Here is a 144,179-nt window from a genome sequence, read left to right as displayed (position 1 = left end):
TAGAAATGTAGTTTTATTTGAAAAATTTTACAACTGAAATTGAAAAATTTCATTTGTTTGCTAAAATTTCGGTCAATTTCGATTAATAACAAAAAAAGTTAAAATGTAAGCAGCAATGAAATACCACCAAATGAAAGCTCTATTAGTGAGAGGAAAAGGAGGTAAAATTCATTTGGGTGGTAAGTTGTATGACCGAGCAATAAACCGTGAAAGTAGTGTAATGCAGAATTGTAAAAAGTGGTCTGGTCATTAATGGGGTTTAAGCTAGGGGAGCTGAGGTGGTTAAAGGTGGCCTTAACACCATACATGCCACAACTCATCTTGTTAAACGTGCCTACTGCTAAAGTGGTCCTCTTACTATTCTTTTCTTTATATGTATATATATATATATATATATATATATACACACATTTGAACAACAGTATTGTCCATAGACAGCCCTCTGCTGTATACGTTAAAAACTTGTCCATTGAGGTCCATTCAACCAAATTACGTCCAATGAGCTTTAGGCTTCCATCAGGGCAGTATGGGTCGGAATAACTTTTTGGAACTGTGCAGGAAAGTACAACAGGCTGCACTTTCCTATAGTGAGGACAAACAATAAAATAACAAATAATAATTATACCATGCAGTATACTTTATTCACAATAGACCATATGGCATACATCAGAGCCTTCCATCCGAGGTATACATCAGCATGCAAACTTATCAACGTATACCGCCACTGAAAGGCACAGATTCCGTCTGTACAGAGCCTGTATATGCATTTCTTTATGACCTTTCTGTTCACATTGTCTGAATAGTAAAAATGTTGGAAATGAACCCAGGAAAACAGCAGAGCCCTGCATTTATAGAGGCTGCAAAAGACGCAACAGATCTTGGACACACTGAAGACATCCATGTGTATAGTAATTAAAAATAGATTGAAGTATATTGGCTGCAGTTTTCCTCTGTTCAGCATCTGTCCGCAATCTGTCTATGATGGATATAGGCCTGGAAAAGACACCCACGTGTTCATTCTAATACTTCGACAGACAAAGAAAATGTCTCATCTTGGCCTTTTAGAAATCACGATTTCACCTTTAAAGTGAAGGCAAAATAATACACAGATTCGTGCTTTAAGAAAGAACTGTACAATCTGGGTTAAAGCCTGATAACAAGAGTAGATACGGTGTGCGGAAACGTGAATCTGGGACACAACGTGAGTTACTAGGACTATGCATCCACGTCTGGAAATACAGATCCAATCAGTGGCCTGTCAAACTGCCCAGAACTCGGTGCTCTGACCTTCTTCTGATCTGGATGCTGCAGCAATTGCCAATTTCTACTATGTACAATAAGAAGAAAATGAATACCGGTACATATTCGGGTTCTCAGACCTTCACAATATTGTCTTCTGGCACAAGCACACAGAATACTGATAAAAGGTATAATATTATGACATTTTGAGGATCACATGTAGAAAGCGTCTGAAGTGTAAGTCGGCAGGAGAAGCACCATCATTTCTGAACTATGCATATCTAATAACTTCCAACAACTGTGATTAGAAGGGCGCGTACAGTGTTAGATCACATCTGTGGTATGTGGTTTGTTTCATATTACATTTTGTTTGCAGGTCAGAAACTTCATTGAAAAACATATTTACATTTTTTCCCGTTGCCTATTTAGTGCCAACAGACTCAGTAGAACTATACCAAAGATTGTCATTATTTGCATCAGTCCCTATGCCCAATATTCTTATCTCAAATCAGATGCATATGCAAGGAAGGGGGGTGGGCACTTACACAGTTAAAGGGACACTGACAGGCCTTCTGAGCATAATTAGCTCTTTATATGCCCCCCTAGGTCTTATAATAAGTTTCCAATTCATATAAGTATTATCCCTGTGCGCATTGTAAAACGTTAAAATTAATCTTTATAATCACCTGTCCTTTCTGCCCAAGGGGCATTCTTTGTGCCGCATTTTTGCCCAGCCGCGTCCCAACTGCCGGATCCTTAGACACGCCCATCTCATTAGTATTCACTTCGCTGGGCAGTATTTTCCTGTCCCCGACATTCGGAGATCCTGCGCATGCGCCCGGCACCCTCGCTCGCCGGGATCACATTGCGCCAAGTGAATACTAATGAGATGGGCATGTCTAAGGTTACCTCACCGCACATCAACTAGTGGTTAGAGCAAGTCTGCGCTCTTTTCACCGCAACTGCTTATTATTATCCTCATACTAGATGCAGTTGAGGCTAACCCTAGTGTTAATACACCTTGTACCACGAGTGGTTTAATTTAGTTTGCCCTTTCTAGCGCGCCCAGCAATAACCTCGCCACCGTGCTACCAAGGACAACTACCACTTGTACTAAACCCCCGTCCCCTGATGATTCGAGGGGTTTATTATAATTACCTTACAGTATGTTCCACCGAAGAAACGCGTAGGGACAGGTGAACATACCCTACTCTTGGTACCCACGTTTCTCCTTTTCACTTTACTAGGTGTCCTCCTCATCACCCCGGCAGGGTCTTATAGGGACCTTAGACCAGGGCGAGGTTCCGGACGGGACCACCCCTTGCGGGGTACGGATCCCGTGTTAGGTTGTCAGGGTCATATTAGGCCAAGTAGGGTGCAACAGGGATAGATCTACTCCCTGCAGTACTCCACAAACACATGACCCTGTCCAAGACAACCCTATCCCAAAGGACACCACTTTTAGGCGCTGAGAAAGGACCATCATTTCCGGTGACCTCCTGAACTTGCCGAATAAACGCGCCTATCAACCTGGCTCCGGTAAGATCCACCCATTGTCTTCTTACCATTATTAGGCATTGTCCTGGTGTCCCTATCCCGGAACTCAGGACATTTGTTTATTCTCACCACCAAGTGTCCCCTTGACCCTTGGGGCTCACTCTACGTCAATAGGGGTCAGCCCGAGGGGCCTCATCTGCCGCAATCCGCCTATTCGGCGGCTCATGTGTTAGTGGGGTCCCACGCGTGTTTGTCTGTTTCTGTTTGTAAGGGGTTTCATGTGTCTTTTAGTTGTACCATTAAAACTTGAATATTTTAGAATGTTACTGCCCCTTTAATTTTCAAATAATACGTTTTTCAGCAGTATCCAGGTGAGAGGTGCGGAAGCACCATTCTCCCTTGAAGGGACAACCCTTCCCCCTTTTTTGCATTTTTTTCTCTCTCTGTGGACATGGCAGGGTTCCTAACTACGGGCTTAGATAGGGACGCCTGGTTGAATGAGGCCAAATCAGTTTTCTCTGAGCAAACCTTTACTCAGAAAAAATACACCCCGACTCTTAACGGAGCATTTGCTGAACTTACCCGTGCATACAAGGAGCACATCAGCTCATGGTGGGAGGTGCAGGGCCTAGACCAGTATATTAAACAAAACATTGTACCACGAGGCCTTCGCATATCCCTCACCCCGGCAAACCGTATCCGTAACCCCGACCTTCTACGCAAGTGGGAAATAGAGGCGACAAGTAGCTCCCTGAGATTCATGCAGTTACTCCTAGACGAGGAGAGGACGCTTTTGGAACGGGTGGAAAAAAACTTAGCAGACCAGATAGATATTACCAAAAAATTTCATCAGGATCCTGAGTTTAACAGTAAAGAAATCCAACTACAGAACACCGTAGAGCGTTACCAGTATCACCTGAAGGAACGCAAGCATAGGCAGTTTACGAGAGATACTCAGGACTTTAAAGACAATAAGGCATATCTATTTCTGACGAATCGTGACAATCCCCAACAAACAGACCAATCCTCAACTGAAACTGAGATCTCAGATAACGAGCAAGACAAATACCCCAAAACGCGGGGCCGCGGCCGGGGTGGCTACCGTGCTAGGCGCCGGGGCGGTCGATATAATACAAATCAATTCACCAATCAATCACAATGTATTCCACCTGTCCCACAATCGTCCTCTTCCTCGCCTTTTTTAGACCAGGGGATGCATTACCCACTACGGAACCGTCCCAAACAACCCCCGGCAACACAACAGTACTAACTGATGACAGGCTGGTGATTAACCTGTCATCCCGTCCCCTGTCCAATACAGAGACTAGGGTCCTTAGACGTGGCCTATCGTTTGTGCCTACCACAGGTTTTGACTCATTCCGTTGGACCAAGGATCTCCACCTGTTTGCCCGGAAATTAAAGTGGCACAAGCACTTTCAACTTAAAGATAAGAAAGAAAGCCGAGAACTAGGGATACCGGTGGAGATCCTTGGTGACGTCCGCTTTTTGTATAATTTGGACAATATACCCAGCAACCTAGAGGGCATAGGTCCCTTTACGGGCCTCAAAAACCGAAGCACCAAAATGCCACCAATAGGGGATATTTCGTGCATTGATGTCTTCCTGAAACATACCCTCTCTGAACTCTCTACCATGGACCCCATCTCTATGAGGTTCAATTGTAGTAAAGAAGAGAGGAGTGCACTCCGGGTCCTGGAAAAAGACAAACAAGTAACGATCAAACCCTCAGACAAGGGGGGCAACGTGGTTGTTATGGACACCTCAAATTACAAGGAGATGTGTTTAGCGATCCTCCAGGACAGCCAGGGGTATGAAGTCTTGTCCTGTAATCCCACCCCCAGATTCCAAAAAGAGTTGCTGGAAATACTTACAAAGGCAAAAATTGACAAGCTCATTAGTGCTGATGAATTTGAGTTCCTCTATCCCCTCCACCCAGTAATAGCAACGTTCTATTGCTTGCCTAAAGTCCATAAGGAGACTCTTCCTATCAAAGGGCGTCCTATCGTCTCAGGGGTGGGGAACCTGTCACAGAACGTAGGCATTTATGTAGATCACATCCTCTGCCCCTTTGTACAATCACTGCCCTCATATGTGAAGGACACAGGAGATCTCCTCACGAGACTGGAGAATATAGTGATTGAACCACACTGGCTCATGGCATCAATCGATGTTGAGGCCCTATATTCGTCCATCCCGCATGACAAAGGGCTCGAGGCTGCGGCACATTATCTGAGAGCAAGGGGCTTACAGTTTATTGCACATAATAACCTGGTTTTGAATCTACTTAACTACGTTCTCCGTAGTAATTTCTTCCTCTTCGACGGCCGTACCTACCACCAGCTCAGGGGCACCGCGATGGGCAGTTCATGCGCGCCATCCTACGCGAATTTGCTCCTGGGCTGGTGGGAGGAGACTGTGGTCTTCGGTGACACACCAAGACGGCACTCGGAGCACGTCGCCCTCTGGTCCCGCTACATAGATGATATTTTCATCTTGTGGAGCGGGCCAGAGGACGCCTTCGCGGAATTTGTTAATAACCTCAACCACAACAGTCTTAACCTTAGATTTACTTCCACCATCGTGCGGGACCACCTCCCGTTTTTGGATATTTCCATATCCAGGGGCGACAATGGCGGCCTACAGACCACCATTTATCGTAAGTCCACATCCACGAATTCCCTCCTTAGGTGGGATAGCTACCATCCCACCCCTTTGAAGCTCGGTATACCAGTTGGGCAATACTTGCGGCTCAAACGTAACTGTTCGGAAAAAGGTGAATTTAAGCGTCAGGCGAACGACCTGAGAAGACGTTTTCAGGAACGGGGTTACCCCGATAGGGCACTTAAAAAGGCCTATCAAAGAGCATGTGCCGAGACGCGTACTACCCTTTTACACCCCACTAAAAACTCTAGCACAGTCCCTCAAAAGTTGATACGGGTTGTGGGGACCTTCGACTCAGCAGCTACAAGAATAAGGGAAATCTTAAGTCGGAACTGGGGCACTCTCCTTATGGACCCAGATTTAGCTGCAGTCCTGAGCCCCCAACCCTCAGTTACTTTCAGGAGAGGAACCAACCTAAGAGATAGGTTGGTCAATAGTCACTATAGCCCACCAGAGAAACAACGTACATGGCTAGATAGCCCGGTCAAGGGCTGTCATAAATGCGGACATTGTAGCTTCTGCTCCTATCTCACCCAGGGTAAATCCTTTGCGCCGGACCCCACGGGTCAGTCTTACCACATACGTGATTTCATCAATTGCCGCACCACGGGTGTTATCTATCTTCTCACCTGTGAATGCGGCAAGAGGTATGTAGGTAAGACCAGTAGGGAACTGCGTAAGCGGATGGGGGAGCATATCGGAGATATCCGCAACGACAGAGATACGCCGGTGGCCAGACATGTCCACACTGACCACGGCGGACGTACCTCAGCCGTGACCTTTATGGGCATCGAACACGTCCAGAAACCTCTACGTGGGGGCGACTGGGACAAACGCATATTGCAACGTGAGTGCTGGTGGATTTTTAAACTTAAAACCACCAATCCCCATGGCCTCAACGACCAATTACAGTTTGGATGTTTTCTCTGATAGGCCCTCAGCCTTGTATTTGCCCTATGTTACAATATTCCCTCCATCAGTCTCTTCAAACGAGGTCTGGGAGAATGTAACGTTACTCATCCTACTCCCACTGGTGTCCCATTCTCGGTTACCATGGTTTTTCCCTGCCCCTTAATGTCCACTGTGTTGTCCTTATTGTAGGATCTGTGATCATGACCCTCCACACACATCCTATATTAAAGTGGTCTGTAGTAGCCGGACAGTGTATCTCTGCCTCGCTCCACCCACCTATCCTTTGAGCGAATTGCTGCATCTGCCCATCACGTGCCCACCCGATGTGTCCGCCCACGGCTCTCCAGCGTGTCCGCCCACATAAGGCACTGAATGGGTCAGCCTCAGCGCTCAAACAATCAATGACGCGCACTCACGTGACGCGCGACGCAACATGTGATACCTCGTCATCACAATGCGACCGCGTCCCGTGCGCGCATGCGCGGATTAAATCTCCGCCCCCCTTCACTTCAAAACAGCATCAGCGCCTCACATAGCGCTGCCAGACGCCACAGACCCGACCTCACACTAACTGTTTGATGCGGGCCCAGCCGGAAGTTTGCCATACGCACCCCAGGCTGCATGTAAGTAATGACACTCTCTGCCATTTGTATACTTAGATGCATATTAGTGTTTTGCCTGCCGGTCCTTACCTGTGTTAGGGGATCGGCATGCTTCTTCATCATCAGAGACGTGTCTAGCGGGCGCTCCCTTGTTTGTGTTTGTGTGTTACAGGTATACCTGGACCCCTCTTTGCCACACGCATTCTGGGTATATAGTTACCTCACCGCACATCAACTAGTGGTTAGAGCAAGTCTGCGCTCTTTTCACCGCAACTGCTTATTATTATCCTCATACTAGATGCAGTTGAGGCTAACCCTAGTGTTAATACACCTTGTACCACGAGTGGTTTAATTTAGTTTGCCCTTTCTAGCGCGCCCAGCAATAACCTCGCCACCGTGCTACCAAGGACAACTACCACTTGTACTAAACCCCCGTCCCCTGATGATTCGAGGGGTTTATTATAATTACCTTGCAGTATGTTCCACCGAAGAAACGCGTAGGGACAGGTGAACATACCCTACTCTTGGTACCCACGTTTCTCCTTTTCACTTTACTAGGTGTCCTCCTCATCACCCCGGCAGGGTCTTATAGGGACCTTAGACCAGGGCGAGGTTCCGGACGGGACCACCCCTTGCGGGGTACGGATCCCGTGTTAGGTTGTCAGGGTCATATTAGGCCAAGTAGGGTGCAACAGGGATAGATCTACTCCCTGCAGTACTCCACAAACACATGACCCTGTCCAAGACAACCCTATCCCAAAGGACACCACTTTTAGGCGCTGAGAAAGGACCATCATTTCCGGTGACCTCCTGAACTTGCCGAATAAACGCGCCTATCAACCTGGCTCCGGTAAGATCCACCCATTGTCTTCTTACCATTATTAGGCATTGTCCTGGTGTCCCTATCCCGGAACTCAGGACATTTGTTTATTCTCACCACCAAGTGTCCCCTTGACCCTTGGGGCTCACTCTACGTCAATAGGGGTCAGCCCGAGGGGCCTCATCTGCCGCAATCCGCCTATTCGGCGGCTCATGTGTTAGTGGGGTCCCACGCGTGTTTGTCTGTTTCTGTTTGTAAGGGGTTTCATGTGTCTTTTAGTTGTACCATTAAAACTTGAATATTTTAGAATGTTACTGCCCCTTTAATTTTCAAATAATACGTTTTTCAGCAGTATCCAGGTGAGAGGTGCGGAAGCACCATTCTCCCTTGAAGGGACAACCCTTCCCCCTTTTTTGCATTTTTTTCATGTCTAAGGATCCGGCAGTTGGGACGCGGCTGGGCACAAGTGCGGCACAAAAAACGCCCCTTGGGCAGAAAGGACAGGTGATTATAAAGATTATTTTTAACGTTTTACAATGCGCACAGGGATAATACTTATATGAATTGGAAACTTATTATAAGACCTAGGGGGGCATATAAAGAGCTAATTATGCTCAGAAGGTCTGTCAGTGTCCCTTTAAAGAGCTTATCTACGAAAAGTATTACTATGCATAGGGTATTTCAAACTATATATTATTGCAATATACACAGAATAAAAATATAAAAAAAATTCTATGTACATTTTCCCCTGTGGTAGCACCGCCTGCTGTTTCTCCAGCAGTCGAAATTCATGCATGATCATGTTCTGTCAAGACCAGTCAGAACCCATGTGTCTGGGGACCACTTTATATCCTGCTGACTGGCTGACAATACCTTAAAGAGAACCTGTCACCACAAAATGCAATGCAATCTAAAAACAGCATGTTATAGAGCAGGAAGAGCTGAGCTGAATTTTATATTATATATTATATATATATAAAAATAAATAAAAAACTTTAGCTTTGATTACGGCACACATTCGCTGTGGCATTGTTTCGATAAGCTTCTGCAATGTCACAAGATTTATTTCCATCCAGTGTTGCATAAATTTTTCACCAAGATCTTGCATTGATGATGGTAGAGTCTGATCGCTGCGCAAAGCCTTCTCCAGCACATCCCAAAGATTCTCAATGGGGTTACGCTGGGTTCAGACCTGAGCGTTTGCGATGGAGCGCTCTGTATGCGCGATTGCACGGGCGTCTGCAAACGCGCATACAGAGACAAGCGAACGCCCATTGTCGTGCGTTCCCGCTGAAGTTTATTTACGGGAACGCGCGACAAGACGCCCAAAAGAAGCTCATGTACTTCTTGGGGCGTCGGGCGTTTGACAGCGCGATCGTACGCGCTGTAAAACGCTCAGGTCTGAACCCAGCCTTAAGGTCTGGACTATGTGGTGGCCAATCCATGTGTGAAAATGATGTCTCATGCTCCATAAACCACTGTTTCCCAATTTGAGTCCGATGAATCCTGGCATTGTCATCTTGGAATATGCTTGTGCCATCAGGGAAGAAAAAATCCATTGATGGAGTAACCTGGTCATTCAGTATGTTCAGGTAGTCAGCTGACCTCATTCTTGGAGCACATACTGTTGCTGAACCTAAACCTGACCAACTGCAGCAACCCCAGATCACAGCACTGCCCCCACAGGCTTGTACAGTAGGTACTAGGCATGATGGGTGCATCACTTCATCTGCCTCTCTTCTTACCCTGATGCACCCATCACTCTGAAACAGGGTAAATCTGGACTCATCAGACAACATGACCTTATTCCATTGCTCCAGAGTCCAATCATTATGCTCCCTAGCAAATTGAAGCCTTTTTTCTGGTTTGCCTCACTGATTAGCTGTTCAGTCCAAACCCCTTGAGTTCCCTTCACATTGTGCATGTGGAAATGTTCTTACTTTCACTATTAAACATAGCCCTGAGTTCTACTGTTGTTTTTCTTAGATTTGATTTCACCAAACATTTAAGTGATCGCCGATCACAATCGTTTGTTTTTTTTTGCCACATTTTTTTCTTGAATACGGTCCCCACTATCCTTCCAGTTTTTAATAATGCGTTGGACAGTTCTTAACCCAATTTTAGTAGTTTCTGCAATCTCCTTAGATGTTTTCTCTGCTTGATGCATGCCAATGATTTGACCCTTCTCAAACAGACTACCATGTTTTCCACGACCACGAGATGTGTCTTTCGGCATGGTTGTTTAAGAAATGAGAAGCAACTCATTGCACTAGTTGGGGTTAAATAACTTATTGCCAGCTGAAAGATAATCGCCCATGCAGTAATTATCCAATAGGAGGCTCATAACTATTTGCTTAGTTAAATCCAGGTGGCGACTATTTTTTGGGACAGGCAGTGTATATACAGTACAGACCAAAAGTTTGGACGCACCTTCTCATTCAAAGAGTTTTTTCTATTTTCATGACTATGAAAATTGTAGATTCACACTGAAGGCATCAAAACTATGAATGCTAAGCATCTCTGGGAACTCCTTCAAGATTGTTGGAAGACCCTCTTGAAGCTCTTCAAGAGAATGCCAAGAGTGTGCAAAGCAGCAATCAAAGCAAAAGGTGGCTACTTTGAAGAACCTAGAATATGACATATTTTCTGTTGTTTCACACTTTTTTGTTATGTATATAATTCCACATGTGTTAATTCATGGTTTTTGATGCCTTCAGTGTGAATCTATAATTTTCATAGTCATGAAAATAAAGTAAACTCTTTGAATGAGAAGGTGTGTCCAAACTTTTGGTCTGTACTGTAGATATATATATATATATATGTATATATATATATATCGGCGGGGAGTCACTCTGGTAGACAGGGTGTGCGGACCCAGTACAGAGGCAAATTACCAGTTCTTAAATCAAACTTTCGTGTTTATTCACACATAATGCAAAAACAAAACGTCACTTTGCAGTCTTGGTGTTAGTTCACACACAATGGAAAGTCCACATAGCCAAAATCACCTTGTTGGCAGTTCCTCCTCCAGCAGTCCATAGTAGGCTTTTAGGGGGCCTGTTTCCCTTACAGACGGGTCTCAGCCCTCCAGCACGGCACAAGCCTCAGATCCCAGCACACACACCTCCTGAGCTCCACTGTCAGACTGAGGTAATCCTCCTCACCTGGCAGTGCTGGCTGGTTTTTAGGCCTGGCAAAACCCGGCCTGGAACATGGGGAGTATTACGGTGGCAAACAGCAACTGCTGCCACACATAAAAACCGGCTCTTACTCCACCGAGGCCAGAAACCTCGGTGACACTAACCTATCATCCACGATGATTCCTTGTACCTTCTTACAATATATATTTGTATTTTTTTGTGGGAAACGATACAGTAAAACTTGTAATTTATACATTTCTATCTTAATTTTTTTTAACCTCCTGTGAATACCTATTTGTACAGGAGGGAGGTGTTATCAGTGATTGGTAGTATTGTGTCTACAAGTGCCCTTTACACTGCCTTTTCATAGGAACACTAGTTAGCGATTATCTGGCAATGTAAAGGTGCAAACAAGTCTTTATGGGGACGAGCGATGGCATTAGTGATCACTTATCTCCATAATGTGAAGGAGATCGCTGCATGTTAATACAGCGGTATCCTCCACTGATAAACAGGCGATTGCCGACAATCACTCGCTTTTTGGTCCTTTAAAAATACCTGTAAGTCACTGATACCACTTCCTCCCTGTACTGAAAAAAGCTCAGATATAAATTTGTAAATTACACATTTTACTGAATCTTTTCCCACAAAACTATATATCAATCTGCTCAGCTACTCCAGCTCTATAACATGCTGGTTTCATATTGCATTGCATTTTTGGATGACAGGTCCTCTTTAACAGGTATATGGATAGAGAAGGGTCCCTAGTAGGCACTACACATCCAGCTGTTGTTGTTGTTGAGTTGTGCCCTGTGAGCACTATACATGACATTTATTTTCAGGAAGCACTACAGATGACACTTATATTTAGGGTGTGTAGCACTATTGTTTTGGGGTCACAGTATTTGGCAGTATTCTAATTAGGGGGAATAAAGTAAAGTACTATGTAGAGCCTGAATAAGTAACAAACATGGGGATGTGCAAAAGTCAGGAATCGAAGACATCTAGGCAGCAAACACTAAGGCCCCTTTCACACGGGAGAGTATTCCGCGCGGGTGCGATGCGTTAGTTGAACGCATTGCACCCGCACTGAATCTCGACCCATTCATTTCTATGGGGCTGTTCACACGGGCGGTGATTTTCACGCATCACTTGTGCGTTGCGTGAAAATCGCAGCATGCTCTATATTCTGCAAGTGCGGATGCGGTGCGATTTTCACGCACGGTTGCTAGGAGACGATCGGGATGGAGACCCGATCATTATTATTTTCCCTTATAACATGGTTATAAGGGGAAATAATAGCATTCTGAATATAGAATGCATAGTAAAATAGCGCTGGAGGGGTTAAAAAAATAATAATAATAATTTAACTCATCTTAGTCCACTTGCTCGTGTAGCCGGCATCTCCTTCTGTCTTCATCTTAGCTGTGTGTAGCAACAGGACCTTTGGTGACGTCACAGTCATCACATGATCCATCACATGATCTTTTACCATGGTGATGGATCATGTGATGACCGGAGTGACGTCACCACAGGTCCTGTTGCTACACAGAGCTAAGATGAAGACAGAAGGAGATGCCGGCTACGCGAGCAAGTGGACTAAGGTGAGTTAAGTTATTTTTATATTTTTTTAACCCCTCCAGGTCTATTTTACTATGCATTCTGTATTCAGAATGCTATTATTTTCCCTTATAACCATGTTATAAGGGAAAATAATACAATCTACAGAACACTGATCCCAAGCCTGAACTTCTGTGAAGAAGTTCGGGTTTAGGTACCAAACATGCGCAATTTTTCTCATGCGAGTGCAAAATGCATTACAATGTTTTGCACTCTGACTGTGTCTGATCAGTGCTATTTCTGCTCATATGGTCTACATACCCTTACCATTGTTTAGGTCATAATGGGAAGTGTTGTCTCATGGGTTAACCTGACTTTGAAACTGATCTCTGCGATTGGTTCTGTGTGCGTACAAGTTTCACAGTTTGTGTATATGTCCCTTGAAACTTCATTCCTTTACAAATTGCTGTCTCAAACATACACACACTAGGGCCAATTTTAAAACAAATCTAGGAAAACTAGCAGTATGTTTTTGGAGTATGGGTGAAAACTAGGGAAAACTCACAAATACAAGGATCCCATTCAAACTCCAAGCAGAAGCAGTCCGTGGTAAGATTTGAAAGCTAACCACTGAGACACCGTCATACTTATATACACGATTGGATTAAGGTTGATTGGTTGCTGTGCTACCACTGGGAAATGAACCCTACTGGACCCCCTGTAACAGTTCTCTCCCTTAAAAGTGTATGCCCTACCTATAATTTAACCCTGTCTGTATATGACTTAACAAGGGACAGATACCAAATTTTTCTTATCACTGCATTCCTGATTCAAAAAAAGAAGGGACAGATCTAGCTTAATGAGTTCTAACTCCATTCAATGAAATCCAGTCTCCTTTAACATGAACAGTGTGGGTGCCATTTTTGGAGAAAAGTCTAAAGACAGCATCAGTGCTGACCTGGGCGCCTGGAATCCCGTCGCTCTCACATGCTGCACACCTCCGGCTCATAGATTGGAGACTGTTGTTCTCCTGTAGCTTTGCATCTGGGCTCTGTCATTGTCATTTTTTTATAAATTGCGGACTCTAGTAAATAATTCTCTTTGTAAACTTCATTTTTTTCTATTAAAATGTACATATTTCCTAAACATGGCATCAGTCATTTAAAGTAATGACACCATAAATATGCATCAGAAGCTATAAGGAATGCCTGACCTCAAAAAGGTAGCAGCATAATGCATAAAGATGCTATTTTTGGCCAAAGAAACTAAAATGTAACAAAACCTTTGTATTACTCCCCCCCCCCACTGTGTATTATTTTTAATTTAGAACTTTATTGTTTTCTGAATTGCACACAATCCTTGATCCTTCTCAATACTCCGTATAGGTTCTAACCTTCTTTCTTCCCTCCTCTTTCATGTTTTACGTGAAATTTGGATGTGGCCCCCTACATCAGCCATCTCCGTTTCCTGGAGATATGAGGTACATAGATTAGAACCCCCCTCCCTCTCCAGCTGGGTCTTTTATCTGTTTTAATAAAGGGAAGGTATCTGATTGCTCCCCCCCTCATCCCTCACGCATCTGGAATCATTTTTTTCTTTTATTGGGAAATGAATTCCATGGCTAATGTGTCTGTTTGAATGTCAGAATTATCTCGTCTACAGCGATCTAGTGGTTAGAGGGGGAGAGTTATGGGATTATATAGTAAATGTTATAGAAGCCAGGATTTCATCACAATCTCCTTTCCTGGAGGGAAGCAAAAATCACTTCTCATGGAGTGTTTTTTTTTTAGGAATATCATCCTTGAAAGAAATCATATGTAGTGATGATGATAGATGGTTAGATGGTAGATAGATAATGTTTAAGGACACATTTGTCTCCCATAGTTGTCAGTTTAAGCATAAGGTATTAAAATGGTGGATCTGGAAAATCTGATTACTAGGGCAGCACGAGCTGATGAATGGCACGGCCTGACAACTGCCTGGCTAGTTTGCCCATTCTCCATTGGCAGCATGGTGGGTTGGAGCTGAATAGCTGTTGTGTGAGAGAGACTGGTAAGAATTCTCTAATAACCAGTCTGATTACACATCTTTATTTCTGAAGGATTTATGCACTCTGAAGAACAGTGGTACTCAACTACCACATAATAGGCACCTCAGCAGTGGCCCTTGATTCTATCCAAGGGCCGCACATTACATTCAATGTTTGTATTAAGGAGGTGGCTGCACATACACAGTCCCTCGCTATAACACTCAATGGAAGATGTGGAGACAGCGGGGTAACATGCTCAGCCTCTCACATCTCCAGTAGAACATAATATACGGAGATTGCACAAGTAGGGTTACCGTATACAGTACACCTGCCACTGCGGTACAGTTGCCTAAATAACAATATGATACAGTTATGCCATTACCATACACTGTAAGGCCTTGTTCACACTCCAGTACATAATGGACGTATGCGCTCCACGTTCTCCACGGAGATCATGTGTACCCATTGATTGTAAAGTGTTTGTTCACATATCAGTAGTTTTGCATGGGTCAGTGGAAAAATCAAGCAGGCATGCACTAGTTTGGTCTGTGATGCAAACTAAATATGCCCAAGTCTATGGTCCCGTGAAAAAACACTGGCACAACATGGATGGCATCTGTGTTCTATTAGTGGTTTTCACTGACCATTGGAAAGAGATACTCTGGAAATTAATTTTCAGCTGAGCAGTGAAAAATGGATGACACACAGAGGGCAAAAATACGTACACACGCACCAAACATGGATTCTTCACGGACATCTTCATGGATCAAACATTCACAGATTTTCCATGGACATCAAATGGACACGGAAATGTGAATGAGACCTAAGGGTTTATTTACACGTGTTGGATTAGGCTCAGTTTTCAGAATCCACATCCAATACAACGACAAACTTTGGAAATTTGCCACACATAGATCTGTGGCACCAAATCCGCAGGATATCCGTCCTCTGTGACTGTACCCTAACATGGGGCAGAATTTCTGCTGTGGATTTTGCTGCGTTTGTGCAGAAAATCTGCAACAAATCTATAGCAAAATCTGTTTTACTTGTGGAATTTACACAGATTTTCATTGAAAAGGGTAAAATTCACAATTTAATGCCCACATCGCAGGACAGTTTCCATTGCAGATTTATTTTTTAGGCCTCATGTGGATGACTTTCCTGCTACTATACAACAATGCATATTTTATGCCCACAATTCTGCAGTGGTAATGTGGCTGTGGCCACATGTGGCTGTATCCTTAAGGCCTCCTGCACACGAACATGTGCTGCCCGTTGCCGTATTGCGGACCGCATTTGCGGATCCGCAAAATACACGGGCGTCGTTCCATGGGCATTTTGCATCGCGAATGCAGACCCGTTCACTTCACTTCAATGCGGAATGGTGCGGAACGGAACCCTACGGAAGCACTTCGTACTACGGAGTGCTTCCGTGGGGTTTCGTCCCGTACTTCCGTTCCGCAAAAAGATATGTCCTATCTTTTCGCGGAACGGGCAGATCATGGACCTATTAAAGTGAATGGGTCCACGATCAGCTGCGGCTGCCCCGCGGTCGGTGTTCGTGCATTGCGGCCCACAATCGTGTGCAGGAGGCCTAAAGGTGTTGTCCAGGACTAGAAGGCTGCATTGTTCCAAAAACAGTACCAGTCCAGAGGTTATGTGTGGCATTACAGTGCCCCTTTCCCTTCCTTCACAGGTGTGGGGTCTTAAGAAAATAAAGCAACTTTTTCTAATCCTGGACAACCCCTTTAAGACGAGCTATCTTCATAATGAGTGGCTGAAAGAGCGGAGACTATAGTATGCAATGAGTAGATATGTAACTCTGCCTGTTAGAAAATGACCACTTTTTGAGTCACCACTGAAGTGTGGATACATGTGCATACAGTATAATGACCTCTCATCAGACACTGACGCCAGTACATCATCACTTTTCAGAAACCATTACTATTTCCAAAATAAGCACATAAATGAATTTCTAAGTAATGTTAAGTCTTAGTTCTGTATTTTTTATGCAAAATAAAAACCCAAAATGCCCCCACTTCTTTACACTACATCTTCACACTTCACTCCCCACAGTTCATGGGTTTCTCAGTCTTTTCCAATCTGTTTCCCCCTTCCAGGACCTGGGGCTCTAGGCTGAATCTCATTTCCGCACACAGACTGTCACCCACAACCAGAAAAAGCGTGTGACCCCTGGAGGGTGCACAGAACAGTCAGTCAACATTCCAGGAAACGCAGAATTAAACTTACTGGAACGTGCCAGAGACATAAAACTGTCTCTGAAATTAAATTCATTCAATGCTCCGCTTTAACATTCCTCTGCCATTACAGCTTTTTTTTGTAAAGTCCCTATATATTTCTAGTATCCTGTAAAACTGAGTAGCAAAATATGTTCATTTTACACTTACTTGTAAACTTGTTTACTTGTAAACTTCTTCCTTGTAATCTATTTAGCACAGAATCTGCACAAGTAATCGGTTGAATGAAATACCGTATATAAAAGTTTAAAGAAAGGTTGTGGCTTCAGAGTTTTTACAAGTTGTCCATGACTAAAGCAATGATCCTCAATCTCTTTACCATAGAAAACCCATGCTCCAGAAAATGATGGCCAGAGGGTAGAGAAAGGCGCTCATAGGGTGAGTATGTTCAATAAGTGGAAAATCCACTAAAAAAAGGGTTTTGTTTGCTCACCTTTTGTTGTTGCACCTAATTGGGTGCAACCCCAGTGACGGTTGTTTGTGGACGGTTCACAGTTGGTGCAGCCCAGATCTCTCCAAATCCCTTGGGTGGGAGCCACCCCACCACTCGGGTTAGACAGTGGGCACAAGAAGAAAGGACGCTTGACTGTTTCGGTTGAACCGTATGGAAAGTAGGAGGTGCACTATCACAACTGGATGATTTGTATTTTTCAGGTTTATTGGTAGACAACGCGTTTCGGGGTACTTCTGACCCCTTTATCAAGTCAGAGGTTTTTAGGTTGTTGGTCAAAAATAGGGATGAGCGAACTCGAACTGTATAGTTCGGGTTCGTACCGAATTTTGGGGTGTCCGTGACACGGACCCGAACCCGGACATTTTCGTAAAAGTCCGGGTTCGGGTTCGGTGTTCGTCGCTTTCTTCGCGCTTTTGTGACGCTTTCTTGGCGCTTTTTGAAAGGCTGCAAAGCAGCCAATCAACAAGCGTCATACTACTTGCCCCAAGAGGCCATCACAGCCATGCCTACTATTGGCATGGCTGTGATTGGCCAGAGCACCATGTGACCCAGCCTCTATTTAAGCTGGAGTCACATAGCGCCGCCCGTCACTCTGCTCTGATTAGCGTAGGGAGAGGTTGCGGCTGCGACAGTAGGGCGAGATTAGGCAGATTAACTCCTCCAAAGGACTTGATTAACTGATCGATCTGCAGCTGTGGATCATTGAGCTGCTGATCCTCAATTGCTCACTGTTTTTAGGCTGCACAGACCGTTTGTCAGTCACATTTTTCTGGGGTGATCGGCGGCCATTTTGTGTCTTGTGGTGCGACAGCACAAGCTGCGACCAAGTGCATTTAACCCTCAATGGTGTGGTTGTTTTTTGGCTAAAGCCTACATCAGGGTGAAGCTGTCACACCAAGTGCATTTAACCAGCAATAGTCTGTTCATTTTTTGGCCATATACAAAATCAGGGGCAAGCTGCGCCTGTCACCAAGTGCATTTAACCCTCAATGGTGTGGTTGTTTTTTGGCTAAAGCCTACATCAGGGTGAAGCTGTCACACCAAGTGCATTTAACCAGCAATAGTCTGTTCATTGTTTGGCCATATACTAAATCAGGGGCAAGCTGCGCCTGTCACCAAGTGCATTTAACCCTCAATGGTGTGGTTGTTTTTTGGCTAAAGCCTACATCAGGGTGAAGCTGTCACACCAAGTGCATTTAACCAGCAATAGTCTGTTTATTTTTTGGCCATATCCCAGTCTAATTCTGTCACTAAATCCATACCGGTCACCCAGCGCCTAAATACTAGGCCTCAAATTTATATCCCGCTAAATCTGTCCTTAGTGCTGTAGCTGGGCGAGTTATTTAGTGTCCGTTCAAGCACATTTCTTGTTCTGGGTTGAAATACAATTCCCAATTTAGCAATTTCATAATTTAGTGGTTTCTGCTATATCAGAGCTATTTGAAATCTATCCCTAAAAGGGTATATAATATTCAAGGTGCACATTGGGTCATTCAGAATAACTTCACACACACCCGCTACTGTGTATTTCCAAGTCTAATTCTGGCACTAAACCCATACCTGTCACCCAGCGCCTAAATACTAGGCCTCAAATTTATATCCCGCTAAATCTGTCCCTAGTGCTGTAGCTGGGCGAGTTATTTAGTGTCCGTTCAAGCACATTTCTTGTTCTGGGTTGAAATACAATTCCCAATTTAGCAATTTCATAATTTAGTGGTTTCTGCTATATCAGAGCTATTTGAAATCTATCCCTAAAAGGGTATATAATATTCAAGGTGCACATTGGGTCATTCAGAATAACTTCACACACACCCGCTACTGTGTATTTCCAAGTCTAATTCTGGCACTAAACCCATACCTGTCACCCAGCGCCTAAATACTAGGCCTCAAATTTATATCCCGCTAAATCTGTCCCTAGTGCTGTAGCTGGGCGAGTTATTTAGTGTCCGTTCAAGCACATTTCTTGTTCTGGGTTGAAATACAATTCCCAATTTAGCAATTTCATAATTTAGTGGTTTCTGCTATATCAGAGCTATTTGAAATCTATCCCTAAAAGGGTATATAATATTCAAGGTGCACATTGGGTCATTCAGAATAACTTCACACACACCCGCTACTGTGTATTTCCAAGTCTAATTCTGGCACTAAACCCATACCTGTCACCCAGCGCCTAAATACTAGGCCTCAAATTTATATCCCGCTAAATCTGTCCCTAGTGCTGTAGCTGGGCGAGTTATTTAGTGTCCGTTCAAGCACATTTCTTGTTCTGGGTTGAAATACAATTCCCAATTTAGCAATTTCATAATTTAGTGGTTTCTGCTATATCAGAGCTATTTGAAATCTATCCCTAAAAGGGTATATAATATTCAAGGTGCACATTGGGTCATTCAGAATAACTTCACACACACCCGCTACTGTGTATTTCCAAGTCTAATTCTGGCACTAAACCCATACCTGTCACCCAGCGCCTAAATACTAGGCCTCAAATTTATATCCCGCTAAATCTGTCCCTAGTGCTGTAGCTGGGCGAGTTATTTAGTGTCCGTTCAAGCACATTTCTTGTTCTGGGTTGAAATACAATTCCCAATTTAGCAATTTCATAATTTAGTGGTTTCTGCTATATCAGAGCTATTTGAAATCTATCCCTAAAAGGGTATATAATATTCAAGGTGCACATTGGGTCATTCAGAATAACTTCACACACACCCGCTACTGTGTATTTCCAAGTCTAATTCTGGCACTAAACCCATACCTGTCACCCAGCGCCTAAATACTAGGCCTCAAATTTATATCCCGCTAAATCTGTCCCTAGTGCTGTAGCTGGGCGAGTTATTTAGTGTCCGTTCAAGCACATTTCTTGTTCTGGGTTGAAATACAATTCCCAATTTAGCAATTTCATAATTTAGTGGTTTCTGCTATATCAGAGCTATTTGAAATCTATCCCTAAAAGGGTATATAATATTCAAGGTGCACATTGGGTCATTCAGAATAACTTCACACACACCCGCTACTGTGTATTTCCAAGTCTAATTCTGGCACTAAACCCATACCTGTCACCCAGCGCCTAAATACTAGGCCTCAAATTTATATCCCGCTAAATCTGTCCTTAGTGCTGTAGCTGGGCGAGTTATTTAGTGTCCGTTCAAGCACATTTCTTGTTCTGGGTTGAAATACAATTCCCAATTTAGCAATTTCATAATTTAGTGGTTTCTGCTATATCAGAGCTATTTGAAATCTATCCCTAAAAGGGTATATAATATTCAAGGTGCACATTGGGTCATTCAGAATAACTTCACACGCACCCGCTACTGTGTATTTCCAAGTCTAATTCTGGCACTAAACCCATACCTGTCACCCAGCGCCTAAATACTAGGCCTCAAATTTATATCCCGCTAAATCTGTCCTTAGTGCTGTAGCTGGGCGAGTTATTTAGTGTCCGTTCAAGCACATTTCTTGTTCTGGGTTGAAATACAATTCCCAATTTAGCAATTTCATAATTTAGTGGTTTCTGCTATATCAGAGCTATTTGAAATCTATCCCTAAAAGGGTATATAATATTCAAGGTGCACATTGGGTCATTCAGAATAACTTCACACACACACGCTTCTGTGCATTTCCAAGTCTAATTCTGTCACTAAATCCATACCGGTCACCCAGCGCCTAAATACTAGGCCTCAAATTTATATCCCGCTGAATTTGAATACAATACATTGGGCCAAATAATATATTTGTTGTTGTGGTGAACCATAACAATGAGAAAAACATCTAGTAAGGGACGCGGACGTGGACATGGTCGTGGACATGGTCGGACATGGTGGGTGACGTGAAGCCTCATTCTCTGCTATGACATGCAGACTGATTCTCTGCTGTCATGAAGCCAGATTGTCTGTTACGGGACCTCTCTGCTCTGCCTGTGTGCTAGGCCTAAATATATGCCAATGGACTGTTGCAGTGGTGGCTGACGTGAAGCCTCATTCTCTGCTATGACATGCAGACTAATTCTCTGCTGACATGAAGACAGATTCTCTGTTACGGGACCTCCCTCCTCTGCCTGGGTGCTGGGCCTAAATATATGCCAATGGACTGTTGCAGTGGTGGCTGACGTGAAGCCTCATTCTCTGCTATGACATGCAGACTGATTCTCTGCTGACATGAAGCCAGATCGTCTGTTACGGGACCTCTCTGCTCTGCCTGTGTGCTAGGCCTAAATATATGCCAATGGACTGTTGCAGTGGTGGGTGACGTGAAGCCTCATTCTCTGCTATGACATGCAGACTGATTCTCTGCTGTCATGAAGCCAGATTGTCTGTTACGGGACCTCTCTGCTCTGCCTGTGTGCTAGGCCTAAATATATGCCAATGGACTGTTGCAGTGGTGGGTGACGTGAAGCCTCATTCTCTGCTATGACATGCAGACTGATTCTCTGCTGACATGAAGCCAGATTGTCTGTTACGGGACCTCTCTCCTCTGCCTGTGTGCTAGGCCTAAATATATGCCAATGGACTGTTGCAGTGGTGGCTGACGTGAAGCCTCATTCTCTGCTATGACATGCAGACTAATTCTCTGCTGACATGAAGCCAGATTGTCTGTTACGGGACCTCTCTCCTCTGCCTGGGTGCTGGGCCTAAATTTATGACAATGGACTGTTGCAGTGGTGGCTGACGTGAAGCCTGATTCTCTGCTATGACATGCAGACTGATTCTCTGCTGACATGAAGCCAGATCCTCTGTTACGGGACCTCTCTCCTCTGCCTGTGTGTGTGCTGGGCCTAAATATATGCCAATGGACTGTTGCAGTGGTGGCTGACGTGAAGCCTCATTCTCTGCTATGACATGCAGACTGATTCTCTGCTGACATGAAGCCAGATTCTCTGTTACGGGACCTCTCTCCTCTGCCTGTGTGTGTGCTGGGCCTAAATATATGCCAATGGACTGTTGCAGTGGTGGCTGACGTGAAGCCTCATTCTCTGCTATGACATGCAGACTAATTCTCTGCTGACATGAAGACAGATTCTCTGTTACGGGACCTCCCTCCTCTGCCTGGGTGCTGGGCCTAAATATATGCCAATGGACTGTTGCAGTGGTGGCTGACGTGAAGCCTCATTCTCTGCTATGACATGCAGACTAATTCTCTGCTGACATGAAGACAGATTCTCTGTTACGGGACCTCTCTCCTCTGCCTGGGTGCCGGGGCCTAAATATCTGAGAATGGACTGTTCCAGTGGTGGGTGACGGGAAGCCAGATTCTCTGCTATGGAACCTCTCTCCAATTGATTTTGGTTAATTTTTATTTATTTAATTTTTATTTTAATTCATTTCCCTATCCACATTTGTTTGCAGGGGATTTACCTACATGTTGCTGCCTTTTGCAGCCCTCTAGCTCTTTCCTGGGCTGTTTTACAGCCTTTTTAGTGCCGAAAAGTTCGGGTCCCCATTGACTTCAATGGGGTTCGGGTTCGGGACGAAGTTCGGATCGGGTTCGGATCCCGAACCCGAACATTTCCGGGATGTTCGGCCGAACTTCTCGAACCCGAACATCCAGGTGTTCGCTCAACTCTAGTCAAAAACCTTATGTCAGCGGTGCAGCTGGTGTATCGGCAGCACGAGGTGAACGCTGACACACCCGTCTTTTCTTCTTGTTCCCTCTACTACAGAGCCTTCCACTGAGCCTCCAGAACGGTACTAGCCACAGTGGCTCCGTAAATGACCTACCGTTTCTTGCACATCTGTTTCTTTGGCTCAGCAGTTAGCACTGATGCCTTAGAGCGCCGGGATACTAACTTCAAATTTGATTGAGGAGCTGCCAGGAGTTTTAAGTTCTCTCCAGGTTTGTGTTCTTTTCCTCCAGTTTCTCCCTCCATTCCAAAAATATACTAAGGGGTAAATTGGTTTCCTATGAAATCGATCTAGTGGATGACACCCATCCCTGTGCTTAGAAAAAAGTGTATTATAAATATTTGTTGTCATTCCTCCTCCCCAACATATGGTCCTGGGTTCTTATGTACTCCCCCAATAGACACCTGCTGTGGGAGCAGGTGAGAGCCCAATATAAGCTAGTAGCTGGATGAAACAAATTGACCATTTAGCAAAAGCTGCAAATGTCCCTTTGGCCCATTTTGTGACACAGTGCTCCTCTAGCTGGCCCCATCTGCCCCCCACTCTGAGCAACCTCGAAGTAGGCAAGCTGTGCTGCCTGCCATCCCTGCCACCCCTCCACTGTTGCAGCTAGACACTGTCCTTAATGTGTGACTACTCAGGCCTTACACAACCTGGGACTTGCGGTCGCACCGGTATTTCTCCATGTACAACATCACCGTGCCATGTAACTAACTAGTGGCTATCTCATCATACATCACCACTGAACTGCTCTGGAGTACTACTGATGTCCCTACCTACCCCAGTGTATAAGAACCTTACTACTCCACCCCTTATTCACAACTACTAACCCCTTACCTAAACCTTTCACAGGTGAGACTGCAGAGGAATGAGTGGAGGATGGGAGTGGTAGTGGCTCTTGCAAAAATGAGAGTACACGGATCACAGTGGCAATCCCCACACCAGGGCCATGCTGTGACAGGGGGTGCACACTTTTTTCCCTTGGGGCACACCCTGATGTTGGGGGTCCTGACTGGTGGTAGTTGGTGTGCTCTTGGTGTTAAGTATCCTGGCAGGATGCACGGCAGAAGTGTGGATGCAAGTGCAATGACCGGGATACAGTAATGGAGTCAGTGACTAGGCCAGCTGTAGTAAATAAATACGTTTCTCTTTACTAAAGTGCAGAATAGGAATAGTAGTACTACGACCGATAGTATCAAGGAACAGTTCCAAGCAAATCACTGTACAATTCGTCCTCAACTGTAATGTATGGATAGCAGCAATTATGAGGGTTGTCGCACTTCTCTCTGTCTTTGCAAAGTCTCTCTCTTTCACTCAGCAGAACCTTAGGCTGGCAAAAAGGTTCATGGTTGATGCTCTGTAATCTCCGGACTGAGGGTTACAGAATGAAGATATGACTAGCCAAACTGTCTCAAAGTGTGGAAGGGTACACTGGCAATAATCCCTATCACAGCGGTAACGTCTCTAACAGCCTAAAGCGTCTTTCACATTTGCATTAGAGTTCTCTCGAACAGAGTGCTGGAGTTCTCTAGATCCAGCATAGCCAGATGTTATGGAAGGTCCGCCGCCCCAATTTTCTATAATGGGATCTGGTGGAGATCAGCCACTACCTGGGAAATATGGCAGGATTCTGCCAGGCAACAACCATTGTGTGCAGCGATTGTTGTCCAGCCGAATACCAGCTAATTTGCCGGGTAGTGGTAAGCTGTTTCGGCAGAGGCTTAGACATTAGGGTTACAAAGAGCTGTAACCCTAGTGTGAAACTAGCCTTGTGTACAGTAGATTGCCTACTGACTTCAATGCATGGATTGCAGATTCTGGACCTTCTAATCGTCCTTCTCTCTCTGGAACACTTTGGATAAAGCTGTTTTCTTTAGCTGTTTCAAAGATAATTGTTTTCTGGGATTCAGTCCTAGTCTTGACGGGCAACCATATGTAGGTCTTCTTTCTTCCCCAGCACTAAATTCTCTGGTAACTAGGGGATGGACCAAGGTCCATCTCCTAGAAATGTAAAGGGGCTGAGTCAAGGTTGTTAACTCTGACCTATCCATACAATACTATTGAGTAGACAAATATAACAAATCAGAATATTTTAATTAACCAAATAACACCCTGTTCTGCGGTGCTGAAAGACAAATGTTCACTTCTCCTCCCAGACTACCTGGCACCAAGCACCATACAGCTATTTTTCATCCATTCTATTTATACAAACCCCCTTATTATCACTATCCATGCTAGGCTTGCCTGCCCTCCTTATGGTTCCTTGGGCTGATTTTTTTCCTTCATAAGCTGTATAGAAAATAATCCTTTGCCCATGCAGACTTTTGAGGGTGGACCACTACAGCCACTTTAGATTGTGTAACCTAGAAGCATCTCCTTCTGTAAGTTTACCATTGTTGGACTGTCCACGACTGGAGAATATTATAATATACGGCTTTTGGATATTGTTATATGTTTCATATGTCGATTTGAAAAAGTTCACTGCAAGAAAAATAGTTTTGCATAACTTTTTGGTTAAAAAAGGGTTTTCTACACAACAAACATGGTTCGATACCAGGGACTTTGCTAGGTTAAAACTTTTGGGGCCTAGGCCCCTGATGTTTTGTCCCAGGCCCCAAATGTACTGCCTTCCAGGCAGTGGTTGAGAAGCACTTGCGATGATGTCACCATCATGTGACCAGTGCAGTGAGGAGGAGAAGTCCTGAGAAGAAGCTGTGGTGAGGTCTGCTACATGAGAAGAGGTAAGTGAAGGGAGAGATTCTCAGTGTGAGAGGCAGCGTAATGCTGGGAGTTGTGGGTATTTAACTAGGACTGTATGTTAGGGCTGAAGTGAGGGATGTTATTTACATGGGACTGTATGTTGGAGTGGGGTGGAGTGATATTATTTACATGGGACTGAATGTTTAGGGGGTGATGTTATTTACATGGCACTGCATGTTGGAGATGGCTGGGGCAGGGCATATTATTTACTTGGGACTGTATGTTGAAGGCAGCTGTGGGGAGAGTGATGTTATTGACATGGGACTGAATGTTGAGGGGATGATGTTATTTACATGGCACTTTGTTGGAGGTGGCTGGGGAGGGGGTGATTTTATTTACATGGGACTGTATGTTAAAGGGGTGATGTTTTTTTTACATGGGACTGCGTGTTGGAGGTGGCTGGGGAGGGGTGATGTTATTTACATGGGGCTGTATATTTTAAGGAGCAGAAGGGAGGGAGTGATGTTATTTACATTGGACTCTACGACGGAGGGAGGGAAATAATGTTATTTACATTTGACTGTATGGTGGAGGGGCTGAGGAATTATAATTTATGAGTGCACTAAAGTGAGGAATATAACTACAGGGGGCATTATAATTACTAGGGGCACTTCAGGGCGAGCATTATAACAGTAGGGGGCAGTATAAATACTGGGGGCACTGTAGGAGCATTTTAAATACAGGGGACATTAGGCGTTCTTATTAAGACTGGGAGTGACTGATAGATCTGCCTTATTTCTACTAAGAGCACTATGGGGGGCAGGGGAGTAACTACCATAGCGGTAGACCATGCTATGGGTCCCAGGGCAAACTGGGGCCCAGTTGGTATCATCTCCTCTTCTACTGGGGTTGAAGACTTGGTCAGGACTCTACCCTCTAAAGAAACAACTTTTAGCAAATGAAGCAGTGGAAAAAATTGGGGGCTGGTTTGATCCTTGCTATGGGGCCTTTACTTCTCTATGTACGCCACTGATAGGGGGGCCTTATTACTACTGAGTGGTCTGTGAGGTCATTACTAATAGTGGAGGGCTCTTCTACTAATGGAGGCATTATTGGGGAGCATTTACACTGTTGGAGGCACTGGGGCAGTATTACTAATAAGGGCATTCTAGAAGGGAATTACTATTGGTGAGACTCTGAGGAGCACTATTACTATGGGGGGAACTATTTGTATAGCACACATTTTTCTTCAGGTTAGTATTTGGGGGTATTGGGGAGCACTGCGAGTAGCAGGATAACACTGTTGGGACTCCAGGTTGGGGGATGATGATAGAAAAGTGAGTAAGCTAAGATGTCTGTGTGTCAAACCCTGCAGTGACGAGGCGTAGCTGAAAAAAGTGGTCCAGACCGAGTGGAAAAGATGATAGAGAAGATCTACATCACAGGAGACATCACCTGGGATTACCTGGACATGAGAGGTATGTTTTGCTGTATAGCTGTATAGCAAGTACAGTAAAATGTCTGTAGTGCTAGCGTGTAGAGAATTGGGCTATATGCATTGGGGCTCGGGCCCTGGATCTTTTGAGACACTAGCAACGCCCCTGTTCGATACTTTAGATCTAAGTCCATGAACCATGTAAACCAGGCAAAAATCTTCCACAATGAACCCCCTCCTTCCTCCCACCCAATAATCTGCATTCATATTCAGACATGGTCACAATCACAATCAAAATTCTCATATAGGGTGATAGTCCTTATGGCTTGAGGTCAAAAGAGTAAATCTAATAATGTAACAGTGCTTAGAGGCCACATTTAATCATGACCTTAGTCAACTAATAAATACGAATAAACATTAACTAGTTACTCTGTTATCATTGAGCAGGAACAGGCATAGTGGGGGTTTTGCTCCTGCAATGAACCATGGAAGTCATGGAATTTGCTGTGCTTGATAACCTTCCTGTTGCTCATCCCACATCAAACATGGAATTCCTGAGCTCAGCACAACTGTCAGTTAGAATGGGGGTGGTCTAAAGTCTTGCACCTCTTTTTCTAGTGTGTTCCTAGACTTGGGAAAAAGTGCATAAAAACACTAAAGTCAAATCAGTATTTCCAGACAAGTTTTTGGAGCATTCTGTCATTAGGTGCACTTGATGGCCCAGAAGCTATTAGTGCATCCCAGTAGAGTAGTCTGCATGAAGATTCCTAGAAGACCTTATCCATATACTTTTCTGGCCATTAGCAATTCAGACAATTTCATCAGACTGGAGGGTGTTTGACTATACGTAGTAATACATATATACATAATAACTTTTATTTAGCTAGCAACAACATATTTTGCAGCACTTTGAAAACAGGATTAAAAACAGGAGGCTCCATGTACAGACAAATTAGACAATAAATGGTAATAAAACTAATCAACAATTCAAACAGTAGCAGTGAGGGCCTTGCTCGTCAGACCTCTCTATATTTCTATATGTAAACGGCATATACATTTCGATAACATAAGGGGCACAGAAAGTAGCAACTGCTTGTTTTGTACAATGGTATGGCCATATACTTGTACATTTATACTACAGAAAGCAAAAGATCTGATATGTCCCTCTGGTTGAGGCACATGTGAGATTGAGTGGCAGAGATCTTTTTAGGCATTTTTATTGCAGTTCAAATGGTCAAAATAGAGCAAAAGTAGTGCCACCATGGAGGACATACCATATGTTCTTCCCGTTTTCATGATGGTTTAGTCCAGACTGACCACATTCTTTTGAAACATCTTGGCAGGTCAGATCACTTCCAATGAATTTGAGTGTATTTCTAAGTAAGATAAGATTTTGTTTTGTTTTATTTTACTCAACTGCACTAGGGAAGAGGAGTAAGAGAATGGACTGGGTACAGCTCTTACACTTATGTTTATAGTATGTAATTAATTGGTGATGAATAAATAATGACATCTATCATCTGACGGCATGCATGTCATCCTGCTCATGACACCAAAAACTGACATGAGTAATAGCTGTACGGTGTACAAGCACATCGCAACACTAGAAGCATGAACATGGTAAGACCACACTTGTCTTGGTGAGGTCTCTTCTTCACATAATCTGTCTTCACAGTCATAATTTTAAGACCTCATGAGTCTCCTTCTCACATGTGCTGCTTCTTTGTGAGTGAGTTAATGAGCCCATGTCTCCCTTTCTTCTCCTCTAATAACCCCTAATGCATCTTCCAGACCTTCCTCTACATCTGAATGATTCTCTCAGCTGCTGTCGGTAACAAGCAGCTCGTAAAATGTGTGGTAATGGAAGTGCCCCTTGCTGGGCTCTGGAGCTGGGAATATTTTCAGACCCTGCAAGGGAGCCTAGAGATCAGCAGCTAAATCCCACAGACCTTATTTTATGAGGGAGATCCCAGACCAGCATTCGTTAACCCTTTCCATGACCAGGGACATGACAACATACTGCAAAGCAAAATGAGAAAGTCTGTTTCCTGAGGAAACAATTCTAAAACATGGCGATAAAAGAAGAATGCAATAAAATGAAGAAATGAAAGAGTGATATGCTGCATATGCCCCAGGTAACCGGGTTACCGTTACCCCAGCAGATACATCTTACGCCAGCGTTATATCATCAAGAAAAGGGACATTAAGGCATTTTTTCCTGGATTGTAAGAGTTTGTTGCCGGGGTTTTGATGATAAAATGTGTCACCCTTTTTCATGTGTTTTTTTTTAAAAGAAATCTGTGGAGATATGATTGAAACAAAAAACATCATACATGGACCTGAAAAACGCCCAAAAGTTTGTTTTATATTTCCACATTTAATTCAAGCTAATTCATTTCATCTGGCAGGAGCATTTTTAAAAAATAAGGAGGGCATTCCTGGCAGTCATCACCTCTGTGCCAGTAAACTGGCACCAAAAAGTCACAAACAGTGGTGCATGCTGCTGTTGTACAACATTTTGTGACTTTTTGGGATATTTACTCACCAAGTGGCATGCAGTGTGAGGCCGGAGTAGGAACCTGGCCTAGATTATAGTGGAAATCTACACCGGCTCCATTGCTGGTATAGATCTCTGATGTGGTGCACAAACCTACACAGATGGGGCTCTTAATGATTGTGGCATATCTAAACCAAGCATTGGAGAGATTAAGACCGATGTGTAAGATGCCAGTCTTGATAATAAAAATAAAAAAACATGGAAAAAAAAAATTCCTCTAAAACAAGCCTCACCGGTAACCTGGGGTAGTCAGGCACAATATTGCTGCAGTGCTGGTCTCATTAAAGAAATTACATACTCACAGAACTGCTGAGACCAATGGAAGACCAAAGACATCACTTATGCCTCATTCGCACTTCAGTGTTCGGTCAGTGATTTCCATCAGTGATTGTGACCCAAAACCAGGATTGGAGCCTCCACAGAGATAATATATAAGGGAAAGATCTGCACCTGATCTGTGTTTAGAGCCGCACCTGGTTTTGGCTCAAAATCACTGATGGAAATCACTGACCGAAAACTGAGGTGTGAATAAAGCAGTGGTGGGGGATCGAGCTGGTATTATATTTTAGATCATTACCATCCTTTATCAAGAAAACACCTTTAGGCTCCATTCACACGTCCACAATGTGTTTTGCGGATACACGGAGCCAAGGATCTGCAAAACACGGAAAGCGGCAATGTGCATTCTGCATTTTGCGGACTGCACATTGCCGGCACTAATAGAATATGCCTGTTCTTGTTTGCAATTGCGGACAAGAATAGGACATGTTCTATTTTTTTGCGGAAATGGAAGCACGGATGCGGAAGTGCAGATCCGCAAATGTGGATGCGGAGAGCACATTCCAGCCCCATTGAAAATGAATGGGTCTGCACCCGTTCCACAAAATTGTGGAACAGATCCATTTTGCAGACATGTGAATGGACCCTTAATCTGGCAATATGCATTTTTTCTTGGTGAAAAACTGAATCAGCCATGTTGGATATGTTTTTAATTCCCCCAAATGAATGGAACTGAAGGTGTACAGTAGCCGTTCATTCCTTCTTTCATGAAAATAATGAAATCATACGGCATGTTATTAGCTGCAGTACTGGTCAGACCCATGTAGTATTCCTCTTGTAACCACACTGAACAATTTATACTTGGTTGTCCTCTTGACAACTAGGGTGGAATTTATCAAGGGCGCAAATTTTTGCACAAAATTTGCAACTTACTTACATTTTAGGACCCTCCTCCAATTTTGAAAAATGGGTGTGGCTTAGAGGTGCCACTCAAAGACAGAAACTGGCTCATGGATGATGTAGATTTCCGTTTCTGGCGCACGAACCTTGAGAAGATGCATCTGCAACTGGCGTATCTCACTCCAGTGCACTTCTTATTAAGACTGGCATATAAATTGGCGCTTTTAATAAATGAGTCCCTTTGACTAAACATAGAGTGCACACATTCATTCGGGCCCAGAAGTACAGGAGAGCTTTCGTCAGTTCGATATTTTTCCAAGAAGCTGCTGAGCTCAGAAGGAATGTATAATCTAATCCTGGAAGCATGGCTGATTGGAAACCATACCATAACGTTACTGCACTCACGATAATGCTGTCGTTTGGGGATGTGAAGCATATCTTACTGCAGAAAACCATAATATAATTGTGGGGCCCAGTTTTTACTTTTGTTTTGGGCTGAAGAGATACTAAACCCCCACAATGCATTTTCTACAGATTAGAATACAATCTATTGTTAGCTGCCATCAGTCAGTGGGATTACCCCACAATCCCAAAAATCCCATCCCCCATGATTAGTACTTTATTTTATGATCTGATACTTTTCTATACATACATGGGAATGATATGAGCAGCTTGTCTCATAATTAACAATTTTACTTAGTCTTTTTGGAGAACGGCGTCTATAAAAGTGCACCTCCATGTGATCATTGCTTACGCTAGGCTTTGGAAATTGCTGAGTTAAAAGCAAACTCCCATTATAAATCCATACTGCAGAACCGCACTGTAAATAGTTTTCAGCAAAACCACACATGATGCATTTGTTTCCAGACTGTATGGTCTATGGTCGAGATTCCAGGAACTTGACTGCATGGCAATTGAGTAAATGAGTGTGGTGTGAGATGCCTGTGTGCGATGGGAGACATAGTGTAGCTGTGAACATGAGGGGAACTAAAATGTGTGAGCGAATACAAATGAAGTGTGAGGCAGCGCAGCAGAGGGTAACACCGGAGTTATGGGGGAGAGGATAGATGCAAAGTGTGAAAGCAGAAGACAAGGGAAAAGAGTGGCTTTCCTGGACTAGTATTATTTGACCATGTGGGTGGCACATTACACCTCAGCATGCCTCTCTGGCAAATGATCAGATGCTATGTTAGGGAAGCATGCCACCCAGCACTGGCTTATCACACAAAGGATCACATGACCCGTTCCATCAGCGCCCCGCTCCGACAATACACACACAGCTTTGTGCTGCACATGGAAGACTAGACCACTTAACATCGTCCGCCGGGGGAGAAGGAACAGAAGGTGTTACTAAGTAATAGGGGTTAAAGGACAATGTGAGAAAATAGAAATCACAGCAATATTCATTTGGCATCTTCTTGTGCACAATTATTTTTATCCAGTGCATGTAAAAGTCATCATTTTAAATATGTGTTTAATATTAAATTATAGCATAATTATTACAATAATACTTATGCCCTCACTATTACTACTACTAGTAATTACTAATAATAACCATTATAAATTATAGCATAATTATTACAATAATACTTATGCCCCCGCTATTACTACTACTAGTAATTACTAATAATAACCATTATAAATTATAGCATAATTATTATAATTAGTGATACTGTGTGCTTCCGCAATCAGAACATAGCCCATGTCCTATACATTGCTTCAATATGCAGACCAAAGACCCATTGAAGTCCCAGTGTCCATGCGTTGTAGATTACAAAACACTTACAGTCGTGTGAATACCCTTAAAAGGGTTCTCCGCTTATCCTACATTGATGACCTATCCTCCTATATAATAAATATAATCATTATAATGAATAGCCAAATATGTTCCAATAAACAAAAGTGTCCAAAACGGCATATAAACTATGGGTGCCCGGTGATCCCGATCACATGACCTCCCTCGACCAATGTCATAAGGTATGTGTTGCAAAGCTGCACATTTCATGCTATCAGCTTCCATGAGTGAGCACCTTCACTACTACATGCAGGAATAGTGGCCTGCAAACCCATTTCTAAACACACATTCAGCCCAATTTCCTGAGGTTGAGAATGAAATATTTTCAGGCCCAGAAATGTTAATTCCAGATGAGGATATAAGGCCTGGGCTTTGTCTGCAGGTGCCCGATCGGAGCACGTGAAAGGCTCAGGTGCTTCACGGAACTCCAGCCCCTGGACAGCCGAATGTCAGAATCCAGTCTGGCTTACCTTTCCCTAACACATTAGATTCTTGTGATTCTTTTATCTCATTTCCCTTGTGCTACAGGTAGAATTGTGTGGAGGTTTCAGAAGAGGACACGGCTCACTGGGACACATCTATAAGTGTCACATTTATAGTATTGTGGACCACGTCTGCAAAGTTGGCTCAAGTGCTGCCCTTTAGGCCTCATGCACACGTTGCATATTTCATGCAAATTTTACCTGTGGTGTGAGATAGCACCAGCCAAGAAGAATCGATTTAAAAAATGTCATCTATACATTGTGAATAGTTTGGTCTGCACTACAGTATTGCTGGTCCCCCGTTCTGCCAATTTGGACCCACCTATAACATGAGGCCACTTTACGTTCCCAGTCTTCCCCTGGCTTCATCTGCTGTTATCTCCTGGAGCATTCACACATCAGTGATTCTGAGCCAAAACCAGGTGCGGCTCTAAACACAGAACAGGAGCAGATCCTTCCCTTATACCCTATGTCTGTGGAGGCTCCAATTCTGGTTTTGGCTCACATTCACTGATGGAAATCACTGACCGAAACACTTACGTGTGAATGAGGCTTTAGGCTCTTTGCAGACGAGCGTTTGTCATGCTGCGAGTCCGCAGCGCAGCACCCGGCCTGACCTCCCAGCACTGACGGGGTCATATAGCATTATATTGATATGTAACCCTTACAGATCTGGAATGTATTGGATAACACTGACATAATGCTGCCAGTGTTATCCAATACATTCCAGAACTGTAAGGCCTCTTTCACACGGCCGTTGCGGAAACATGTGTGGGTGCGTTGCGGGAACACCCGCGATTTTTCCGCGCGAGTGCAAAACATTGTCATGCGTTTTGCACTCGCGTGAGAAAAATCGTGCGTGTTTGGTACCTAAACCCGACCTTCTTCACAGAAGTTCAGGTCTCGGATCGGTGTTCTGTAGATTGTATTATTTTCCCTTATAACGTGGTTATAAGGGAATATAATAGCATTCTGAATACAGAATGCATAGTAAAGCGCTGGAGCGGATACAAAATAATTTAACTCACCTTAGTCCACTTGTTCGCGTAGCCGGCATCTCCTTCTGTCTTCATCTTAGCTTTGTGTAGCAACAAGGACCTGTGTTGACGTCACTCTGGTCATCCCATGATCCATCACCATGGTAAAAGATTATGTGATGGATCATGTGATGACTGTGACGTCACCAAAGGTCCTTGTTGACACAAAGCGAAGATGAAGACAGAAGGAGATGCCGGCTACGCGAACAAGTGGACTAAGGTGAGTTAAATTTTTATTTTTTATTTTTAACCCCTCCAGCGCTATTTTACTATGCATTCTGTATTCAGAATGCTATTATTTTCCCTTATAACCATGTTATAAGGGAAAATAATGATGATCGGGTCTCCATCCCGATTGTCTCCTAGCAACCGTGCGTGAAAATCGCACCGCATCTGCACTTGCTTGCGGATGCTTGCGATTTTCACGCAACCCCCCAGAATATATAGCATGCTGCGATTTTCACGCAAAGCACAAGTGATGCGTGAAAATCACCGCTCATGTGAACAGCCCCATAGAAATGAATGGGTCGGTATTCAGTGTGGGTGCAATGCGTTCAACTCACGCATCGCATCCGCGCGGAATACTCGCCCGTGTGAAAGGGGCCTAAGGGTTACATAGCATCATAAATCAATATAATGTGACCCGGTCAGTGCTGGGAGGTCAGGCTGGGAGCTGTGCTGTTATTCTGCAAGGGGCCTTACTGTCAGAAATGGTAACAGCACTCAAAGGGCGTGGAAGCTTGTACTTCTTCCAGGTGACTTGGTTGACTATCCTTCTAGAGTACTTAAGGGCGGCTTGCTCTTTGGACATATTTACAGCCGTGATATAACCTTCAAGATACAGTTGATTGAGCATAGGTGATTCATTTGGTCATCTATGTGGATGATAAATTCTATTGATTTTTCTGCCCTGGTTCTTTAGGGCATAGTTTAGGTGCTGGAAGCCTATGCATTTACCCAATACAAATAAATGCCATATATAATACTTAAAGGGGATGTCCCATATCTGCTGGTCTGCAGCTTTCTGCTTCTTCTGGGGGTGGGTAGCTTTGCTTTGATTAACAGCACAGGCAAGCGGTGCTTTAATGACGTTCTGACACTTGCCTGTGCGCATTCCCAGCGCTGCCAATAAAGTATTTTTGGCACGGACTGACTTTTTTTTTTACTGACTTGTATTAACCAGCTATGGTAAGCCTGCTTTCCATGATCCCCCAGTCTCCAGAAACTTGAGATGCTGGAGCAAGGTGGACAATAGCTGGCGCGCATGCGTGATCCTGCCAACACTGTGCATGTTCAGCCACCACTGATTACAGTAGTGGCTGTACCCCTTAACAACATTTTAGTACAAGGCAGAGGCATTATCTGAAAGGGGGCACCTCAACTAATAGAATGGAATCTATAAGTAGCTTATATTGAACTGAGCTTCAGGATGGGACCGAGTCAATGAGATGGGAATACAAAACATGACATTCCTAAATAATGGGCTATAAAAATGTAAAGAAAATAGGGGGGAAAAAGTCTAAGGGAGTCTCACCAGTTTTACGGTGTCCTAAAGAAAGGTTAACCTGGTAATACCCTTAGTAAAATGCTGGGTCACAGAGCACCTCCCTCCACTAATTGCAATAGGAATAAAGATGACAATCAGCAGCAAAGAGATGGGAGCTCAGGTCTATGAGCACTCGCTGAAGCACTGTGTGTACTGAACAGCTCTGGCGGCATAACTGTTCAATACAGATTTCAGCAAAACGGCTGGGTCAATATGCGCAGAGCCCTTGTTACACCACCGATTCTCAGGCCAACTATTGGGAACAAGCACTGAAAGGAACGCTGAGTCTCGATAACTGGCCTGTGGAATCATGCCACCGATCTCATCTTTCCTTCAGAATGGAAGAGGTTTGGTTATGAGCCGCACATCTCCTTGTGTATTCAGGGATATGCTGCCAATGATCAATACGAGCTGAATAGGGGAGGAATAATTGCTATAGTGACCTGGTGTTTTGCTAAGCTATCTGTCACCAGTTTATGTTGCTCTTAGGACATCGTAAAACTGGTGAGAGATTCCCTTAAAAAAAAAACAATAAAATGTGTAAAACTGTAATTGAATGAATGTCATATAACGGTAAATAAATATTTGCTATTTTTATAACCAAAAAAGAAGAAAGTCCTTTGGCCAAAAATTGGGTAAAAATAGTCTTATTTGTTCCTTAGGATAGGCCATCAAAATCAGACTGGTAAGGGTTGGACTACCTGCTTGTAGGGGCTCTCCATTGGTCACACTGCTCGCTGGCTACTCATCTAGTGGCCGTCCTGGTTATAGCAGCTTTGTTCCATCCAAACCCCTTTAAGGGGTTCCAAATCAATTCAATCCAAACATATCATCTGGCAGCTGAGGCCTACCCTTCAGATATTGACATTGGCCTGATGGGTTTGAAATAAGACCAGTCTGAAAGCTTCCAATTGGCAATCCCACGATCCGGCAGCCAAGCGGATGCATAGATAAGTGATCACTAGTGATTTTCTGAGTCAATGCATGCATAGCCATGACACTGGGGAGCACAGATAAAACTGGATGGGAATCATGAGCCAGACACTGCTGCCATACACACACTTCGATCCCCCCATCGATCTCTACTACTGCTGATTAATTCAATTAAGCCAGAGTCCTTGCTGTTAATTGATTTCGGCTGCATACGTTCTGGAGAGAGCTTCAGTTTAAGCTTAATTAGTCTTAATTTATATTCTGAGCAAATTCCTATCTTTATACAGTTTCATCTGTTCTAAACGGGTTATTTAAAGACTCCGGTCCAGAAGCAGCTGAGCTCTGTAATGAACACAATGCGCTGGGAGGTGATCTACAGCTCGAATGGGATTACTTGCATAACATTTTGTGTTCGTGAGCATTAAATAGCTCGTCCAGGTTTTCCCAAATGGAAATGTTTCATTGTGGAGGTATCATTTCCAAGAGCCCATGCTCGTACAGATTAACAGGATTAGTGGTAATAGACACCTTTTATAGCACTTCACAGCTAAAGGTCATAAAAATGACAATAATAAATTCACAAACCCCATGTCATGTGGATGATCCAAAAAGTGTAAATCAGAGGCGGCTTGCCTGTAGTGGGAGAGAGAACTACTTTCACATTGATAGAAAGGAAGAGCGCTCCTGCCTGCGTAAATATGGACGAATTTAGCATATGTGGATTACACAAAGCAGAGGTGAAATCATTTACACTTAGTTTTTCTTTTTATAATCACAACCACATAGCCTGTTACATGTTGGCTGGCAAGTAACATTAGGCAATATTTGCTAACAGAGTGGAGCATAAATCTGCCCCTAGCTGAGCATCACTTTGGGGCAGACACTGTTCTGGATTGGAACCATATGCTCCAGCCTGAGACATACGGGTGAGGCCCTAGGAATTGTAATGAATTGTACTGATGACATTATGTGATTTTTTTTTTTCTTCTTAAATTCACCTTACATGGGTTTACAGGATTAGAACCAATATACTGTAGATGTTTTCTGCCAAAAACCGGAATTAGACTTACCGGTAATTCAGTTTCCATGAAATCACCATGACGGCCACAAGGAGATTGACCCATGACCTCTGTGGGGGCAGGAAACAGAAGAGGTTAAATTGCCCCCTCCCACCACCGCACCTCAGTGTTCCAAAGATATCAAGTGCCAGAAGTGTCCTAGTATTTCCCAGTATTACACCATACCAGAAAAATACCGGTGAAAAAATTTCAACAAAAGAAGGGGAGGGAATGTATGGGCCGTCATGGTGATTTCATGGAAACTGAATTACCGGTAAGTCTAATTCCGGTTTTCCCATATCATCACCATGACGGCCACAAGGAAAGTTATAAAATTATTTTTTATGGGTGGGGGCAACCGCTTGGAGAACCTTCTGACCAAAGGAGAGGCCAGAGGTTCCAGACAAGTCCAAACGGTAATGTTTCACAAATGTGTGAATACTAGACCAGGAGGCGGCCCTGCATATATCATCCAGGGAGGCCCCTGCTCTTTCAGCAAAGGTAGTGGATACAGCTCTGGTAGAGTGAGCTCTAATATTGGAAGGAGGATCCAGATTCTGATTCTTATAACATAAGGTAATAGTGTCCTTAATCCATCTTGCAATGGAGGATTTTGAGGCCCTAGATCCCTTATTCCTTCCAGCAAATTGGACAAGCAGACTGTTAGACTTCCTGAAGTCCCTAGTGGCTTCCAAGTATCTAATGACTGTACACCTAACGTCAAGGAAAATAAATTTCTCTTCCTCCTGATCCTTGGGATTGTTGAAGAAGGATGGAAGTAGGATCTCCTGGCCTCTGTTGCGGTCTGAGGCCACCTTTGGCAGGAAACCTGGGTCTAGTTTAAGCACAATCTTATCCTCAGTGATGGTAAGGCATGGTTCCCTAATGGAGAGAGCCTGAATCTCTCCCAGTCTCTTGGCAGAGGTAATTGCTATAAGAAAGGCAGTTTTGAATGAAAGCAACTTAATTGAACAATCCTCCAATGGCTCAAATGGGGAACACATAAGATTGTTGAGAACTAAATTTAAGTCCCAGGTTGGGCTGCGGGACCTAAGCGTGGGTCTCAGTCTACGGGCAGCTCTAAGTGGGGACAGGAACACTGAGGTGCGGTGGTGGAAGGGGGCAATTTAACCTCTTCTCTGTTTCCTGCCCCCACAGAGGTCATGGGTCAATCTCCTTGTGGCAGTCATGGTGATGATATGGGAAAACAGCATTACTATTGTCCACAGGTTGTGTGGTACTGCAGCTCAATATAGCAGTAATAACAGACATAACCCATGGACAGGTGAGACACTGTTTCTGGCAGAAAGCAGCCATATCTTTGTAATCCTGGACAACCCCTTAAAAGAGGACGTGTCACTGCTCTACTGTAGATTTTAAATACTTATTTTTTTCCTGCCAAATTCTCGAGCATATGTCCTTAGTTTTGTGTTCTCTTCCCCTATCTAGAAGTTGCATCCCTGCAGAATTTGGTATTGTCAGCAGTGAATGGACACCTGTCCAACTGGTAACATCAGCTGTCAATTTGCTCATAAAACTCCAGAAGTGATGATAGAGGAGCAGTACGACGGTTATAAACAGTTCTGAGCCCCCTCAAGAACCATTTCCATTAGTTTCCCTCACAAGTTCTTCCATTTTTGTGCATTTGTCTTGCTTCTTTCACACTTGACCAGAATGAAAGAAAAAAGGTTATTCAATGACTATCATTCAAGTGAAAACATAATCACCCCCTTTATTTCCTGTTGCTTATATAAACCCTACATACTGTAATTTTAGCTTCACATGACCCATGTCTCAAAAAAAGAGGTTTCACTAATCATGCACTTCTCATATAGCTGCCATCTTTGCCCAGTCTCCTCCTAGTAGAGGTTGTGTATGTATTCTTGGAGAAATGCTGATCTGAAAAGATTCACCAATGTTGCAAATCTCCATTTGTAGATAATGGGAGGAATGTCTCAAGATTGGAGTTTCATAGGCTACTCAATCTCCTTTGCACTGGAGTAAGAAGAGGCGCAATAAATTAGGGGCATCTTTGGCCCTCTAGACCCATTAGCTGCACGGTGTAAATTATAGCAAATTTGACTGCATGTGGAAGGCCAAACACCTCCCCACTAAGCCCCGTCCAGTGTCTAGTGTGTTGTAAAGGATAGAAAAGAGTTGGCCAAAAAAAGGCCTCTCCCCAATGGCACTCTCTGTGGTTGGGAGTCTCCGAGCATTAAAACGGTTTTATAACCATTTCCAGACGGATACATTTCAATAATGTTCTCTCATGTCAGGAATTTATTTTGATCATGGCAATTCACAGTAAAATGGGAACAGTAGCCATTGGCACGTGTGAAAACTGGGGCAATTACTTTTGCACACAGGGTCAGTTGGGACTGGGTAAGTCCTTCCCTTTAATAAATGGCATTATCAAATAAGAACTGAAAAAAAACAACTTGTTCCAACCCAGAATGAAGCTTTGCAAAACCAGAAGAATGGTAATGGAGAAAATACTTCTTCAGAGTGATTTAGCAGCTTTTGATATAAAGGTATTTTATCATTTCGGTGTAGAACATCCAAAAGAGTCTAAGGATGGTCCCTCGAGCTCCCACTCCGATCCCTGCAGTGTAGCACTGCCATATGTTTTACTGAAATTAAACAGACATATTCAGTTTATTTTCACTTTCATGGTACTTAAAAGATTTGACCTGCTTCAGGCTGTACTGTAATCAGGCAATGCCTCATCTCTTCCCTGCTAAATGGACCCAATCTGAAAACATACAACGGTTCTAGTCAATGTGGCTTTATAGCGGTGGTAATGAAGATTAGAGCTCCGTCACCCTGATAAACTTCTAAAGCTTAGAAACCTGAATTTTTATGGTCATTTTTTCATGCCTCAATATGGAAATGAAAGCAGGGTACAGGCATGCGCAGTTAGAAGTGGGATTTTATTGCCCTGAAAAGCTTTCTAAGTGTTCCTAAATCAGGAACAAACATGTCTATGTTAAGAGAACAGTCACTTACCCAGCTGTTCCAATGTGTAGAGAAAAAGTGAGAACCACATGATGTCCAAGTGGTGAAAAAACAAGCGAAAGGGAGGTTTTTGTAGAAATTACCCAGTAATTAAGACAGCGTCAAGTATGTCCACTAAATGCTTATGAACAGATTAACACAGAAATGAGGATCAGGAACCCTGGCACTTACCTAGGAAGATTGTCCACTGCACATTAGGAAAATTAAAGTCTCTATACTTGCTAAAGAAAGTCCTCATAGTCCCTCCGCTCAATAAAGAGTGTAACCCACAATTCTTATTTCTACACTAACTTACAGTTTATTTCTGTGTTTCCTGTTGTCTCAGTGAGAGATATACACAGTACATGTAGCACTATACAGGAGCGGTGTCTGGCCTGTAAGACTCCTCACACCTCTTAAGGTGCTCTCCATAAGGACATATTGTATTCCCCAAACCATGCACTGAAATGGTAGTCACCCAGGCAAGCTGTCAAGTGGTTGAGAAGCTGGGGGAAGTTACTGAAGAGGACTTTTTATTAGAGAATTAAAAATAACAGCATCTGGGAACATTAAAAAATTTCCTGTTAGAAAGGAGTTAGGATTTTTTTTGGGGGGACAAAACTGTTGTATTTTATTTCACAAGTATGTAGTGTGTGTATAAAGAGAAAATTTAAAAAGCTCAAATTCATTATTTGGACCCATTACAGTTTTCTCATTTATTTGGCACGGCCTTAACAGCTCCTTCACAAAGTGTTCTTTTCTGGTGGTTTAAAATACTGACTTTTTGTGTTCAAGACCTGTAGAAAAGTCTATAGGAAAATCACCAGAAAAATGCCCTAACCAAATCATGTTGCTTTTGAAAAAAAAAATCACTAACCAAATGAATGAGCGAGCCGCATGAGTGGCAAGAATATTCAACATTTCTGGATTTTCTTTACGACTGGCATGGTTATCCAAATTAATTTCAATGGGATCACTGCTACTCTGCTATCCTGGCCATGACCGCGATCGTCTGACCAGTCTCGCCGTACCATTAAGGAGAATCTATCACTATGAGGTCTCTTTCACACAAACGTTGTGCATCCATTCCGTGCATGGGCGAATTACAATTTGAGGTCCCCAATGCACAGGCAAAGTCCGTGCGGAGGCCGGGACAGATCGAGACCTATTCAACTTGAATGGGGTCCGTGATCTGTCCCCACCGGAAAAAAATGGAACAAGTTCTGAGATATAGTGAGAAGTTGCCTACCAATCTTATATGCTGATGAAATATTGTACGATGCCCTTAAATATGGGTGCCGCATAGTCCCAAGAAGGGCCCTCACATTGCCCAGCTCTCTTTCGCCATCATTATTTACACTAAACAAAAAAGGAGAAATCCAGGGAATACATGGCTGAGCTATAAGGGATTTACAAAGTGGGGCAACTACCCCTGCAAGACGTGTAATTATGTAACTAACGAAAAATTTCCAGAACACTGATCATTCATCAACATTCTTTGTCAAAAGTTATATAAATTGCAACAGCACGGGAGTGGTGTATGTGATTCGATGTTTGGAATGTGATCTAATGGCTGTAGGTAGTACTATTTGCAAGTTTAAAAATAGGATTTTAGAACATCTAAAATTATAGAATAAATCCTACCGCTTTAAATATTTCAAATGCTGCTAAGCATTTTATTCACATCCACAGTCGAAAAACAAAATTTCAGTGCTTTTGCAATTGAAAAAGTTACAGCGCCACCCAGGGGCGTAGCTATAAATGCATGGGCCCCATAGCAAAAAAAAATTATGGGCCCCATAGCAAAAAAAATTATGGGCCCCCCCAAATATCCTAGATCTCCCACCATGTCGGATCCGTCCTGCGGCTATTTCGCCGTGCCCGTGGACCGCCGCTCCGTCCCCATTGACTATAATGGGGACGGGGCGGAGCTCCGGCGCAGCACGGCGGTGCACGGAGAAAGGCCGCCGGACTAAAATTACTGCATGTCAGGCTTTTTAGTCCGGCGGCTTTCTCCGTGCACCGCCGTGCTGCGCCGGGGCTCAGTCCCCGTCCCCATTATAGTCAATGGGGATGGAGCGGCGGTCCGCGGGCACGGCGAAATAGCCGCAGGACGGATCCGACATGGTGAACAGCCTGTCGGATCCGTCCTGCCGCAAGTGTGAGAGTACCCTTAAGAATTTAGATTAACTCAGAAATCATTAATTCTCAATAATCTCACTTCCTTAAATTCAAATCAAATGAATCACATATTCACATCACATGACTTACTTTTAGAGTCACCCTGTAGTCACACAGACAGCAGGTGCCAGCCAGGCACAGACTGGAGTGGCACGACCGACGGCAGGACTGAGTCTGTCACTGGAGACTGTCTGGAGACCAGGCAGGCACTGACTGACTCCACCGAGACTGAGCTGAGGACTGGACTGGACTCTGGAGTGACTGTGAGGTGGGTTCCCCTCTCTCACTTTCTCCGAGTCTGATCTGAGAGCTGCACCGCCGCCTGCTCTACTCAGCCAGACAGTCCAGACTGGTTTTGGCCAGTCAGTCACTGTCAGATTAGCATATCAACCGCATAGCGCCGAATCTGACTGGCGCCAGTGCGGCCGGCAGGACCCTCCCTAGTCCCTCCACTCTACAACAGGTAAACCCCCCCCCCCCGGCCCGGCCCCCTCCACCGCCTGAGTCTGCCTCCTGAGTCCTCCTCCCTCTAGTTACTAGGACTTTAGGAGGCAGAGCCGGAGGAAATCTTTCCTGCAGGCTGCACACACTGCCAGCCTGGCTACGCCCCCGTTCCGGCCCCCTTCACGGCTCCACCGCCTACCTCATGTCATGTATCTCCTCCTTCCTTGTGCGTGCGGCAGACAGTGCACCCCGGCCCGGGCCCGCCTGCTCCTACTACAGCTCCTCCTTCCTGTTGGCTTCCTTCCCCCCAGCCAGGCCCGAGCCGCGGACCGCCCGATCACCGCCCCCACTACACTGGGCAGGCGGTCGGGCCTGGCTGGCTGCCTGTGTGTCCTGTATTAATAAATAAAAATATATAAAAAATATGCGGTCCGGACGGGCCCCCAGTGGCGTAGGGCCCCATAGCCACTGCTATGGTTGCTATGGCGATCCCTACGCCACTGGCGCCACCACGGGGTGGTGATCAAAGAAACTTATTTTGGAGAGAAGCTGTCTGGATCTTCAGGCTCAATACTAGGGTTTCCACAGGTTTGAACCAGAGAAAGGAATTAATGTAGGTCTATCAACAATAACCGTTGAATATAGGGAAATACAAACATAATAAATCCTTTTTTCTCCCTGTATAGATTAGGTTGTTGCAAATATATTATATTCGTTCATCTGTGAAATCCTTGGTTTAGATGTCTTATGAAGTGGTCTTCCTTTAGTTTTAATTTTTTTTATGCATTTGTCACTGTGCACATTGGGTGGTTTTCATCAGGTTTTTCCCAAGGCCCCCATACCGAAGGGCAGGTGCCTTATTCATGTGATTGAGGTGGGGGAGCATGGGGTTAATTTGATCTAAGCACCAGGGAACTATGTAGCACAGGTGGATTTTAATGATACATTGGGCAAGAGGTGGTTCTATGTTGGAATGACCAATAGTAGCGAGACATTCCTTCCTCTGGTTTTGTGTTGGGGGAGGGGATGTTGGTCTTAAATATCTCAAACCAACATGGAACATTGTTACTACTAAGGACAGTCCGAAATGAGTCAACGATTACTGCAGGCTCTGTGGTCGAGTCTGCTGCTGTATATGTGTATCAATAAAGAAGAAGAATCTTTTATTGGATTACAACTTTAGTGCCGAAACCATTTTTTTTCTACTTGCGCCCTCCTTCACTTGCGGGGCTGTTCTCTAGGTGCGGGACCCAGTGGTGATCACCCGGCACCACTGCTGATTAGCCATTTTGGGGAGCAGCGCTGCAGTAATCAGCTTCGCTCTGCAGTTCCAGAGCTGGAGCTACAGCAGAGCAACTAGTTGATTGGGGAGGGGAGCTGATAACAGATTATCTATCCTGAGGACAGGCTATCAATAGTAAAGGAATATCCCAGTAACAAGTTAGCCCCCTTTTTAGGGAGGTTCCATAATTTTCTGGTAAACTGCACCATGCCCAAGAGCAGAATGAGAGTTTAAAAATTGGCCCTGGAAAAAGCCTGAACCTTATGTTGTAGGCAGGTACAAATTGCTAGATGGTGGGGCAACACAAGTAGGCAGTGCCAACACGCATGTGTGTGTTTTTTTTTTTTTTTTTTTTGGGGGGGGGGGGGGGGGGCCTCTGTGGTGGCCATCAATAGCTGCACGTTCTGACCTCCAGGTTGTCTCCAAATAAGATATGAAGCCATCAGCAACCACATCCCGCTGCAGTATTCAACCGTATCATGGTCCAGAGGACAGCCAGACACATGATTACCTCTGAGAGCATCAGGTCATTATGTACTTGGCCAGTGGCAGTACGGAGGGCCTGGGGCTTGACCCCAAGACCTTTCCGTGTAAGGTCTATGGTTAGTCCTTCATGCAGATCATCCCCATTCAAGAAAACAAGGCTCATCTTCGATACTAGACAACTTACGGACATGGCATAGTTTACAAATGAAGATAACAAACAGACCTCCCCTTTAATGACGACATAGCTTCCCCTGATATGACCTACCAACAGCATGAACCGGTCTCGATTAAACCTGCACCCGTGCTATTAACAGATGAGGTCTCATTTCCATGAGCAGAACAGAGGTTCCATGTTGCATGTGCACTCTTCACATTAGGACTGATTTGTTTCATTTGTAGATACGCCCTATACAATCCAAGAAGTGACTTCCGGCCAGTGCATACAAGTGGTGTACTTCATGAAGACGTAGGTCATGTCAATCCAGTGAGAAATAAGCATTCCGACCATCATTTCCATAGGAAAAAAACTTTATTTAACAATATATCAGGATTCCAACATAGCTCCAGGGATCTGGAGTTCCAGGCATTAAACGTGGACATGGGGTGAAGTTTAAACAGCAGGGCAAATGTATTCAACAGGAAACAAAGAAAATAATCTCAGGTGAGGCATGGAAATATAAAATCGAGTGCCTGAGGAATGACAAGCAAACAGAAGCGTTATCTGAGGACGTGGATTACAGTAAAAACTGAATGTGTGCACGGAAAGCTCTAAGTGTGATGGAGTCGAACCCTGCCTCCCACACCAGGCGATATGAGTCAAGCATTCCCGGTGGAGAGGCCTCGGACATGAAATGGCGTGCATAGCAGGGTGGAACCATGAGCTCCGTCCGAGAATCCAGGGTTTACAAGGCACAGTCCAAAAAGTAAACCAAAAATAAAATATATATATTTATAAAAGTGTTTATCCTACCATTGCTTAACTGTGTCCTAGTCTGTGGTACTGGTGACTGCAAAGCTAGAAGGGGCTACAGAGGCGAGACAAGGATGCTGGGAAGCTGCCCACCCTCACTGCCTGAGAGATGCAGCAAATATTACAGCCCTGCCCTGGTCTTAACCCTTAGCTGAACACACGCACATATACACACATTTAAACAGACCTAAATTGGGAACAGGGAACTGATTGTGCACAGTCCGCCTCACTCCGGGGGAATACGATTACATATTAATCCCTCGCAGACTTCAGAGAAGAGGTTGTGGCTTAACTGTATTACACGATTAAAACCTTTGGAAGTTTTGATTATTCTGGATATTTGAAAAGAGTTATTGCTCAGGATATTTTCTATTAACCCTTTCAGCCCCTTGAAAGTATAGGCCGCTCACTTGTTTTGTCCCATTGGTCAGATTTCCTTTTCCTTCTGTCCAGCAGTCCATTAGAAGACAGTCCTGCATTAGACAGAAGCAATACAGAAAGACTGCTCAGCGTGCAATCCTACAGTCCATTAATACGCATTAAGGTGGCGTGAAGTTAAGACTATTGTAGGGAATCTGTCAGTGCCAGTTCCCATGCCGCAGAAGTAGTGAGGGAAAAATGATGACAATTGGGCAGATTTAGGATAACGGTCATAAAGAAACACCTCTTTGCTGCCCATAGCAGCCACACCGCTGCCTTCATCCAAACTGAAAGCTGTGCTGTGACCGATTGATATGGGCAGCAGTTTTCCTTGCAGACCAATTCATAAATCTGAGGCAGCACTATTGCTCGGCAGAAGTCCCGGGGTAGCGCCAGCCGTGCCATGCAGGTGAAGCCACCGAAGGCTATGTCTCTGTACAGAGCCACGGGGGTCACTTACAAACAGATGAGTCATTTATACATTAATACCCAAACTGGGGAGAAGCCGAAGATGAACCACTAGTCGAACAATATGGCAGATCAGAAACTGTCTAAAAGAAAAGCGGTCTTGGTTAGGCCATAGCAACCAAGCGGAGCCCAACTTTCATACTTCAAGAGCACTTGTAAGAAATAAAAGCTGTGCTGCGATTGGTCGCTACGGGCAACAAAGGCCGTTTTTCTGCCCCATATGAGGTAGAGGTCCTTCAAAATAACAAAGTGCAAGAGCCCAAGGTTGTACAATACTGATCCTTTGTAAATGACTCCCAGGGTCTTGCAGGTTTTGGATTCAGTACATTGTTATTGAAAACAAAGTTAACCCTTTAGGGTGCGTGCAACATCTGATGGGTCGGCTGTGGATTCTCTGAAGCAGCAGAATTTGCGCCATTAAAGTGGTTATCCAGAAGAAGATATTTATAACTTATTAGGATAGGTCATCAATATTAGATCTGCAGAGGTGCGACCCCCACTGATCAGCTGCTATTAGAAGAGGCCAGACGGCGCCTCTTCCTAGGCCATGTGACGTCACCATACATCGGTCACATGGCCTAGTTGCAGCTCAGCCCCATTCTAGTCAATGGGGCAGAGCTGCAATACCAAGCACTGCCACTATAGGATGTGCAGCGCTGTCCTTGGAAAGCTCCCAGGAGCCTGCATTGTTCACCGGAGCTCCAGTGAGCGCCGCAACTCCCTGAAACAGCTGATCAGCAGGGACTTGGACCCCCACTAATGTGATAATGATGACCCATCTTTAAGATAAGTCTTTATTATCTTTTCCAGGATAACCCCTTTAAGTTGGGTAATTCATAGCACAAACACTGAGTGTTTGCCACAGTGGCGAAATCTGCAGCATAAATGCACATGCTGCGGGGGTTAAATCTGCAGGGCGAAGTTGTGTGCGGATTTTGCTGCAGAAATCTCACAGCACGTGGATGAGGTGTTCTTACAATCTCCTCCACGTTGCTGCCACTGTAAAATGCATATTTTCCACACACAACTGGAGCCCCAAGCTGTAGTCTTCAGTGGGTGGTCAGCCAGAATTACTATTGCTGTAAGGGTTAACAAGACCAGTTGGAGCCTTTAACAGCCACATTTGGGTGGATTTCCTCTGCTATTAAGAACAGTCTGAAGAATTACTACCAAAGCGGCTTCTTATCCTATGAATACATTGTCGGGGTGACTTGTGGATGCTTTCATGATATGAATAGATATGCAATTGGATTTAGGTTTCAAAAAACTATTTTTTCTTACTAAGAAAACAAAATGAAAATAAATTTGGAGTTTATACAAAAACAGCTTTACAGTATTTGTCTCAAAAACACATTAATTTACAAAAAATATCAAAGTTAATCTCTTAAGGTACAGGAGAAAAATCAATCTGGAAAATTGAAAAAAAAAAAAAAAAAGGTGCTAATAAATTTAAATTTCACCTTTTCTTTTCACATATGTACATGGTGTTTAGAGCGTGAGGAGAAGGAACGGGGCTCATGTATGATGAAAGAAAAGATCTGAGAAGTCCAGACTATGAAGGGGTTTGTAAAAGGGTGACCGGTAGGACATTTTCTATAGGATTTCAGAATATATTCAGAATCTGAACCGCTCCTAACCTAAGAATGTGCAGGAGCAAAATCTGCAAAACATTATAAAATAGGAATAATGACAGGGGATTGCGTATGTACAGAGACCATAAAATAAAGCAGGGAAGAGAGCCGAACTTTACAGAAGTACTCATGTCATGTGCTTAAAAGCAATTCGCACCTTTGGCCTGCTCCGAAAAACAAAACAGCAGGTCCCACTCGGAAGAAAAATTAAAAGAGAAAATATTAACATTGAAACTGAACGGTGCCAAATGCAAACATGAGGGAGGGCTGAGCGCGTGGTGCTTTTGAGATTCTATTTTAAGGCCTTGTCCCTAGAGACCGAGTGTCTCAGAGCCCCTCTCCAGCAGACAGACAGCTGCCGCCTTACAGCACACAAGCCCTTAATCTGCCTCAATACAAAAAGGGACACCAGATCCTACTCTGCATAGAATGTAAAACAGGGCACTGCCCCGGGGGGTATATGGAAATGTGCTGGAGGCACCACTAGCAAGGCAGGTAGTTATGGCAAGAGGTACACGGCAAACCCTGCACTCCATGCAGGGCCTCACAATTCATAGGTCCTACTCTGGACCTCGGGGGTGAATGTCTGACATCAGAAGACCAAGGGAAAGAAACAACCATCATATGGCTGAGGTGGATGGTCCATATGTCCCTGGAGTGAACGAGGGTATAAGTATCTGGCACGGAGACTCATGTATGGAATTATGTACACCCTCCAATGTGGTTGGATCCTACATGCCAGAAAGCAGCAGAGGGAAGCAAGACATGCAGCACATGTCCTGACTCGACTGCTGCGCAGGCAAGCATGTAGGAAACCCTTCCATGCCAGGATTTACAACAGGGTGTGTTCAGTCCGGAGGAGCGAACAAGTATATGCAAGTGTCAGTATACAAAAGTGTGTATGTAAAAGGTCTGCAAATAGTAAAAAAACACACCAAGACATGTCAAGGAAAAAGGCAGTTGTATCCACCTTGTTACAAGAATTCTTTGTGTCAGTCAAATATGCTAAGAATATTAGACATGCAAAAAAGGAGGAGTAGTATCTGATGGAGAGAGGGGAGTTCTAGAAGGAAAAAAAGTGAGAAAGGTGGTGGATGTGGAGGGGAGATACGAGGTGGGAAAGAACAATGCTAGCTCCAGAGATAGAGGTGGACACGAGAGGTGAAGAAGTGCAGGACAGCCATTAGCAAAACTACACGGCTGATACCGGAAAGAGTAAGCCAAGTGCAGGGCTCCACGGACAGGAGAAACCTGTGTGTTATGTGAATGACTGGGTATTTGCATAAATACTTCTAGGTAAGTGGTGGTTCCCAAAGATTTGTATTTGTGGCGTATATTCCATACAGGCGGATAGTTGGGCTCCAGAGTGCGCCCTCCCAAGGCTGTAATAAATATCAATATCAGGACCACAGGAACAGGAGTATGCACCCCACATGTTCTGCTTACTGTGGTCCTAAATAGTGTAACTGCCCTAATAGGAGAACCCTTCCAAGTCCTAACCCACACCATAACCCCAATGTCACCATCAGCGCCATGTAGCCGGTTGTCACTGTCACTGGAGGAAGGCTGAACTCAGTCTGCAATTAAACATCACACAAGGTGCATAAAGCAGAAATGTCGTCAAGACTGCAGCTACCACACGTGGCCCAGAGTCGAGGAGAACACCAGCTTGTTCACCAATGTGAATGACATATTATTGGACCGAGTCATTTGTACTGCACTATTCAGATGAAAACCATACGAGTCTGCGAGACAGATGCAAAAATATAATATAATCTATTAGAGCCTACTGGAAGAACTCTGGGTCACCACGGTATGAGCATCTACACCCTCAACTGATGCTACAGCAACATGTAAGTTCCTGAGTGAACATAATACTGCCGCACGGTGGGTGGCGTTAACTCCAGCAGTTAAATGACCACAAATAGGTCACCAGTAATCAGGTAGCAAATTGCCAACTCAGGGGAGTAGTACCAATGTAACAACTGAGAACAGAGCCCTCCCTGGTCACTTACAGCCACATTGATGTAGGGCATGAAGGTTACTTCTACCCACTGAGAACATATGGGACCAAGTTCCCTTAGAAAAAAATAAGATTTCATTTACATTGGGCATAGTTCACTCGTATAGGTCAGTCATTATCCTGAATATTTCTTTGTGCAGAGTCAGGTGATTGCCACAAAACTGGATCCAGCACGTACAAGCTGTAATCATTGCATCCATGCGAGGCCCACAGATGTCAGTAATTTCATTGTAATGAGACCAGTGGGCGGTATTGGTCATTCAACCTACTGAAAGGAAAGGAGTGTGCAATTAAGTGCATATATGTGTTCACAGGTAGCTTGCTTTGTGTGTACCAGTGCGCAGGTAGTGTGCGCATGCGTGGCTGAATGGTTACAACCCCTCGAGTAAGCCAGGGTGGGTTTAAACTGGAAAAAAGTCAGACACACAAAATTATACCACTCAGGAACAGAACACAGACAGGGCCCTGGGGTGGGGCTTCCCATCACTATGCCATCGGCTCATACATGCCTTGACTGTCATTCATAACCGGGTACAGTAGATGTAATATCAGAGCTTCCAGCGGAATTTTACATAGTTTACTAAGCGTATGTCAACCCCTCTGCTACCATGACATGGGCCACTGCTTTGCTGAATACTGAAGACACAGCCATCAATACTACCTGCATTATTGTGCCTCCACAACATGAATTGTGGAAGACAGTTCAGACTGCCCTTGCTTGTCAAGTAAGGGTTAACCATGGCAGGTGTGCAAAGTGCAGACAGGAGCATATCCAAACCACCCTCCCATGGACAGGAAAGGGAGCAGAACAATGGGGCACACTATATAAAAATACCTAACATAGGGAAAGTTAGTCTTATTGCTCTGTCTCCCAGAGTCCTGTAATGCAGAGTGACCTTTGGCCTGTGCTCCTGGCGCTTGGATTGGCCATCCCACTGATGGGGCGCAGGATGAGTTGTCACAGTTCTTCTCAGACCTTGTAATAGATGTTTGCGGGGCTTTGAGGTGGCATCTCTTGTACAATGTACACCGGGTGTCCATAATCCCCGCTAACCTTCTCATAGTGTGGGCAGTAATTGTTCTCTGTAGTCCGCAGAGGGATGATGATGTCACTTGGCTCAGTGCCAGAATTTCCACTGCATTTAGGACTAGCCAATGTGCTAAGAGATAGGGCAGCTGCCCGTTGCTGAGTATGTTTGCGGTGCCGTTTTCGGATCTTGATTAGCAAAACTACTAGGAAGATTATTATGAGAATAAAAATGACGCATCCTGCGCCAATGGCGGCAAATACAGCCACTTTAGAACTGAAGAAGCTATCAACACCGCCTCCAGAGGAAGGTCTATCCGCCTGGTTCACAGTATCTGAAAGAGAAGTACATGAAGATTGGGGTAAGCAGGGCAAAAGGAACCAAAAAAAACAGCAGATTTACATCACGACTAATACAGACAAAGGGCCCTTTTACATGGACAGATGATTGAGCCGGTTTACCGACAATGACTGTGGACGAACACTCTTTCCAACAACTGGTGGGCATAAATCTGCTGGCCGTCAGGAAACAATGGGCAGACGCTCGTTTGTCAGCTAACGGGATAATTTATGTGGGTCGGCAGCAAATCTCCTGTAAACTGGGGACATGCTGCTGACATAAGGTAAAAGTGTGGGGGGGGGATGAGGATAATTCCATCAGCCAATGTAGAGGACATTTAAAGGGGTTTTCCGAACTTTTAATATTGATGACCTCTCCTCAGGACAGGTCATCAATATCAGATCGTCAGGAGTCCGAATCCTGGCTTCCCCACCAATCGGCTGTATGAAGAGAAGGCCGCAGATGGCACATGCATACCTTCTCCTCATACAGCTGATCGGAGGGGGTGCCGGGTGTCGGACCCCCACAGATCTGAAATTAAAGACCTCTCCTCAGGAGAGGTCCTCAATATTAAAAGCCTGGAAAACCCCTTTAAAAGAGCGGCAGGACAGCATTTTAAATGGCGAATAGCTTCTATTATGGCGGATCTATAAAATACTGAAAATATTGTTCTTGGATGCAATTAAGTTAATTATAGCTTTTCATGCAAAATGTGCAGCAATTTCCACACTTACTACATATTGCGATCTAAAAAACAGGCAAAAAATTAACCGTTTACTAGGGAGATAATCATAAAAATCCTTTTGTGTCCTGTAACTTTAAAGAACCCAATAGAATTATATTTAGGTCTAACACAAAGATGGAAGAAGTAACTTTTAGGCACATTTGTTAACATCTTTCATACGTTTCACAAGCAACTTAAAGGGAACCTGTCACCGGGATTTTGTGTATAGAGCAGAGATGGCCGCTAGCACATCCGCAATACCCAGTCCCCATAGCTCTGTGTACTTTTATTGTGTAAAAAAAAAAAAAAAACTCATCTCATGTACAGGACTCATCTCAGGTTAATTTGCATATGTATCAATTTTTATTTTTATTTTTTTTACACAATAAAAGCACACAGAGCTATGGGGACTGGGTATTGCGGATGTGCTAGCGGCCATCTCGGCTCTATACACAAAATCCCGGTGACAGGTTCCCTTTAATATTATCTGACTGCAGGAACAGCCAGGAATAGAGAAGGACCATGTGGTAAAACGATCCATCCCATGACCACCCAAAGCTTAGTACCTACACTGTACTGCAACGTTCAGAAGCTTGGGTCAAACCTGAAATTCTAGCAATATTCAGCCAATTCTACTTTACAATTCTGACAGGATTGGTGAACAGTAGTTTCCCCATGTACATGCCGTATCAGAGTTAGTTATTTGTATCTCACCTGGCTTCCCATGGTCTTCTCCCTCAAATCCATTGTTCCATGGTCCAGGTGTTGCCATCTTCCCAGTATTATCTACTTCTTTGCCTGGCCGGCTAGTGGTGACATGCTCTGGTAATACTGCATTTGGATCTGTAAACAGATTTTTAGAACATCAAAACCTGTGCCAATAGCATTCAAGAGGAAATTGTAGTTCATAATGTGAGCTCAACATGGTTGTCAAATTTGTGGAACACGTTTGTCATGATCATCAACTGAATGCACCTTGACTTTTGCAAGTAATGTAAGAGCAGGAGGAAAGGTTCATCCTGTAATAGGTGTATTTGGATTTATCATATTTTAAGATTTAAAGTTGCAAATCTGATAACCTCGTATTACAACATTGTGTGTTACTTCTTAAACTATCTAAACTCAATAGAGATGAGCGAATTTCATATTTTGAAATTCATTCACACCTCATTAGGTGGTAAAAGCAGAAATGCGTTATGGATTCCGTTACCACGGACCATAACGCAATTCTATGACCGAATGCATAACGGAATGCCTTTAGAGGCATTCCGTTAAAATGGAAATCTGGACTGCAAAATGGATCTGTCCTGTTTCCATTATGCAGGGGAGTCCTCTCCTGCATAACGAAAACAGGACAGATCCGTTATGCAGGCCATAGACTTCTATTATGAAGGCAGTCATAGAATTGAGTTATGGTCCGTGGTAAGAGAATCCATAACGCAATTCTGCTTTTACCATCAAACGAAGCGTGAACGAATTTCCTAACATTAAATTTGCGCAACTCAAGTTCCCAGCGAAGGCAAAAGTTGTTTTATACCTTGTCCGACTTTCATGATGATCTTCATGGATCGTGAATGGCATACCCCTCCTTCCCGATTCTCAAGACCCTGTAGCGTTCCGTTGGAAGTAGCTGCAGTGTAAAAAAATATAGACCATCATGACTTGGGGAAATCAAACCAGAATATCACAGCAGTCCTAACAACTGAAGACCCGACAACTCTTGAGGTCTCATCAGGTTTTGTATAGGATTATCTGTCACACATTGGAGCCACCTGAGACTTATGGGTTTACAGCAGTACAACAGCCATGTTGCCTGCTGCTGGCCAAGGACAAAAAAGAACATTGTCTATTTCCACCCCCAGTGACCGCAGATACAGCCAAAGAGAAATGCATTCATTACCACATTAACAATTACAAAGACTCATGAACTGAGATATCTGAGTGTTAGGGCTTGTTATTGGATTAGTATAGGAAGAAGTCATCTCAGCAGAATGAGACCCTCCCTCTAAGTGCCTGCAGGCCTGGGAAGAGCATAGACTTATCCAATATTGTCAGGAGTCTGCTCATTCACATCAAAAGGGATATTAACGCAAGCGTCTAAACGGCTTTTACAATAAAGCCAGGCATTTACCTGGCAGTAGATTTCATTCCTTGAGCATTTTATGGATAAAATACCACATTGTAATATTTAACTAGTTGCCCCCCTTTAGACGTCTTATAAGAGCAGACATTCCATAAAAGTGGGTTATATGGCCACACCTGCAAGGAATGGTCATGTTCATACAAATGTGAATCGGAAAACGATGTAACCTAGCCGGCTCCTCACAGCCCCTGGTAGCAAACACCTGACGAAGTTTCTCAACATACATGTTTTATTCAATACAAAAAAGGTAATTGAATGTGAAGTGAACAAGACAACGCTTTTTGGCTAGGAGGAATAATATGCCCCCACTGATCACTAGGGCAAAATGACACTCCACATAGCAACATGCTTCACGTGAGAGATGCCACCCGGACATGAGGGTATCTTTGTTGGTATTGTGATGCAGTATCCAGGAAAAATAACGCCCGATACCTGGCTGCCCTATTATAAGCCAATTGAGAAATGAAAATGGATCAGCCATGGCTTCTGTGAAGACAGATCTCAAGATGCCACAGGGGTCAGGCTAGCCGTACACAAGATATTGGGATAGCTGTCAGGCCATGACCGCCATCTCACACAATCCTTCCATGCACATGCATGCTTGGCTCATACCAGTATGCACTTGCTAATGGAGAAGGGGTGAGCCAAACACAAAAGGTATTCCCGTAGGCGTCCGCAATAGGAAGAAGGCTGCCATCAGCCTCCTCAGGCAGTAGCTCATGTACGAGAACAAAAGGATTGGGGATGGTAAAATCCAATGTGGCTGATACTTATCTCCCTCGATCTGAGTGAGGGTCTGGTGAAGTCTCAAAGAGATGTGTGCCTTATTCATGGCAACTAGGAGGTAAACCATGAAGGACGCTCATTTTTGAACATAACTTCTGTTTAGCACAATATATAGCAATAGCAGCTTAACCCTGGCAGAGCAGAGAAAGCAGATCAATGGGAAAAGAAAAAAAGTGCCGTGTGACCCGCGTGTCTCAGAAAAGCTGGCCTGGTGCCCGCAGATCAGGACTGGTTACTAGGATAATGAGGCCCAGTGTGTATCCAGATGAAACCATGAGAGAAACACCTTCAGCCCTTAACGATTGAATGAGGGGGTCTATGTTCCCCTGAGTTACTAGAGGCCTAGGTGTGAAGCCATGTGATCGCTGCAAGTTTACAAATGATTCCCGGCCAATGCATCAACTTATCGTAATGTGGCCAGGCATCCAGGCACACAGAGGGTTAACTGGAGCGTCTCCCCCCAAGCTCTGCAGGATTCCCCCGCACAGGAAATTAAACCTCTGTCCCAGTCTGGGAAGCGGGATCATGGGGTTTGGAGAAAGAAAAGAAATATAAAGCATCGGAAGGCTCCAGGCAAAACCAGCAGGCCCATGGAAGGGGGATTATTAGCAGCGGGGGCAGAATAAGCAGCCGACCGCCCTAATGTCCTCGGCTTCTGTTTTTCTTCTCACATACGGGAATGTTTCCTATTTGCACATGGAAGACATCCCTTTGGTGCGGCCAGTACACATCATGGCAGGCTGCATTTACACCTCACGAGTCCTCAGACCACAGAAAAGCAAGAATTACTACAATTCTTCTACAGTCACCACCAGATTTTTATTTGATTGTAGCCACTGTGCGGTTTTATTATTTATGGTATTATACCAGGTAGTTATCAAAAGCCTACGATTCCCAACAATAGCCGATATGTGCAAATGGGATTTAAAGAGGACCCATCTCCTCCTCTTAGTAAGAGATTGTATTCCTCATAATGTAATTGTCACTGGTATTCCTCACAATTAATAAATTGACAACTGGGTGTTACCAGTTTGCGGTGTGTCCCTGCACCCTGTAACATTATCCAATCAGTACCAGCAGTGGCAGAATACATAAGGGGGGGGGGGGGGGGGCACCCTTCTGGCAGCAGAAATAGTAACACCACTTTGTCAATATAATCATACATTTCTAAGAGGAATAAGAGGAATGAACACCGTTCTACAGAATTATCTGGAATGGTCATTTCAAGGTCAATGTTACAAATCTGACAGGTCCTCTTTAATGGGGGCAGTGTTATTTGGGGAAATGAACATTTACATGCTGAGGATCAGAGCCACCCCTTAAATATGAGGATGGCATGAAACGTGGCAACTCCATGTCATTTTATTTCTGCCGCTCGTTGTACAACTACAGCTATGTTTGCTGTTGAAGGCTCTGGGAAAGCTGGATATAAATATCCCTTTAATCGTCGCAATCATGACTTATTGTAGTCACAGAAACCTAAAAGGCAACTAAAGGAAAGGTCATCACTTATTTTAGTAGGAAAGTCACTTTAAAAGTGTGATGACAGAGGCCTAATACAGTGACATTACAGCACTCTTCCCAGATGAGTCCCAGTTGCGGGTGAGGAAGCCAACCGACTGGATTTCTTAGGCAATGTTAGGAAGTGATCACTTTCCAGTGTGCAGACTGGGAGTCCTCTGCGCCAGCCTCTGATTGGCACTGCCCTCCCAGCTCTAGTCACACAATACTCAACCCCAAGCCCCAAATATGGGAAAGCAAACTCGGATGGAATGAAAGTTATTTTCACCCTCCTTTCCACAGAAACACAATGTGAGGTCTGCAGAGGGAGAGGGTAGAGGGGGTCAAACACCTACAAGAATGACTGGAGGCACTATGAATAGAAGCAATTCTGTACACAGCTACTGGAAAGTGGAGAGACCGCAGCGCCGGGACCAGGGCAGACAGAACAAGCTTTTCATATTCCATTTGTGCATCTCCTGCTTTTAAGATTGATCTTCACTGTGGCCGTTTGGATCACAGATGTGACATGAGGGACATTCAGACCCGGGCAGGGCCTTGACCACTTCCTTGGCACAGTAAATGCCGTTCTGCAGGTCACAGGACTCTCCTATCAGCTGCTGAACAATGCTCAGTGTTCTTGTAGAAAGGCTGGGGAGATAAGTGTGTGGACTCCAGAAAGGTGATCTGCAGGAGAAAGCCATTCCAGAGGAATACAAAGCACTCAAGATAATGCAGATACCAGACAGAGAAAAGAGAACAGTGTCTCAATTAACAGTACTTTGATAAACCGGATGCTGGTGACCAACTCTCCTGGGATACACCTGAGCAAGTCCATAGCATTCTAGATAAAGGTAGAGTGCTCCAGTAATGCCAATAACCTGGCCCACTTACATCCGATGTACGCCTCACAAGCATGGCCAGGGGATCCTATGACGTAGGGGTGCTAGAAAACTGAATGGCATAAAGAAGGGAGACTAGGTTAGGAGAATTTCAGTGGGCACTTTCTGGATTCTGATACCCACAGTATGTGTGGAACAATTCGCCTGCCTGCTGAGGACCAAAAACTTCCAGATGTGAAATGCGTGAAGGCATTCTCCCATACATTCAGGCCCACCAGCCAACGAGTGCCAGGGGTTGGGGCTGAAGAAAAAGGACAAATTCTGGAAAGAAAGCCATTTTATAGAGAAATGCAGAATGTGACAAGAAAGCAGCAAAACCACATTTGGCGACTGCAATGGCTATTGGTCTTTTGTTTCCACCCATCTAGCAGAACACTAAAAATAATAATGAATAAGCCTAAAGCAAACCTGCTCGCCTTCGCCCTGCAAGGACCGGCACCAGATAGGTCTCTGTGCAAAGCCTTGCTCTGCCATTTCATGCTCTGTGAGCTCTGAATCCCAGCGGTGAGAACTGGCATGACTGGGTCAGTGAACATGCTTCCCTTCATAAGCAGAGCTGCATTACGCGCTCCATCTGGCCCAAATCATGTATCGACTATTTCAAGACACAGGGCACAATGTGTCACATGCTGGGAACGTGTCCTTTTAGGGTCTCCTCACTCAAGTAGTGACCAAAAAATACAAGGAGAATGTTCATGCATAAAACAGTGTCCGACATGAGAACCTCATGGAGAACATGGAATAAAAAAGCAGCAGACGCCTATTTCTAGCAATACAAAGATGGCAGCCAGCCTGGGTGGAGCCAGTTTACAGTCTACTCCTCAAGGAATTTCCCAGTGATGGAAAAGTAGAGGAAAAGTTGGGTAAGTATTTTTAAAACAGAAGGAAAACTGACCGATGCAGACTGACTGGTTTCTATTACCTGACTAAGTGGTCATCAGAACAAGGGTTAATTCTGCACTACTGTCAGCAGTGACTGGCTACAAAGCAACTTGTAGTCGTGTAACATAAGACCGCAATATTGTGCTACTACATCACACCTAATAGTGACCATAGTTGCACAGATTGAAATCCTAATCTACTGTACTTCTGCGCGACCATATAAATCACCAGGAGGAGTAACCGCCAGCACAACATATACATGGGCACAAGTCGCCACGTAGCCAAGACATGTTGCCAAATCCGGTACTGAGATCCAGTAGAGGATCTCAATACCAGAATTAAACAGCTTTCTGCACATCCGAAAGGAAAAAAAATGGATCCGTGACTAAACACACTGAAAGTCAATGTAAAAAAAAAAATAATGATCTGTCACCATTGACTTGCATTGTTTTCAGTGCCGAATCTCCCCCCCCCCCCCGTTTTCATGACCGGACACCAAACTGCAGCTTGTAGCGGTTTTGTGTACTCTCACAAAATGGAATGCTGCCAGAACGGAAGACATCATGATGCGTCCTGAACAGATCTCTACATTCATTATTCACGAGGACTAAACGGAAACGTTTTTTTTCTGGTGTGGATCTTCTGCTGGATCTCAATACCGGAAAAACAATGCAAGTGTGAAAGCAGCCTAAAGGATCAAGGGCCACTGAAAAAGTAGCCCTTCCCAGGCTACAATAGGATCACGGTACAAGACATTAAGATACAAGAATTTTTTAGTACTTTTACTAGCTGGAAAAAATAAATACACCTCGAAAAAGAAATTACACTGACAAATTCACCTTTCATTCAGTTCCCACAGTCTTAGGAACACAATTACTACTGCGAGGGGTGGGGAAGAGTGTATAATTATTGGAGCGCCCTGGGCTGCAATAAACCTCTCTCTGACCCTAAACTGCAGAAACCCTTCTACTTAATAGGCCACAAGCCCCACTAAAGGGAATGCGCGAGATGCGCTCATACTGCTGTGCATGCATATTTCCTACACAGAGCAGAACTCAAACTTGTTTGGCCGCTTTGTAGATTCGCTTGCAACCAATATGGATCTTCTAGGAGTCTAGCTCTCTGACTAAAGCATTGCTCTGTCTACACCACATTCCCCATCCTGGTCAATGCTTGTGAATTACTTCTGCCCCACGACTGAGCTGGTGGCATCCCGATGTAGGCAATGACTTACATGTAATGTAATAGTCCTGGTTTTTTCGGAACTCTAGGCCCATGTAGTTTGGACTAAATTCCTGGAACTTGATGGTGAAACGAAATTCCTTCTCAGGTTGGTTGCAGGTGACCAAGACATTGGGATCCATAACTGTACTGCATGACTCTGCCTGATCCTTGCGCACCATGTACAATTTATAATATTCATAAGGCTGCGATGGCTCCCCCTTGGGGCAAATAATGTCCAAACGGTCACCAATCTCTGGGTATAAAATCAAGCCTTTTCCAGGTAGAAACCTGCAAGAAAAAAAAGCTGACATTAGAAATTCATCTTGATGGCAGTTTCCTCATCAGCCACCCTGTAAGCTCCATCAGTTACCACACCTTCAGACATTTCCCACATGCATCACACCTTTCGTCCTGCATTTTCATTACATGTCTCGCCACCCAACCTTCAGCCTCCTGAAACACATGGGTTTCCTTTCATGAAGGCACATAAAGGAAGGAAGGTGCAGAGTGAAGAAACATCCAAGCTGAGATCAAATACATAATGGAAACATCAAGTGCCTGCAGCAAGGAAGTAGGAGCAGGGAGCACAGAAGCCAAGCCACTGCTGGAGTGTAAGACGGGGTTTGGCATTTGGATATCGCCCAACATGAACAAAACCTGTGGAGAGACTGGGTGTGTGTGCGCGCCGCAGGCTCCGAGGCAGCTGGCATTGCACTGAAAGTATTAGTGAGACACCCCTGTGCTGCTCCAAGTAGGTCAGGTGAGGCTGGTCATACATCTGCCAACAGACACGTGTCCCATCTTCCCAGTACACAGGTACGCCAAGCCCTCCATGTGTAATGGGTGGGGAGAGGAGTAGGTGGCTGTTGCACTTTCAGTAGCTTCTTATCTCACCAACATCAGACATGTTGAAGTGCTAAAGCTCTTCCATCAACAGGATAGTCAGAAGACCCCATACACATTAGGTGGTTGGCCAATCTGCTGGGTCTTGCAGATATATAGACCTACCGTGTATGGCCAGTTTAAGGTTGGATATATATTATACCAGTTATTGGCCTTTCCTTCCTGCACACAGAACACGCACAGCCCATAAACTGAATGGAGAGAAAGTCACAACCTCATGTGAGAAGTTAACAGGGAATAAAATAACATTTTAGAAAAGAATGAGGAACGAGTGTGGAGTCTCAGGTGGCCAAGCCTATATGTTCAGACAAGTACACGTGTGAATCACTGAAGGCTGTCTGAACCCCCAGGCTGCTCCACGCAGGAGATAACAGCCCAGTCCAGCAACTGGTACACCTGTAAGGAACCGCCAAGAATTTACTACACTTCATATGCCCAGGAGGAGCATTATCACCCAAAATACCTCTGAAAATGCACAACCATAATGAAGTTTAAAGGGAGTCACCAGCAATCTCTTTATCTAACCACATAGCTGTGACTCACTTGATTAAAATGCTGTTTTTCTTTGTCGATTCAAGGCTCTGTTCTGGAGTTATGGTACTTTTTAATATGCAAATTAGACTAATGAGGGAGTCACCATTGCTCTTGTTGCACCCAACTTCCCATCCTTTGTGACCAGCCCCTCCCTGGCTGTGTTGCCTCTGTCTGGCCCCGTCAATCAAAGAGGGAGTCTAGGCAAACAGTTGGATAGTGAGGTCTCCAGTGACATTCCCTTTAAGGCCAAGGTTTATGCATTAATGCCCCAGGGGCACTGCCATCAATGATTGAGGCATGCTCAACTAATGGAGCAAACATGAGATTAGGGAGAAGCCTTTCGTTATCCAACTCCTGTAACTTACAGTAAATCAATATATAGAGCAAACAATAGGAAGCGGATTGATACGGATGGCACTTACCAGAAGAATAGACCTGGGATTGATGGGACCATACAGGGCTGTTTACACTGCATATTTTCCTGCAAAATTTTGGTGCGCCTGCAGCTTTAAACCGCCACTTGGCAATATTCTACTGTGCTGCCTCCCACTGAAAAGAGCGGGAGGCAGAAATAATGCGGCCCACGGTGGAATTTCATCCACGCTAAATTATGCCGAAAAAAAAAACAAAAAAAAAAAAAAAATGGTGTGAACAGCCCTTTAAGACCTCATGCACACAACCATTGTGCGTTTTGCGGATCTGCAAAACACGGATGGCGTTAGTTTACGTTTTCCAAATTGCGGAACGCAGCGGACAGCCATTGATATAACTGCACTAACTAACTATATATACACATATACACACACAGCACACTGAGTGCTGTCCGCATCTTCTGCGGCCCCATTGAAGTGAATGGGTCCGCATCCAAGCCGCAAAAACTGCAGCTCCGATGCGGACCAAAACAACGGTCGTGTGAATGAGGCCTAACACTAAAGGGAGCTTATAGGTATACAAAGAAATCCTGATGGGGAGAGTAGGAGAAAATATCTACGTTTCTGTGCAGACAGCTGTACCCAGACATCAGCATGTTTGTCTGCCTCATGGATGCGCTCTTATTTACACCACAATAAAAGACAGGTCTACAAGGAAAAGGGTCTTGTTAAATATTTAACCATATGATTGCCAGAGTCCCCTGGATCCAGCAGAAGTACATGAATTAGTTTCCTGCAGGAGGGAGCAGCCACATGCACGTTTCCGACACGGCACTTCCCTTCTCCCATCTTACAACTTATACGGCAAACACCATCTCCTCCAAGAGACCATGTTCATTTAGTTTAACATACTGGGGGAATTTATCATTTGCAGCATTTTTTTGCACCAGTTTTAGACCTCTTTGGTTTCTGCAGGTGCATTTATTTGAAATGGTGTACAGCAAGACTGATTTTAACGCAAGTGCGATGTGGTTTATGTCTTTAAAAGTACGCCTGAGGATTTCCTGGTGTGGAATTGTGACATTTGTGACTTGAGTGGCGTAAAAGATAAAGGAGGCCAAATTCTGCCTTAAAGGGAACCCGTCAACTTTATGCTGACCTCACCGAGGGCAGCATAAAATAGTGACAGAAATGCTGATTTTAGCGGTGTGTCACTCATGAGCTAAAAGGCCCCTTTCACACGAGTGAGTTTTCCACGCGGGTGCAATGCGTGACGTGAACGCATAGCACCCGCACTGAATCCTGACCCATTCATTTCAATGTGTCTGTGTACATGTGCATTTTTTTTCCATGCATCAGTTTTGCATTGTGTGGGCCTCAGCGAAAAACGCATTGCATCTGGAAGCAACTGCAGATGCGATGCGTTTTTTCAGATGGTTGCTAGGAGATGTTGAACAACTGAACGCAATCTCAGACACAACTGACTGAATGTACCCTGATCGCATACGGAGTCAATCCCATCACGCTCGTGTGAAAGAGGCCTAAGTGGTTGCCGAGAACCATGATCATGAAGTGGTTGCCGAGAATCATTTCAGCCCAGGCCTGGAAAAGAGTCAAATCTACCTGAGAAGAGTCCTGGTTATTCATAATCTCCTGCTCTCCTCACCCACCTGCTGATTGGCAGTTCTCTCCTAGAGGTAGGTAGAAGACTGTCAGTCATCAGCAGGTGCCCGAGAGAATGTCGATCAAGATTCAGGAGACTTGGGGCGGGTGGGGGAAACCTTTACCCTGGTCTCCTTGACTTGGACAGATTTGTGCACAGCAGGAAGAAGATGGATTATTACCACAGTTACTGGTTAGACGACCCCAACAAGAACTCATTCCAGAGATCCATAAGCAAACGAGGTACTGTGGGCAGTTTAAATGGCATACCCAAGATGACAAGTTCACTTTATAGGGGCTGGCCTGTTTCAAGAGGAAACTGGACAGCATATGCGATTCACCTGCAGTGAATAGATCATTACTTGCGATGCCAAGTCAACAACAGGTGACCACTGCAACCAATCACTGGCGTCTTTAGGGCATTGCTGAGGGCAAGGATTGGCTGCAGTGGTCATATGTTGGTCGACGACACAGGATCCGTTGGTTAAGTATCTATCGTTCATTGCAAGTGGATCACGTGCTGTTCGGTTTCCTTCTAAAACTGGACAACCCCTCTAAAAGATGGTTGCACATTGTATCTCCGCAAAAACACTGCAGGTCTTATGGTGGCACAGAAGAATAGCTCTGCGCCATCAAGTGACACGCAACTCCGCTAATAACCTTGACCTGAATGTATAAAGTGCTAATGCAATTGGCCTCTAGACCAGTGTTTCCCAACCAGTGTGCTGCCATCTGTTGCAAAACTACAACTCCCAGCATGCCAATTTGCACTAGCAGTGACCATCCATCCCCTCACATGGATATGAAAACTTGGTGTAACAGTGTGGTCACAATGACTCATTTTGGGCGCCCACCCCAGAGCATCACAAGAGGGTGCTAGATAATCCAATGTTTAACCAGATAAACCAATCAGGAGTATGTTCAGACAAGAAAAGATGCAAAGCAGAGTCAACTAGCTTAGGGCTGGACATCACAATCTACGATAATTCTGCCCTATACATCAACCAATGAAAGCCACAGTCTTCAGGGGTATGAAACAGTTAATGTTTGAGGTAATTAGCATACAGCAAAGGTCTCAGCCTTTCTGGGCCGATATAAAAGATATATTTCTACACACAAACATATATATTGCAGTCTCCAGGGAAAGACATAAAGCCTCGGCAGGGCGTCCCCCGGCAAATTCAGACACAGAACACAAAGGGCGTCTCACAGGAGCCAGTTAGCTCTGCACATTCCTCTCTCCCCGGTTCCTTGGGAGAGCTATCAGGTGGCAGGCCCCAATTTTCTTATTGTTCAGGGAGGTGTTTTCTGATGGGAAAGGTGAAGAGGGGATTTGTGAGGTCTGAAAAATGATCCCTTCGAGTTGGGTAAACAAGAAATGCTTTGTTGCTAGGCCGGATTCACAAGCTGTGTGATAAATGCGTGTTTAATGTGTGCATGTTGACATGCGTGGACCTGCGCGCAAAACACGGAGAGAAATGAGCCTGCTGACAGCATCCCTAAGGAAGATGAAGGCTCAAGGGTGACGCTGCAATGAAGACATCTACAGATCTGCACGCTCCCATATTGTAGCCCACAGCAGACTATTTCACAGCGGAAAGTTCTGCCATGGTTCAGGCAGTCGCTCGTTTCTCCGTCTAGTGCCAATCGGAATTAAATAAAAAGAAAGTTAGAAGTAAGTTGCCAGGGAAGAACCTCTGCCTGACAAGTTCATGAATTAAAATTGAAAATCTGCATATCCTTAGGGTCTTTGGCTCCACTGGGGGTGGGAAAGAAATCTGTTGTGTGTGTGCCGGGAGGGGGAGAACAAGGACACCCCCCCAGTCTCTGCCTGACAAATCCCTTTCACGTCCCGGCTTGGCTTTTGTTTTAGGATTTCCACGATTGTGCTGGGGTCTCTAAAGCCGTGTTATCTCATTACGTTCCACAGCTCTCAATACCGGTCATTTGCATATGAGAGAGTCTAAACAAGCCCCCCTCTCAAGTCCCCAGAACTCCCCTTACCCTCATGAAGTGGGGAAGTTAACGATCAAAGCTGTGTAATGCGGCTTACATTCCTCGCCCATTCAGCCGCATAAAGACTGGCACAGAGGGGGTGGGACTGAGAAGCCAGTTGGCAACAGGGCAAGAGAAGCTGAACAAAGCCCACTAAATCTCGAAGAATTCATAGCGAGCGATCATTCACCGACCCCATCTGCTTCACCTGACTCCACTTCATCAGGTACCAAAAAGAACTTCAGAGAATAACAGTAACAAACAAACCTTACATGCAAACATGAAAAATATTTCAGGGGGTGAGACTTTATTGAAAAGGGGGCTTAATACGCAACATTACACACAAAAAAAGACAATACTTGTGGCATGAAACCCTGTCTCAAACAAAGCCAACCAATAGTTGGTCTAGAGATGGTGTCTATCCTTGCACCAGATTTATCATCCAGCATGAGCCCGTGATAAATCTGGAGCAGGTCTAGACGACCCGTCTAATGGGCCTTTTACACGGCGTGATCATTAGGCCAATTATGGCTCGTTCCCAATAACCAGCCGGCGTTTGCTCATTCTTCAGGTGATCATTGGGTTCCTTCCCGATAATTGCCTGTAATGCTATCAACAGAACTAGTAAACCTGCCCCATTGTTTCTAGCGATATCAAACTTACTCTGCCAAAGCACAGATGGCACATATGACTATATAATGGAAGGGCATGGAGCTTTGTAATAATGAATATATTTTATATTGTCCATAGGAGCCAAGTCCCACAGAAATTTGCCAAGGATGTATACAGACAGATGGGTGCAGTTGAATATAAAAAAGGCAAAAAGCATTTTTATTGACCATTTTCACTTCGTTTTTTAATAAATGAAACCTGTTAAATGTGTTTCACGTATAAAAACCGCATGAGACTTTTCTATGCCGTTTTAACCTCACTGTGTGAATACATCCCAATATAGTGCATACACTCCTGGGATGCTCGCTACAGATTTCTGTTGAAGGTCGCATTGCCTCTGCTACTAAAAAGAGACTATATATATACAGTTGTGTTCAAAATAGCAGTCAGACATCACTAACATGATCAATCACTTTTTGGTAGAAATAATATACTAGCAGGTGTAGTAGAGTAATACAAATCCAACAGACCCAACAGTCATGTCATGCATGCTGCTGATTCTCTGTAATTTAATCACTTATTGAAAGGGGAATGTTCAAAATAATAGTGTGGCGTTCAATAAGGGGTCATTCATGCTTTGAAAAACAGGTGGCAATTATTGCCCTCATTTAAGGAAGAAAGGCAGAAAATGTTGCACATGCTGGTTTACAGTGCATTTCTCACTGAAATTCTGGGGGAATTGGGTTGTTCCAGACATTGTTCAGAAGAACAGCGTACCTTGATTAAAAAGTCCAGAAAATATAAAGTCCAGAAAATGATAGGCTGCTCAGCTAAAATGATTGTAAATGCTTTAAAGCGGCAACCAAAACCTCAAAGATGTGGAAGAAAGCGAAAAACTTTCATTCGAATAGATAGAAGAATAGCCAAAATGGCAAGAATCAGCTACAGGCAGATCAAAGACACTGCTATTTTAATTTTTATTTTTAACAGTCTAATATTCACTTTTCTTCAATTTGCTTTTGAGTAACAATATAAAATTTTATATATATTTCTTCATGTTGTGATTTGGAATAGAATGTGTAGTGTTCCCAATGCATTTGTGTGTATGGAAATAAAAGCCATTAGAAGGATTTTGAGCTTTATTCACTTTTTTTAAACACACTGCTATTTTGAACACAACTGTATATACAGATTAGGGTGGTCTGACCGGCTCGTAAAGCCTACAGCAATCTGATTATCCCCCGAATATGTAGGAACTGGAGAATCGCCTGAAATTACAAAAATGTTCAAATCCTGCCCCTAAATTCCCCCGGCAGTAATACTATTGTTGATTATCCCCATGAGAGTAAAATCACCAAGCGGAACATTAAAACAAAGGAAACGCCACCGATCCTACAATCAATGTATTTAGTAACGCAGCCTCTAATTCCTCGGGGCCACACTGTATGGTAGAATATGCAACAATGCCACTTGACTGTGCCAATCTAATCCTTTGTTTTAAGAATCCCTCTCCACCCTGGATACAGTAAAGATAGGGAGCAATTTGGGCACGACAGTGCAGAATCCTGAGACTACCACATTTCTAAAGATCCTTTAGGCCTCATGCACAGAACCATGCCGTTTTTTGTGGTCCGCAAACCGCGGATCTGCAAAAATGGAAGGCACCCGTGTTGCCTTCCGCAATTTGCAGAACGGAACAGGTGCCTGCAATATAAATGCCTATTCTTGACTGCAAAATCGCAGACAATAGGACACGTTATACTTTTTTTTGCGGGGCCGCGGAACGGAGCCATTGAAGCGGACAGCACACAGAGTGCTGTCTGCATCTTTTGCGGCTCCATTGAAATTAACGGGTCTGCATCCGAGCCGCCAAATCTGTGGCTCGGCTGCGGACCCAAACAACGGTCGTATGCATGAGGCCTGATACACTGTTCAGCTTTTTTTGCAGGTATAAAATGCCATGAGAGGAATTTAATAAAGTTCGATGTCTGTTGTCACAAATTGTGCTGCAAGTCCACTTTTGGAAATGGTGAGCAGGGCACGGGAGGGAACGCCATGGCCTAGCATATTGGGCAATGTGTGTGCCAGAAAATTGGCGCAAGTTACACTGGACATGTACAACAGCGTCTTCTGGCATAGACTCCATTATGTGGCACGTGGACCTCCCAAAGATGTGCCAAATTTTGTTGCATCATAGACCACTTTTTTATTCATACTGGCATAACAGATGCCAATTTTAATAAATGCCAACCTATTGATTTAAGTCGTTTTTTATCTTGTTACATTTGTTTGTTTGTTTTCTGGCGTTTTTCTTATTCAATGCCCAGTGGAAAATCTCCAGGAAAAAAAAAAAGGCAATCCCACTAGTGCACGCTGCACTCTGAAGGCAAAATTAATAAAAAGGTTACCAAAAATAAAAAAATATTGTTTTGCGTTTTATATTTCACTATAGACTAAAGAAATATTAGGTTACTTTCACACTGGCGTTTCTGGGTCAGTTTGTGAGATCCGTTCCAGGGCTTTCACAAGTGGCGCAAAACAGATCAGTTCAGCCCCAATGCATTCTGAATGGATAAGGATCCGTTCAGAATCCATCAATTTGGCAGCGTTTGGTCTCCGTTGCGCTTTTGAGGCGGACACTAAAACGCAGCTTGCAGCGTTTTGGTGTCCGCCTGACGATGCAGAGCCAAATGGATACGTCCTGACTTACTATGTAAGTCAATGGGGACAGATCCGTTTTCACTGACAATATGGTGCAATTGAAAACGGATCCGTCCCCCATTGACTTTCAATGTAAGTCAAGACTGATCCATTTTTACTTTTTTTATGAATAATGCAAACAGATCCGTTATGAACGGATACAAGATTTTGCATTATTAGTGCAGATCCGTCTGTGCAGATACAAGATGGATCCGCACCGAACGCAGGTGTGAAAGTAGCCTTAGACAGCATAAAAAAAGTAAAGTAAATAAATTGTATAGGTCGTCTTTTCACATCCCCTATGTGCTGGCTGGACAAATCCCTGTAACCAGTTGGCCAACATGCCACGAAAAATGTTACCCAAGGCCGAGTTCACACAAAATTTTACCTTTCCGGCTTTCTGATTTGTCAGAACAGGAAAAACAAGAAAACAAACAAAACAAACCGGATGTTATTTTGAGCCTCAGCTATGGTCAGACTGCATCAGTTTGCACAAAAAATAACTGATCAGTCTTTGAGCATCAAGTTTACGTTACTTCCGTAGTCAGAATTGATGGGAGAAAAAGTACTACATGCAGAACTTTGCCGGGTTCACATGTGCGTTGTGAACTCCGGCCCTGTAATCCAGTTACTGTACCCAGCAACTACACATACTGTACATATGTATACATATATACACACATATAGTACATACTGACAGGGACAAAAAAAAAAAAAAAGAAGAAAAAAAAAAACACAACATGCATCATTTGTTATTTGGTTAAAAAAGTCTGCATATATGCCTAATTACCGCGAGATCCCATTACAGTGAATGGGAATGCGGTTGTCCATGGTGGTATCCGGCTATGTGAACCCAGCCTAAGTGATCTCTGAAGAAAGTGACTCAAGTTACGCCGTGTGCATTCCGTATGTCCGTATTTTCTTTCCGCAAAATAGAACAGGTCTTATTGTCCGCATTACAAACAGGGATAGTACAGTTCTATGAAGGGCCAGGTGTTCAGTTCTGCAAAATACAGAATGCACATGGATGTCGTCTGTATGTTTTGCGGATCCGTTTTTTGCGAACTGCAAAATACATACGGCGTCCATAAGGTCTGAGAGTTATAAAATACAGATACGCATATTCTCTCTGATCAAAAGGTCACTTTCACACATCAGTAGCTGGTCAGTATTTGTAGGCCAAACCAGGAATGGGTCCAAAACAGAAACGAAGCACAGATATTTCCATTAGTTTCTCTGGAGGCTCCCGGTTTTAAATTACAAATAGTAACACAAAATACTGACCATATGACTGTGGCCTGAATCGGAGTTCATAAACTATAGTCAGCTAGGAAAGCAGAGGACATGTTTTTAGTGCTGAAAAAATCTACTGTAGAAAGGCGGGGAGAAGGAGAAAAAGCATCATTAAATTGTTTAATGAGCTTTGTGAAGACAGGACGCAGCCTGTGCAAGGTGTGCCAGGCATGCACGATTTCCATCAACTAAAAAGGTATTTAAAGGAGAATACCTAAGCATAATGGCATACACAAGATGCCCTCTTCTGCAGACAGACGCCGAGACATAAAACGAGGGTCTAATTCTGACAATTGTCTACAAACAAGTGCAGGGCAGCTCCTAACACATTTTACGAGATTGTTATGTTGTAGAGGAATTAAGCGTTCACCATCAGCATTCCCCACTGTCAAAAATGCTTCGTTTAATGGGAATCACCAAGACGCTGCACAAACAGCCACTACCCTTTAACAGGGTTATGTGCATTAGATGTTTTCTTTACAAATTCCCAGTTAGGGTATGTAAGATTAAGATAATGGGGCCCTTGCCTGCAAGGCTCCTTTACTATCCATAGGGGAGAGACTCCTACGAATACCCATTATGATAGCTCATACTTCACCATCATCATCACCACGTGTTCCTCTTCATGTGAGGACTCGTCCACAACAGATGGATGCTTAGGAGGTAGCCATTGTGGGTTACCATTGCTGGTGTGGCACAGAGCTGCTGTAGAACAAGTTTAGGGGTCTGCAACGTATTTGCCAAATTGAGTCCCCCGCTGTATTTAGAGAAGGGCACTCTGAAGTAATGTGCTGCCTTTGCAACCTTTGTTTACAGGTTACCTTTTAATTTCTCTAGCTTAGCGTAAATAGCAGCCACGATTCCCTGCATGGCAATACACATGCTAGAGCAGTTATATCCCATGGTACCCTGGAGTAGACCACCTCCAGCACTGCATAGGTTAATGAAAGGGAAGAGCTCACCTAATGAGTCCAGGGCTGAATTACGTAATACTGATCATGTTCAAGGGGTGCCCTGCTAAAACACAGAGCTCCGCTATAGAAACGGGGCATAAAAGATCTAGAATAAGAGTGGACACTGGATCCACACATAATGTGGCGGAGGTACACGGCCAGGGCGGAGAGCATCTTTGCTGTGAGAACCAAACCCCATCCCTGCCAATTAAAAAAAACTCCACCCAGAGGCCAGTATGGGGGAAATGAACGAGCCTATATACTTGAGACAAGTATAGCTCTATTGTCTGAGGTTAAAGGGTGACTCTTAATGGACTGTCCAAGACAAGGGACAGGCAGAGCTCTTTGTGCCTCCATTCCTTCTGCTTATTCACGGGGCTCCCCCCTTACAGACACACTTAAGCTCTCTTCTGTTTCACACACCGGCCTCTATTGAGGTGCTTTCCACACTCCCACTTTCTGGTCTCTAAATGGATTTACAAGATGCACCAGTGAGGCAGAAACCAGTTTCTATAGCAACCTTTGCTCCTTCACCCCCTACTCTACCCGCTTTCCCCCCTCTCCCAACATCTCCACATGTCTTCCTGATCAGTAGCTTCTCACCTCAGAGTTGAGAAGGGATGAAAAATATAAAACACACACACCTCCCACAGAAAAGCCTCTGACGCCAGAGCAGAGCAGAAAACAGCTGCAAAATCCCTTCACACTAGCCAACTGGGAGACCTCTGCAAGCCCAGGTGTACGTGAAACGCATCTGAGGGACCAGGTTACATCTCATTGTCCATTAAATAGAAAACTGGAGAGAACAGCCCTCCTTCTCCGCAAGACATAAGCCTCCATGTAGACAATGGATGGAGGAACAGTACTGATAATAGGAAATGGTCATAGAATCATCTAATATACTATGCTACAGGCGAGTATAAATTGAAAGATTAATAAACTGCCCGTAATTCTGCCCACAAGGTGTTAAATGTAACAAGAAAGTTGAAAGGGTTAAGGCCCAGTAGGCCCCATTTTTCTGTCAGGATCTCCTGCCTGCATCAGACAACAGACCTCGAGGTTCATTGTCTCTTTTCCTGTGCCAATTAAAAGTCGGGCCTGTCAGTCACATCGTTCAGGGCTTTTTTGTTCCTTTACTGTCATTTCCTGTCAAGTAAACTTCTTTCTGCCCCTGTCTCCCCCTCCTTCTATGCAATGAAAAGAACGTAGCGGCCCACCCTCTTACCTCATTCCCTGCATGGGAGATGAAGTCCCGCAGTGAAGGAGCGCAAGGCTCCTGGGCGCAAAGGCAATTCCTTTCAATACATTTATAAACTGCTAGACCTGTAGGTAGATCAGACCAAGCACACCAGTCTAAAGGACATACAGAAACCCACAATTTGCCATTTTCACATGAAGGAAATGATAGCCCTCATAAAAGTGTCATTATATACGTAACTAAGTATTGTACCAACGTCAAGAAGGGGACAGGACACCATATTCCACTCCATGCTGGAGTCATGGCTTCTGCTTGTTAAAGGATTTGTGACGGAAAAGATTCATTGCGATTCACCATTATGGAATAATGCAATATCTAAGTAACCAGCATATAGTCGGAAATACAGTGAAGGACCACGATATATCTAATAGCCCATCTCTTCATACTGACCACAGAACTTTGACCAGAAATGTTACTTGTTAGCAAGCCCATGGAGCAATATCTAATGTGAGGAAAAAACACCAGAAACCCATGTTCTAGTCCAGTCATTACCAGCAATGAATAACTTGACCTCGGGTTAACAGCTCAGAAACAACCTGACTGCATTTTTCTTGTTCCAATGTGAAACCTTTGCATACAGATTTTGGAAACAATAAAATGCACTTTTCTTTACAATAACCAACAAACCGAAATTTATTAATCAGGGTCTTAAAGAAATTATGTGAATTGCTCAGACCCATAAACTTAAGTTCCAAAACAGGTAGGGAGGAACGACTCATTATGGGACTTTTTCCATTTTGCCTTTACTGTTGGCAAAAGGTGTGCCAAATTGATCAAAAGTCGTACAATGTTAAATTTGGTGCATATTTAACTGACTAAAAATGCTACTCTACTTTCCTACACCAGCCCCCTACTGGAAAAATTGAGCCCAAAAAAAAAAAAAAAAAAAAAAAAGTGACAATAAATCTATAGCGAAGCTAATTTACATACCAAACCACAGCCACTTTTAAACCAACATTCAAAAGCGTCACGACTGGTGTAAAACGCCAAAGTCTGCCTACTTTTACATGTGTGCTACAGCCTTCCGGCATAGAATGATGGGAACCGGGTGGACAAATACCTTTCTGTCCGACCTATTCTAGGTATATTTGCCAGGTTCTCCGCCGACTCCATTATAGTTAATGAGGACGGAGGGGATTGCGGTACCATCCGGCAGGCTGTTCTCTTCCAGAACAATCTGCTGCAGATGTGACACTAGCCTCACAAATTTTTGCGCAAAACATCTGCATAAAAAAATTGGGAGTCTTGAACACCAGAAAACTGATGTACAGACTTAATACATTCCCCATGGCGTTTATCAGTTGTCTGCCAATCAGAGGTGTACACCTTATACTGAGAATTTAACCCTTTGTAGAAAAAAAAATATATATAAAAAATATCCAGTGCCCACAAAGTACTCTTTTCCTCTCAAACAATAAGGGGATTAAAATCCAAATGAATGCTTGTCCCACCTCTCTTTCAAGTTCTTCTTCCTAATTCCTGCCATCTTAATTATACCCTCGCCTCCTGTCCCGCAAAGGAATTCCAGGCAGCCTCGGGCTCCCTCTGTATAATTTGCATCCAATTACTGCAGATTTCTATTCAGAAACTCATTGAGAGTGAGAGGACTCTGAACAAGAGTGACAGGAGGAGGGAGCTAAGCATTATCCACCCCCCCGGTACCCTTCCAATTTCTTTATTTCAAAAAGATGGATAAAGTGCAGGGACCATGACAAATTTCACAAAGCCCCCACCTTCTTCAGTGAGCCTCTCAAGAGAACAAGACGGGGGTTGATGAAAAAGGATCAGGCAAGGGAGGTGCTAGATCCAGGGCAGCTAAGTAGTGTATGGGAGAGTTCATTTGCAAAGCCGCAAAATCTCAAATTAATGGAGCAAGAAGTTAATCACAAGCCACGTAACAAGGACTGATTTAGGCAAAGGACCTTAGTTAAAACATAATCTAACTTTGCAGACATTGAAAACCAAAGATATCCATCGTTAAGAAAATTATGTATCACTCTGGTAAGCAGTCTGCTGCAACAGCTACCTGCTAAAAAACTGTTGAGGTCACCAGGAAATCAGGCCTCACTGGCAAGAAGCAATGTTCCTCAGCCGCTTCATCTACTAGAAAACCAAGAACCATGAAGATCAAGAGAAGATTTAATATGTGAGACAATAGGTCAGCGAAGCTCTGAGAAACAATATCTTCCCTTGACCTGAATGAAAGCAGCAGCAATAAAGTCATGACCTGTAATAAAAAAAGATCAATAATGAAACAATTCCCCATAGAAGAGCGTCTACTCCCACCCCATTCTCATTATATCCCTTCAGTATTTTGGAGATTCCAGTTTGTAAGTGTAATGTAATGAACTCCACTGCACATGTAAAACCTTCCCTTTAGAAGAAGGTCATTCAGCAGGATCCCTGAGGAAAGGAACCCAACAGTAATAACTAAGGCTACATGGGGCCAGTGCTCCACTAGAGAGCATTTTTCCCTTGGCAAGCCAGATTATTCTACATCTAAATGTTCTAGATACGTTCCAGGTTCCTTCTATGCAAGTTACAGCAAGACAGAAAACTGAATAAAACTAAAGGTTACATAGTTCTGGAAATTTCATTAGTGATGGACGTCCACTATATCACTGACTTGGAATGTATTGGATATTACATGAAGAGCAAGACTTAAAAGGGAACCCGTCACCTGGATTTTGGGTATAGAGCTGAGGACATGGGTTGCTAGATGGCCACTAGCACATCCACAATACCCAGTACCCATAGCTCTGTGTGCCTTTAGGCTACTTTCACACTTGCATTCAGTGTGAAAATAGCCTGAACGGATCCATCCAGACTTTTACATTGAAAGTCAATGGGGGACGGATCCGTTTGAAGATTGAGCCATATTGTGTCATCTTCAAACGGATCCGTCCCCATTGACTTACATTGTAAGTCTGGACGGATCCGCTTGCCTCCACATGGCCAGGCGGACACCGGAACGCTGCAAGCAGCGTTCAGGTGTCCGCCTGCTGAGCGGAGCGGAGGCTGAACGCTGCCAGACTGATGCATTCTGAGCGGATCCACGTCCACTCCGAATGCATTAGGGCTGGACAGATGCGTTCGGGACCGCTTGTGAGCCCCTTCAAACAGAGCTCAGTGTGAAAGTAGCCTTATTGTGTAAATAAAACAATTTGATACATATGCAAATTAACCTGAGATGAGTCAGAGCTTGAAAATATGACTCTTCTGCTAATTTGCATATGTATCAAATCGTTTTTTTTATGCAATAAAAGCACACAGAGCTATGGGGACTGGTATTACGGATGTTCTAGTGGCCATCTAGCAACCCATGTCCTCAGCTCTATACCCAAACTCCCTGGGAGAGGTTCCCTTTAAGATGGAAACATTAGCAAAACAATGAAGAAAATGGTTAAAACTATCTGCATTATGTAAAAAACTAGATGGGATGCAAAAAAAACTACATCCCGACGTACAAGCCAAATAAATAAAATGATATATATATATATATATATATATATATATATATATATATATATATATATATATATATATATATATATATATATATATATACACACACACACATTACATCACAGTATTAGAAACACCCACTGTATGGTTAAACAGTGGGATAAGTCACAGCTATCAGAGTTATAAGAAGGGAGATCCTCCTGACATTCCAACAAAATAGGGCTCTTAAGGTGTGTGAAGATACTGCACTGTTTACTGTTGTAGCTTGTCCATTATAAAAGGTGTATAACTAGTCTCTGTTGCACTTTAAGGGGCTGTCCAGCTTTGGAAGGGTTTTTAGCTCCTCCCTGCCCCCAACTACCCTCCCCTCACTGGGCTGTGGAGACCCACCAATGGGGTCTTGACATCAGTTGACAAGTGGGGACCAGAGCACCAATTTGGGGGTGGGGGTGTCACATGCGCTGTTGCATCCAATGAGTGGCTGCTGCTATGGTAGCGCCAGCTTTCCCTGGTCACAACCCATCCTGATGAAGGGCTTTCTTCTAGCACCAGTCACATGACTATGGAGCTACCAGAGATACAGCACTTTGCCATCTACAACAGTCTCAGAGCTGACTGAAGCAGCGTGCGACTGGTGCCCTATTCTGTAGTAAACTCCTTGGAGCATAAGCGGACAGGACATAACCTGATTAATCACGGTCTGTGGGGATCAGTAATCAGTGGAGAAGTCCAGCAGTGTTGGATTCTACTCCAGTCCCACCACTGGGAAAATGGAGTATTACGCAGATTACTTGAAATCTTTAAGACGACAATTGTGTATGGATGTCAGGACTTTCAGAAAAAGATGCTCTTAGTACTACACTGTCTAACAGATAAAGCTGGCATCACACATTAGGCTACTTTCACACCTGCGTTAGGTGCGGATCCGTCTGGTATCTGCACAGATGGATCCGCACCTATAAATGCAAACGATGGTATCCGTTCAGTAGGGATCCGTCTGCATACACTTAGACTTTTTTTGACTAGGTGTAAGGCGGACACTAGGTGTCCGCCTCCAGAGCGGAATGGAGCCAAACGGATGCATTCTGAATGGGTTCAGCATCTATTCAGAATGCATTGGAGCTAAACTGATCTGTTTGGGGCCAGTTGTGAGAGCCCTGAAACAGATCTCACAGGCGGACCCTGAAACGCCAGTGTGAAAGTAACCTTAGATGTATGCAGGACCAGACAAATATCAAATGTCGATGGGAGTCTCATCGGGGAAGCGAGTCGGGAGAGGTCAAGGAGATGAAGGTTAGGCGATCCTTTTATTCTTAAAGAGGACCTGTCACCACAAAATGCAGTGCTATCTGACAGCAGATTCATACAGAGTTTTGTGGGAAAAGATTCAGTAAAACGTGTTATTTATACATTTCTATCTTTGTGTATTTGCACCTCCTGCGAACAGCTATCAGTACAGGAGGAGAGGTCAGTGATTGTTACCACTGTGTATGAAGGGTGCATTAGACACCCTGATGCCACAGACGATTGGCGGGAAGCACGTGTACATAAGAGATGGCCATCAGGCACCCCTGATGAGCACCTGTTTGAGGAGGGTGTGGTCTCCTCAGAGTCATCCATTGGATTGCGGTTGTGCTTGGTATTGAGGCTCAGCCTCGTTCACTTGAATGGGACAGAGCTGTACATTAGGCCATGTGACCAATCAACGTGATGTCTAAGGGCTCATGCACACAAACATTACAGACAAGACTAGAACTGTTCTATTAGGGGCCAGCTGTTCCGTTTTGCAAAACACAGAATGCACACGGATGTCATCTGTATTCTTGCGGACTGCAAAATACATACGGCCGTGTGTATGAGGCCTAAGGCCTAGAAAGAGTCCATGGTGCTCACTGGACCGCCGCAGTATCTTCAAATAGCTGATCAACAGGGTTGCTGGGAGTTGGGACACCCACTGGTCAGATATTTCTGACGTCTCCTGAGGATAGGCCATCAATACACAAACCCCTGGAAAACTCCGGCTCAAGAAGGGCACTGCACCTCACGCACAAGTGGCCCTAAGTGAGGGGCAAGGAAAGGGTGAATATAGCAATCTATTACGTGTTCTGGCGAGAGATTTTACCAACACGATTGTGATGTGTAATCCCCATTACTAATGATAACTAATAACACAGATGAGCATGCTTCTCTCCAAAGCCAGCCACCCCAATCTTTTCAAAGTCCAAAAGCATTTTTGGTGAATGATCTTCTTTCAGTGTAAGGAAAATGCAAGCGTAACTTATCCAATTATTGTCCATCTATTGTACAACGGGAGATGCTTCTTCATCTATGGGTGACTGATGCAAGACTTGTGGGATGAACACTTGGGCAGAGCCATCGTTTTTTTCCTTAAGTAACATTAGTAAGGATAGAAGAAGGCCCAACCATGGAGACTCCCTGCAGCTGGGGGAGAAAAGACTCCACAACAAAAGACACTCACACAAAGTTCCCTGTGTGATCATAAACCTCAGAAAACTGAATCTGAAATCTTAGCTTTTATCTTTATTATTCAAAGGCGAGAAGACACAGACGTGTCAACTGCAAGACCAGTGTCTAAGGAGCCAAATGCAAGCATGTATGGGACAGGAGGAAGAAAAAACCACCAGTGCCAGGACGCAAAACCACAGACACGCACCAGTCTGCACAATACTGGACAACCAGCTTAGTGACAGACCGTTCATGAAATCTGCTGTTCTGTTGTTCAACATGCCCATAATTACATGAGAAAGCACATTTCTGGGCCTCAAGACGAGCAAGTGTGTAACTAGGAAGTGACACCTGTTAATTAACCCTTTGTGTGAAGCATGCACCTGTCACATAATGAGCGGGGAGGAGGGTGGACCGTGAGCAACAGCTGTGCTAGTTTTAATTTGCAGAAATATAATTGGTCACTTCCTCCACCCTGCATGCTATTCCCACAGCTGGAGTGGGGCACAAAATATGGATAGCCGTTTGCCGTAAGGACTTAGTTTCCATGTACTCAAGTGAAACTGGAAATGTAAAATTACTTTAAGGGTATGGCCTAGAGATGAGTGAACCGATTTCTCATCAAGACTTCACCTGTGTAGTGCTGTCCCTGTAGATGGAGGGCCCACCTGCCACCAGACTGACAGTGCCAGACTTAGCCGAGCCCTGACCATTGCTGCTCCAATTAGTCAGGCAAGGGCAGAAGCTCCACTTCAGAGCAGCAATGGTGCAGGTGCCAATACCCAGCTAATTAGAGCAGTGGCACAGGCAGGAAGTTTTCAGGGCAGGAGTGAAAGTGGCCACTTCTTTGCCTGCTGCATACTGACTGCTGGGATTGCAGCAATGCTTCAACCCCCAGCAACAAAAGTAATGCTGTGGACTGGAAACCCACAGAGCAAGTCAGCTTAGGCTACTTTCACACTTGCATTCAGAACGGATCCGTCTGCATTATATTGTAAAAAAAAATGTCTAAGCGTCAAAGTAGCCTCAGACGGATCCGTCCAGACTTTACAATGAAAGTCAATGGGGGACGGATCCGTTTGAAAATTGAGCCATATTGTGTCATATTCAAACGTATCCGTCCCCTTTGACCTACATTGTAAGTCTGGACGGATCAGTTTGCCTCCGTACGCCCAGGCGGACACCCGAACGCTGCGTTCAGATGTCCGCCTGCTGAGCGGAGCTGAACGCTGCCAGGCTCATGCATTCTGAGCAGATCCGCGTCCACTCAGAATGCATTAGGGCTGGACGGACGCGTTCGGGGCCGCTTGTGAGAGCCTTTGAACAGTACTCACAAGCGGAGCCCCGAACGCTAGTGTGAAAGTAGCCTTACGCTGCGAGTTCTCTGCAAGGTGTGGATCGTTTTTTAAAATCTCATCCACTTTGGCTGTACTATAAAGGCTGCAAAATTAACTGAGCACTAGACAGCTGAACCGGGCAACTACTCCCGATGAGAAAATCTCTGCAAAAAGTATGTTTGTACTGCTCTCCGCAACCTCTTCCTATAGCAGTCTGCAGTTTTGCATGGTCAAAAGTGCCAACAGACTCCCAGTAAATACAGCACTTAATATAAATGAAACTCCCTAGAAAAAGCTGCTACAAAATCATATGTAGAAGTTTGAGGTTTTCAGAACTAGAGATAAAGTAGCGAGATCTAAAATGCCTGCTGAATGGCACCAAGAGATACTCAACACAGTAAACAGAGAGAAGACTGACTGGAGGTGGATTTTCCACCAAGCTCCAAGAAGAATAGCAGTCTTAAGTAAAGCACTGAATGCATGCTCTTAACCTATTAGACAGGAACCCTGTAGTGAAGAAGTAAGTGTCCCTTCTTACTTGGAGTGTTGACTGGTAGCAGACAGGCATGAACACCTGACTGAAAGGGCCAGGTGAGCAAACAAGACCGTTTCCATCATGCGCTTAAGGCATGCTGGAGTGAGCAAGACGCCTTACTGCCGATTGGACATCCGTTTTGTGGCACAGATTGTCCAATGTATGCCATGTGTGCAATTGTTTCTAAGACACTTGTAATCTTCACCGTAAACTGTTCTAGAAATTCTGAAACGTCTAGATACCCAATGGATCACACAGGATAGTCAAATATATGGACGAAATCTGACCGACGACCCTTCTTGATTTACTGTTGAGCCTTCCCCAAAACCACAATCAATGGTCAGTAATGAACTTCTCAAACCCCAACAACATATGCTCATGTCCAAGATTGCAGAGTGCACCTTACGCATTAATAGGCCTATAGGCTGTAAATTTACTCTTAAATGCAATGTATAATTTTAAGTGCATTTGAGATTAGTTTTTAGATTGGTATTGCTGTACGTGCTTATACCAAAATATGACATTGGTGAACAATGTCAAACTTGGAGTAAGTATGATGTGGTTCACTCCTAAAATCAGTAAAAAGGTTTGCCTGGTGTGGAAGTACAACACAAAAAAAAAAAAAAAAAAAAAAAAAAAAGCCAAGAGATGTCAATTTTACAGCAAATAACTAGTGTAACACATTATAAACGCCCCTCATCTTTACAAACCGAGAAGTAAGGCATATGCAATGCAACGCAACATATCTACTCCACCATAATGTCCTACAACAGCTATACTGGAAATGAAAACACAAAGAAATGAGGCATTAAAAGTGCAAATGACTAGTTTACACCAAAGTTATGGAACATTTTCAGCCTCTGATCACTTGGAAAAAAAAAAAAAAAAAAAAAAAGATTGTTTTACAGGCTGTCCAATTTAGATCATTAACCGTGAGTGTGGAGCAATGAGGGTCAACACTCCCTGCTCTACCCCAACAAACACATTCCTTTCCTTTGATCCTTTAGATGGCTTGGGTTTCTAGGGAGACCGTGTCACTCAGCGATCCCCACCTGTGTCGACACAGGAGCGAGGCCCATTCCAAGGTCGGAGTTTAAAGGTTGACTTGGTAAAGATCTCATGAGGCCAGGCTCGTATTACAAGCCCTGCACCAAGATTTTATACATGAGGAGTACTTGCAACATAACTTATTAGCCTGAATTACACCAAAAAAAAAAAAAAAAAAAAAAGTTCTCCTAGGATGTAAGTCCTGAGCCATTCTCAAGACACTTACATTAGCCACCACCTTTATTAGATTCTTGTCTAATTACTGTGGAAACAGGTGATACCCATTAGTGGCACCCAGCCAATGTAACAACATTCAAATAACTTTAAAGGGGAACTCTATTTCAAACATTCTGTTTGACTATCCAGATCCGTATATTTGCTGCTAAACTTCACATGTTTCATAGTGATCTTCAATGTCTATTGGTATGCAGTGAACACGCCACTGTAGCCCATTACCCTGTTGTGTCAGGTTCATGAGTTCAAGTACCTACATATATTTTACACTTATCCTGGAGGTCATGGTAACATTTTTCAGATACCACCCTCATCTGTTGTCCAGGGAAAGCTGGGAGACCCTCAAGGTAGTCCGATGTTTGGGTTCAGATGACAAATATAATAGAAGACCACCTGAACTCGTGACAGTGATGCAGAACAGTTATCAACTAATTTACAGCTGCTTTATCTTTAACTTTAATCTAAATCATGAGATACATTTAAGAACATCAGATGATCCAAGATAAATAAGAAAGCACATTGTATTTTCCTCTGAATGCTTGACAGAGCAATTTAGAAGCAAGTTCACTTTGGGTGCTCCGTTACATGACTCCCCCTCTTTGTAGCAAAAAAACCCTCAGCTGTTGAGAGTCAGGCAACAGCAAGCAAAGGAACAAAGAAATGAGGCAAAAGTGAGAAAGGCGAGGAGGCTCAGCAGGCTGGATTCCACACAGCAGCCCAGCTGGGATAGATTACCAGACACATAAAAGAAGGCCAAGAATGAATCCTGGGAAGACCAAGACACTCCCATACCCAGAGGGAGACTTCCTTCATAACTGGACCACAGCTAGGCCAAGACTGTACTGAGGTACAGAGCAAAAAAAGAAATCATGAAACATACAACAAAAATTAAACAGATCATAGGAGAGGACCTTGAAGACATCACGCTGGAACACTCAATGGTTTAAAACCTAGAAGGAAAAAAATAAAATTATATTATATATCACATTCCATATTTAAATCACACCCCTCTGTTTCATTGTGGGCAATGATATGAAAAATAAAGCAAAGCACTCTGGGTGTTGTAATGACCACACCAGAAGACTCCCAAAAGACGTTGATATCCCTGGTTTTGGATACCTGCACAATATTTCCAACTCAGCAGAGAATGGTTGCAAGAGAAAAAGAAGGCAGAGGGGTCATAAAAATAGAAATATAGGGATGCAATGGGAGAGGACAGCAAGGAGGGGAAGCTGGGGGAGGGGGGCTGTGGTAATGAGTTTAACAGAGCACAAGCCCATTTGGAAACATGAAAGGAGTCCGTCTTTAACACCATCATAACATGCTGTCACTTCCCTGGATCCTCTCCCAGGGCTGGACGCAATGTTACAACAAGACAAATAGACCAGCGAGGAGGAGTTTATAATTATGTGAGTGTTGAGGTGTGTAGGTGAATGGACAGAGTAAACATGGCTCCCTCTAGTGGACAAAACACTCATTACACTCCATTGAGCAGAGGCGCTTGACATAACACTGCTGCGTGCATCCATGTGAGAATTCTTCCAGGACACTGCTCTCGTCTGCCTGTGATCTCATTTGCTCCTCTGCACCCCTCTAGATGCCTTCATTAATATAATCATGGCCAGACAGGTCACTGCCTCCCACAAGGTCAGCACACCCATCTCCAACTGCTCTGAACATTCCAGTGATCTGTATTGTATCCCACTTCAAAGCAGGGTACATATGGACAAAGGAGCTGAAATGTAGAAAGTGCCGATTCTAGTGAAAGGCATCTTGAAAGGATGAAAAATGACCAAACTAGCAATACAATGCAATATCGAAAGTTAAAAAAATAAATACAATTAAAAAATTAAAAAGGAAAAACAAAAAGACTAAGTGAAAGCAGCGCTGCGACTCCCTGGTCATTTCTGTGCTGGGTTTAGAAGCTTGAGAAGAAACGTCTTGACGGCCCTCTGCTGGAGAAATCACGGACAACATGTCCATTGTGCAGTGAGAAGAACTGGCAGAAATCCATGTCCAGCACTGATCGCAGGACTTGTGCCTCATGCTGGAGATAGGACCGCTTCAGACAACCACAGAATGCAAGGAACTCAGGAGCAATGAGTGTGGCAGCATTTAGTCCAGCATGTCCGAGACAGAAGAGAGGACATGGAGGTTAAAGCTGCACAGGGATGAAAGGGCAGAGCAAGTTTGGTAGAATACTTTTACATGGTGGTCTACAGATCACGAGACCAAAAGCGCCTAAAAATAACCCAGGCAGTTCACAGATCAAGTGCCCAGACAGATATGCCCATAGACCATCACTTGGGGAACACACTGTCTGTACTGATGGAGCAGGCTTTGTTGTGACACATAAAACATGTCAGGGATGTCTAGCGCAATCGGTAGCCCAGATTTCAGCTGGCACGTGTCATTTCCAGCCCTCATGGCACAAGTCCTGCAGGTTCAAATTAATTACTTTTAGTAACCATAAATCCAAGATCGCATTACCAATGTGTTTTAGGCTACTTTCACACTGGCGTTTCTGGGTCCGCCTGCGAGATCTGTTTCAGGGCTCTCACAAGCGGCCCAAAACGGATCAGTTTAGCCCCAATGCATTCTGAATGGATACGTATCCGCTCAGAATGCATCAGTTTGCGTCCGTTCAGCCTCCATTCTGCTCTGGAGGCGGACACCATAACGCAGCTTGCAGCATCTTGGTGTCCGCCTGGCAGGTGCGGAGCCAAACGGATCCGTCCTGACTTACAATGTGACAGATCAGTTTTCCCTAACACAATATGGTGCAATTGAAAACTGATCCGCCTCCCACTGACTTTCAATGTAAGTCAAAACATTTTTTGTTCATGGTAATGCAAACGGATCAGTTCTGAAGGGATACAAGCGTTTGCATGATTGCACAGACGGATCCGCACCTAACGCAGGTGTGAAAGTAGCCTAACGCGATGCATATGGCCTCCGGTGAACAACTCCTAAAGCTGATATTTGCACACAGTAGGCCAGGCCACTATATTCGTGTACACTATGGGGATAGAGACTGCCAAACTCCTGACAAGCCTCCATTGCTATCTGTAACGTGTCCCTACATTGCGTTAAACAGATTTCACAACCCAGTATGTACACAAGTATGAACATTAAAGGGGTATTCTGGTTATAAAAAGTTCTCCTAACTACCACTGACCCCCCCCCCCCCCCAATCAATCATGAGAATGCGGACCCCATTGCTTGCAGAACCACCCGAGATGAACAGAGCAGCCCACTGGACAGTACTGTACTCTGCTCTCTCTGGAGCTCCTACCAAATAGCTATTCCCCCAACCTGGGGACAGGAGATAACTTTGTATAACCGGAATACAGATTCTCTTCCATAGTTCTGGTCTAAGTACATAAATTACTTAAAAGTTCTATCCAAAAAGTGATGCTACAGAATGAGGCTCTAGATCCTTTCTGTACATGGATTGTCCTGCTGGCAAACCAGCACGGAAAGAGTCAGAAGATGAAAGGCGTAATCTGCAGAAGCTCACCCATTGTTGTGCAAGTCTTCCCGTGCGTTCCCTCCCATCCTGTGTTACTACTTGAAGCACAAGGGTGTCTTCATGTTACTTTTCCTGTCGTGTGCTGGCACAAGTCTTAAGAGTTTGGAGACACTTGTTTCACTAGAAGGTTGAACAAGGCAGCTCTATATGGCAGTGTGCGGACAGCAGTAACTTGTGTAATAAATAACCAAAAGCTGCTTCATACGTTCTACATGGGACAACAGCCGGCCAAACGCTCTCCTGATCTCCTTCTCCTCCGATGGGCGTGCATGAAATCTGTGGGTCTGGCCAACAAGCATCTAAGGCCACTTTCACACTAGCTTTAAAGTTTTTCGGTATTAAAAAGGGGGTATTCCCATCTTGGTCAATGGGGGCATATCGCTAGGATATGCCCCCATTGTCTGATAGGTGCAGTACCCACACCTATATTGAGAAAGGAACGGGGAGTGATGTGGCTGGAGGACCCCAGATTTCCTGAGGTCCGTCCACCACCAAGCGCTAGAGGCCCATGCTTCCTAGTCATTTCTATGGGGCAGACGGAAATAGCCAAGCCAGCGCTCTGCAATTTTCAGCGGCCCCGTGGAAATTAATGGAGGGCGGCTGCGCATGCGCAGTGCACTCTCCTTCGCTTACGGGGCTCTCTTCTCGATATAGGTGCGGGTCCCAGTGGTGGAACCCTGCACCTATAAGACAATGGGGGCATATCCTAGCGATATGCCCCCATTTTCTGAGATGAGAAAACCCCCTTTAAGTTCGGTCATAGGGGCTCTATACTGGAAAAAAAAAAAAAAGCAGCTTCGGTTTTATCCTAATACATTCTGAATGGAGAGCATTCCGTTCAGTATGCATCAGTTCACTCTTACGATATTTGGCCAGAGAAAATACTGCAGCATGCTGTGGTATTTTCTCAGACCAAAATTCCAGAACACTTGCCGGAATGCTGGATTCGGCATTAATTTCCATTGAAATGTATTAATGTCGGATATGGTACCAAGTTTTCCAGAAAACCAGATCCAGTTTCCCAGACTGCACACGCGCAGACCTTTGAAAATGGGAATATAAATACTGGATTTGTTTTTCCGGATGACACCGGAGAGACGGATCCGGTATTTCAATGCATTTATCAGACGGATGCGCATCCGGATACAAAATGCTATCCGTTTGCATATGGATTTCCTGCCAGAACCCTCTAACCCAAGTGTGAAAGTACCCTAATATGTATGGCCTGCTTTGACCAGTCACTAAAACATACCCATTGACAAAATAAGAAATAACTTTCTCTGGGGAAATGTAAGTGATCATATTAGAGAGAAAAAAGTTTAATGAGGGAAACTGTACAGTTGAAAGGAATCTCTATACACTGTTGGGCCAGCCCTTGCTGGAATATAAAGATGAGATATGGTTGGGCATGTTCCATATGGTATCCTGCGCACAGATGTTTCACTACTGTAGTATGTGGTGACTTCCCACATCATTACACCTGCAGTTTGTGGCAATGTGTCTTTCCACACCAAAGGCAGGATTAAAGAGGACCTTTCACTAGTATACAAACTAAAAACTAACTATCTGTGGGCAGAGCGGCGCCCAGGGGTCCCCCTGCACTTACTAGTATGCCTGGGCGCCGCTCCGTTCGCCCGGTATAGGCTCCGGTGTCTCAGCTCCGTCTGTTGTACTGGACTGATTTTTTGTAGGAGGCGTGTCCCTTGCTGCAGCACTGGCCAATCGGAGCGCACAGCTCATAGCCAGGCTATGAGCTGTGCGCTGCGATTGGCCAGCACTGCAGCAAGGGACACGCCTCCTACAAAAAAAAAAAAAAAATCAGTCCAATACTACAGACGGAGCTGAGACACCGGAGCATATACCGGGCGAACGGAGCGGCGCCCAGGCATACTAGTAAGTGCAGGGGGACCCCTGGGCTCCGCTCTGCCCACAGATAGAGTTCGTTTTTAGTTTGTATACTAGTGAAAGGTCCTCTTTAAAGTGCTTACCATGAGGCCTCCATACTCAAACCCAACCATCATCAGAAACCAAACAGAACCTGGATTCCTTGCTAAATACAATACAGTTCCAGTCCAGGTTTCTCGCTCACGACACCATTGTAAATGAAGGCAATAGTGGCACACATGATGTGGTGCCACAACACTAAGTTTCCTTCTGTTAAGTGCCTGGGAAAAGTCAGGCCAGAGACAGGAGGTATGTAATGAAGGTGCCACTAGGGTCTGGATAGTGGACAATGAAACAATCCGCTCTACTAGTGGTCTGTTTGCCTCATGTAAATGCTGTTCCCAACACATGCAAACAGCTGGTTAAGAATGACCTAGGTCGTGGTCGATTTGTCAAAAATACCATCCTGCTCCTCTTACTCTAACGATGGGCCACCTTTCAAAGTCTGTCAACTGGGCAAAATGTCTGAGTGCGTTATAGAGACATGTCCAACATCTCTCAAAGAGGTACACTACCCAAAAGTAGCCTCTGAGAACCTTTTTATAGGGCACTGGGGAAAGTACTTTTATACCATCTTGTGGCAAGACCCAGTGTCTAATTAGAGCACACCTGTAATCGTTTACATATCTACCCAAGACATAATTGCATGCCAGCAGTAATTTGACATTTCTCTCTGGGTGCGTGTCCCAGTTACCTGGTGCTTCAGCATCACAAAACGAAAGAATGATCCTCCCACAACTACAGGCCCTGAGCAATGCTACTGCCAGAACCCAGTAACAATGAGCAATCTGCACCGAAACAATAGATGGGGGAGATGAGCCTTCTACAGAGCAGTCAGCTCGGTGATGTCACGCAGCTGGGGATAGATGACTGCCGTCGTCTCACAGCCACAGATCACATCCCACCTAAGCAATGAATCAGGGCAATTAGAGGAAAATTAAGAGCCAATAAATCAATTAAACCTCACACAAAATAAGGATGTATAGTAATGGCAGTTGGTACAATGGATTAATGGAAACAAGCTCAACACTTGTCACAGCTCATGGACAGCGGCAAATAACCGTAAGATGAAACAAAAAAACTGGTCACATGTTTTAGGAGTGGAACATACACAAGACATGGGAATAAATGAACAGTCTGTTTAATGGTCAGTAAGGGTACTTTCGCACTTGCGACAGAACTGCCTGCCGGGAATCCTCTGCTGCAATACGGATGTGGATCCGGTATTAATTTTATTTTTGTATTCTTAAAAGGTCTGCGCACACACAGACGGGAAAGCCGGATCCGTATTGCCGGAACACTTAATGCCGGATCCGGCACTAATACAGTTCAATGTAAATTAATGCCAGACCCGGCATCCCTGGAAGTGATCAGTATTTTTGGCCGGAGAGAAAACTGCAGCATGCTGCGGTATTTTCTCCGTCCAAAAACATAAGAGGGACTGAACAGATGCATCCTGAACGGAATGTTCTCCAATCAGAATGCATTAGGATAAAACTGATCAGTTCTTTTCCGGTATTGAGCACCTGTGACGGAACTCAATACCGGAAACAAAAACGCTAGTGTGAAAGTACCCCAAGAGGAGGTAAAGGCTGGGATCCGGCAGCAGAGGACATCTGCCATTTAGTGGCCTTGCAACCACTTTTAAAAATGAAATTGTGCATCCAGCGAGCACACAAGACATAAGGAGGCAAATGTACCTTCAGAGATCATCTGATATAATGTACTTTAACTTTAGATGAGCCGAAAGGCAATGAAAATCACTTGATCAATCACAATCGCAATCTCAACAAGTCATGAAGGACAGAAGAGGACCCAACTGGTAATCGAGAAACTTTCTTCAGGAACCATGGGGGTCATTTACTAACCAGAAACACACCTATATTAGTCGTATTTCTGGCGCAGATTGCCAGGTCCTTGGCGCCACAATCTGCAACTTTTCCCTGCCCGCGCCAGGTCTAAAAAAGTGGTAGTGGCAGGGAAGAGGACGGAAGGTCCATCTCATCACAGAGTAGAAAATTGTCTAAATGTAAGACAGCTAGGAAGCGGTGGTGGATCAGGTGGAGTTATGTAGAGGCCAAAACCAGCTATAGGAGATAAAGACCAGCGTGTAAAACACTGGCCTTAATAAATGACCCCCTATATGCTAGTACCAAGGTGGTAACGGACCGAGATCCACAGTACTAAATATATGACCAAGGATGCAACTTTCATGAAACTGAAGCCACATTGTACACTTCTGTGCCTCAAGGGTGCCATACAACCACACGAGGAGGATTTTCCGCCGCGGAAAGTCAGAGATTTTACTCCATGCATAGTAAAGGACAAACCCACAGCCCACACCAAGATGCTTCAGATTCTGATCAGAGAGTGGATGAGATTTCTTAAACATGTCATCTGCTTTGCCAGTACTGTAAAATGCTGCAGATGACAAATCCACAGCGTCTAAGTCCTGAATAGATGTGCCCTATATTGACCTTCATCGACAAGTTGCATTTCATTATAACGTATTACAGACTCATCAAGACGCAATATCATGCAACTCAATCAGCTGCTATGAAAGAATTCCTCCTGCAGGATACCACCACGTGGCAAGTTATCTACCTCTAATATAACAGACCTGCATTGCTATGATAGTCATGACTGAAAAGCGCAAGCGTTGCTGCTCTTCTCTTGTCGTTAGATTATTTTAAACTTCATGTGAAGTTATTAGAGTATTGGACATTTTAGCTGCCTGTGGAGCTGGACGTTCCTGGACTGGATAGCTGACAACCCCCCTTCCCAGTAACGTTATAGCGTCTACAGGATCATTACGGAGAGCTACATTTCATATTAATCTGGCCTGTAAATAATAGAAGCGTCTATATGGACGCACAGAGCCTTCCCATAAGCCTCACCATACCGCCACACAGTTCACAGTTTGCACACCGAACAGGCACAATCACTTTGTTTTCAACCTAAATAATTCTGAGATGGGAGGCGAAGATTAAGAGGTCGTTTTCAGCACCGATCATCAGATCAATTTCCACTTTCAAGCAGGGGATTTTCTCTGACATCTGCAGAGTCTTGGGAAGGATTAAACCCAGTAGCTGTGGAGTAGGAGGAATATCCCACGACTGCTCTTGTACCATTACAGCACTGACCCCAATTTAACAAACATGCAACATACTAACAGTAATCATATAAACCCTGTGCCAGCCAGCTGTTGGACTACTTACTAGCAGTCCGCCGATGAGCAGGGTTGTACCGCCTCCTCAGTGTAGAAGTCCACAAAAATATCTGCCCCTTCCCATCATTCATAACCCAGCCCAACTGAAATAAAGGCCACCGATTATCAGTAGCTTGTTATGATGCCCACCTAGCTGCTGCTTCTCCAGCGATACATGTCACCTATTAGTGACAGTCTGGACCCCATGTGGCCCACAAGTGACCTGGCAGCTGTGTAAAGTGGTAAAGGACTAGGCAGAATTTAGCGACACATTCTTCCCCTCGGCTTTTGGGCAGATGTCTTACCACGTACATGCCAACAGAGTGAAAAAAAAAAAACACCATTCTGAAATCTTCAAGAGTAGGGACAGTCACCTGTACTGGAACCGAGTAATTCAGAATAAAAAAGGGTCCCTGGTGCCACTTATCTCATAAAAAAAGCTAAATTAGATACACGATCTATTAAAAGTGGAAAGTAACAGGGTAAGTTCACGTGATGGGCTTCAAATCTAAAGTGGACTCCACTGAAAACAGGAGACTGACAGTACGCATGCAGTTTCAGATGCACCAATGTGCCTTATGTACCCCCCCCCCCCCCATGACAGTTTCAACCTTTTTTCCAGCAATGGGTGGACAAGATTTGTTAAATTTTACCCACTGCGCAAACCTGGACACAACATCAGCAGCATATCTGCTACATGTGAACATATCCATAATGAATATGTTTGAAGTACATACAGTATAAAGTTATGATAAAAAGTTCTGGCCCAAAAGATGTCTAAGGTGGAACCTGTAATGGATTCCAGCGAGACTCTGAACCTCTCCGACATCAGCACAGACCAAAGCAGCTCCACGTTATGACAAAACCCAAGATTCTCCAGAAATTCCCAGGTACCAGAGGCAATTACTTTGTAAGGGATGTGAAGAAAAGCCGTTGTCACCATGCAGTACAGGACAAGTTCCACCGGGACGGTATAAGGGTCCATTCACACGTCCGTTATTTGTTTCCTGATCTGTTCCGTTTTTTGCTGAACAGATCTGGACCAGTTCTGTACCCATTCATTTTCAATGGGTCCTGACAAAAAACGGACAGCACAATGTCAGATTTTTTTTCAGGACCCATTGAAAATGAATGGGTCCAGATCTGTTCAGCAAAAAACGGAACAGATCAGGAAAGAAACAACGGACGTGTGAATAGACCCTAAAGCTCCTGTGCCTGGCTGTACACGTAGTCAGAGCTGAACCAGACAAATGCAAACGGCCATTTGGCTCCTTCTTCAGCAAAGGATTAAGTGTACAATCCCTAACCAGGGATAGATGATGAGGTTTTAACAGGATTACCAAAGACAGCACATCATCTCCAACCAAATTACCATGAACAATCAGGGGCATTTTAGGAGAACAGTTCAGCGTCCTGCTATGGAATCATTCCTGCAGACATAGCAGCATTTCATACAACCCAATGCGTACTCAGCTTTCCAATATCCAGCAGATACATCCAACTATAGGTAGATTACCATCTGCTCTGCCTGTGCTTGGCGGGTTGTAGTCCATAATGGGAAAATAAAGTGCGCCCCTGTCCACCCAGTAGCAGAAATACTACACGCAGCTTATTAAACTGCCCTGGCAGATCCACCCTTTTAGGGTTTAGCTTTATAAGGATGGATTTGGGACTTTATCAATGTCGACTGGGAAACTGTATAGAACAAATCAATATGTAAATTTTATATATAATATACTTTAAGACTTTGTTTTTTTAGGGTTTTATGCAGCAGTTTATTCCCGGTACTTTTGTCTCACTTAACGGTAAACTGTTTATATGAATGGAGTCTGGAATTCCTGTAAAACTAATTCCGAAGGAAAAACAAATGCTCTCCATACGGGGCCATGTGAAGACCAAGGCGTCTCCGAGGGTATAGGCTTATTTTCTACAGAACGCCCGCGCACCACCCAGCACTTGTATAACCTGCCTTAGTGGACACTATACTCGGAGACAGGCTCTGGATTTTGGTCCAGCCGAACAATATGAAGGGTATGTGAGGGCAAAGCCGATTCCATTCATGTGTTTAATATTTCGCTTTGACAAATACTGTATTACAAGACAGCTCCAGTCCCTCTGGCACCACCGATGAACAAATGCACTTAGTGTTGGGCTCTTAAACAAAAGAGGCATTTTAACCGGTTCAGCACCACAGCTTCACCATCTTGTACAACCTTCAGGAAAGTTCATTATCTGCTATGGTGCAGCTTGAGTGTCCCAAGACTAATTAACACGTTTACAAGTCGCTGCTTTGTTTTATTGTTTTCTGCCTTGGCAGAAGCTCTGTGTTCCTAATGGACTTTCCAAATGGCATTGAGGGCTTCTAGGCGGCGCTACAGCAAGTCAGGTGAGGAAGCTCCAGCGTGGACATTACAATGACTAGCTTTCATTTACAATCTCTCTGTAGACTCTACATACAGAAAACTGCCCTATACCAAGAATGGGAGAAGGGAAATGTTTGCTGGGACACTGGAGACCATAAAACAGCACCCCATATATCTCAGCTTCCTTGATGCTCAGGAATAATGTTACAGAAGAGGGATCAGCACTTGGACTTTGAGCTGTGGCAGGGTTAATACTGTAAAAAAGATTAGGAATCCAGATAAATTGATTTTAATTTGTAAATTATTCTCGATAAGAGTGTTTGAAAGGAATTAAGACAGGATCCAAAGCAATGTTTGGACAAGTACTCCACGGCTGATAAGGGCTGTAGGTCCTTCAAAGATAAATGACTGTTTAAATGCTACTATGACATTAGGTTAACAAGGGTGAAACCTTCTCAAACAAGAATTTCCCAAAGGAAAGCGAATCATTTCACTCTAAAAATGTGACGTTACATACAAGCATCATCAAAAAAGCCCATCGGTAATAGCAAATGCGGCAGACCAGCACAAAACATACATCCTAAAATCCTATAAAAAGAATAGAAAAGCCAGAATTAGAAACCGCAGCCTGCGGCGCAAAAATTAAAGGGATGTGAGCTGCCACATTACAAGAGCACTGGAAAGGGTTAACCAAAGACTACAACCAAAAGAGTCATTTGCCTGTACGTAATGTCTGGTCCAGACGCACACTGACATTCCTAAGAGCAGTGCCCACATAAGAGCCAATTCCTTACGCTCCACTGGAAGTTCACATACAAAGCAGCCTGAAAAATGGCTACCATGGCATGCAAAGCCAGGCTTTTAGGGGGCTTTAATGCAGTTTAGTGAACAAGATTAAGCCGTGAAGCAATGAGGGACCCTGCAAAAACAGTATTTACTGCATAATGCAACCATACGGTGCCCCGTGGGCACGTACAAACTTCTCACAGGAGATTATGGAGCCCGGCACAGTGACATCAGGAGTCATTTACACAGGGGGGCACAGGTCTTTGCTTCCCTTTTGCTGGGCCGCATTTCTCTAAATAGAAGGTGCTTCACCAATTTTGATTTCAGCTAGTGATCCTGTCCCCCTGGCACGGAGGAGATAATACCCAATAGAAATAAGAAGCGAAAGACGAACACCAAATAGTCTACACTGCCAGCAGTATAATTACTTACTCAGCAGAGCAGAAAGTAAAACAGATAGAGGAATACCTAAAATACTACAAGAATACCCGCCAGCACAGGGAAGGCCTCCGCCTATTAACCATCAATGGCACAGCAGTCTACAAAGTGAAGGGGTAGAACAACAACTCCCAAGATATTGAGGAATGTACTCCAATTCCACCATCTCAGTTAACCTAAAACACATAATAGCCCCCTTGGGATCCAGTGAACCATACCCACATGCACCGTCTGCTTGGCAGAACCTGTCACATCCACTCTGTAGGAGGTGGGCACGTCATGCCCTGAGGTGCTTCGCTGCATTCAGTCTACTGAGAAAGGTGGGCATTGTATCTGCAAGAGGAATATGTCGACTGTGCATCTGTCCGTCCTGAAGAGCAGTATATTTTTTTGTTGCAAAGCATTTAGAGGAACCGACTGCATCGTCTAAACCTGTTCTGTAATGGATGAGGGCTGGGGTGGCTGCACAGGGATATGTGAACCGTCGCTTGTTAGGAGAACATCCACCAACGCGGCAGTGTAATTACCAGGCGACTATTGTCTTATTTACCGCAAGTGGAAGAAAAGCAGTGGAGCAGCAGAAATGTCACTGCGTCTCCAAACCACATGCTACACATTAGCCCCTGTCATCCAATTACTGAAGACAAATGCTTGATGCCCGCTGGGTAGAAAGGGTTAATGTGCCACGCCTAAAAAGTTTTAGAGGGGGAAAAAAAAAAAAAATATGGATCAGAACATAAAGTATTTGTTCTATGTAACTGTGCTGAAACCACACATTAAAGCTGCCAGACACAAGCAGTAAGGCACAAAGTGGAGCGATTCCCATTCTAGACCAGCCCCACCACGACCATCACTGGTCCATAATGCTAGAGGAGAAAGACGTGAGCATGAGACATTAGCTACACCGTGAACACCAAGAAAAGGGACAACGTAAAACAAGGATTTCTACAAACGTACAACAGAAGTAAGAAAAATACCGCTCAAGGATCTACACAAAAGGTTTTCAACAGGTTGGGAAGGAGAAGTTAAAAGATCATCTCACACAAAAAAATAAAAAAAAATAAAGTTTACCATAGATGGGATATTTTAGAGAGGTAAAAACCAGACTTAAAGAACTATAATCTCCTGCACAGTGTTTTATTGATAGGAACTCTGAGAAATGTTGAGCAGCAGTTACTCTTTAGGTTTTATTTCCTATAGCTTGCGAACACATCAGTCAGACGTCCTTCACACTTCAGCTACGGGAAAGGGGGCCCCGGTTTCTGAAGGACCCCTGATATAATTGTGGCAGATTCCCCTGCTGTCAAAGCCCTTCACTTTAATTAGGTGTAACGAAACTCTCAATAGCAATATAGGGCTCAGACCAGTGATATTACTACGCTATTGTTCTCACTAGACTGTTGGCGACTTACAGGAGTTATTACTAATTTTATTACTATTAGACATTTGGGTTTCCTATACAGCAGATACAACTGAGGGATTTAGGAGATTTTGTATTACACATGACTGTGGTAGAGGGGATACTGTAGACGGGACCATGGGCTGTATAGGAGGTGCAGGCCAGGAGTCAGTCACAGCATGGACAACTAAAACTAGGCAAAGAGTTAACGCGTCAAAACGCCGAAGACGAGGGAATTGAGGAAAGCACCACCCGGCCTTGACAGCCTACAACTGTGCTGTTGATACACCCGTTCTGGTAAAGACATTACAAGTCACGTTCTGTTCTCTACATAGGTTTAATTGCAATAGTAATTACACCCCAGCTATCAATAAAACCAAAGAGCAGCGGCCTATTAAACCCATGAGATAACGCAACAGACATGTCCTGGCCTGACCAATTGCCAACACTAGGTACGTCAGACATGCGTTACCTCTCCCAGGCGGACATGAAACTGCCTGAGATAATGCAGATGAAAAATACTAGCCAGGTGAATCTGAAAATTAAAACTTCCATTCCAAAAAATTCTAAAGCGACAAAGTTTAACCTGCAAGCCTCCATTTTTAATCCGTGAATCACAACCCAAATGATGAATTTCTTAGCCTTCAGCTCCTCCCTAGATACAGGCTACACCGATCTGCTGGGAATCGCAGACAAGTCTCTGCTCATTTATACGTCTAGAAGAGACGGTCATTCATTTTACTGTATAATTCGTGACAGAAATTGTGTGGTGGGATTGAGAGTTCTGAAGCACACGAGTCAGAGAGCTGCTAGTCTATTACTAAGCCTAGCCAACATGTGCCCATCTATACATTGCCAGTTTTCATGCCCCTGGTGTCAAACTCCCAAACCAGAATGTGTCTACCCAGATCCTTCAGCTTTGTGAGCCACCACCAGAGATTGCTGTCTGAGAACGGCACCTTTACTGCTGGATACAGCTCCCTCTGGCAGCACAAGGTTTGTTTTGAACCAGGCTATTTACAAAGACCCTTTTCAAGGAGAGACCCCTGCCGCACCCCGAATACACACAGCAGCCTCCCGACATGACTGACAAGTACAATAATATGGAGGTATGCAAATTCTAATCGATCAGCCTTACCGCACAAACCCTGTAGATATCTACATGTACTTAAAGATGGAAAAAAAAAAAAAACTAGTAGCCACTCAAAGACCCAACTACAAGTCAGGGGAGCTGAGAGAAGCAACAAAAACCACAGATGAGGTCAATGGCACGTTATACACAGACATGCGAATAGGGGCTTCTTCATCTCGCCAGGCAGCCATCTCCTACAGGGGAAAAGACTGACGTGGTGAGACCTGTGCCACATTGTTAAGGTCAATGAGATGGAGCAATGTAAATCTCACATCTAGAGTCATCTTAAGCCTAATGAATAATACAAGACTACAGAAGCTAAAAACATACCGACTGGCGAGAATGGAGCTCCTGCATCGCAGGTTCTTAACAGAGAAAACTTTCATACTTGCATTAATTTTATATGGTCAGGAATGTTCCTTTATCTAGATCCCAAAAAAAGCACAGAAAATCTTGCCTCCAAACAGCAAACGTTCCGAAATTATGGATTTCGGATACATCTGGATTCTACAGGCAAGGCTGGGGATCGACTGTATATAGCAATGAAGTGTCACTTAGTGGGCATGAAGAACAGGCCTCTTGACATGAAGGGAGGAAGGTGATCTTATCTGCTCGTCTTCCAATAAACCCATCACATCCTCAATGGCTTTACAAAGACCACTCTTACAAAGTGTGATAATGGCATGTATGGACAATGAGGATCCAGCTATGGAAACCCTCGGCATGTCCTCCTCCATACATGATCCTGGCCACACAATGGTACAGCAGATATACAAATTCAGTGCTACATAGACATCAACATATCTTCTACGGCTTCTCCGGGACCACGAGTGAAGAAACACAAAAGGGAAATGTACATAGACTCTACAAGCCATTGTGCCCTGCTCCATGCCACAACCACACAACGTACCAGACACCATCTCTGTCCACAATCCTTCCCAGATACAAATGGAGAAACTTCAGAAAGTTTAAATTTATGGAAATTGTTCTAGGATGGAGGCCTGGTAAACGAGGCATCAACACCAACCAGTATTGTGCCCAATCATATACTAAGTAACTGACCACAGAGATATATATACTGTGCCCAATAATACCACATACTGGCACCCTGTGTGTGGTCAGGTAACAAAGCACACAATGCCAGCAGTACAGATATATGAGCCCAGTAATACCATGTACCAGACCACACACTGGCAGCAGTAAAGAGTTTACAACAATTCCAGGTTCCTAACCAGAATATACCTGAGCAGTAATAATGCTGCCCATAACCACACTCACTGGGACCAACAGTAGGCACTACCTGCATACCCCGCCATATTACAGTGGAAATAAGAGTGCCAAGCACCATATACCATGCCCTGCGACCAGCACCATACAGCTAGCTGCACAGGATGCCAACAGAGATGTGCGGGCATCGGCCTCCGGCAGCTCAGCACGGGCACACTTCATCCAGTCACTGCCACCTGTATAGGTTGGAGCGGGCACCCGCTGGGGAGCCGGTCGGTGGAGCGGGCGCAGCAGGTGATCCCTCCGAGCAGCAGCCTTACCGCGAGTTTTGCGAGTTCCAGGTCACCGCCTCCAGGTTCTTGCCGAGCACCGCGCACACCCGCCACAGAGCGAGCAGGAGCCCGAGCAGCCGCCGGAGACCCTCCATCCCAACTCCCGGCTGGGGTCACCGTGCCAGTCGCGGACAATCCGAACTTTTCCCGTCCAATCTCAGAACCCGCCCACAGCTCCGTCAGGTATCCAGGCTTCCCATCCCCTAGAGTCGGAGCGCTGAATTGTAATCCCCTAGCCCCGGTCACGGCTCCATGCCGCAGTAATCTCCAGCTGCTACACAACAAGCAGCGCGGGCTCAGCACACAGTCCTCCGCGTCCTGTCCAATGCGAGCTCCGGGGCAGAGCCTTCGAGGTGACAGACGAGGAACACGCTGCTGCTCACTCCTGCAGCCGCCCGGCTCAGACTGAGGTACTCAGCACCCGCCGCTCGCATCACCCCGGGGGCGTGGCCGCAGAATCACGGCGTCAACCAATGACAACAGTGTAATGAGGCTCCCTCGCCGAATCCCGCCCCGTGCCTTGTGAGAGGCGTGACTGGCGCTAAGACACGCCCCTTAAAGGAGCCGCGCTCACTCAATGCTGGAGAGCAGCTGTAAGTCCGTGCGGCGGGTGTAGCGCGGGATCACAGCGCGAGTCCTCAGCGCCCACTTCACGGCAGAACAATATCAATGACAACCCAGTGCCTAGACTTCAATGGCTGCAGTCACTTTGGGGGTTGTGTATGAATAGTCACCCCACACAGGGTGGAGAGGTCGCCTCACATTTACCCTGCAGAACTGTGAGAAATGGGGCATCGCTGGGCAAATATTTCTCATCAGGCCCCATGCACACACCCTGTCCCAGCGGCTCACATACCTACCATGTGCTGCCTGCGTTTTTTCTCTCCTATCACTAGAAATGACACAATATGGACAAGAATAGGGCATGTTTTATCATTTGCGGAACAAATATACGGTTGCGACAGCATGCGGATGACTCAGAGATGAAGAGGTCCAAGTGCAATCCGCAAAAATGTGCATCGGACGCAGATGCAAAATACGGTCGTGTGCATGAGCCCCCATACTCAACTATGTGCTCCAAAATGTCACCGGTGTACAGAGATGGTGCACACAAGCTCTGCCTGCCTTGTGGGGGGCAATCTGATTTATGGACTGGGGCATTCACTGGCAGTGGGGAGGGGTGGGAGTCCTCCTCTGTTTATGAAGTAGTCTCTATTCACTGACACTACATTATTTCAGCCATGTTCCCCCTCACAGAGGTCCCAGTGAGAAGAAGACAATGGCCAGGTCATCTCCTGACTTGTGCACATGGTCCCCTCCCCTCAGTCTCTCCTTTCTGCTTCTTGCACAATGAGAAAGCTCTTTTCAGCTCTGAGTAAACTTGTTAGTTTAGCTTCTTGTTATTCTACACCCTAAACAGGCAAGCGGTGATCTCTCTCATGTGTCCTCTCACCTTACAGTTCCCAGGAAACCAGAATTCTCACATTTTATTCCAACCACCCAGTGACTGCCCTGCACTTAGGATGTGAGCTGACGCCTCGACGTGTGCGGATCATGACTTGGGGAGCAATACTCATTAGTCTTAAATACACAATGTTGTTCAGACTATCATCCACCAGCTTGGGGTCATTTTAAACGGTTTACCTGAGATTTCGATATTGAGGATCTATCCTGAGGATAGGCCAACTTTATTAAAATCTTGGCGAACCCCTTTAACCATTAAGGATGGCTGCACACGGTGCAGATTACGTGCGGTTGTTCTGAGCAGATTTTGTGTGGAAAACCGCAACATAATACAGTACCAGCAAAGTGTATGAGGATAGACAAATCTCAGATACGGAAATTAGCTGCAGAATTTGACTGTGTGTATTAAAATTTTCTATGGAAGAGTGAGATCTGCGGAAAATCTGCATCAAATCTGCACCAAAAACCACACAAAAATGTCATAAATAGTCCAGATTTCCGTGCTTTTTTGTGCACTTTTCCGCACATAAATCTGCACCATTGCAGCCACCCTAAGGGTGCATTCACACACGGCAGATTTGTTGCAGAAATGATAGAAAATCAGTTGCATACTTCTGAATGGGGCCGTTTCTGCAGAAAGCGGACAGGAATTGAACAGTCGCCTGTGGTTATACCGTTAAGTTGGCTGTGCATATGAGATAAGTGTTGGCCTTCGGCTGACAGCTGTTTCTCCCGACGTTCATTGTGCATACGGACAATTCTGGCAAAGACAGGCACAATTACGTAATACGTGGTTTAAAGGGGTTTTCTCACTTCAGCAAACAGCATTTATCATGTAGACAAAAAGAAAGGTTTTCTGGGATTTTGATAATTCTGACGTATCAAAATCCAGTAAAACCCCTTAAATACAAGGCGCTTACTAATGTATTGTGACTGTCCATATTGTCTCCTAATTTTTGGTTGCATTATTAGTAAGTTCCATGTATTAACTTTTTCTACATAATAAATGCAGTTTGCTGAAGTGAGACAAAGCCTTAAAGGAGACGTCAAGCTGGAACTTCACTTTCAGTTAAACGTTTCCTCCTTTAAAAAAATTATAATAATAAAATAATATAAATTATATATATATATATATATATATATATATAGTTAGGTCTGTCTGTCCCTATAAAACCGTGCGACTTCAAAACGCGTCAGAGCCTACAAATAAAGCATTCATCTTCAGTATTAGTTCCTCGGGACATTGCAGCACCGGGTCTATCTTACTTTCTTTCACCTGTCACCAGTCTATTTGTGAATACTAAGCAGGCGCTTCTTCTATGATTATTATTCATTCATTCCATGGCGCTGCACATATGAAAAGGGTGCACATACATAATACAGACAAGTACAATAAGCATGAACAAGACGTGTTACACGTTGGTACAGTAGGGGTGAGGACCCTGCCCGCGGGGGCTTACAATCTATAGACTCGTTATTGGCATTATCAGGTCCTCCCTATATACATAAGGCTTCTGGCAGAGCGTGGCAAGACTCCTCTTCACAGGTATCTCTGACTGACATCGGTGGCACAAGCAGGAAGGGCAGTAAGGTGCCGTCTTATGGAGCTGTGTGGCCGCCATGTAGACATTTTTTAGGGGGGCCATGTATAATACCTGACTAGACCGATGACAATGTAGAGCCAATTCTGATCCCAGAATTTCTTCGGCCCCTGAAAGAGATTTTAGATTTCTGTTTGAGAGCGCAGCAACACGTCTGCCACAAGGTGAGGTCTGAGCCGCACTGGTTAATAATGACAAGTTTATGGGCACATTAAAGGCTCCCTTTATTTTTAGGTCATATTAGGGGGATTAAAAGATGCCCGCCTGACTGTTTTATGTCTCTGATTTATAAGCTGAAATCCAGGTGCCTGAAATTTCTTCAGATTTTGTTTGTGTGGTTTTGTTTGAGTGAAAGTATTTTTATTACAAACAGACGTTACGTCTTTACGCCGTTTCTACCTCGTCCACAAAATGTTGGACTATTTTACCTGAACAGTACATGGCTGGCTTCACACAGTATTTTCTCCTCAAAAAATGAAACAAATTACAAAGTAAAGAAAGGCGTGTGCTTTATTACAGCTGCTTGTGATGGTCACTCAGCTTTCCTAGAATCCCAAAAAGAAATTGCCTAAGCACAGATTTCTGTGGAAGCATTCATTATTTCCCACAGAAAAAGATATAATTAAAAAAATGGTTTTTATGTGGAAAGAGCACACTTGGGAGATATTTACAAAAATGTCAAAAAAATAGACCTGGCCCATAGCAACCAATCACAGCACAGCTTTCATTTTGTATTCCGCTCTTAAGAAATAAAAGCTGCGCTGTGATTGGTTGCTATGGGCAACAAAGACAGGCCTTCTTTGAGGCAGTTTTCATTGTTTGCCCTGATATAGCACAACATGGAGGTAAGGATTAGTGAAAGCAATGTCACCACTTCTGTTAATCGCTCCTCATTATGAGCCAATTACTTTTATAATTAATAAAATTGGCAACCCTTTATTTTAGGCAGTTTTTTTTTTTACAGAAACTGTAATCAGCGTCGTTTGAAGGAGAAAAGAAACCGGTCATTTCATTGCTGTAAGTGACAACAATTTGCACCCTAAAGGAGGTGACAGCTACACACAGGTCTCTGCGGCAGAAAACAGAGCTAAATATTTGGGCTGAAATTACAGTAAAAGAGATGTGAGAGTTGTAGCATTTGTTACTGAGAGGGCAGGGGACAATACATGGGAGGGGTCCCCTCACAGGTCACTAATGCACTCAGGTCTCCTGCGGAGGAAGAAAGTGCTAAGAAGTCTGAATAAACAGATTAGCAGGCCCTTGTCATTTGTGAAGACACCTCAGGCAAGGAGGGCAATGACTGCAGGCACTGACCATGGCAGGCGCTGATTGAAGGGACCCCCTCCTGTTACTTATCTGATTTACAAGCCATCTTTTCACTAGTGCTTTTAGATAAGGATCTACGCGGTCATTGTGAGGTGTTAAGCCGACAGCTCAATAAAAGGACAGTTTTTGTAGGTAAAATACAGATTAAATCTGATTGTTGGCCACATGGAGGCAGATTACAGAGCAGTGATGAAGAGCCAAACAATGAAAAAGCTACTGCTTTACTGTCATTTACTTAAAGGGCACCCCCGGCCACCATCAGGCGTCGACTGGTGCACCTTTAAAGGGCCTTTCACCTGGCCGGATAACAATAGATGGGCATGAATAATCGCTATTAGAATTGTATATCTGTATATTGTCTGCTTGCCACTAGTACAACCCCTTTCAGATGAACAGAACTGATTTTCTTCTAGACAATCTACTTCTATACTCCTGACTCATGGGATCACCAGGCACCTACTGTATGTCACTCAGTCCCCTCGGCTCCGTAGAAATGCCCTCAGCTCTTTCCTTTGGCTCCAAGCTTGGTCTTGCACTGGAATCCATGCGGTTCCTGCTCTATGGCAGCCTGGGAGTGAAAAGATAGAAAATCAGATAGGACGTATAATAAGTAATAAGCGATTGTCTAAAAGCAATATTGGTTCATTTTGTATAGCAGGCCATGCAGATTAGAGAAATGTCGATAGAGACATGCATGCCCAGCCTAAGGCTTCTGTTTACACCGATCACGCTCAGCACTGAATTGTCTTGTACGGGGCATCGTTCACAATTCCATACATCAGGTTAGTCAGTAATGAACCACATGTACGGCATTGATGACTGTTTCCATCATGACATTATTGCAGTGAATATTTGTGACAGTTTACACTGAAACGACAACCTCTGCATATTAGCAGACCTCAAACCTACCCGCTCAATGCACAGCTCCATTCAGCAAGCACATGTTTGTGTAAATTAATATATATTGCGTTTAGGGATGAGCGAATCGACTTCGGATGCTTCATCCAAAGTCGATTCGCATAAAACTTTGTTTGAATACTGTACGGAGCGAGCGCTCCGTACAGTATTAGAATGTATTGGCTCCTATGAGCCGAGGTTCCAGGTGGTACCTTCGTACCGAACTCGAGTTCAATACCAAGGTTTTTACTGTAGAAATTAATTAATGAAGTTATTACCCGAAGTCTTGCGAGACTTCATAAAGTTATAACTTCGGCTCATCAGAGCCAGTACATTCTAATAGTGTACAGTATTCAAACAAAGTTTTATGCGAATTGACTTTGGATGAAGCACCTGAAGTCAATTCGCTCATCCCTAATGAATAAATGTCACCAATGACAAATATTAAAGAAGCGCGGTACAGGTTATGTTCATATGAATAAAATCCACCGCAGATTTCATAGCGGAAAACGGACATGAAATCCACCATCAAAACGCAATCAATGGCTTTTTACAGCGTGAACTTAGCCTCAGGTTTGGAAATCCGCACAGAGTGGAGGCAGAGGAAGAAACATTGTAAAGTCCCTGGAGCTGAGATGGCTCTTATATGGTCCTGTATTCTGCAGACCAAATGGGGTTCAAACGGGGCATAAGTATAATCCATAGGGCCCCACAGCAAAATAAAACGGGGCCCCCACCACCTAGTGTAAGAAAATTAAAACAGTAGCATATGTAGAAATAATAAAGGTACGCATAATAGCACTATATATCAGAAAACCAAACTTTATAGCAAAAAAACACCTTATTGTTATTCCCTACAATGTTCCTGCACCTCATAGCCCCCCTCCCCCAACCACTGAGCCCCATAGCAATCGCTATAGGTACACCCATGGGGTTATTGAACCAGAGACTGGCCTGACATAATGGTGTCAGCATCAGGAGCAATGCAGATAATACGGCAGGAAGGGAAATCAAACTCTCCATGTCTTCTCTGTATTATTTTTGGAAAAATCTAGGACTATATTCTTGGAGCAAAAGGAGCAAGAACGGTCAACGCTAACATGATATAACAATGATGGAGCAACTTTTCTTTGAATTTCATGTTGTGTCATTCCCCTACTATTCCTCCTAGAAATATAGGAATAAATAGACAAATGGGTGTTACCATTCGGGAGTGTGTCCCCACATAGTGTGAGATTGTCTAATCAGTGCTCACTATGCAATAAGGACACCCCCCTTTGACAAAGGAATGGGAACAACCAGTTGCCAATGAATTCCTAAATATTCAGGAGGTATAAGGACCGTTTTACACAGTCAGTGTTTGATCAGTGATTTTCATCAGTGATTGTGAGCCAAAACCAGTGGGTCAAAAACTAGGAAATCTTTCCATTTGGGCTCATGCACATGACTGTTGTTGTTTTGCGGTCCATTTTTCACGGATCCGTTGTTCCATATCCGTTTTTTTTCTTTTCTGATTTAAGTCCTCTTCCGTTATTCCACAAAACATATCCGTATGGTTTCTGTATGCAATCCGTGTTTTGAGGATCGGAAACGGAAACAGTAACTTATTCATCACCAAACACATGAGCAATATGGGCTGGGCATAGCATTTCATTTTCTACAGTATGGATCCGCAAAATACGGATGCAATACGGATAACATATGTGTATTCCGTGTGCGTTCCATATTTTTGGCGGATCCATTGACTTGAATGGGGCCTCGGACCGTGATTTGCGAACAATAATAGGACATGCACTACTTTTTTACGGAACGGAATGCACACAGAGTACCTTCCGTTGTTTTTGTGGACCCATTAAATGGTTCTGCATACGGTCCGCAAAAAAAAATAAAAAATGAATGGAAGCGGAAAGAAAATAAGTTTGTGTACATCAGCCCTTATACCTTAACTCGTGTGGCCTCCACTCCTGGTTTTAGCTCAAAATCACTGATGGAAATCACTGACCGAAAACTGACAGCGGCCGTACAGAGCAATCACACAGCTATAGAAGATGGAATGTTATTTCATGGGGATTACAAGCATTTACTAAGGTCCCAGTCACACTACTGTATATTTCTGTCCGCATTCGTTCCACAATTTTTCGTTTTATCGGATGCAATCCTATTTCAATAGGGCCGAAAAAGACGCAGACCGCACACTGTGTGCTGTCCACATCCGTATGTCCGTGACCGTGGCCCTGCAAAAAGATGATAGAACATGCCCTATTCTTGCACATATTTGCGGACAAGAATAGGAATTTCTATCACAGAGAAGGATGTTCTGCAAAAACCGATATGGTTGTGTCGTGTGAATGAGCCCTAAATAAGACATCTCCGGAGAGGTGAGGGGTCTATTGGGGACTCATTCACCAACATCCTGGAAAACTTCCAGCCTATGAATTATGATCATGTAATGTAATTAATGCTCATAAGCACCTTCTACCGCAAATTACTGAAATAAACGACCAGGAATGAATCGGAAGCGACCTGCGGCGTGTATTTCCAGCGTCACATCAGCCGCTGAGGCTCCTCTCCGGTACCGGGGACGTCAGGCACTTCGACGGAGAGCCTGGAGAGTCGTTCTGTTATTAGTGGAACAACAGCTCCACCTACTGGTAACCGCAGGAACTGCCGCAGTGAGACAGCTCTCCAGGACCGTCTCACATAGCAAGACCGGAAATGTGACGTCACATCGCGGAGAGCGGCGGCGGCGTGAGGGGAATGTCACCGGGTAGTGGCCGAAAATGTATACTGCGCTGTACATTGCAGCTGTATATGAATGTGGCAGCTTCTGTATGTCAACCTGGTTGTCCAGCAAGAGGGAAAGCAAGGGTTAATGGAACATGATACAAATGGGATGTGCACAGTGCTCCACAATATTCTGTGTCTCCCACTCAGCTCCTCACCTTCTCGTACGGTTGTGTTCTGCACAATCTGGACACGAAATGTGTGTTTTCATATAACCCAGTAGTAGTATTCTGCTACCTCCGAGCCTTGTACGCTCAACACTAGGTGAACACTGAACGCAGCCGCAGACTAAGGGCCGCTTCACACGAGCGGATGCCGTGCGTGGCATCCGCTCCGTGAAAGAGTGCCAAGACCCGCTGCAGACTGCGGAGGCACGGAGCAGTAACATGACTGTTAATGCTCCGTGCCTCTCTGTGATCTCTTTACTTCGAAATCACAGTGACAACTGTGATTTCGAAGTAAAAAGATAACAGAGAGGCACGGAGCATTAACAGTCATGTTACTGCTCTGTGCCTCTGCAGTCTGCAGCGGGTCTTGGCACTCTTTCACGGAGCGGATGCCACGCACGGCATCCGCTCGTGTGAAGCGGCCCTAAAGTGACTGAACTTGCGTGCAAAAACATCATTTTTTTCCTGAGCAGATCCTGACACAATCTATTGCTCATGTAAAAGAGTTCTAGGGCTACACGCCGATCTTGGGTGTGACAAGGATCGCCGTGCAGTAGGGCAGCCATAGCCACGAATGGGGTTGCAGCGTGACGCTCTTGTTTGCTTGCAACTGCAATCACAAAAAAATCCAACCCTGCTGTATTTTTTTAAAATTCAGACGCTGCCAACATGCGAGTCACGCTGCCACCCCATTCATGGCCGTGGTTGCCCTGCCCCACTGCAGTCCTTGATTGAGCGACGATTGTCGGGTCCAAGGTTTCCATGTAGCCTCAAGACCATAGGGAAGCTGAGTGTGTTGGGTGAGCCCTACAAATGTATTTAGAAACTAGTGCACATGTACCTGTAGGGGAATGGCCTTTTGTGCTGTTTAAATATAATCTGCTGCCCGCAAATAATGTTTTTGTATGGAAACGAGCGATGGCATTAGCGATTACTCTTCCTCATACTCAGGGCCGGTGCCACAATTAGGGGAATTAGGCGTTCGCCTAGGGCGCCCGCCTGCTGGGGGCGCCCTGGTGGGCTCCCTCTGTCTGGGGCTGCAGCCCTGGGCGAGCGGCTCTTGAGCCACCCCCAGCGCCATTACAGGGGGGCCAGGAGGTGGAGGTCCTTCTGAAATATGGCAGAGCAGGCATCTGCTTACCCTGATGGCAGGTGCCTACTCTGCCAGTAAATTATCGGAGGAGAGGAGGCGGGCGGCAAGGGAGGCTGTTCTAGCAGCTCCCCACTCCTCCCTCGCGCGTCCTCTGTGATGCAGGAATATGACGCCATTCCGGCCCCGGCATACTAAACGGCGTGCTGGAGGACTGAGGAGCTGCACCACACTGGACCCCAGGGAGGTGAGTGTTTAAGTGTTTGACTAAGTGAGTGTCTGCCTGTGTGTGTATGTCAGTGAGTGAGTGTATGTCAGTAAATGTATGTGTGTCTGTCACTGAGTGTCTGTGTGTGTGTATGTCAGTGAGTTAGTGTCTGTCAGTAAATGTATGTGTGTCTGTCACTGAGTGTCTGTGTGTGTGTATGTCAGTGAGTGAGGATGTCTGTCAGTCAGTAAGTGTCTGTGTGTTTGTCAGTGAGTTTCTGTGTGTGTGTGTGTTACAGTGGGTAGGTGTATGTCTGTCAGTGAGTGTCTGTGTGTGTGTGTGTCTGTCAGTGAGTGAGTGACATGAGGGGGCGGCAAAAATCCTTGCACCGGCCCTGCTCATACTGTGGAGGAGATTGCTGCATGTAATAGCAGTGGTCTCCTCCGCTGACGAGCAGGCCATTTTCAGGAACAATTCCTTCCTTCCCGACAATCGTTAGCTGCATCTGCTGGTGTAATACCAGCCTAAAGCCTCAATCGCACGTCCGTGTCAGTGCTCAAATCCGTGAGAAGGTGGTCATTGATGCATCCATGAAGGATGCGTGTTTGGTCTGCTTTTTGCTGTTCGTGTGTCATCCGTGTTTCATGACACTGCCCAGTTGAAAAATGTTTTTCAAAGCATGTCTTCTTATTGATTCGTTCAACACCGCGCATCCGGGTTGCATCCATGGTTTTCACGGACCCATAGACTATAATGGATGTGATGGATCTGTGAACACAGACAAAATAGAGCATGTATCTGTGCTAAAAACACGGACCCACGGACTGTGCTAAAACACTGACGTGTGAATACACACATTAAAATGAACTGGGACGTATGCTGTCCGTGGAGATTACGTACAGCACACGTCCGTGAAACAGTGACGTGTGAATGAGGCTTAGGCCTCTTTCACACTGGCGTGTGTTGCCTGTGATCGTGCTGCGGCCTGCAAATGCGGACCGCAATGTGGGGCAGCCGCAGCGGATTGCAGACCCATTCACTTGAGTGGGTCCATGATCTGGCCGTTGCGCAAAAAGATAGGACATGTTCTATCTTTTTGCGGAACGGAAGTACGGGACGAAACCCCACGGAAGCACTCTGTAGTGCTTCCGTAAGGTTCCATTCCGCATCTCTGGATTTGCGGACACATTCAAGTGAATGGGTCCGCATCCGTGATGCTGAATGCCCACGGAATGGCGCCTGTGTATTGTGGCCCGCATTTTGCAACGGGCCACACACGCCAGTGTGAAAGAGGCCTTAAGAAGTAACCTGCCACTTCAGAAGCTGGTCTCAAATTAGTGGTGGACAGTCAATGGAAAAGATATAGTTGGTGTTTTGATTGCAGATTTAGTGGTAGAAAACAGCCATTTTCTGTGACGAATTTTAACAGTGTAAACATACCCTGAGGTTTTTATTTAAAGAAAAAATGAGGTTTTTTTTAACTAAAAAAGAGCAGAGGATAAAGTGACAGGGAGGCTGCCCACCATCTTCTGCTAGGAGATCTGAAGCCCTGGAATGTGGCATTACAGGATGGGCTGTCCATCAAAGTGGAGTGCAGCCAACATGGAGTAGTAAATGTGTGGGGCCACACAACATGGTCCATACAGAACAAGCACATTTTACTTCAGTTTTTCATAAATGATATACTCCTGGACAATGTCTATGAGTGCCATGTACCCACTGTTATTTAGGGTAGGTGATTAGTGAAGAAAAGCAGCAAGCTGTGTCATGTGGGGGACCCTCGTGATGGTGGAGAAAGGGAGTCTGGTAACTACTTGTACTGGTCACGTCCATTCATGACCTCTTCTATGGTCTTCACTTCCCATTTTCACACTCCATCTCTTTTGCGCTGTGTTCCCCTGTGATGTGCCTGTCCTGGCAGCGCAGAGCCCCCTCGGGCGGAGGGAGGGTTGGCTGCTGTGTGGGTGCGTGTCAGCATATATGTTATCTGATTGCAGTCACTGTCTGCAGATTCTGTGTGGTCTGTAGCTCTTCTCACCTGGCTGCCTCTCCCATTTCTGAGATTTCTTACCTCAAGCACTTTCCTCTTACATTTGCACTGAATTCTCTGTCCACCACAATTATTGTAATTTACTTTCTCCATTTTCCATTACTGCCACTGTATAGGCATGTCTATGATCCTGACTAGATGTCATTTATTAAAAGGAATTTGTCTAGATTACTGACACAAGAACCGTATATAAGTCCTTCTGCATGTAATGTACTCCATACTCAATGGAAACTCAGTGTACACTGCCATGGCTTCAGAATCAGAAATGCTTCCAGTGGTCAAACTTAAACTTTGGCATGGTTAGGAGAGCCACAATTCCTCAGGTCGCTAAAAGACATAAACCACATGGCGCTCCATAGTGTAAACCAATGGTATTAAACAGGAACACACTCCCCAGAAAGCAGCACTACTCAGTAGTTAGGTATGATGAACTAGGAAAGACTGCAGCCACCTCCTCGCCTGGTGCTTCACTCGGAAGTGCTGTCCTCAAAACCTTAAAATAAAATATGTCAATGTATGACATGTTTTGGGGATGGTCCACCCCTTCAGATAAAGGGGACAGACTGTCCTTGAAATGTGTCATTCTTAGACATATTTCATTTATTTCAATGTTTTAATAAAATACCTTTGAGGAAAGTGCTCTGGGCTCTGCCTTCCCTTTGATCACAGTTCATTAATAGACTTTCTTTTTATTGTTCTTATAAATTTCTAAGAAGTTCCCAATTTATTGCCCTATAAGGCACACAGTTTTTCTCCCAAAGTCGGGGGAAATGTCAGTGGGGTGAATACTAATGATTACTTCCATGATGGTAGTGCTCAATAGTACAGTAGGACCAGGGAGCGGTGAATGCAGCGCTCCCTGTACGGGCTGTCTACTCACCGCTTCCTGGTCTTTTCCTGCAGAGCTCCACATGCTGTGACCTGCGCACAGCGAGCATGAGGACATTGTTGCGCTTTGACCTCATGCTGTGCAACTTCGGATTACTGCGCAACAGGAAGACTCCTTTTAGGAGCGGCGGCAGAGTCCGGAGCAGGTGAGTTGATTTTTTTTTTTTTGTCTGATCTGTGGTCTGATTTACATGGGGGTCTTCTTAACATTAGAGGTCTGATCTGAGGTCTGAATGGGTGTCTTATTAACATTGGGGGTCTGAGCTGCGGTCTGATGAAAAATATTATTTTCTTATTTTCCTCCTCTAAAACCGAGGTGCATCTTATGGGCAAGTGCACCTTATAGGGCGGAAAATACAGTAAGTAAAGCTAAAGAGGTATTCAGGTAATTTCCATAGGATAGGAGATAAGCCCCATGATCACAAGAAAAGGGAACCCATACCCCACTGAACCCTCCAAAAAAATAAAAACCAGAGCAGAAGGTCAAGCATGCACTCTGCCGCTCCATTCATCTCTATGAGACTGACGGAGTTTATTTGGTCCCCTCTGGATAGGGGAAAACGTCAAATCGCTGGGAAACCCCTTGAAGGGAACCTTTGTATAGTTCATACAGTACATTATGTTATGCCTAGTGCAAACCTAAGGAGTTCTGGAAATTAAGAAAAAAAAGGGCTTGTCTAGTCTATGGGGCAATAATTTGGTGAATTAAAATGGCTGCCGTCATACTAGTAAACACAAAACCTGTACTAAACATGTAGCAGGATGAGTTGCGTGAGAAAACAGGTCTAGACTGAACTAAGCCCCCATCCCAACTCTGGCTTCAAAAATTCTCCTCATGATAAATCCCCCCTATGGAGTATCAGTATTACATAATCCTAGAGTGTTCTATTTAATGCGGTTCCTTCCGAGTATTTCATGGCATATCTTTAGTGGCCACGTCACCACCAGGAATCCCAGTTCTTCAGCCGCCTGCTACACATAAGACTTGTGTCTTTAGTTATTGCTTAAGAAGTCATTTTAGTTCTGTTATTTCATGTTCTCCTGATTGTCTGATTCTGACTCCCCCCAGAAATACATCCCCTCCCCCGTGAGGCAACTATGCTTATGAGGAAAAGTAGATAGTATCAGTGAATTCTTTTCACATGCAGGTAACCCCATGAAACCCTGTCATACCCTGCATGCTATGCAAAGGTCCTGGATGATCTCAGTGGACCTCCGAGGTAGTTTGGGAAATAGAAGTCCAACATTCACCCCCTCCTCTGTACAGTCTGTTCCAGAACAAGAGGTGATGGTTGTCCATAGCTAGAAATGTATTCATTGTGGTCTTTTAAGTAAAAAAAAGCTCTGCAGCCAATAATATACATTGGAAACCAGTTAGGCAAAACGTTGTATAAAGATTACCAGTTACATATGTATAAGGACCACCTCCACCCCACTTGTTATAGTCATCCCCTCATTATAGTCTGTCCCAATCAGTAGTGAAGACGCCTTCTGTCTTTCTGAACATACACTTTTGTGATATTTAATTTAATATTGGCTTCTGTTCCTTGGTTCATTTATGACCCTATCCTTGCCTTGCCCACCCTAAATAGCCAGGAGGAGTCCTTCTGTCAGTGTCACCGTCTGCCAGTTGCTACTTATCGCTGAGTCTGTCATTAATCACAGCCAATTAGAGCAGGGAAATGCCTGCCACTCCCTGGGAAATGGCGTACATAGGGTGTACATACAGACATATATATTCACTCTTGGCTTATTTAAAGAGGTTGTATCTCTAGTATATGCCATACATGTCTGATAGGTGCAGGTCTACAGAATGAGAGCCCAAGGTGGAGGGAGAGCAAGCAGCGCATGCACAGCCGCCCTCCATTCACCACTTTATTGCTGACTCAGTATTTTTCATATTGGTGGATAGAGGGGTGTTTTAGTGGCTTTCCCTCCATTCACTGCCATGGGACTTCTGAAAACAGCCAAGTGTTCTTCCTCGGCTAATTTCAGAAGTCTTCTAGCAGTGAATACAGAGGATGCTACACATGTGCAGAGTGCTCTCCGTTCACTTAGGGGGCCCTGTTCTGGAGATACGAGCAGGTTCCAGAGGTGGGACCTACACCTATCTGATATTTATAGCAGTATTCCATAAATGTTCCAGAGGGGAATATCCCTTTAATAAGGGCCCATCAAAAACTGCCCTGTACAGTTTCAGATCCATTGGAGGAAGCAGTCATGAGACTCGGTCATGTGGCCGCTTTATAGACAAATCTATACTGATATTTCTGTACAATGCGTGGAAGGAGCCGCGAACACCAGGGTTAGCACACAAAGGGGAAAGGGGAATTTCTTAATTACTTCTAATTAGTTAGGCTACTTTCACACTGCTGTTTTGAATTCCAGGGATCTCACAATCGGTTCAAAACGGATCCGTTTTTCCCTAATGCATTCTGAATGGATAAGGATCTGCTCAGTCTGCATCCATTCCGCTCTGGATGCGGACACCAAAACACTGCAGCGTTTTGATGTCCACCTGGCGATGCGGAGCCAAACTGATCCGTCTTCACTGACACAGTATGGTGCAATTGAAAACAGATCCGTCCTGACTTACATTGAAAGTCAATGGGGGACGGATCTGTTTTCACTTTGTTCTTCATAATGCAAACGGATCCGTTCTGAACGGATGCAATCGTTTGCATTATAGGTGCGGATCCGTCTGTGCAGATACCAGACGGATCCGCAGGTGTGAAAGTAGCCTTATATTGTTAACCTGTTATGAACAGCCAGTATCTGGACAACCATACAGGTATCAGTGTTTAGCAGAAGAGCTTTCTCTCATAACATAGCACGTTCTCATAGGTTCTGACCTGTTACATGTGCGCTTGGCAGCTGAAGGCATCCGTGTTGGTGCCATGTTCATATGTGCCCGCATTGCTGAGAAAAATGATTTCATATCTGCAAATGAGCATCTAGGAGCAACGGGGGCGTTGCCATGACACCTAGAGGCTCTGCTCTCTCTGCAACTGCTGTGCCCTCTGCACTTTGACAGGGCCAGGCAGTGTAAACATCATATGCCCATATACCTGTACCCCAAATAGCGGCATTTCTTTGTTTATTTTTCTGTTCTGACGCATCATGATGTGAACTCGGCCTTACCTGCTGTGTGATATCTTTATTAACTGTTGCCACCAGAAATAAGTTGCAAAGATTGTGTCAGTGAAAACGGATCGTTTGGCTCAGTTTCATTAGACAGACACAGCGTTTTGGTGTCCGTCTCCAAAGTGGAATGGTGACTGAACTGATGCAGCGGATCCTTTTACTTCAGAATGCGTTAGAATGCAAACTGATCCGTTTTGGACCGCTTGTGAGAGCCCTGCGCAGATCTCAAACCGACGCGAGTGTGAAAGTAGCCTCACAGCTTCTCTGTGAGCTGTAATAGGACATATTGGTTCTCGCCAACAGCTTATTACAATGTTTCGCTTGAAAAAGAGAACAGTTTACTGATTTGCATTTTTTTGGTGATTTTTTTTTAGTATTTGGAGGACACTCTTGACATGATAACCTGTTTTCTCAGTTAAAATCCTACGTTACATCCTAAGCTACGCAAAGTGGTCGCTTTTGATACTTGAATTTCAGTCCAACAAGATTACACAAGTGGAATGTTTTGGTGGCATGAAGTAGTCCTGCCACACCTTGGGCATTGTAAAGTTTTCCACAGGGTCAGAGGTCAAGACCTGTGACTTCTTCATCAGGACTTGATTAATGGTGTTGAAACCAGAGAGATGTGTGATGAATTTCAGAGTTTTCATGTCCCCAGGATTTTGTGCCTTTGAACAGAAAAACAATCCATTAAGAATAAGGGGGAGGGCAACACAGGTTAGGACATGGGACCTCTCAATGAAAGTGAACGGATGGCATAGTAATGAAGTGCTGACTAGACATCATACATCCCAAATGTAAGAGGTCTGAGTGCACATATTTGACTTATTCCACACAAAATGCCCAGGTGACATACATTATAAATAACCAGTCTAAGCTTGCAGGAATGTCAGTCTTAAATATCTTTATTTTAATTTGGAATAATGGCTTCATGCCTGAATACCCAGGTATTTCTAAATAAAAGATAATGCAGCTACTGGGCTTCTAGATAAGATTGTGTAATGGTAACGGCTTTGCCAAGTTTGTTCAATAGCAGAAAATCTGCACAGATGTGCAAACAAAGGGATAAATGCAAAATGAATAATTAATGACGCCAAACCAGTACGGTTACATGAATGTGATAGCATGAGATGAGAGCGGCAGTGCTTGGCAATAGGGGGAGACTGTAAGGCATACCTACATTAAGCTACATACCGCATGTGGATTTCACCAGAATTCTAATCTGTGGACTCTGTATGTAAAGTTATCTGCACAGTATATGTCATGAGCATTATGTGCAAAGCATGGACAAGGTTATGCGCAGGCTGCATTGAATGGAAGGGGCTGGTTTTTCATAGTCAGACATTTATGGTATACCCAGAGAAGTGGTTTACTTGCTCAGCTGCTCCTATAAGTGAGTGGAGAGAGTCACACATACAGAATCACCTCTCCATTCACAGGAGCTGCAGGGTTGGGATAGTGGAACCTCAATTCTGAAGAGAGGTGGGGCTCACATCTTTTTATGAAAACTTTTGATATGCCATAGCAATGTATCAATGTCTTGATCTATGGGCTTCCAAGTGGTGAGACCCCTGCCGATCGCTAGAACGAGGAGAGAGAAGTGTTGACATAGCTCACACTTTTGTCACCGCTGGACATAACGTCAGAGGAAATAAATAGGTTGCAGCTGTAGAAAGGACTTCCACCCACTGCATGGACATAGTCATGTGACCACAGCCCAGCGTGTGAAATAGGAGCATTAAAGGGAATCTGTCACCGGGATTTTGTGTATAGAGCTGAGGACATGGGTTGCTAGATGGCCGCTAGCACATCCACAATACCCAGTCCCCATAGCTCTGTGTGCTTTTATTGTGTAAAAAAACCTATTTGATACATATGCAAATTAACCTGAGATGAGTCCTGTCCCTGACTCATCTCACATACAGGACTCATCTCAGGTTAATTTGGATATGTATCAAATCGGTTTTTTAAAGCAATAAAAGCACACAGAGCTATGGGGACTGGGTATTGTGGTTGTGCTAGTGGCCATCTAGCAACCTATGTCCTCAGCTCTATACACAAAATCCCGGTGACAGGTTCCCTTTAAATGTAAAAGAAGCACATTGCAAAATTACAGCTATCTTCATAAAGGATTATATTGAAGGATGTTGAGGCAAACCAGAAAACCTTGTTAAGGGTCCATTCACACGTCCTGTTTTTTTTCATCCTGAAAAACGGTCCGTTTTTTTGCGGATCCGTTGTTCCTGAAAATGTTTCCGTATGTCATCCGTATGTCATCCGTTTTTTGCGGATCCGCAAAAAACGGGAACATGTATACATTTCAATAATCAAATAAAGTTGTTTGGATTTCTTTGAAAAAAAAAAAAAATTTGTTATGTGTTTCCAGGAACGGAATCCGCAAAAAACGGATGACATACGGAATGACATCCGAATGTCATCCGTTTTTTGCGGATCCATTGACTTTGTATTGTACCAGGATCCGATTTTTCAGGACAAGAATAGGACATGTTTTATATTTAAACGGACATGCGGAACGGAACAACGGAAACGGACAGCACACATTGTGCTGTCCGATTTTTTCCAGGACCCATTGAAAATGAATGGGTCCAGATCTGGTCCTGATCTGTTCCTGAAAAAACGGAACAGATCAGGAAAGAAAAAACGGACGTGTGAATGGACCCTTAAACTGGGTATACTCATTAGATATTTAGCTATAGATGAAATTGCCAGGTTCAATCAACGTTCATCTATCATTAATGGGAATGGCCACTTTAAAGGCAGTTATCCACACTCAATAGCTGGTGACCGAACGATCTACAACCCAACATGTATGTATGTGTATCTAATAGGGAGAAAGCCGCTGCCAGACAATCTGGTGGCAGTTTAACTCCTGGGTTGGGCCGAAATATGTTCACTTTGCCTGTTCCTTCTCCCCCTTACATATTAAACTGTTGGTCAAACCCACCATTTTCGGGTGGGAATACACTAATGTACATGATGGACTTAAGGATGCAGTTTACCATGGCATTCAAGAAATGTTTTTCTGAATCCTGCAGAAATGTAAATGCAGCTGGAGACTATATTTTAGGCTAGTTTCACTCTAGCGTTTACAGATCCAGCAGGCTGTTCTGGCCAAGACACTGCTGAAATGCCATCCAGTCTAAATAACTATAACGGGGCCCGGCAAAGATCCATCCACAATCCGGCAAATATGCAGAGAATCGTCTGGACAAATACAGATGTGCGCAGGGTTTTTTGCTGTCCGATTAATGGCATTCTATGCCAGAACAGCCTGCCAGAAGACTGTAACGGCAGCCTTACACGGGTATCCATGGGGGTTATGTGTTGTTTTTTTTTTTTTTTTTGCTACAGCAGACGGTTCTACGCCATACAGAACCTTCTAGTAAAAAAGTACATGGGAGATGGATGACACTTATTGGCATCCATTAATCACATACAGGAAGATTTTAGGGATTCATACTGCAACACACTGAGAAGAATGCCTATTATGGTAGGAGGTGGGGTTCAGCTTTTAAAACAGTGCCCAAAAACTTCAAAGCTATGCCACTGGGGTCGGTTAGGGGCATATGATCATAATCTAAAGATATCAGTATGATAATAAATCAGATATGTGCATATTATTTTTTGTGTCTAATAAGCTACTGTAATCATTTCTTATAGTATCCATTGATATAAACCTCTGTTTAAGAGAAGATAAGAAGAGAAAGGCTAAGCCACATCATAGCTGCCCTGACAGTAAGTTTGTGAAGAGTATGAAAAAGAGTGTAGTGGTTCTAGTGAATAAGGGGGTAAATGGGTGACGACTGTGATAGATTTAACATCTGGTTTATGATGTCTTTCCTAACCCTCTAAATGGGAGAGAGTGCCCACCACTGCTAACCTCTACTCTCTTCATGTCTCTGGATTGTCTGAAGGTCCATGTTTTGCCTTGGACTGTTTGACCTCACTCCTGTAAATGTTCCCACATTCACCTTTTATTAGGTTTATTTCTTGTTTATGCCTCTGAACAACAAGGTTTTTCACATTTCCCTGCACATTTCTAAAAGGTTTTTGTCCATCTCTGGATATACTGTTACGTATGGCTACTCATATGTCCAGTGAACACCTAGGAATCCCCAGGTTCCTCTGCCTACTGGCACATTAAACCAGATTAAGGTATTTGCATTTCTTAACTTAAATCCAGATTATCCCTCAGGACCAAACAAAATAGCCAGACAGAAGCTGGGGGTTGTAAAGAAGAGAAAAAGAGTACTAGGAAACCTAAAACCATGTTATTTTCCAGAATAAAGGACACCTGAGAAGGGAGGGAGAGATGAGGCGTGGAGAGGAAGTTTAGCACCATGGATGCTTCTGTGATATTTGATCAGGAGTCCGTGTGTGCGCCTATTTTCCATAGTTTTTGCTGTAACGTCCCTTTTTTATTCTTTGCAGTTAATGTGTATCCTCCTCCTCTCTCTGTCTCTTGTCTTCAGCTGGTGTGTGTACTGAGCCAAAACCACAATGTTTGCCATTAAACTAATGTGTCTCCTAATGTGAAAGCATTTAGAACAGCTATGTAAAACAAAGGGGAGAAGTCACGGAGATCCAATATTGTATATAGAACCCTGCCCCAAGACAGTGAAGGTTTATATTGAACCGAACTGGCTCATAATGATTTTTATGTTGTACATAAGAGCGCTTATGGCTTGTTCTTCATCGTACCCATTATCCATATTTTGGCTTATATACATATTGAGTGATTTCTGCAGTAATTTACTTTGCTTCTCTTCAAGTGGCCATGGAAATTTGCCATTATAACAGTAGAAACAATCATGCCACCTTGTCTGAATCATTGAATAAAAGTCTCTTACATTACCAATAAGTAACTGAGTGAACACTGCCGTCATAAAATAAATCCTAGAGTATAAATATCGATAACTGGACATCATGAAAATGCCTTCATTACAAGGGTGGTTTACACCCTTAAAGTGGTTATCCAAATTGTAAAAGATCCCCTCCAATGCCCGGGCCCCTCGTATCCATTATACTTACAGGCAACCTGGCAGCGACAAGTAAGAATAATCTATTTGAGGGGCCCAAACATTGGAGGGGATCTTTTAGAATTTAGATTACTCATTAATAATATTGACATATATTAGACTAGAGATAAGATCATCTTCATATACGATACTGCCATGAAAATGTAAGTCTTTTCTTCATGTGCATGTTTTTTAGCTGAGGTGAAATGAACATCAGCTTTGGAGCCCCATAAACAGGGAGTGCAGAATTAGTAGGCAAATGAGTATTTTGACCACATCATCCTCTTTTTGCATGTTGTCTTACTCCAAGCTGTATAGGCTCGAAAGCCTACTACCAATTAAGCATATTAGGTGATGTGCATCTCTGTAATGAGAAGGGGTGTGGTCTAATGACATCAACACCCTATATCAGGTGTGCATAATTATTAGGCAACTTCCTTTCCTTTGGCAAAATGGGTCAAAAGAAGGACTTGACAGGCTCAGAAAAGTCAAAAATAGTGAGATATCTTGCAGAGGGATGCAGCACTCTTAAAATTGCAAAGCTTCTGAAGCGTGATCATCGAACAATCAAGCGTTTCATTGAAAATAGTCAACAGGGTCGCAAGAAGCGTGTGGAAAAACCAAGGCGCAAAATAACTGCCCATGAACTGAGAAAAGTCAAGCGTGCAGCTGCCAAGATGCCACTTGCCACCAGTTTGGCCATATTTCAGAGCTGCAACATCACTGGAGTGCCCAAAAGCACAAGGTGTGCAATACTGGCCAAGGTAAGAAAGGCTGAAAGACGACCACCACTGAACAAGACACACAAGCTGAAACGTCAAGACTGGGCCAAGAAATATCTCAAGACTGATTTTTCTAAGGTTTTATGGACTGATGAAATGAGAGTGAGTCTTGATGGGCCAGATGGATGGGCCCGTGGCTGGATTGGTAAAGGGCAGAGAGCTCCAGTCCGACTCAGACGCCAGCAAGGTGGAGGTGGAGTACTGGTTTGGGCTGGTATCATCAAAGATGAGCTTGTGGGGCCTTTTCGGGTTGAGGATGGAGTCAAGCTCAACTCCCAGTCCTACTGCCAGTTTCTGGAAGACACCTTCTTCAAGCAGTGGTACAGGAAGAAGTCTGCATCCTTCAAGAAAAACATTATTTTCATGCAGGACAATGCTCCATCACACGCGTCCAAGTACTCCACAGCGTGGCTGGCAAGAAAGGGTATAAAAGAAGAAAATCTAATGACATGGCCTCCTTGTTCACCTGATCTGAACCCCATTGAGAACCTGTGGTCCATCATCAAATGTGAGATTTACAAGGAGGGAAAACAGTACACCTCTCTGAACAGTGTCTGGGAGGCTGTGGTTGCTGCTGCACGCAATGTTGATGGTGAACAGATCAAAACACTGACAGAATCCATGGATGGCAGGCTTTTGAGTGTCCTTGCAAAGAAAGGTCACTGATTTGTTTTTGTTTTGTTTTTGAATGTCAGAAATGTATATTTGTGAATGTTGAGATGTTATATTGGTTTCACTGGTAAAAATAAATAATTGAAATGGGTATATATTTGTTTTTTGTTAAGTTGCCTAATAATTATGCACAGTAATAGTCACCTGCACACACAGATATCCCCCTAAAATAGCTAAAACTAAAAACAAACTAAAAACTACTTCCAAAAATATTCAGCTTTGATATTAATGAGTTTTTTGGGTTCATTGAGAATATGGTTGTAGTTCAATAATAAAATTAATCCTCAAAAATACAACTTGCCTAATAATTCTGCACTCCCTGTACAGTAGGATTTGCTGAACTGTTGTTTTAGGCACACATCTAGGCGCTCCCTGCTTCATTACGGCAGTGAGCTGCTCCACTTGCGCATCTTCGTAGGCAATGTTAACCTCTCACATTTATGGCACTTTATGCTCTGCGGTTTCCACTTGCTTATTTGCAACAGTCCATTAATGATACACTTTTATCACAGCAGCACACCAACAGTTCACAAAATGCTCAGTTTCATAAATACTACCACCCTTGGCCCGAAAGCCAACAATCATTCTTTTTTTTTAAATGACCCATTTTACTCATAGGGTATTTGCTTTTCTAAATCAGGCAGTCCTATTAAAGGGGGTGTCCATGCTACAGATTTTGATGACCTATCTTCAGAATAGGTCATCAACATCATATTGAGGATCCAACTCCTGGTACCACCATCATTCAGCTGTTTGAATAGGCCAATGTGCTTGTGCAAGCACTGCATACTCTTAAATGTTTGCCTGCATGCCATCTCCCTTGTAGCGGTGGTGCAGTCTAATTACAGCTGTTCGTGCCACTCAAGAGAAAGGCGTCATTACACTTCACCGTAACTAAAAGAGAGATGGCATGCAGGTAAACACTGAAGAGGATGCAGTGATCACACAAGCACCGCGGCCCCCTCAAACAGCTGATTGGTGGGGATGCTGGAAGTCGGATCCCGACCCTCTGATGTTGATAACCTTTATGAAGATAGGGCATCAGCAGCCTGGATTAACCTTTAAAATTAAAGAGGACATTTCACCTCAACTGAAATATCTGTTTTAATAGCTTCATGCTTTCCCCATGTAATAATAATTCTGGAACATCTATTCATATAGCTCTATGTTGTGCCATTCCTCTATTATGTCTACTAGAAGTTATGAATGAATTGCTAGCAGTCTGCAGTAAGGGTACAGAGGGGTGTTAACCAGTTGGGAGGAGGGTGTGTACCTGCACAGTCTGAAAATGGTGGCACTGATTGGATAGAGTGAATCTGTGCAGGTACACCCCCCCAACTGGTTACCTCCCCTCTGTACCCTTACTGAAGGCTAATAGTAATGAATTCATAACTTCTAGTGCAAATAATAAAGGAATGGCACAACATAGAACCATAAGAATAGATGCTCCAGAATTATTCTTCAGTTATTACATGGGAAATGCATGTAGCTATTAAAGCAGACATGTCGGGAGAGGTGACAGGTCCTCTTTAAAGGGATTTTGTCACCAGGATTAACACTATAGCGATATTTATATGTGCCCAGGGCCGGACTGGCCATAGGGCAGACCGGGCATTTGCCCGGTGGGCCGGGCCGCCTCAGGGCTCGAGTCGAGGGGGAATGGGTGGGAACGACGTTCCTGCACTTTTTTCATGGCAGGAACGCCGTTCCCAAAGTTTCAGGGCAAAAGGACCAGGCAGCGGTGAATGCTTTGTACTCACCACTTCCTGGTGTTATGGACCATTCGCCGACGGAGACATGATGACAATACACAATATATTAAATACACATCCTAATAAAATTTCCACAACACTGGTCCTCGGCTGTCGGCTCTGTAGGCTGTGCACAGCGGCACAGGAGTGAGTCGCTCTGTGACTTCACGCTGTGCGCAGCCTTCACAGCACAGAGGCATTGTGGGGCTGATGAGAGGCACTGGGGGGCTGATGAGAGGCGCTGTGGGGCTGATGAGAGGCGCTGGGGGGCTGATGAGAGGCACAGGGGGGCTGATGGAGAGGCACTGGGGGCTGCTATGAGGCATGGGGCTATTATCTGAGGTCTGATTGGGGGTCATTCATATTGGGGTCTGATCTGAGGTCTTATTGGGGTCTTATTAACATTGGGGATCTTATTGGGGCTGTTAGCTGAGGTCTGATTAACATTGGGGGTCTAATTGGTGGTCTGACCTGAGGTGTAATGAAATTAATATTTTTTTCTTATTGTCCCCCTCTAAAACCTAGATGCGTCTTATGGGCCGGTGCGTCTAATAGGGCAAAAAATACAGTACTTGCTTGTTCCAGCCGACCTCCACTGCATTTTGCGAATGCCGCACGCTGTGACATCACGCGGAGGCACTTGGGTGAGTTCCACACTTTTTTTCCCCAGGACTTGACCCCTGGTTATCCTGATTGTGTTCGGCCGGGCACGGCCGCTATTCCTGGGCACAGACGCTATTCCATTTCCCGGGCACGGCCGTTATGCCCGATGCACATGTTGAGGTAGCTCCTCCCTCTCATTGTCCTGCTCAGAGGCCGAGCAGGCAGATGTAAACGAGCATTGGTCATCTGAGCAGGCTGATGCATACTGCACTAGTACCTGACAGACCGGCGCTCGTTTACATCTGTCTGCTCTGCCTCTGATAAGCATGGTATGTAGTATACTATGCAAAGTGCGTAGTCAAATTCATATTTTTTTTTTCTTATGCACGAACGAACAGTGCTGCTGATTGCTCTAGCCAACCCTACCCTGTTACCAGTCTTTCTGGGGTCCATTTATTCAGCCTGTATCCTCCTGCTGACTGTGTCAATCGGACAGTAAGTTCATTGAATTAATAAAGTGGTGTTGTGGTTCCCCTGTGTACGGAATTGGTGGTATTTGCCAGAGTTGCTGGAGAACTGTGAGTGCTATTTCGGGGGCACTGACCTGTACAGGGTGTGGAGGATGGGAAGGTTGAGATCCACTGAGGATATTATAAGACTTTTCTGTAGCTTCCTATATTGTTGCCAGGTCTGTATGTTGGTTGTTGCAAAGCTTGTGTGTTGGCTGAAGCCTTCCTATCTTACTGGTGGCTGGCCCTGCCCCTCAATTGTGCTTCTGGTTTTGGCTCCGCCCCTATACTGCAAGGGGGTGGGGCCTGTTGGGGGTCATGTGATTGGGCTGCTCAGTCAAAAATGCCCAGGCCTATTTTTTGTCCCAGTCTGGCCCTGTATGTGCCCATCAGTCTCCTTGCTGTGTTTAAAATGATCCCACTGTTACTGCTCTGTGTGTGTTAGATTCTTATAAAAAATTGATCTTATTGATATGTTTATTCCCTGCGCACCACGCTGGCACCGGAAAAGGGAGCTGACGCATGTGCAGTTGACTCATCGAAGCCGGTGCCAGTAGTCCGCACAGGAGCAGACTACAGTGTCCACTGCGCCTGTGCAAGACTACGGCACTGAGAAGAAATTACATCAGGGCAAGTGGAGTGAATAAATTAAGTGGTAGGCGGTGCTGGGCTCCGGATCGATGGGCGCGGCTGGGCTCCAACAGATGTGGGACAACCCCTTGGGCTCCTGACCAAGGTAATTTACATAGCAATAAGATCGGTTTTTATAAGAATCTAACACACACAGAGCAGTAACAGTGGGATCATTTTAAACACAGCAAGGAGACTGATGGGCACATATAAATATCGCTATAGCGTTAATCCTGGTGACAGAATCCCTTTAAGTTGTAATCCCTCCAAGTGTATAGTTGTGTTCAGAAACAAGATGTTCAAATTAGCTCCAGTGAATAGCGTTACCCAATTCCATGTCTCATTTGGAGGCGGATGTACACTGTAAGGTCTGCACCACCAATGTTTCATAATCTTGTGTTTTATGCATTATGTAGATATGTGTATATTTATTCCTATGTAATGGTAGACAGACTGTTGACTACTTTATATGTGCATAGTCCCACAGCACCGATGATCTGAAAGGTGTCCCAAGATACAAACCTATCCGTTATCCACAGAATAGAGGATAAGTATTTGAGGAGTGGGGGTCTGATCACAACTGCTGCTCCATTCATTCTGCAGTCAGACCCTCACAATCAGATACTTATTCCCTATCTTATGTCTAAGGTACATTTGGTGTCCAGTAAGCTATTCTACATATGGCTGAAATAATCTACAACGAAAAAAAGTAGAATTCACTGAAAATATACTAAGTAAACACACCCAGCTATACTGCCATTAGGGCAGCTGACAGTATGGCACAACAGGAACCAAATAATTGCACTAAAAGGTTCGCATACCGCAGAAACCAAATGACTCCAGTGATGTCACAGATGCCGGAGCTCATTCACTTTAGCCACCTGTTTGGTTTAAATGAATACTAATCAGGAGGCAGGATTGGTCCTTATGTTTCCATCAATATATTCTTCACGCTGATCTCGATGGAATGACATTAGTCTTAATTACATCTATATGTTCAATGTGTGACAGCACGGATCACTCAGTCCATCTATTTCAATCAGTAAATGTCCCTCATTTAAGCCTTTGGTTCCTGACACCTGTGCTATTACATTAGATGACACTCTCAGCCCTATTGTATGCCAGGCTTGCTGTTCTAGTTCATTGGCCAGGTCTGTTGGATGGAGGTAAAGAATCATGTCAGTGGTTGCTGCTTGTGGGGCATGCTTTGTGTCCCTGCTGAATGTGAATGACACATATGGAAGGTCAGAGGGCAGCCAGTGACCCAGGCAGTATGCTACCCAGTGATATGGAAGGGTAGCCACATTCAAAGGGACTAATTTAATTAGAAATCACTACAGTGGCTGTTATCCCATGTCATCTTTTATGGGATTTTATTATACAGACAAATCTCTAGATAAAAGTTGACAGTGATTTGGTTTGCTTGTAATTACATAGCAATTGGAGAGAAATGTTTTTACATAAAAAGTGCAAAACAGGCATCAAAATGCAATAAAAATGTGAGATAAATTTAAAGAAAGCCTGTCACCATGAAATTCACTGTTAAGGCTACTTTCACACTTGCAGCAGGACGGATCCGACAGGCTGTTCACCCTGTCGGAAGGTCCTTCCGCTATTTCGCCGTGCCGCCGCTCCGTCTCCATTGACTCTAATGGGGACGGGGGCGGAGCTCCGGCACAGCACGGCAGTGCACGGCGAAAGGCCGCCGGACTAAAAGTCCTGCATGTCCGACTTTTTAGTCCGGCTGCCTTTCACCGCGAACTGCCGTGTACTGCGCCGGAGCTCCACCCCATCCGCCTTATAGTCAATGGGGACAGAGCGGCGGTCTGGCGGTGCGGCGAAATAGTGGAAGGACGGATCCGACAGGGAGAGCAGCCTGTCGGATCCGTCCTGCCGCAAGTGTGAAAGTTCCCTAAACCAGGCACAGTGGGACACATTCAGTACTGAAAATGCATCCGTTATTTGGTGCCAAAAAACTGGTGCGCATGCTTTGCAAATCATTTACCAACTGATTTACACACTTTTGTAAACTTTTTCTCCCTCACTTCTCCCCTCCTGGCTTTTCTGGGAATAGGTGTGGCTTCGTATGAAAGGAGGCGTGGTCTAAATGTGCCATGAGCCAAAACAGTATGTCAGTGCAGCAACCTGATACAAGTGCTCATTATGCAAATACATAGAAGGAACAATTTATAAGACATACATGAGGTATTGGAATTTATTGAGATTCATCTAAGCAGAAATCCCTATGATATTGTCATGAATAGGATCAGTCCTTTTGCTCCAGGATCCCTCCATTGATCAGTAAGTAGGTCTGCAGGCAATGTCACATTGACCATTGTTGCCCTGGAAATCCACCAGCAGACTCCATGCTGATGTTATTGTCATTCCATAGTCCATGAATGTGACACTATGGAATGTAATTTGACTGTAAACAACAAGTATTCTACCCGCAGGGGATTTTAGTTATCCCCCGACCGCTCTGCTTTACTGGTATACTTTTACTACTGATTACAGGGATTCGTTAATATTCACTTAATTATGTTTCTGCTTATTCGTTTTCTTTTACTTTTCTTTCTTTTAGGACCAGGTTGGAAGAATTGATGGCTATCCCTGTATGTGTTCATTCCTAAGAATTATTATTGATGTGGAAGGATTATTTAAATGCACAATGGGGGAAAGTAAACTAAGACAAATGTGGTGGGATTCTTACTGCCAGAATTTGTCTGACATTCAGAACTTGTATGGAGCAGTTTTTAGGCCCAAAGACAGTAATTGAGCTAAGACACATGACATGCACATGACGGTGAAAAACGGACATGTGATGTACATTTTCTTAACGGCCGTCACACGTCTGTTTTAAGACCAACGGTAGTCTATGGGGTTAATCACACGGCAGTTCTTTTTACTGTCAGTAAAAAATGGATGTAAAAAAAATAGAACATGTTGACAGACTGCCCCCATACAATTGAATGGGTCCATTTTTAATGTCCGTTTTTTCAGAAAGGCAAAAGTGAAATAATAGTCCGTTATAAATGTCAGTTTTTAATAGGCATGTAGCCTTATAGTTGGGTCATTTTATTTATTCCCATGAGTTCCAGTGAGACAAAGAAGACAATTGAATGAAAACATGATAAATCTTGGCAAATAAGTTAGAAAAGTATTTAAAGGGTTATACCCATCTCAGAAATTGGTGGTATATCACTAGGATATGCCACCATTGTCAGATCCCCTACTATCGACAGGATGGGGCTTTTGAAGTGAAGGAGAGTTTTGAAAATAGCTGAGCGACTGCCCTTGACTATTTTCAGACGTTCCATCAGGGGGACTGGGAACTTAAAGTGGCCCTGGAAAAAAACAAAACTAAAAGTGGCCTCATTTTGTAGGCAGGGCAACTTAAGTAGGCGGGGTCAACAATTCCATAGTGCAAAATACCATCCCACCAGAACCAAATAACACAGTGTAGCACAATATACTGCCCCAAAAGCTGTCCCTCTGGGGGCGTGGCTAGCGGCCGACATGAGCGCACGCACTTGAAGTCTGCTCCGTACCCCGTACTGAATCCTGCAATATCCTGACATACTGGCCACTCCGAACATGGAGTGGCAGGTGCAGAGGAGGAAGAGAAGACCTGGGAAGTTGATGATGGGCCCCAGCAAGGCGCAGTCAGCGGCTGAAAAGCTCAAAGAATATGTGAGGCAAGAGGCCCAAAATGGCGCCGCCGCCCCTGCTATACAGCGAGTGGCGGTCATGCGAGGTCAAGCTGCGCAGCAGACAGAAGCGGAGGGATCGGGGGAGCCAGAGGTAACCCTAAAAGCTGTCTCTCACCAGCTCCTAACAGCAATGTCCACCTGTCAGACATCGCTTACCTGTAAATTAGAGGAAGTGAAGGTGGATTCGGGTCTCCTGAGGCAAGATGTGCAGCAGCTCAGGGAGCGTGTTCGCCATACAGAGGACAGGGTCTCGGCTCTAGAAGACCTTACTAGGCCTCTTGCAAGCAGAGTGCATGATGTTGAGAGGTCTGTGAACTTATGGCAGCAAAAGTGTGACGACCTTGAGAATAGAGCCAGACGTAACAACGTCAGAATCCTGGGGATGCCAGAGAGAGCGGAGGGCTCAGATCCGGCTACTTTTCTGGAACTTTGGTTCAAGGCACAATTTCCTGATGCGCCTTTTTCTGGCGCCTACGCTGTTGAAAGAGCGTACCGGGTTCCCGCCAGACCTCCCCCTTCTGGAGCCCCCCCAAGGCCCCTATTGGCGCAAATGCTTAATTGGAAAGATAGAGACCTTATCAGTCAAGCAAGGAACAAGCGCGACATCAGCTGAGCTGCAAAAGAAAAGCGCCACCTTCATCTCTGCTAAACGACGACTCCGTGATCTGAATCTGCAATATTCCATGGCCTATCCGGCACGTCTCCGGGTGATAGATGGAGAGAAGACGGTCTTCTATGCGGATCCTAAGGAGGCGGAAGAGTGGATTTCCAAGAGGCCAAGCCGTCCGGGACCTCGCTGATACTTTTGTCACTGCAGATGCCGCAAGTATCCTGTTCACACTGATACATTTACCTGATAGATGCGTTCCGCTGACTTTAACACCATTGTCCGGGACTAGAGAGGAATTCCCACATCTAATGATGGAGACGTGACTGTGCTTACAGTATTTTGCATTAATGTGTTGGTGGAGACGCCATTGCCCCTTTCTTTTTCTTTATCCTGCCCCTCATTGTTTTTTTTCCTTCTCCTCCCTTCCTAGATTCCTTTTTCTCCCTTTTCATTATTGTTACATGTGCACGCATTATCCAGTATTATCCCATTGATACGGGGTTGAGCAGACACCTGCATAGGTTTAACATCACATTGCACTATGCAGGTCTCCGGTAACTCAGCCATAGTACAGGATGGCAATGATGTCATCATCTATTGGTTCATTCAATTATCTGTTACTCTACAGTTAAGTTATATACCGTTTATTCTGTTAAAGGCATGGTATACTAATTACAATATTGCAACGCAGAGGGTGTGCAAAAGAAGGCCTGGGGAAACGGGTCCTGATCTGCCTGGAGGTGGGGTGTTGATTTGGCGGGGGAATGGGCTGTTGAAACACGAATGGCAGATTTAAATGTTGTATCTTGGAATGTGAGGGGATTGGGCAGCCCTAGGAAACGGATCGCTGTGTTCTCTCATCTCCGGCAATACAACCCCCATATCTTAGGGTTGCAGGAGACTCACCTGACGCCAGAAACAGGGAATAGAATTAAGAAGCCATGGGTCCAGTGGTCTCTAAATGCATTCGGATCGACGCATTCCAGAGGAATAGCTATACTTGTTCACAAGAACATTAGATGGGAATCGGTTGTAGATCCTGAGGGGCAGTATATTCTTGTGTATGCATTCATCAATTGTGCTCCATATGTTGTGGTTAATATATATAATCCCCCCCCCCCCCGCCACCATAATCATATTTCAGGTAGTGATGAACTTCGCTGCACAATATCCCAATGCTAAACTCCTCTGCATGGGGGATTTTAATTTAGTGATGCATGAAGGCATGGATAGGTTTCACTCAGTGGCTAGAGAGGGCGAACACACTCAGCATGGCACTAACCTGTCTAGAATGACCAAAGAACTTGGCTGGTTAGATATGTGGAGGCTGCGACATCCACTTCAGAGGGAGTACTCCTGCTTTACTCCAGCCAGGGGCGCACTGTCCAGAATCGATTATCTTCTTGGCAGTGCCCTCGGACCATGCACCGATTTTTACTCAACTTAGACTTTGTGATGGTATCAAACAGAGTGCCAAAATGCGTGTTCATCCATTCTGGTTATCTCTTATGACCACGAATGATAGAATTCCTGATCAGCTTCAGTTATTTCTGGAAGTGCAGGATGAGATGACGGACGAATTGTTACTCTGGGAGACATTGAAAGCCTGTTTGAGGGGATGCCTCAAAACATCCATATCCTGTATCAAAATAGATTCAGCACGCAAAGAATTGGAACTACATGCTAATTGCAGGGATGCAGAGAACTCCTTCAGGTCTGATCCCTCTGAGGTGATTAGGCAGGACTCCATGCTTAACCACTTCAACCCCGCTAGCTGAAACCCCCTTAATGACCAGGCCACGTTTTACACTTCTGCACTACACTACTTTCACCGTTTATTGCTCGGTCATGCAACTTACCACCCAAATGAATTTTACCTCCTTTTCTTCTCACTAATAGAGCTTTCATTTGGTGGTATTTCATTGCTGCTGACATTTTTTTTTTTTTGTTATTAATCAAAATTTAATGATTTTTTTGCAAAAAAATGACATTTTTCACTTTCAGCTGTAAAATTTTGCAAAAAAAAACGACATCCATATATAAATTTTTCACTAAATTTATTGTTCTACATGTCTTCGATAAAAAAAAATGTTTGGGCAAAAAAAAAAAAATTGTTTGGGTCAAAGTTATAGCGTTTACAAACTATGGTACAAAAAATTTGAATTTCCGCTTTTTGAAGCAGCTCTGACTTTCTGAGCACCTGTCATGTTTCCTGAGGTTCTACAATGCCCAGACAGTAGAAAACCCCCACAAATGACCCCATTTCGGAAAGTAGACACCCTAAGGTATTCGCTGATGGGCATAGTGAGTTCATAGACCTTTTTATTTTTTGTCACAAGTTAGCGGAAAAAGATGATTTTTTTTGATTTTTTTCTTCTTACAAAGTCTCATATTCCACTAACTTGTGACAAAAAATAAAAACTTCCATGAACTCACTATGCCCATCACAAAATACCTTGGGGTGTCTTCTTTCCAAAATGGGGTCTCTTGTGGCGTAGTTATACTGCCCTGGCAATTTTGGGGCCCATATGTGTGAGAAGTAGTTTGCAATCAAAATGTGTAAAAAATGGCCTGCGAAATCCGAAAGGTGCACTTTGTAATAAAAAATAAAAATAAATAAATCATCATTTTCCGCTAACTTGTGACAGAAAATAACAAATTCTAGGAACTCACCATGCCCCTCACGAAATACCTTGGGGTGTCTTCTTTCCAAAATGGGGTCACTTGTGGGGTAGTTATACTGCCCTGGCATTCTAGGGGCCCTAATGTGTGGTAAGTAGTTTGAAATCAAAATGTGTAAAAAATGACCTGTGAAATCCTAAAGGTGCTCTTTGGAATGTGTGCCCCTTTGCCCACCTAGGCGGCAAAAAAGTGTCACACATGTGGTATCGCCGTACTCAGGAGAAGTTGGGGAATGTGTTTTGGGGTGTCATTTTACATATACCCATGCTGGGTGAGAGAAATATCTTGGCAAAAGACAACTTTTCCCATTTTTTTATACAAAGTTGGCATTTGACCAAGATATTATCTTACCCAGCATGGGAATATGTAAAATGACACCCCAAAACACATTGCCCAACTTCTCCTGAGTACGGCGATACCAGATGTGTGACACTTTTTTGCAGCCTAGATGCGCAAAGCGGCCCAAATTCCTTTTAGGAGGGCATTTTTAGGCATTTGGATCCCAGACTTTTTCTCACGCTTTCGGGCCCCTAAAAAGCCAGGGCAGTATAAATACCCCACATGTGACCCCATTTTGGAAAGAAGACACCCCAAGGTATTCAATGAGGGGCATGGCGAGTTCATCGAATTTTTTTTTTTTGGCACAAGTTAGCGGAAATTGATTTTTTTTTTGTATTTTCTCACAAAGTCTCCCTTTCCGCTAACTTGGGACAAAAATTTCAATCTTTCATGGACTCAATATGCCCCTCACGGAATACCTTGGGGTGTCTCCTTTCCGAAATGGGGTATTTATACTGCCCTGGAATTTTAGGGGCCCTAAAGCGTGAGAAGAAGTCTAGAATATAAATGTCTAAAAAATGTTACGCATTTGGATTCCGTGAGGGGTATGGTGAGTTCATGTGAGATTTGATTTTTTGACACAAGTTAGTGAAATATGAGACTTAGTAAGAAAAAAACAAAACAAAAAAAAAACAATTTCCGCTAACTTGGGCCAAAAAAAAATGTCTGACTGGAGCCTTACAGGGGGTGATCAATGACAGGGGGGTGATCAGGGAGTCTATATGGGGTGATCACCCCCCTGTCATTGATCACCCCCCTGTAAGGCTCCATTCAGACGTCTGTATGATTTTTACGGATACATGGATCGGATCCGCAAAACGCATACGGACGTCTGAATGGAGCCTTACAGGGGGGTGATCAATGACAGGGGGTGATCAGGGAGTGTATATGAGGTGATCACCCCCCTGTCATTGATCACCTCCCTGTAAGGCTCCATTCAGACGTCCGTATGCGTTTTGCGGATCCGATCCGTGGATCCGTAAAAATCATACGGATGTCTGAATGGAGCCTTACAGGGGGGTGATCAATGACAGGGGGGTGATCAGGGAATCTATATGGGTGATCACCCGCCTGTCATTGATCACCTCCCTGTAAGGCTCCATTCAGACGTCTGTATGTGTTTTGTGGATCCGATCCATGTATCCGTGGATCCGTAAAAATCATACGGACATCTGAATGGAGCCTTACAGGGGGGTGATCAATGACAGGGGGTGATCAGAGAATCTATATGGGTGATCACCCGCCTGTCATTGATCACCCCCCTGTAAGGCTCCATTCAGACGTTCGTATGTGTTTTGCGGATCCGATCCATGTATCCGTGGATCCGTAAAAATCATACGGACATCTGAATGGAGCCTTACAGGGGGGTGATCAATGACAGGGGGGTGATCAATGACAGGGGGTGATCAGGGAATCTATGTGGGTGATCACCCGCCTGTCATTAATCACCCCCATGTAAGGCTCCATTCAGACGTCCGTATGTGTTTTGCGGATCCGATCCATGTATCCGTGGATCTGTAAAAATCATACGGACATCTGAATGGAGCCTTACAGGGGGGTGATCAATGACAGGGGGGTGATCAGGGAATCTATATGGGTGATCACCCGCCTGTCATTGATCACCTCCCTGTAAGGCTCTATTCAGACGTCCGTATGTGTTTTGCGGATCCGATCGATGTATCCGTGGATCCGTAAAAATCATACGGACGTCTGAACGGAGCCTGACAGGGGGGTGATCAGGGAGTCTATATGGGGTGATCAGGGGTTCATAAGGGATTAATAAGTGACAGGGGGGGGGTGTAGTGTAGTGTTTTGTGGTACTTTACACAGCTACCTGTGTCCTCTGGTGGTCGATCCAAACAAAAGGGATCTGTTAGGGGTTAAAAAAATCACATCTCCAGCCTGCCAGCGAACGATTGCCGCTGGCAGGCTGGAGATCCTGTCTCTTACCTTCAGTTCCTGTGAACGCGCGCGCCTGTGTGCGCGCGTTCACAGGAAGTCTCGGCTCTCGCGAGATGACGCGTATATGCGTCACTCTGCGCAGAGCTGCCGCCTCCAGACCGCAGATCTGCGTTAGGCGGTCCGGAGGCGGTTAAAGGAGGGCTCTACATGATGCACCTTAGGGAAAAGAGTGAGCGTAAATTATTCTTTTTGAAGCAGCAATCCTTTGAATCGGGCAATCAGGCAGGTAAATTGCTTGCTCACATAGTACATAGCAATAGTATGTCCCCTCCGTTCATTAGAATAAAGAACTCTGAGGGCGCGGTGGTAGAATCAGTCTGCAATATACTGGGAAGTTTTAAGGGGTTCTACCAGGTTCTCTACAAGTCCACGGCTTACTACACCACCCAGGAGCTGGAGCTTTATTTAGCGCAGGTGACACATCCCCAACTTATTGATGAGGATAGGAATCTACTAGAGGCTGACATTTCTCTAGACGAAATTCAAATGGCAATAGCGGAGCTGCCAGCGAGTAAAGCGCCAGGCCCTGATGGGATCCCGGTAGAAGTGTACTCTAAATATGTTGATGCGTTGGGGCCCGAACTTCTTAAGCTATATCTTGCTGCTCAACAAAGACATAGGCTGCCAGATTCTATGTATGATGCTACTATAGTGGTGATCCTGAAGCCAGATAAAGACCCTTTGGAGTGTGGATCTTATAGACCCATCTCGCTCCTGAACCTGGATTATAAAATACTCACAAGACTGCTGGCCACTAGATTAAACAAGGTAATCACACTATAGTACAGATCAGTCAGGATTTATACCGGGTAGGTCGACATCCGACATCAGGAGAGCTCAGGCCATTGCACAGATAGGTGTGGCGACAGGCAAGCACTGGGCCTTGGATTCGCTGGACACAGCCAAAGCCTTTGATTCAGTTGAGTGGGTGTATTTAATAGAAGTGTTACAGAGCTTTGGATTTGGTCCTAAGTTTGTCAAATGGGTAGAGATATTATATAAATTTCCCAAAGCTAACATACTGGTGAACGGATCGCTCTCAGAGTCCTTCAAACTTCATAGAGGCACTAGGTAAGGATACCCCCTGTCGCCGCTTTTGTTCGCTATAGCAATAGAACATCTTGCCCTAAGAGGCAGACAGGATCAGGTTTTTAAAGGGGTGTGTATGGGAGACAGAATAGATAAAGTTGGACTATACGCAGATGATCTCCTTCTCTTTATGGATGAACCTGAAACTACGCTCCCTAAAGCAATTGACATAATTGAAAGGTTCGGAGAATACTCGGGTTTGCACATAAATCGGATGAAATCAGCGCTTATGCCCCTATGGACACATACGTGGCCCTCACAATACTGTAACTTGCCGGTTGTATACCACTTCAAGTATTTGGGAATAGTGATCACCAGGGACCCCCAATTGGCATATTCATTAAATATAGCACCCCTGGAACCCCTGTTCACTGATAAATTCAGAATATGGAGGAATCTACCGTTATCAACCATTGGGAGACTAAACCTGGTCAAAATGATATTATTACCTAAAAAGAGTTATACCTCCTAGCGCATGCTTGCATTCCTGTGCCTCAGGCTTTCTTTGGTCGCATCCATTCGCTGGTGGCTAATTTCATCTGGGGGGAGGCTAGACAGAAACTCTCCCTTAATGTCCTGCAGAAATCCAAGCTAGAGGGGGGTGCCGCCCTGCCTGACTTTTTCCTGTACTATTTAGCTGGTCAGTTGAAATTCCTGATCTCCTGGGTTTTAACGTCAGAATACTATCTTAGGGAATATTTAAGCTTGACCTCCCTATGGCTAGTGCTGGAGGGATCACGTTCTGTCCCTACGCGCTTTCTTCCTATACACAAATTGGCCCACCAGGTATGGAATGCTGCCGAGATGCAATCGTTCAAGGATCTTCCGAATGATATTCCGATATGGGACTACCCTATCTTTCCCCATTTGAAAGAATTGGAGGGGGTGAATCTGTGGAAGACACACGGGGTCCTCACCTTGAGAGACCTATATGATGGGGGCACTCTATGCTCCTTTTTGCAAATGCAGGAGAAATTTGAACTACCTCGCAATCTCTTCTTTAGATATCTGCAACTGAGACAGGTGCTAGCAGTTCAGTTTGGGGAAGGTGATCTGAAAATTTCAAGATACCCTTTAATAGGTGTTCACAGGGTCCGAGAGGTATTATTTTTGTGCTTTATATGCATCTGCTCAATAATCGAATGCTGATGAACCCTCTTGCTCTCGGGGGGAAGTGGAGAAGCCCAATGCCTTCCCTAACGGCTGATGATTGGAATGAAGCCCTGATGGCTCCAACAAGGGTCTCTCCAACAATTAACAACAGGCGGATTCAGCTGTTTATCTTGCACAGAAGTTATCTCACGACTACTAGACTGCACAAAATGGGTAGGCTGCCACACAATAGATGTCATAGATGCCTGCAGGATCGTGCAGATTTTTGGCATCTCATGTGGGACTGCACATATTTAAAAAGCTTTTGGAAAACAGTAACAGAGGTGCTGTCAACTATGGTTCCCACTGCAGTACCGTTATGCCCTAAAAGCTGTGTTCTTGGAATTCTAGATGAAGAGGTCTGGGGTCACCACCACAGGGTTTTCTTGAGTGAGACTTTATTCTTTGCTAGAAAAGCCATTGCTCTGAGATAGATGGCTGATAGAGCTCCCACATTAGGTCAATGGAAATCACTGGTTAATCACGTTATGAGTATGGAAAAAGTTGTATTTATTCACAGAAAGTGTCCACAAAAGTTTCACAAGGTATGGGGGGAGTGGTGCTCATCCCCTTTGACACTGCATAATGGATGTATGTGTTGTGTGGCCGATATCGATCAAATGCCTGCTGTATGATGTGTGGATTTCGAGCCCTGGATTAGTGCCTCATTACTTCCACTGTTTCTTATTTTTGATCGAGACATGATTCCTCTTCAGACATGATGCAATATTTTTGAGTTGTATTATGGTGTCAATGTTTCCCCTGCGTGGGATTTACCCCTACTTTACACTGAAGTATCACGCCTTACTTGTTAAACTTCAATAAAACGAGTAAAAAAAAAAAAAGAAGCTGTCCCTCTGTGGTGGCCATCAATAGCTACCATCTTCTGTCCTCCTCCTCTAGTCAGTCTATGGAGCATGGCGCTTAGCAGGAGAGGTGCAGGCCACAGCAGTTGAATTCAGGAAGACATGTACGGTCGCTGGTTGAGTACCTGATTCTCTCAGCGTTAATTACTGTAGCTCATTATGTACCCAGTCAGCGGCAGACAAGAGGACTTGAATGGGCCCCTGGGTCATTAGCCCACTGGGAAATTTCCCTGTAGGGTCTATGGCCAATCCAGCCCTGCTTTCCATAGTGGTGAATGGAGACTGTGCATGCACAGTCACATCTCCATTCAACGATATAGGACTATGTAACGGACCGATTCAGCAGACAAGGGGTTAAAATCCGTTTAGGCGATATGCCCCTTTCTGAGAGACAGGCACAGCTACTGCAGAACACCAACCTCCCGAACTGGATACAAAATAGCACTCCAAACTGGAACCTCGCAAATAGCTGTCAGCAGACGAACAGGAAAAGCGTACAGTCAGCTTACACTCCTGGCAATCAGTCTCCAACAGCATACAGGGAATCCCCCCAATAACGAGACAAGGCTCCGTCTTGAGGGTCAGCAGTGGTCTGATGTTCTGGCACACCCAGCCTGGTTTTTATTACAGTTTTGCAAATACAGAACAGATACAACACATCCCCACAATGCATCATGGTTTCCTCCTCTCTGTCCCAGAGACAACCGAAGGCAATCCAATTATCTCTCAGGACAAAGGGAGATCACCAATACACATGTGGAGACAACAGGACAGACATCACCATTTAAACACACAATGGCACACCCCCACAGCAAACACAGACATTTAACATATCCCCAGATAGCTCAAGTCTGAGTGCATATCATTAGGTGAATGGCACTCAGAATACACGAATACAATAATATTAGCTATCTGGGTGCCCTCACATAACATACAATTTAACCGAACGCATAATAACATAAAATACAATTCTACAGACAGATTTAAGCTGTGCGGCCGGTCTGTCTTCTCCTTTAAAGTTACTATGGGCCATAATCCTGAGGCAAGAGGTTTTTAAACAGCCCTCTCCAAAACCCAGTGGCGAGGTTGGTTTCGCCACAGACTATAGCACTTTTAGAACTCTCATTGTGGTTAATGGAGTCTGTGTAGTGTGCTCTCCTTCTTTTGGAAAGAGGGGGCGGACATTCTGGAGATCTTGGACCCATACGTATCTGACATTGATTGGTGGCATCTCGCTAGGATATGCCAATGTCTGAGATGAGAATACCCCTTTAATATTATTTTCTGACAAAACATTCGATGGCACAAGTTATTTTGCAGCAAGCAGTCAATAATATAATGATTTGCAATAATTGAGATTTGTTTTCTGCAACCTCTGGGAAATGTATTAAAAAAGGTTATGAACAGTAAATATAATAAAGCCAACCGGTAATAATTTCATGTTTTAGAATGAAATAAGCAATTAAAAATTGTTTCCTTTAACGTGAGATTCTGTCTACATCTTAGGAAAAGCGAGGGTAAGCAGGCACACTAAAATTTGGGTACAAATCAATAATTTATTAATATATTAGTAATTGTATGATGGGTAAATATAGTGTTTTAATAGATTAGTGAAGATGTACTTGAAAGAGTAGTATTTAATATAATAGTGGGCGATCACCACTCAGTAGTGGGTACCCTAAAAACAACAAGATTATGTATCAAGAAAAAAAATAAAAATTATAATAAAAAATCTAATAAAAAAATTCTAGAAAAAAAGAGTCTGTAAAGTCTTTCAAAAACTGTTTTCCATATAATAGTGGCCACTGTTTAAAGGATAAAGTGAATAAAATAGATAAAATTGATGAAGGTATCCTGAATGATGAGGTAGTCCTTTGTAGAGATAAAATCAGTTCTGAGCAGAGAATGATAACGCCTAATCCAGGATATGTATTGCGCTATTTCAATATATTTCACATAGAGTAGTAGGCATGTGTATATAGTTGTAATTCTTTAGAGGTAAAATCAGTTCTGAGCAGAGAATGATAACGCCTAATCCAGGATATGTATTGCGCTATTTCAATATATTTAGTTGTAATTCTTTAGGCAGTCTAAACAGTATGCCAAGCTGTGGAGGGAAGCGGAGCTCTGTGCCTGAGTGCGGCGTCCCGCATTGTCTCTGGCTACAGAGATCACTTACCCTTCCTAGCGCTGGTTGTGTTTCGTGCTCCGGCAGTAGTCGGCAGTTCCTGGAAGGCTGTGTACTCGATAGCGTCCCTCGTGTTGCCTAGGACGCTGGGGGCGTGGTTCGCGCGTCTGGTAAGTGACGTCAGCGGTCCCGTGATCGCGATCCTATTCAGAGTTTGTACTTCGTATTCCTCCTGCTCTGTTTCAGGGCGACGATTGGTACAATAATCCTCGGCTGCCTAAACGCGTTTCGGGACGCAGTCCCTTCATCAGTAAGTGGAGGATTATGGTAGATGCTGTAGTATTTATAGGGCGGCAGTAATCAACTCCTTTATTGGCTGATTCTCTAAATGAGGTTGATGTATTCAATTGATTACTTTTATGCCCATCTTATTTGGCATGTTTAGTTTGTAAAGAGGTGAAAGTTGACCCCAGCAGGGTCTTCTACTCAACGGACCAGCAGTGTAATGGGCCCATCCCATTGTGTACCTATAACTAAGAAACATCAGGACCACTACATGTTCACCAGTATGATATACCAGGACCACTGTATAACCAAAATTAAAAAATAGACTGATTTTATATCCCGAATTAAAACAAGTCCTTCACCTATTTAATATCTATGAACAAATACCATAGACACTACCAATGAACAAATATCTAGATGAGACACATCTAACCAAATAAGCTATTCCCTAACATCACCAAAATAAAAATGTTTGACCTATGAGACAGACAAAACACAGACAAAATCAGAACACTCATACACTCAATTGATCTATAAATAATCACTGCATTGGATGAGAGACTGATCCCAATCAAGCATCCCTATCTATGCTTTTATATTATATTATTCTCACCCTTACACGCAACACCTATATATGTGTATATATATATTAGTGATTCTTCAATTTTCACCTTTATTTCATTATTTATATCACTTCAACTTTCACCTCTTTACAAACTAAACATGCCAAATAAGATGGGCATAAAAGTAATCAATTGAATACATCAACCTCATTTAGAGAATCAGCCAATAAAGGAGTTGATTACTGCCGCCCTATAAATACTACAGCATCTACCATAATCCTCCACTTACTGATGAAGGGACTGCGTCCCGAAACGCGTTTAAGCAGCCGAGGATTATTGTACCAATCGTCGCCCTGAAACAGAGCAGGAGGAATACGGAGAAAAACTCTGAATAGGATCGCGATCACGGGACCGCTGACGTCACTTACCAGACGCGCGAACCACACCCCCAGCGTCCTAGGCAACACGAGGGACGCTATCGAGTACACAGCCTTCCAGGAACTGCCGACTACTGCCGGAGCACGAAACACAACCAGCGCTAGGAAGGGTAAGTGATCTCTGTAGCCAGAGACAGTGCGGGACGCCGCACTCAGGCACAGAGCTCCGCTTCCCTCCACAGCTTGGCATACTGTTTAGACTGCCTAAAGAATTACAACTAAATATATTGAAATAGCGCAATACATATCCTGGATTAGGCGTTATCATTCTCTGCTCAGAACTGATTTTACCTCTACAAAGGACTACCTCATCATTCAGGATACCTTCATCAATTTTATCTATTTTATTCACTTTATCCTTTAAACAGTGGCCACTATTATATGGAAAACAGTTTTTGAAAGACTTTACAGACTCTTTTTTTCTAGAATTTTTATTCCAGATTTTTTTACTTGATTTTTTATTATACATTTTTTATTTTTTTCTTGATACATAATCTTGTTGTTTTTAGGGTACCCACTACCGAGTGGTGATCGCCCACTATTATATTAAATACTACTCTTTCAAGTACATCTTCACTAATCTATTAAAACACTATATTTACCCATCATACAATTACTAATATATTAATAAATTATTGATTTGTACCCAAATTTGAGTGTGCCTGCTTACCCTCGCTTTTCCTGTGATTATATGCTTCTGACTGGGTGAGTCAGATCAAGCAGTTCTGCACCTCTAACATTTGCCTAAGTGGTAGAGCCGTCTATCCTATCTATTTATCTGTCTACATCTTGCCATTGACAAATGTGCCTTTCTGTATTGTCAAGCTGCCGATTTTCACCACAACCAAACACATTTTGCCTGTAAATGAAATTTGTCACCGTTTTTGGGAGAAATTATATTTCTACATGGCAAATAATTTATTAGCAGGTGTAGTAGAGTAATAGAAACCCAACAGTCATGACATGCATGCTGCTGATTTTGTGTAATCGAATCACTAATAGAGATGTCCCCGAACTATTCGCCGGCGAACATCGCTTGTTCGCGTTCGCTGCGGCGGGCGAACATATGCGATGTTCGGTCGGCCTCCTATTCTTGAGCAAACTGACCCTTTACATCACAGTCAGCAGACACATTCCAGCCAATCAGCAGCATACGCTTCCTCCCAGACCCTCCCACCTCCCGGACAGCATCCATTTTAGATTCATTCGGAAGCTGCATTCTTAGTGAGAGGAGGGACAGTGCAGCTGCTGCTGATTTAATAGGGAAATTGATAGCTAGGCTAGTGTATTCAGTGTCCACTCCAGTCCTGAAAGACTCATCTGATCTCTGCTATAAGGACAGGGTCCTGACAGCACCCCAAAAAGCCCTTTTTAGGGCTAGTACATCAGTCAGTTTTTTTTCCCCCTCTGTAATCTAATTGCAGTTGCCTGCCAGCGTGTGTGTCAGGCCACTCATATTTAGTGTCACAGTAGCTTGCACGCATAGTACAACTAAACTAATCTAAAAAAATGACAGGCAAAGGCAGGCCACCCCGCAGGGGCCATGTGGTCGTGGTGCTGTGATTCCCTTCGGCCCTAGAATAATGCCCAGTGTTCAGAGGCCACGTACCCTGAACTCAAAAAAGTTTTGAGGACATAGTTGACTGGCTAACACAGGACACCCAATCTTCTACAGCTTCCGCTCAGAACCTTGACGCACCATCCTCCTCCAGCTCAGCTTCGGGCACCTCTCAAGTTACCACTCGCCCGCCTGCCGCTACCACCAACACTAGCACCACAGCTGCTTCACTTAATCTGCCAGAGGAGTTATTTACACATCAGTTGGAAGAAATGAGTGATGCGCAACCATTATTGCCAGAGGATGTAGATAACAGGGATATGTCTCAGTCAGGCAGCATTACACACATGGACGTACGGTGTGATGATGATGATGTTGTACCCGCTGCTGCTTCCTTTGCTGAATTGTCAGATACAAGTGAAGCAGTTGATGATGACAATATATCTCCGTGGATGTCACGTGGGTGCCCGCTCGAGTTCAGATGGGGAGACAGGAGGAGGAGACGAGTTGGAAGCAGGGTGAGGTCGTCACAAGGAGCTAGTGGCACAGTCAGACAGCATGTATCGGCACCCGGGGTCATCCAGACAGCACGCCAATCAACGCATGCTGTTGCCACCACCAGAATGCCGTCATTGCAAAGCGCAGCAGTGTGGCATTTTTTTGTGTGTGTCTGCCTCCGATAACAGTAATGCCATTTGCAACCTGTGCCAAAAGAAACTGAGTCGTAGGAAGTCCAACACCCACCTAGGTACAACTGCTTTGCGAAGGCACATGATCTCACATCACAAACGCCTATGGGATCAACACATGAGTACAAGCAGCACACAAACTCAAAGCCACCATCCTCCTCCTCGTCCAGCATCTTCAGCCATGTCAACCACTGCTGTCCTCCTTGCCCCCTCTCAACCACTCCGCCTCTCGCTTTGAGCAGTTCCTGCTCATCTGCCCACAGTCAGGTGTCTGTCAAGGACATGTTTGAGCATAAGAAGCCAATGTCACAGAGTCACCCCCTTGCCCGGCGTCTGACAGCTGGCTTGTCGGAACTCTTACCATACAAGCTGGTGGAGTCTGAGGCCTTAATTTTTTTTTTAGCTATTCGGACACCGCAGTGGAAGGTACCCGGCTGAAATTTCTTTTCACAAAAGGCAATCCCCAACCTGTACTCTATTGTGCAAAAGGAAGTCATGGCATGTCTGGCACACAGTGTTGGGGCAAGGGTCCATCTGACCACTGATACCTGGTCTACAAAGCACAGTCAGGGCAGGTATATCGCATTGGGTAAACCTTCTGACGGCTGCAAAGCATGGAATGCGTGGCTCTGCAGAGGAGTTGGTGACACCGCCACGACTTGCAGGCAGGCCTGCTGCCACCTCCTCTACTGCTCCTATTCCATCCTCTTCGCTAACCTCCTCTGCTGAGTCCTCTTCTGCTGCTGCATCTTGCTCCACATCAACTGCACACCTCCAGCTCCCCAGGGGCTATTCCACATCCCGGATACGACAGTGTCATGCCGTCTTGGGGTTGACTTGTCTGAAAGCAGACAGTCACACCGGACCAGCACTCCTGTCCGCCCTGAACGAACAGGTGGATCAGTGGCTGACTCCGCACCAACTGGAGATGGGCAAAGTGGTGTGTGACAACGGAAGCAATTTGTTGGCGGCATTGAATTTGGGCAAGTTGACACATGTGTGTAATCTGATTGTACAACGCTTTGTGCATAAGTACCCAGACTTACAGGACATCCTCAAGCAGGCCAGGAAGGTGTGTGGCCATTTCAGGCGTTCCTACACGGCCATGGCGCACTTTTCAGATATTCAGCAGCGAAACAACATGCCAGTGAGGCGCTTGATTTGCGACAGCCCGACATGTTGGAATTCAACACTCCTAATGTTCAACCGCCTGCTCCAACAAGAAAAAGCCGTCAATGAGTATTTGTATGACTGGGGTGCAAGGAAAGCCTCTGCGGAGCTGGGAATTTTTTTGCCACGTTACTGGACGCTCATGCGCAATGCATGTAGGCTCATGCTTCCTTTTGAGGAGGTGACAAACCTAGTCAGTCGCACTGAAGGCACCATCAGCGACATCATCCCATTTGTTTTCTTCCTGGAGTGAACCCTGCGAAGAGTGCTGGATCAGGCCATAGATGAGCAGGAAGAGGAAGAGTTGTGGTCACCATCACCACCAGAAACAGCCTTATCAGCATCGTTTGCTGGACCTGCGGCAACGCTGGAAGAGGAGTCAGAGGAGGAATGTGGCTTTGACGAGGATGAAGACCAACCACAGCAGGCATCCCAGGGTGCTCGTTATCTGGTACCCGTGGTGTTGTACGTGGCTGGGGGAAGAACAGACCTTTGGTAAAATCAGTGAGGACGAGGAATAGGACATGAGTAGCTCGGCATCAAACCTTGTGCAAATTGGGTCTTTCATGCTGTCGTGCCTGTTGAGGGACCCTTGTATAAAAAGGCTGAAGGAGAACGACCTGTACTGGGTGGCCACGCTACTAGACCCCCGGTATAAGCAGAAAGTGCCTGAAATGTTACCGAATTACCGGAAGTCGGAAAGGATGCAGCAGTTCCAAAATAAATTAAAAAGTATACTTTACACAGCGTATAAGGGTGATGTCACAACACAACGGGAATCTAACAGGGGAAGAGGTGAAAGTAATCTTCCTCCTACCACGACAGCAAGGACAGGACGCTTTACAGACGTGTTGTTGATGGAGGACATGCAGAGCTTTTTAAGTCCTATGCATCGCCACAGCCCTTCGGGTTCCACCCTCAGAGAACGACTCGACCGACAGGTAGCAGACTACCTCGCCTTAACTGCAGATATCGACACTCTGAGGAGCGATGAACCCCTTGACTACTGGGTGTGCAGGCTTGACCTGTGGCCTGAGCTATCCCAATTTGCGATAGAACTTCTGGCCTGCCCCGCTTCAAGTGTCCTGTCAGAAAGGACCTTCAGTGCAGCAGGAGGTATTGTCACTGAGAAGAGAAGTCGCCTAGGTCAAAAAAGTTTAGCTTACCTCACCTTTATTAAGTTGAATGAGGCATGGATCCTGAAGGGACTGACAGTGGGCGATACATTTGACTAAAAAAGGCCTGATGACTGAGATGAGCTGCCTTGGGCTAAAAATGGTCCACACGCTGCTGTATTTTATTTCTGCATGCCGGATGACTTGCGTGACTTATCCGTCACCAACTACGGTTCAAGCCACAATGTTTTAGGACACTTTCTGCTACAGCAGCGGCTGCAACAATACCTAATTTTTCAGGCATGTGTACATGCCTAATTTTTCTGGCCTCTGGTGCTGCACTGTGGCTGCAAAAACAAAACAAAAAAAAAGGCACATACATGTGTTCCCCTTCGTGATCGTTACCTTGTTGTGGTGAATGGGCTTGCGTATCACAATGAAGCGACCACCTCTATGAGTGTGTTGACAATGGCAATGTTGGCACACCCCAGATGATAAGGTCGTTGCTTCATTGTGAACAGACCAAAAGCGATCGG

General features: G+C 44.4%; 1 protein-coding gene across 1 annotated transcript; it reads right to left on the bottom strand.

The window, feature by feature from the left end:
* Positions 1–45,427: 45,427 nt before the first annotated feature.
* On the bottom strand, positions 45,428–98,096 carry EFNB1 (ephrin B1). Its single transcript, XM_044305330.1, has 5 exons — positions 97,672–98,096; positions 59,968–60,245; positions 54,058–54,150; positions 53,235–53,363; positions 45,428–51,791 (listed from the first exon to the last, which is right to left on the bottom strand). Exons 1-5 carry the CDS (start codon positions 97,776–97,778, stop codon positions 51,400–51,402), a joined length of 999 nt encoding a protein of 332 aa, XP_044161265.1. The 5' UTR covers positions 97,779–98,096; the 3' UTR covers positions 45,428–51,399.
* Positions 98,097–144,179: the final 46,083 nt, after the last annotated feature.

The sequence above is a fragment of the Bufo gargarizans genome, chromosome 9, assembly GCF_014858855.1.
Source record: "Bufo gargarizans isolate SCDJY-AF-19 chromosome 9, ASM1485885v1, whole genome shotgun sequence".
Lineage (NCBI taxonomy): Eukaryota > Metazoa > Chordata > Amphibia > Anura > Bufonidae > Bufo > Bufo gargarizans.
Note: the sequence above shows the minus strand (reverse complement) of the source record. Positions and strands in the feature narration are given on the sequence as shown.

Bases quoted from the DNA above. Each gene is read 5' to 3' on its own strand.
- EFNB1 (XM_044305330.1), bottom strand. From the start codon at position 97,778: ATGGAGGGTCTCCGGCGGCTGCTCGGGCTCCTGCTCGCTCTGTGGCGG. The intron at 60,246-97,671 runs GTAAGGCTGCTG...TTTTTCTTGCAG, and splicing joins TGGAACTCGCAAAACTCGCG to GTTTCTACCTGGAAAAGGCT. The intron at 54,151-59,967 runs GTAAGTCATTGC...TTTACACTGCAG, and splicing joins CCAGGACTATTACATTACAT to CTACTTCCAACGGAACGCTA.